The 118,931-nt window shown below is 43.3% G+C and overlaps 2 protein-coding genes across 5 annotated transcripts; one reads left to right on the top strand and one right to left on the bottom strand.

The window, feature by feature from the left end:
• The first annotated feature begins 3,010 nt into the window (after positions 1-3,010).
• Vsig10l2 (V-set and immunoglobulin domain containing 10 like 2) lies at positions 3,011-12,102 on the top strand. Its single transcript, XM_029481373.1, has 12 exons — positions 3,011-3,092; positions 4,082-4,432; positions 4,698-4,973; positions 6,524-6,799; positions 7,292-7,540; positions 8,116-8,373; positions 9,775-10,065; positions 10,398-10,694; positions 11,331-11,453; positions 11,735-11,759; positions 11,869-11,921; positions 12,005-12,102. The coding sequence occupies exons 1-12, from the start codon at positions 3,011-3,013 to the stop codon at positions 12,100-12,102; spliced, it is 2,379 nt and encodes a 792-aa protein (XP_029337233.1).
• Positions 12,103-12,792: 690 nt separating this feature from the next.
• Positions 12,793-109,003, bottom strand: Cdon (cell adhesion associated, oncogene regulated). Of its 4 annotated transcripts, XR_015048922.1 has the most exons (21): positions 108,312-108,638; positions 70,909-71,041; positions 70,159-70,431; positions 67,475-67,621; positions 66,463-66,606; positions 65,208-65,495; positions 64,344-64,613; positions 57,757-58,110; positions 51,421-51,710; positions 50,411-50,585; positions 48,074-48,205; positions 44,843-45,046; positions 43,778-43,959; positions 43,223-43,328; positions 38,351-38,473; positions 34,503-34,724; positions 33,045-33,325; positions 30,431-30,510; positions 22,978-23,210; positions 19,428-19,852; positions 17,907-18,146 (listed from the first exon to the last, which is right to left on the bottom strand). XR_015048922.1 is itself a non-coding variant. In XM_085844519.1 (20 exons), exons 2-20 carry the CDS (start codon positions 70,979-70,981, stop codon positions 17,085-17,087), a joined length of 3,768 nt encoding a protein of 1,255 aa, XP_085700645.1. In that variant the 5' UTR covers positions 70,982-71,041; positions 108,947-109,003; the 3' UTR covers positions 12,793-17,084. The 4 variants fall into 4 exon arrangements, 3 of the variants coding, with proteins under 3 accessions (XP_085700645.1, XP_029337703.1, XP_085700646.1); XM_085844519.1 differs by lacking the exons at positions 19,428-19,852; positions 22,978-23,210; positions 108,312-108,638 and adding exons at positions 12,793-17,248; positions 108,947-109,003 and having other exon boundaries at positions 17,887-18,146; XM_029481843.2 differs by lacking the exons at positions 19,428-19,852; positions 22,978-23,210 and adding an exon at positions 12,793-17,248 and having other exon boundaries at positions 17,887-18,146; positions 108,312-108,637.
• Between the last annotated feature and the right edge of the window lie 9,928 nt (positions 109,004-118,931).

Here is a 118,931-nt window from a genome sequence, read left to right as displayed (position 1 = left end):
CAGTAGTAGGAAACCTGGGTGCCTGTGTCATTCACACTTCTACAGAGTCAAGAGACACAAGGAAATGCTTGAAGAACCATGTCCTTTCAGATGTCACAAGGTCTTCCCAGCCCTCCTCACAAGCCTGGTTAAAGGCTCGAGATAATAGCAGTGCAATCATTTCTTAATAGTCAACACATATTACCTAACAGGAGCAATAAACACCTCACACTGTATATAGCTGGAAGGATTTTGAGTCTTCATCAGAAGAGAAGTAACTCAGAAGCTCTGCAGACCCCTGGCTCGGCAGAGCGACCCATGGTATAAGAGCAGACAGAGACAAACTGGAAAACATTCAGACCTGGAGAGCTATAAGGCACATGGACAACAAGAGTGGGAAGAATTTGAGCATGCTCAGAAAATGTGCCTAGCAGAGCTTCCCCATGGAGCTGTTGAAACACCTATGTCACCCATCTCTTCCTACCTTCAAATTCCCAAGGAAAAACCAGCTCTCTTGGGTATCACAGCTTATCTGTGCAAGGAATCACATGAAACGAGACTTTATAACAAATCTCTTCCTGAGGGTCTAGGGTGTGTTTTAGTGGTGAACACTTGGCTAGCATGTGGAAGGCCCAGTGTCATCCCTAGCACAATAGTCTATACTAAAATAAATACAGACACCTTATTGGTTCTATTTCCTTAGAGAAAACTGATGAATATCCCCTTTCCCCCAACTTTCTCTCCTAGGGTATCCCTTATTTATCTATCTATCTATCTATCTATCTATCTATCTATCTATCTATCTATCTATCTATTTATTTATTTAAAATGTGTGTGAACTGAGAAGCCCACTGGAATCTTTTGTGATCCTGCTGCCCCTAGATAAGAAAGAGAAATCGGGACTAATTTTACAGGCAGAGTAGAGTAACTTCTGGGGCAGCACAAACCTTTCTCACAGGTCAGAGCATCCTGTAGAAAATTCCTAATTCATACTGTCTCAGTTTTACATGAGTCAGGCTACTGAATACTTTCAGTGGAAGACAGTACGAGGTCCTCCACTATGCCCCCAAAGATTATCTAATTGTTTTTCTTTTTCCATTTTAGTCACATGTGTGTGTTAATGTTTGCATTTGAGGGAGCACAGATGCAGGGGGCAATGCCTGTGTATGTGGAGTCCCAAGATTAATGTCAGCAATAAGCCTCCATCACTCTCCCACCTTATTCAACGAGGCAGAATCTCTCTGTCAAACTCAGAGCTCATCTCACTAGCCAGCTCGCTCTGGGGATCTCCTGACTCCGCCTTCTGATGTTGGAATCATAGGTGGGTCACCATGCCTATATGACATTTATGTGGGTTCTGGGGATCCAATCTCCAGTCCTCAGACTTGCATGGCAAGTGCTTAACCGCTGAGCAACCTCTCCAGCATCTAATGAGGTTCCGAAGATTCCAACTTTGAGAAAGATGGAGATCAAAACGAGTGATCCATAGGAACTGGTCTCTGGATCAGGCACATCTGTCTTTACTACATAGTCAGATTCTGAGTCTCAGAAAACCTTCTGTTCTGGTTCTCCATCTGAGCTGAGGAGATGGGGGGCTCAAGACTCTAAGAGGGCACAGGAGACCTTGGCCATGGGTTGGGGAAAAGAGTTAGAGTCTGTTCTCAGGGCTACTATCCTAGGGCAAAATGAAAAAGGTCAATGTGCCACAAAGAACATCTCTGGACCCAAGAAGAACCTACCCAGCATTTGCCTCGACAGTGATCCTGTCACCAGAACCTGACACCAGACATCAGATCTCCTGTCTCACTGGGGTCCAGGAATATCACTCTCCCCTCAACCCTGCCAAAGAGGATGGAAAAATCTGACCCCATGTCAAACTGTCATTCAAAGACCATGAGGGCAGCAGGACATGATAGCAGATACCCAAGATGAAGAATAAGAGAACCCTGGAGAAAATGTTGTTCTACTGCAGCACCAGATGCCACACTTCATCAGTTAAACCCAGTTTGGAGCACCTACTGTATACTAGGTGAAGCTCACCTTATATGTGTATGTGTTCATGTGTACTGATGTACATCATATCAAACATAAAGTACATAAAATTTTAAGGCTTTATGAAATCAAGAAATAGGGCATTACCAAGGGCTGGAGAGATGGCTCAGAGGTTAAGAGCACTGACTGCTCTTCCAGAGATCCTGAGTTCAATTCCCAGCAACCATATGGTGGTTTACAAGCATCTATAATGAGATCTGTTGCCCTCTTCTGGTGTGTTTGAAAACAGCGACTGTGTACTCAAATAAATAAAATAAATAAATCTTTAAAAGAAAGAAAGAAAGAAAGAAAGAAAGAAAGAAAGAAAGAAAGAAAGAAAGAAAGAAAGAAAGGAAGGAAGGAAGGAAGGAAGAAAGAAAGGAAGAAAGGAAGAAAGAAAGAAAGAGGGCATTACCAAAATCCAAATGTTCACAACATACTAATATAAATTTTCATGCAATGTTCACAATGCATGTTTAACTTAGTGTGTAGATCTATTTATCTATAAAGTTACCAAAGTTCCAAGAAGTTAGAAACTTCTTGAAATCCCATACTCCTTTGCTTATATTTGACTCCTCCTACTAAGCCTCTTCTCACAAAATGGAGGGAGGGGCCCAACCCAAGAAGGGATGAAGGTCATTTACCAATGTGTTGGACCTTAGGCCCTCCCTTGGAAGACCAATGCTGAGCAGGTGGCAGGTCTTTAAGCTATAGGCCTTATTCACCCCCCACGTTCAGTGACACTCTCTGATATCATTCAGTTGGGTATACAGGTCCTCTCAGCCAGGCCCATCCCTCCCTAACCCTACATTATGGACAGAGTGAATTATCAGGTAAATAATTCATAAGTTATCAGGGCATCGAGGGTAATAAGAGAGCAGGAGTATCAGGAGGGCTGAGGTTGGCAACCTGAGCCTGATCCCCATTCTTCCAAGACTCCTGTGCCCTGAAGAGAGGGAGTTGGGAGTTAGGCAGAAGCCTCAGGTGCCCTGATGGGGCCATGGTGGGTCTGAGTGCTCATCACAGACCATTAGGCTGCAGGCTGCTGATACTCTTCTGCCTACTGCATCCAGGGGCCTCAGGTGAGTGATGTACAGACCCCCTGTCTCACATCCCATTATTTCTTTCCTTTTATGTTCACATAGTCATTTAAGGGCATCCACTCATGCCATTCATCTGCTAACATGGATAGCATGTACTAGCTCTAATACTTAGTGTGCTGCTCCATTGTTAGCTGATAAATCAATGGAGCTGGGTGAACTGGTAGAAGCTGCTCTCTTTTCCCTGGGCCACAATAGGATTTGAGGAAACTAGAGTCCTAGTCTGGAACCCTTACAGAGAAACCTCCAGACTCTTTGTAGCTCTCTGCTGTCCCCAGGATTGCCATGGTCATCAGCCTAATCAGGCTGACCTTAATTTAAGATGCTTGTTGAAAACAGTCTTGGTGTTAGAGAGATGAGCTGATGGTTAAGCAAGGTTGATGAGGAGGCCAGTTTGTATCCCAGAGCCTATGTAACAAACTAGGCATCCCTGTAAGTGCCTCTCTCTCCTGGAGGGCTCTGAGGGATCCAGTACCCTCTTCTGGTTTCTGCATGTGCATCTGCATACAAACAAGTGCACATGTACTCACACAGACACATGAGTACACTTCCATACATACACATAGATAATGCAATAAATCTTAAAAACAAACAAACAAACAAAAACCCAGACTTCCGATCCTTGACCCCTTCTCAAACTTTGGGATTCCAGCTCCTTAGTCTGAAGTGGAGCCTGTGATTTTGTGTTTTTCACAGATGATTTGATGGATGGATATGGGGGAAGGCACACTGGCAGGAGTGGGACTGGGAGGCTCTGCTCCAGGAAGACTCTCTATGACAGTTAAGCTCTCTTCAGAACATCTAAACAGGGAACCCAACAGGGTCCTTCAGGGACTCTCTTACCCACTAGCCCCAATAGTCCACGGGGCTGCCTGGGCCTACTGAACACACAAAAGGCTCCAGGCAATGGTGTGGAATGCACCTTGAAATCCAGGGCAAAACAGATATCGTGGTTGTCTCTGTGTTCCCAGGCCAACCCTACCCAACCTCGAACACCGCTGGAGAGGAGGTTTTGTCTGTCCAGGGAGTGCGAGGCAGCTCTGTGGAGCTAGAGTGCAGAACCGGGCCTGCCCCGATGGCAGTCCTTTGGAGCTTCACTCCGCTGGGTTCCCTGGTTCTCCAACCTGTGGCAGTCACCAGTGGAGCCTCTTCGAAGGTGGAATCCAGGGCATTAGCTCTGGGGGTCGTGAGTCTGAGGAACAGCAGCCTGGTGATAGAGGAGCTCCGAGAGGGTGCCCGTGGCCACTTCCTGTGCCAGACCTTGCTCGTGTCCGGTGGCCAGGTCCACACAGCCTACTTGTACCTCATGCTCACCGTGCTGGGTGAGGCACCAAGTTTGTTTGTCTCCAGACTTCGGCTAACCTGCCTCCCGTTTTCTATCTCTTTGCATGTGACTTCCGTTCTTGTTGCATGTGGTGAGTCCCAGATTTAAAGGGTGACTCCTCCTGGAAGTGAGGAAATGTGGGATTTGGAGGAAGAGATGTTCCAGATTAAGTGTCCAGACCAGCCCATGGACGTCAGGGCAAGGGCCCCTGAACATTGATTGGTCTATGTAGCAAATGAAAGGCTTCTCTGTCTTCTCCTCAGTGCCTGTGTCTAAGCCTCGGGTGCAACTGAATGACTCATCCCCAGTAGAGGGCGTCTCCGTGGTGGCTACTTGTGCTGTGAGGGAGGGCACAGAGCCACTGACCTTCTCCTGGCACCATCACATACCCCAAGGCCCTGGAGAGGTCCTGGTGGGTCTTTCAGAGCCAAGGCTCCAGCTAGATCCAGTCAACCGGACCCACCTAGGCTGGTACACCTGCAGTGTGAGCAATGTAGTCAACCACCTCAAGAGTGATGGAGCCTTCCTAGATGTCATCTGTGAGTTGGACTTGGGACACGGGATAACCTCTATCCCCTAAGTTTGGTCTCTGGTCCCATGTCAGAACTCTCCACATTCTTTCGCAAGAGTCCCCCAGCCTTTCAGAACTCCAAAAGGCACCCAGTAGAGGATGCTTTTCCCACGGGGGCCCAACATGTCAAGGTTTTTAACCTTTGAAGGTCATGAGTTCTTTCTTCTAGGAAAAGGGGTGTCTACTTGCGTTCATGAGCCTACTTACAACTTGGAGAGTGGCCTGAAAAGTTGGCCTTTATGTTGAGTATTTAGGGCTCTAACTGAGCAGCACACCCCTTGGAGGAGCAGGAAGAAGGGCCATAATGCAGAGAGCTGGTCCACAAATTGAGGCTGAGGGCACCAGTTAGAAATCGGAAGGTGAAGGCTGGAGAAGGACAAGGATGCTCCAGTGTCAGTACGGTGGCTACACGTGTGTCTTTGGTCACTTGACAGTGTGGCCAATTTGAACTCTATGAGTAAAGGCAAAATACGACCCATGATTTTGAAAATGTCCTTTAAGTGAAAAACCACAAAATACCACAACAATAACTTTTAACTTCAGTATCTATTGAAATGTTGTTTTGGATACGTTTGGATAGCTTAAATATTAAAATAAAAATGTGTGTGGCTTGATTGAATTTGCTATTTTTACTAAGATTTGACTATGAGCAATTTAAATCCACACAGTGGTCCCTGCATCTATAGAGCAGTGGTGATCTAGAGGGGTAGGACTGCTTATTTGCTTGCATTTTTTTTTTTCAGTCTAGGCTGGCCTCAGACTCACTATATAGCCCACGCTGGTCTTGAGCTCCTGATCCTCCTGCCTCTACCTCTTGATATTCAAGAGTATGTGAGCTTGCCCAGTGGTTCAGAGGTTTTAAAGAGCAGGGGCAGATGGCACCCTCTCAGTCATGAACTAGGTCACATGGGGGTGGGGGATTACAGACGTTAAACATGGACTAGTGAGATGAACAGGAGATCTGGGGAAGGAGGTGGAGGCAGAAAGGAGGCTGGCAGAGACTTCCATCCCTCTGGGAGTTGGAGAGAATGTCAGGAGTGGAGATCCCAATTTTGGAGAACAGGAGTGGGCAAGTCAGGCACTCAACAAAGTGAATAATAGTGCTGGCTGTAGGGTCTATGCTCAGAATGCTATTCCAGCATCTTTTCTTCCTTTCTGGAGTCTGGAGTGGCCAACCATCCCTCAGTCCCAGACACCTATAGCAAGCTGCCTAGGTGTCATTCGACCTTTTTCTTGTCTGTCTAGTAAGGCCCCTGCTTCAGCCCAACCGTGGGCTCCAAACTCAATTCAAACATGAGACTCTTGCCTCCAGCAGCCTTGACTACTCAGTTCTGTACTGTGCCTAAGACCCAACCTTCCCAGTCTCTGAGCAACTGGAGGCTCCAGCACAGACAGGGCATACAGACAGCCAATGTGTGCCATGTGCTCCTGGAATGGGTGAAGAGAATCAGCAACAATAGCATGAGCGAGTGAAAAGGCAAGGGTGGAGCGAGGTGATGGATCTTCCTTGTCCTCCAGATGGTCCAGACAAGCCTGTGATCACTATGGAACCACTGGGATTCTCTGAAGATGGGTTCTGGGCCAGCGAGAGAGAGGAGGTGACACTTAGCTGCCTGGCTGCATCCAATCCACCTAGTCACTATGTGTGGTTCCGTGATGACTCTCAGATCCACACTGGGCCCACCTACATCATTGCCAGTGCCAGCCGCACCCACACGGGCTTGTACACCTGCCTGGCTCACAACAGGCACCTAGATACCCACACCCAGACCACTGTCCAGCTCATCATCTACTGTGAGTGTCGGGTGGGGAGGGCAGCCGAATCTGGAGCTGAGCCAGGTGCTCAGGCCGTCTCCAGCCCCCTCGGGGAACAGTGTCAAAACTGTTGGCTATGGGGGAGAACTAGGGAAAGGCTAGGAGAGACCGTGGGAAGAGGCTGGGAAATGAGAAGTTCCTAGCCTTCCACAGTCCTTTCCCAAAGTCGTTGTCCCCACGGTCTCAAGACCTGGACTGAGGCACAGAGAGGGGTACTGTAATGCCAGTGAGGCCAGCTGCCCAGGGGCAAAGATGAAAACCAAGGGTGTGGGATCCAGCAGGAGCTCTGAATTGCCTAGCCTTTAACCCCTTGTTCCTGGACCTGAAGGTTTAGCATTTCTTTACCAACACTACTTGCCTATTTCCTTCTCCTTTGTCACCCCAGTTCTCCACACCCTGACCTGAGTCAGGCCTGCTGGGCACTGGCAAGGGAAGCTACTTCAGCTCCTTCTCACCCACCTCTCTACCCAGATCCCCCTGAAGGGCAGCCCTCCTGTGCCGTGCTCCCCACCCTCGGGGGTGTGACCCTGCTATGCACCTGGCCTGGGGGTTTTCCAAATGCTCAACTTCACTGGGAAGGGCCCCAGGGGATTGGCCCAAGTGCCTCGGGCAATGTCACCTGGAGTTATACAACCACCGGACTTCCAAATGGCAGCATCTTCAGCTGTACCGGACAGCACCCTACCTTGGCTATGCCCATCTTCTGCAGGGTCACTCTCTGTAAGTAGACACAGGTAACACCCCGAATGCTGGTATTCTGGGCAGTGTGGGTACAAACCAGGGGGCATCTAGAAGGACCTGGGGTCTGGAAGTAAGCTCTGACTCCAGGAAATGTCAGAAAACAAGGAGATTATGGTAACGTTAGTTCTCAGCTTCCTGTCTATCACATACTTGGCTCTTTTCCGTTTCTGCCCTGGAACCCTGGCCTGTGGCATCCTCAAACTCACATTCTGCTTCTGCCTATTACATGTTAATCTAGAAATGAGCTTCAGAGCTCTCTTGCCAGTGTTCTCTTCTGCCACCGTCTCTTCCTCTGTACACCCATGCCCAAGACAGAGCTCCACTGTGGTTCTGTCTTCAAAGGGCCCAGATTGTCTGTTTTTCTACCTATTATCTAACATTCACCAACTTATAGAGTAGCTGCTTTGTGTCTGTCCCCCACATCTGTGCTGCCCCATGGTCAACCCTGGATAAATGCTATGGACTGAGAGTGAGGGGAGAAGTAACCTAGGGGAGAGGTGGGTCTGCCAAGCTCTTCCCCTTCCACAAGCCACATCGATCTTATTGCTTTCCAGGGGAACCTCCTGGGAGTCCTACCTGTTGGACCACAGCCACAGTGGGTGACCAGTACATCATGCTGAGCTGTGAGTGGCCTGGAGGTGAACCTCCTGCGATGCTGAGCTGGTTGGACAGACAGCAGTCCCTGGGTGACCTGAGCTCTTCGCAGGCTGTGCACCTCCTGCAGGCTCAGAGTGATCTGGCAGGCAGAGAGTTCACCTGCCAGGGTTCCCACCCACTCAAGGCTCCTGGCTCCCACTGCCGGCTAAGGCTGGGTAAGCAGGACCTAGTCATGGTTCTGGGGTTTGGGCAGGGGAAGTCCTTCAGAATCAGGATTAGGGGCTCTGGAGGTGGGCAGTGCTAGGCTGCAAAGGTGAGTCAAGAGAGAGATGGATTCACTTTCCAGGCTTGGTGGCAAACTCCTTCACACACAGCCATCTTACCAGCCTTCCCACCCTCACCCCTTAATCCGTAAAATGAGAGAGGTTGGTTGGGGTCAGTGATGTCCAATAAAAAATATAATACAAGTTACATGTAATTTTTGTTGCCACATTTTTTTAAAAGTAAGAAGAGGTAAAACTTAATTTAAAATAGTTAGAATTCTTTCCAATGTAACAATGTTATTTATGGGTTATTTAACATTCATTTCACCGTCTTGAAAATGCAGCATATTTATAAGTTGCCATACATCTCAATGTGTCCTGGCCTCATTTCAAGTGTTCAGTGGTCACATGTGGCTGGTGGCTATGGTTCCTACAGGACATCACTGGGCAGTACTGAATGGTGTGACATCACTGGGCAGTACTGAATGGTGTGACATCACTGGGCAGTACTGAATGGTGTGACATCACTGGGCAGTACTGAATGGTGTGACATCACTGGGCAGTACTGAATGGTGTGACATCACTGGGCAGTACTGAATGGTGTGGGGACACTGGCTGCTCTTCTCACTTTCTCGTTTGTAGAAGGGAGGTGGCTGACCACATTCTTGGCTTTCAGTGTTTCAAGTTATCAAAGCTCTCTCTACCTATGTCCCTTGCTTTATCTACAGTTTGGTCCCTCCTTCTGTCTTCACCTGCCCCCTCCCAATCTATGAACAACTGAAAAGAAAGAATCTGATACAGAAAGATTTAAGATGCCAGGAGAGCAAACAGGAGTTATCACACACAACAGGTCTCACAAAAGGATCTCCCACTTGCTTTCCAAAGTCTTGGAGGCTAGCATACTTTGGGGGCATTAAGGAGATCCTCAGTGCAAAATATTACCTTTCTCATTGATCAGTCTCAGAAATCCCATTGTAAGAAATTCACTGGCACCTGACTATCGTGAGCCTGCAGAAGCTGAGTACCTTCTATGGTCCTGTTCTGTACCAGCAAGGAGATGTCAGGCCAGTGCAGGAAGGACCTGCTAGGTGCTGGTAGGGAAATGAGTGAGCATGAACCTTGCCTGAAGTAGGAGAGGCTGGGATGGGGAGGTGGGAGAGCATTCAGGAACACTGCAAAGACCAGCAGACCCTAGAGAAGACCACATCCGAAGTCTGAACAAGAGAGCTGAGTTGACTAAGAAGAGCTGCCTCCTCTCTTCACTTGGGCCACCACCTTCCCAACAGCTGGGGACACCACTTTCTCAACAGCTGGACCAGCTGCTTACCACCCTTAACTTCTCTGTTTTTGCAGAAGTCCCACAGCTGACAGTGGCTGAACCTAGAGTGTCAGTACTGGAGGGCGAAGAGGTCTGGCTGGGCTGTGCTCTCCAGCGGGGTACACCACCTGCTCAGCTCCTCTGGCTGGGACCCCAGCAACAGCAGTTGGAAGGAAGTACTCCTGGATTCATACTACACCCTGAGGGTACCCACTTGCGCCTTCAAGTCCGAGATGCCGACCCAGCACACCACAGGGGCACTTACCAATGTGTGGCCCGCAATGCCTTGGGCAACAGCAGCCAGAGTGTGTTGCTGGAGGTCCTGAGTGAGTGTAAAGGATTTGTGTGCCCCTGTGGTAAGAGATACAGGTGATCAGTGGCTGCAGGGGGCTTTATAACTCTTTCCAAAATTTGGGCATCTTCTAGAGCATGATCCAGATGGGTCAGGAGAGTATGAATCTGATGGAATCTTAAATATAGGCACATAGAATTCCACACTCCTTTATTTCATCAATGAGAAAGTGAGGTTTAAAGATGCTCAGGGATACACACACCATCCTGTCTCTCATCTCTGAAAACTGTCTATCCACAGGGGAAAGCCATGTAGCTGTTGCTAGGCAGACTGTCCATTTGTATCTCCGTCTTCACTCCCTTCTAGGGTATCCAAGTCCTCCCAACGTCACCATCAGCCGACTGACCTACAGGCGACAACGGAGAGAGGTGCAGCTGCAGTGGGCCATCTACGGCCCTGGCAACCTGACAGGCTTTCTGGTGCAGCAGAGGGCCAGTGTCCCCAGCTCAGAAGCTGGTGCTTGGGAGGTAGCCGCTAGTGACATTGAGCCAGAGAGCAGGGACCGGCGTCTGGGAGGGTTGGACCCAGGAGTCCTTTATGCCTTCCGTATCCTGGCTATGAATCACCACACTGCAGGATATCCTTCGGAGGTGAAGACACCAGGTGCTGGGCTGGCAGCAGGGAGGAACTCACCTCCTCCCATCCCCAGGAAACTGAACCTGCCCCATGCTCCCCTTCACAGGATATCATGCTCCAGCCCTTTGCCTCCATCCTGATGGGTCCCCTAGCCTATCTGTGTATGCATCCTCTTTGTCCTTTCATATTCCTCTTTCCTGACTCTCCTAGGGCAGCTCAGGAGGCCCCAGGCATAGGAGCAGACCCCTAATCCAGTTTCAATCAGAAGAAACTAGAGAAAGGACTGGATGCTGAGGGTTTATGAAGAACCCATTCTGTGCCTCAGTCTTATATCTCAGGGAATAGGAGGGCTCAGCTTCCTGTTGCTCCCTCTATTCCTTATTTTATGGTCTAATTCCTTCAGCCCCAAGATGCCAAAATAAGTAGTATCCTTATATATCTTCTGCCAGAAATGGGGATTTGGCTGGGGATGTAACCATCAGCACAAGGCAACCAGAACACCTCTTTCCATGGGAAAGAGCTGAACTGCACATTCCCAGGGTCCTCTATGACAGGCAGCAGAACCTTTAGGAGGCACAGAGCACCATCTCTGTACACTGTGAGTCTCTCTTGTCCAAGTTCATTGATGGGATAGTTAATACCATCCATGCTCTCACCTCCTAGTGGACCCTGCCTTTAGTGCCTACCCAGCTGTACTAGGAGCTGCAGGCACAGGAGTTGTGGTGGCATTGGCGACCTCTTTGTTGGTGTTCCAGTATGCTGCCCGGCACCCACACACTTTCCCCTGTGAGTAGGCATCTGAAAGGATGGGCTCTTTGACCCCATAGGGTGGCCAGGTGTAGGCACACCTGAAGGAGAATCTAGACTCTTCCTATGCTGTGATGTCATCCTTTGAGGATCAAGACCAGCCAACCTTAGGCACTGGGGCCATTCCCCTTAGGCTCCGGGGCCATTCCCCTTAGGCTCTGGGGCGAGACCCTGTACGGAACCCACTAGGAAGGGGAGGGCCATTTTCCTGGGGTCCACACTGCATTGGTCAAGTAATGTTCTTTCATTTCTTCCCCCAGGCCTGAGTCGGCTGCTTGTTCCTATGTGAGTGTGCCACTCTTCTTTATGGGGTCCAGACTTTTCTTAATTAGAAAGGAAAGCTAGGAAGGTGTAGATGCCCGTAACATTTCTCTCTCTCTCTTACCCACCTCAGGGAGCACGAACAGCAACAGAGGGCCTCCAGGGAAAGCATCGAGGCCCCAGCAGGTAGGCACCATCTGTGCCAATGACTACACAAGAGTCCTCTGCTGGTTTCCTTGCTCTTCCCTGTCCACTTGTGCTCTTTCTAGGTACTGAAACAGCATCTACCACCTCAAGTTCAGACCCTATACAAGAATCCATTGATGCTCCAGTAAATGTCACCATCACAGTGACTGCAACACCATAAGGACAATAATGGTGCAATGGGCTGAGGGAAGGCAGGTAGAAGGAGGCAGCCCGGCGTGGTGGCGCACGCCTTTAATCCCAGCATTCGGGAGGGAGAGGCAAGCAGATTTCTGAGTTCAAGGGCTACACAGAGAAACCCTGTCCCGAAAAAACAAAAACAAAAACAAAAAAAACCCCAAAACAAACAAACAAACAAACAAACAAACAAACAAAGGAAGCAACTCTCTCTTCCCCATCCAACACTCAAAGATCAATTACTTCCAACTTACTATCCAGGCTCGAGAAGTGGTCCATGGCCCAGTTACAGTGTTCCACATGATAAAAGGAGCCCTGGCCCAGTTTGTGGCAGATAGAGGAAAATCCACAACTGGAGACAACATGGAAGGCATCTGAGCATCTGAGAGCAATTGAAAATGGTACAGGGAATATTCTCTGATACCAGGGAACTAAGAGCTGAGAGAGAGAGAGAGAGAGAGAGAGAAAACAACAAAAGTACTGGGTTGAGTAATCCCTAACTCATTTGTAGCTAATGTCTAGCAGAGCTATTTCAATAACAACTTCTGAGATAGTTGCTTGGGTCAAGCTTTATTGGCAAGAAGAACCAGGTGCCTAGGTATGTGTTCCCTTTGTTCAAATCAGCTTAGGGGCGTCACTGACCATGCAGCGGCCAGACTCCTGCAATCTGTGCCAGCAGAGGTATTCAGCAACACTCCAGTCCCCAGGCCTGGGGGAGCTGGCTGACAGAGAACAGAGGCAAAATCACACTCTGACAGCTGCCAGTGTGAGTCTGAAATCTGGGCGAGGCACAAGTGAGCGCTTGTTTGGCTGAGAGGGGGGGAAAAGTCAGGGCTGCTCTGCGGAGGGAGGACAGAGCCAAGCTGGGGCTGATCTGCCAGCAGTACAGAAAGTGGCGCCTGACAGGAGACAGAAAACTGGGAGAAACCTAAGACGCTTCTTTGGTTCTCACAGTATTAGAAAAGGGTTTCAGCTTTCCTCGTAGTTCTCAGGATGGGGCCTGAGAGTTAAAAGTGGCTTATTTGACTATTGAGAAATGAAATACAAAATGGCCACACCTGGCCAAAAGGATTCTGTTGATTTTCCAGTCAGGGAAGATAACTGACTTCCGCTATTCAGGGAAATAAAGCAAGTTTCTGTGGAGGTGCTATAGCCCATCCTGGGGCTCACACTCCACGGATCCTGAGGTTGTGGTAACAGACACTATGGGAAGAAAAATCTCTCCCCTCACTTCTCTCCAATCCTCTATCTCATGCTAAGCTCCTGTTAGGGTCCCTCAGACTCCCTATTAGACACCTGCTGTAGTCTTGCTCCCTCCCAGAATTGGGAGTCACGATAAGGGATAGGTGGCTGGGCCCTTGGGTGTTCACAGGGCCATTGCAGAACAACAAGTCAGAGGTTCTGGAATGTTTCCAAATAGGACAATTATATACTCTCAGTCACAAGCCACTCTGTGTCCCCAGGACTGTGTGTGTGTATCCCTCTTCACAGGCAACTGCATGTGAAAGCAGCATTCTCTTTTAATATAAAATCATGTCAACCAAATAAAACCTGTCAAAACTACATCACTTAGAGTATGTACAACTTCACACATAACAGCACAACTTTAAGGAAAATAAAACATATTTTTTTCAATATAGCACAAGGCATGCATCGCAGGGCCAATGCTGTAAGAGCGAGCAATACAGGTAAAGAAAGGACAGTTCCGAACAGTCTCTAGGTAGTGCTGAATCTGACGCAGAGACGTGACGTGATCAGCCTGGAGTAACAACTGTACAAAGAGAATCCAGCAAGAACCGTTTAACAATGAGATCACCTCAACAGTTTAGAATGACACAATTAACCTGTACCCTGTACAGCACCTGTCACCAGAGCCAGTCACAGAATTGGTGAACACAACCAGGAAACGGAGCCATGATTTACTAGGACTAGGGAAGTTTAATGCTGAACAAAGGCTCTCCCGAACCACGAAGAGCCCCTACCAGCTTCATGGTCAGTGAGCCAGTTGATGGTTAAATCTTCATGGGGTTAGGAGAGGGTGGGATTGGGTGAAGGTAAGGGTAGGGTATCAAGGAGAGATTCCCGAACATGAAGTACTTGGTAAAGAGCTCTGCCAGTCTGAGATGCGGGTGGACAGAGGGAAGCCCCATCAGCTGCAGTCGGAGTGTCACAGAGGAAGTTCGCAGCAGGGGTGGATAACAGCACACGTTCTGGACTGGTTCCATGGAGAGTGAACCATAACACCTCCAGAAAGCAGGTAAAGGGGGCATGGTGATGGGTCAGGTAGAGTGGGCTCCAGTGCAGGCTCTAGCTCACTTGTCGGCCGGGACTTCCATGCCTACTCTGTCTATTTGTCGTGGAGGTCGGATGAGAAAACAGTAACAAACAGGGGATTAATAAACAATTGTTTCTCCACAAATGTGCACCATTCCATTTTGGAATGACTGGTGACCCTGACCCCACATTTTCCTATGTCCTCTTGATTCCTGGGGAAGTGACACTTCCTAGGACCATTTCTGGTGACTGTGCAGGGCACAAGAGTTCACAGAAACTCACAATAAGGAGAACTCAAACTCCTAAATATAAAGGCAATTATATAGATTTATATTTATATTTATATATCTCAATATATAAAGCCATTTTTATAAATAAAATACAATAAAAGGGTTAACACTTAAAACAGCGTTACTAATCATAAATAAAGCAGTCCACAATGAGATTGCCCTAAGGGTAAAGGAATTTCATCTTCCTCATGGGCAAGCCCCATGTCAAATTCAATCTTTAAAAGCAGTTCTGACCTAAGGCTCGAGCCAGCATACCTGTTTCATGAGTTACAGTGAACAACTGACTGCCCACAGACATTTGCTTCCCGCTTTCCTAAACCCCGACTCTGAGACAACTTTGTTCCAACTCAACTGGCAAAGCACACAGTAGGTCTCTACACCGTACTTTGCAAGTCAAGATGTATGGCTACAAACTACCTCCAAAACTAACTGCATATCTCTTATACTATGGCCATGAACCCCAGGATCATAGAACTCGCTTCTACAGCACCCCGCTACCCAGCTATGGAATTCTATTTACTGCATTCTACAGAAGGAACGCTTGTGTAGTGGCCCCTGCTGAAACAGTACATTTCCACAAACAGTTCTATTTATAAAAGATACAGACATATGTAAGGGAATACTGACAAATGTATATAAAGTTGATTAGTACAGTATCTTATTCTCTTTCACTGCAATTTGTGGGAAATGAAAACAAAATGTATCCTGGTATTGTCTGATTCCACATAAAGAGAATAATTTTGTTCCCCCCACCCCCCCTCAAGGGATACACCATTCAAAAGCAGATCTGTGATCCATCAGGGCCTGGTTCAAGTTACTGAAATGCATTTGTAGCACCTGGGGTTTCTATTTCACACATTTGTATGAAAAGCCTTCCAAAGGCAGCCGCAATGTCTTTGTCACTCAGAGAACAGTAACTGCTTGCATGGATCCTGCTGACTGAAGCCTCAGTTACTGTTCATAATGATGGCGACCAGAAAAACTATCCAAAAATGCCCTCAAACCCTTTCTTCAAACTAAACCTTTCCTGACACTCTGCTGCGGTTTGGATACTGTGTTCCAAAGGCCTATCTGTCTCTGTGTTCAAGGTCTGAGTCCCATGACAGCATGTTCCCGAGATGGTAGAATCTCGAGCAGGGAGGAGTGTGAGATCTTCTGATCACTGAGGCATGCTCTTGGGGGACAGGGGGACTTGTACACCCTGTTCTTCTTCTCTTTCTTCCCTCTCTTCTGGTTTGTGGTATAAGCTATTTTGCTCTGCCATGCATGCATATCCACCATGATGTGCTCCCTCAACACAGGCCCAAAGCTACAGGTCTATCCTAGAACTAAACTTGGGAACCAAGATAACCCTGCATCCTTATAAGACAATCACCTCAGGAATTTTGCTATAGTAGCAGAAGGTTGACTCACACATGCTCACTCAGATCCTCCAGGACACTGACCATGTTAGAAGTGACACAAATGTCAGTTACCAAGTAGTTTAGCATCACAAGTACTATACGACAGACGGAAGAGCTTCACTCAGAGGTCCCTTCAGCCCTCCTCTTTCTTGAGGCGTGTAACAGCTTTCTCTTCAAATTATCACTTTAAAAGCCTCATTTTTGTATTATATACCCTTGCAAGCAGTGCAAAGAACTCATGACAACCATTTTGTAAATTAAGAAAGCAGTGAGTGGACCATGAAGGAATTAATTTTCTTTCTGAGTCTGGTTCCCTGTCTACATAATACAAGAATCCAGACAGACTTTACATGCTTCCGTGTTCATAACAACACTGGCTGGTTGAGACCTAGAAGACTGATCACTATTTGTAGCCAGGCACAGAGAGAAAATAAATCAGTATTAGTGTTTTTCTGGAAGGCAGTCAAAAAAAATCTGTCAGCTGGTTGGCTGTTATAAACATATGATCACAACTATGGTTGATTTCTAAATGTTCCCAGAAAGTCTGATGACATGGGAAAAGTGAGTGACAGTTTTCCATCTAGGAATGACTGGTGACAAATGTGAAGTGGCTTGGGCAACCCTCCTCCCCACAACTGAACAGGCCTGAGGATGGGACCCAGCACAAGTTCCTACTGCCACGGAAGGCCCTGGAAGACAGAGAGTGATCCCCTGCTTGCCAGATGACTGAAAAGCTCTGTTAAAACAAAACAAACAAAACAAAAACAGGGGGGGGGGGTTCCTATCCAGGGGGAGGACGAAATGGAGAAGGGAAAAGGTAAGGCATAAATAATATGAAAGGGCACACATTTTAAGATACATTCATGACATGACTATTACAAAAAATAAATAATGGTTTTCTCTGATTTGAATGAATGTCCTTCACACAGTTTGTCACCAGGCCTGTGTGGTACAGTTACTGGCTTGCAGTGGGAACATGAAGAGGTCTGCCCACGCTCCTCTCAGGTCTCTTGGGCTTGCTGAAGGACCACCGACAGCCTGTCTAGAGGGGGTCCAGAGAGAGAACTCGCTGTCTTCTCACCACAGTCCTCCAAGACAGGTGACAAAATAAGAGGATTCCAACTGAAAACTTTGTCCTCTGCTTCAGAATGACCACTGCTGTCTCCTGCAAAACAGGGAGATTTGGGTACTTTGCAGTTTCTGAAAACAGTATGTTGAATAATAAAGAAACACACAAAAGTAAGTCCTGCTTAAATTTGGTTTGAATCTGAGGAAGAAAGTACACTTAAAAAAATGAGCTCTCATGAGTTACTATGTAAGTCATTTGGAATCAAAATGATCCCCTTAAGAGACCCTAAGAAAGCATCTTGAAGAAAGTTTATAGTTCCTACAGGAAGCTCAAAGAAACGCAGGGCCCATGCTCACAAAATGCATCATCCCAGCAAGTCCTCTGTTCTGGTACTAGTGAGTCCACACCTGTTTGGATAATTTCCTACAATGCAATGGGATTAGCAACCTGAGCCATCTACTGCTATTGCACCCTGAGTGTGCTGGATCTCATTCAATCTCAGAAGCTAAGCAGAGTCATCTCTGGTTAGTATTTAGACGGGACACATGCTGGGCTGAGGGGTATAATAAAAGCGAAGTTCCAAGAATCTCTTCTCCATCTTTATCTTTTCTTCAAGTGCCCAACACTCCCACCCAGTCTTTTAAGTGTTCTTTCTGTGAGCCCACCACAGGTACAGCTTTCCTGATACAGCTTTCAGCCCACTGGACACTAGAACCGGAAGGAGCACCATGTACCTCTGCTGAACTCTGCTGTGTCTTCTGTGGAATCAGAATTGATGTCACTTATGTTGTCCTGGCAGCAAGTATGCTGGGTAGGTATTGGTGCCACACTGTCCTTGACACAATCCTCAGGTAACTGGCCATGGTCAGGAACTGTGGAAGCTGAGCACACAGGCACCTTCATGGCATTGAGGGGCTTCATTTCCAGACCACCCTGAGGATACGAGGCTACCACTGGGACCACAGGAAGGGGACTGTTGGTTTTGGTGAAACACCTGTAGAGTTTAATCCAAGAAACAGAACTGAGTGTTTAGGGGCATCAATGATTAAAATAAGTTTATTTTAAACATGATGAATATTTTATACTCACTAACTCTTAAGAATTATGCTTGAAAAACAACTAATTTCACTCATTAGGACTGGACGTTCTAAGACTCTGGAAACGGCAGTTGTAGTGGACGATGACAGGAAAATGTACCAAAGACAAACCACGTAAGGACAGAACCTTCCATGATGACCCAACCCACCCACTTCCTGCAGCCCACTGGCAGAAAACAACTCCCATTTCATTAATTAGCTCCTAAACACAGCACACAGAAGTGAAACACACCAGCAAGGATTGAGGGAGAGAAAGGAAGGAAAGCTCAGACACATGGCCACATGAGAGATATGGCCTTATGACAGCCAATATAAAAACCCATGAAGTCAGGTGGCACACCGGTTTCTTTTCTCAGTGCTATGACAAAGGCCCTGACAACAGCCACTTAACGAAGGAGAGAGGTCCACTCTAGGTCCAGGTTCAAGAGTATGATGCACCATGAGTGGATGGTTTGGCAACAGGACCGGAGGGAGCTGGGGACATGGCACTTGCAGTCAAGAAGCTTCTCCCTCAAAGCCATGTTCACAGCTGTGCCTCCTACATGACTCTAGTCCCTGTCACCTGGCAGTCAGTATTAGCCCTCAGAGGAGCTTTCCCCCTCAGCCCTGCAGGGGACCGCACAGACTAGCCATTTAGTGGCAAGCACTTTTAAGGTTTTCTTTTTCCATTGTCAAATTAATTTACTGGGAATTTGCCAGTACTGATCACTTCATTTCAAGTCCATTCTACTTTTATTTCCTGCCTCCAGCTTCAGCCTCGGTAATGTCTGTAACTCCACCTCCCAGGTCTTTGGGTTGTCTACTGTCTCTTCCAATGGCTGTCACCATCACCCTGCCCGCTTTCCATTCACATACTGTGCTTTCTCAGCCCTGAAGCTTCTATTTGGATTCCTTTCTTGGCTGAAACATCCACAAGTTCATTTCCTAAGTATTGATTTTCCTGTAAGTCCTTGAACATATTTATAATATCTGGTTAGTGCCACTGTTTGCCAATGGTGATGCTTGGGCCATCTCTGGATCTGCTTTTACTGTCCGGGTGTATCTCTCCAGGACGCACCTTATTCTATTTCCTTGGATGTACAGTAATTCTTTTTCAAACTTGATTTCGCTTTGAATTTTCTGTTTGTTTTACTGTTGGTGAACTCAGTTTTCTGACATGTTCTTTCTTGGTCCCTTACCTCAAGACTGGAGAAGAACTTCAGGTGAAACTCAGACTGCCTTTGAAAGAGTGGCTTCTAGTTTAGTTTCTGCCTGGAACATTGTTAAATTGTCTACATTTTATCATGGACATCTGTTGAACATCAAGTTGGTCCTGTGTTACTGGTAGTTTTTTTTTTTTAACTTTCTAAGATTGGGACTAAAAAAATTTGAAATTGAGGCTCTGTTATGTTTTAATGTAAGGCAGGCCGGACAGGCACCGAGGCGAGCAGTTACATGGTTGAAATAGGCCATTTGAGGGAATGAAGACCAGAATTCTTTATTTCCATCTTTAACACATGGGAGGGCAGGTTTCTGGGACAAAAACAAAATTAGGAAAGGAGTTCGGTTCTGGTGGCTGAAGTCGTTGGCAAGACCAGTTCTGAGCAAGAAGATACAGATGAGTCTGAAAGAGAACCAGACACCTGTCAGTAAATCGAGTCTTTAACTTAAATAAATCCAACTTTTTTTTTTTTTTTTTTGGTTTTTCGAGACAGAGTTTCTCTGTGTAGCCCTGGCTGTCCTGGAACTCACTTTGTAGACCAGGCTGGCCTCGAACTCAGAAATCCGCCTGCCTCTGCCTCCCGAGTGCTGGGATTAAAGGCGTGCGCCACCACCGCCCGGCTAAATCCAACTTTTAATTCAAATAAAAAAATACACTAATTATATAGTTAATGAAATTCAGACATCAGGGATCTAATTTTAACTTTAGATAACTGAGAATAACAAGGTAAAGACAGCAGAGGTCCCATTCCCAGCCCAGCGGAGATCAAGAAGCAAGCCAACAGTTACAACCAAATGTTGGGATATGGAAGGAGGTAAAAGAGACCTGGGGCTTGGTGAAGGGCTAAGGGTGTGAGGTGCTAAGACTTCATAGCTGAAGACCTGGAATTAGTATTAATTATGAAATTGGAGAATTTCAAAAACTCAGAAGTATCTCTGGTCAGGGGAATTAGAATGGCTATTGTGACTTACTGGAAGTATTTCTTAAAATTTAAATTCTAGGCTCCTGGCTCCTTATATTATAGCATAATATCTGTCCTGCTAACAACCACTAAAGGCTAGAAAAATTTTAATTCTAATCTATTCAAGGCATTGGGAGTTACTAAAGTACTTGTGTGGCTAAGGGTGTAGAGAACGTGAACGTGAACCTGACCGTCAGCCTTCAGTTGCTCTTAAGGCACCTGCTCAACTTAGTGCAGATGAAACTCTGCAAGGTCAAGTACTGAGAAGCTAAGAACCTGAGCTGAACTTCTGCAAGGATCAGGGCTAGGAAGACAACACCAGAGTTCAGAGCCTGCCAAGAGAGAAAGGCCCATGAATCACAACATAGTCTTTCCATTGGGACCCTCCAAGGGCTACATCCTAAAAGGAGGACTGAAACAGGAATAGACTGGTCTTAAAAAATTGCGAGAATGTGGTAGTGTGTGGTGTATGCTCAGCTGTCTGTGCAGGTGCACATGGCCTTTTGTACATGCTGAGGCCAGAGGAAGACATCTGGCATCTTCTCTATTACTCTCCACATTCTCTTTTGAGAGAAGGTTTTCTCATTGAATTTGGAGCTAGGCTAGCAGCTAGCAACCACAGCAATCCCCCTGTCTCTAACTTGCATAGTACTGGGATCATAGGTACACTTGAAGCCGTGTCCAGCTTTTTACACGGTTGCTAGGGAATGGGACTAGATCCTTGTACCTGTGTGAAGAGCACTTTACTTGTCGACCCATCTTCCAACCTTTAGACTAGGTTTTTACAAAGCCTAAATGAACCTCAGCATTACATCAGTTCAACCCCAGTTGGGCTTCAAGTAATTTGGCTCTCATCCAGCTGTCTGGCTAAACATAAAAGCAAATCCTTTCTGGAAGAAAACATCTTCTAGAGTTTATACCATTTTACATGAGTACACACACAACGATTCTGCCAAGTATTAAACCAAGAATGGGAGAAAGCAAGCTGAGGATGGAAAGCACTTATTGCTCTTCCAGAGGACCTGAATTCAGCTCCCAGCACCCACATGGTGACTCACAACCACCCATCTTATCAGTTCAGGGGGATCTGACACCTCTTCTGACTTCTGGTAGACAGTGACAATACTGAGGAGGTGAAGGTCTCCAGGCTGAAGGAAAATGAGTAACAGCAGATGGAAGAAAGAAAATGTAGACATGAACAAGTAGCTACAGAGGGTGGGGTAGAAATTCAGAATTGATATTGCCTGCTGATAAGCATCAATTATAAAGCCTTAGAGAATTTTAACTATTTTAGAATAAAAACATACTTTTAAAAAGGCCATAAAGAGATCATTAAAGGAAGAAATGAAGTTAAACTATTCTAAAGTATTTGTATTATATGGGAAGTAGGATGAATTAATTTTCTTTCTCTCTTTCTTCTTTCTCTCTCTCTCTTTCTCTCTCTTTCTCTCTTCCTTCCTCCCTTTCTTTCTTTCCTTCCTTCCTTCTCTTTCTTTCTTTCTTTCTTTCTCTCTCTCTCTCTCTCTCTCTCTCCCTCCCTCCCTCCCTCCCTCCCTCCCTCCCTCCCTCCCTCCCTCCCTCCCTCTCTCTCTCTCTCTCTCTCTTTCTTTCTTTCTTTCTTTCTTTCTTTCTTTCTTTCTTTCTTTCTTTCGTGTGTGTATGTGAGTTTGTGTGTGTGTTTGTTTGCACACATCTGGAAATCAGAAGACAACTTACTAGAGTTGTTTCTCTCTTTCCACCTTATGGATTCTGGGAACTAAACTTGGGTTGCCAGGCAAATACCTTTGCCCCAGAGCCTATCTTGCCAGCTTCTTGTGTGAGTTCTAACACATATCAGACTCTGGTTAAAGTTATGATACCTGGTGCCAAACACATAGTAAACGATTCACAGCAGGACTTAAAAATGTAAAGTAAATTAAAAATGATTAGCATTAAAAATTGGGCTTTTGTATATACCTTTTCTCAAGCAAGTAAGTTCTTACGGAACAGCGTGAGGCTCATTAGTACACGTCTGTTCTCACAGTCCATACCTAATGTGAGGTAAGACACAGATATTAAAGCTCGAGGGCCTGGCACACTTACACTTTTGCTGTTTGTATCACAATGCTAGTTTTTCATCCTTGTTCAACACTGACTTGTGGTTAGATACTTTTTCTAACATCTGTTGTTTTTAGTGTTAGCTGGCTTAAACGTCAATCTCTAGGAGGTCAGCAAGGACTGTCCTCCATGTCACAGAAGCACAGCCAGGCACTGGATCTTGATGGTGCCACACGTGCTAAAGTGAACTTCTGGCTCTTGCTTCCCTTTCTCTGGGAATCTGAAGGTAACGTGAGGTGCTAGGAGCCTGAACTCAGAGGACAAAGAAAGACCAGAAAGAAAAGTTCATGTAAAAGTTTCGAAATTCAGCTGAGGGGAAAATAAAGAGCATACTTGCCAGAATCTGGAAAAGAAAAAAAAAAAAAGCAAGCAGGTCCCTATAAATATAAACATTACAAATAAAATGAACTCATACAGCAACTGTGAAGGAATTTCATCATGTTGAAATAACAAGATGCCAGGGACTCACCAGGCAGAGAGAGGCCTCTTCTTTCCTTCTGGTTTCTCTTGTCTTGTGCTCTTCTTTAATTTAAAGCAAGCTGTAGATGGGATTTCTGAGTGAACTCCAAGGGCTTTTCAACATCATGATTTCTAAAGAACATCTCTCAGAGTGGCACAAAGTTACATCCGCGGGACAGGACTGGGGGCCAGCAAGACAGAAGAGCAAGGGCCAGCTTCTACAGGGACGTCCATTGATATAGGCTAACGTGCCAGGAGCACATATTAAAGACATTTAGAAATGACAGATTCTTGGCAGGAGAAAGTATAACTTCCTGTTAAGTATTCTTTAGTATCTACTTTTCAGGTAGGCAGACACTTCTTTGAACTGTACCTCTCCCACATCCGAGGTCAGAGTAGGATGGATAGTAATATAACTTACATTTGTAAAGTAGCTATGATCCAGATTTCACCATGATAAACCACAATGATTTAAAATTTTCTAGTACATTGAATCTTAACTCAGAATCTGCAATTAACCACTTAGCTAACCAAATGCAAGCAATTGCACCGCCTCCCTGTTAGTATACTTCCAGATGTCTTTGTCAGTAGAAAAACAGCTTGGACTCGGGCTGGGCATGTGGAGATAAAAGCATACAGTCCAGAGAGGGATATGAGCCCTCTTCTGAATGTGATCAGGGGCAGCATGAAGAACCGAGTCTGTTGCTGATAATGCTCTCAGACAGTTTCTAAGGCAATAACCAGAATATCTGTGAATATGTAAATTAAGAGAACAAATCTCCACAGAGTAAGAAAGAACAGAACATGCCTTAAGATTTTTAGAATGCACTTTGCAGTTCACACAACTCAGGACTTCACAGCCTTGGAACGCAGTGCCTGCAGACAGACTGTGGAGTCAATGTTTCTGCAGGGCTGTCACCAGCCTAGGAACTCCTCAATTTCATTCTGTTGACACCAAGTAAACGGAACTCTGAGCATACCATCACATGCATAGTGGGTTATTCTGTAAAGGCTCACATGGCCTAGGACTTGTCTGTTTACAAGACAACCTTTTCACCTATCAGTTTATGAGGCAGAAAAAAATGACATTGAAAGACTCACAAAACTAAAGAAATACTCCGCAACCAGCAATCTGAAGAGCTTGGATGGAATGAAAAGGAGAACTGAAGTTTAAGTTTGCATTTGGGAGACCATGGAGTATTGGTAGTTGATTAAACCTAATTTGGTTACTTCTGTAAATTATGCAGATAAATGTTTTCTTTTTTAAAAGATTTCTTTATTTATTTTATGTATACGAGTACACTGTAGCTGTACAGATGGTTGTGAGCCATCATGTGGTTGCTGGGAATTGGAACTCAGGACCTCTGCTCACTCCAACCCCATTGGCTCCGGGCCCGTTCACTCTGGCTCTGCTCACTCTGGCCCAAAGATTTATTTACACTGTATATAAATACACTGTAGCTGTCTTCAGACACACCAGAAGAGGGTGTCAGATCTCATTATGGATGGTTGTGAGACACCCTGTGGTTGCTGGGATTTGAACTCAGGACCTTCAGAAGAGCAGTCAGTGTTCTTCATTGCTGAGCCATCATCTCTCCAGCTCCACAAATGTTTTCTAAATAAGCTTTTCTCTTCTGGTCATATGCTTGGATATAATTATGCAGAATTATAATGGCTATTCTGATCGGATGTGGAGATGAGTTTTACATATTGTCCCTCTCCCGACATTTTTTTTTCCGTACTGGGGCTTGAACCCAAAACCTCATGGATGCCAGACAAAAATTGTTCCACTAAGTCAGCCAGACCCCCTCTCTCTCTTCATTATCCTTGAAGGGAAGGAGTAAGGATCCATGGGCCACTTGAATATTCAACATTTATTTACACGCACATGCCCTGAAGACTTCTGCAGTAATATCCAGGTGATAATTGTTTAATATTTAGTTCATCTTCGCTGTGTCCTCTGGTCACTGCTAGCTCTCTTATTGGCTGTTCTACTCCTTGATTGTGGGAGCAGATACATTTCTGTACAACAGGACCCTCAGGACCCTCCTCCGTGACCATGATCTTTCTCACTGTCTACACGGCTGGACTCTGTGATGAGCCCAGCATCACGGTGGGACTTCCCTTTAGAAATTAATTTATCAGTTACTTTTACACAAAAGATGGCAGTAAGTTCTGAGAGACAATAAATGATAGATTACATTAATGAACAAGGCAAACAGACCCACAAACAGTTTATAACTTAAAAGCCAAAAGCAATACTCCATGACAACAGGCCCCAGTCTCAATGTTAGAAATAAGAAGTGAATTGGGGGGAGGGGAGTGTGACATATAACCTTTCCAAAAATGATGATATTGAACAGTTAGAGATGTATCAGAGGTTATAAACATTGCTGCTAAAACAAAACAAAAAGACAACAAAACAACAAAAAAGAAAAAAAAACCCAAAAAATAAACAAACACACACACACACACACAACTCCAAACTAAAACCAAACAAAGCATTGCTGCTATATAATTCCCAGCATCAAATCAGAAGGCTCACAACCGCCTGTAACTCCATCTCCTCAAAGTAGACAGATCACCATAGGTGAAAGAAAAGCCAAACCTTGGACTTTGTGCTTTCTTCCATTGGCACTATGAATAGTTCTGAAGTTGCTAAGTGATCAGAAATAAGAGAAGGATTGGGTTAAGAAAAAATAGCCTGTGCAGAGGAGAAGTTTAAGTATGCTAGACAATTAACAACCACCTGGGTCCACCAAACCCTCTCTGGAGACTCCTATTATAACTTAATATCCTCGCTTCATCTCTGCATCCCATTTTCATCTGAGCACATCTGACATGAGCCATGGAAGGGCACTCACTCCCAGGCCGAGAACATACAGACATTTAGGATTATCACTACACAGAACCTTGGCAGCCATCTGTAATATCTGATTTTCTAGGCACTCCCCCCCAGTGGCTTTCTTTCTCTTGATTATCAGCCATTCGGCCTGGACTTCTTTTCCCAGATGAACTATAGATATTTTTCCACGCTGATTTTGACTTCCTGCCCATTTCCAGTCTCCCTAGGACCCTTAAAGTTAATCTCTCATTCTTTCCTGATGGGACCTCCATTCACTCATCTGTGAATTTCATCAGTGTCTTCTCTACCTTCTCTTACAAATTACCAAGACTGATGGCAAATAGACCCAATTTAATGTCAATTCCTTCCCATTAAACTAGCCAAGCAGCTAACAAACCACATTTGATTGCATATCCAGAACTGTACTGTTTTGTCTGAATTGAGGAGAAGAGAAAGACAGAAAGAATTTGATTTATTTGATTACAAGCTGTTTAACTCTTGAAATGTCGAACAGCACAACGTTTTCTCAATTATGTCTTTAGTGGAGGGGATGCTGACCAGCACGGTGGTTTCTCAATTACATTCTTGGTGGAGGGGACTGGCTCCCTGGAGGGCTGCATTAAACAGGCTCTTTCTACAGGCTACTAAAACCCTGAGAAGGTTTTACTTTTCTGTTAAGAGAACACAGGAGACCTGATAGTCATTTACATGCCCTAGGCTGCCCTGGGATGTAACAATTCCCCCTAGACTGCTGGACATGCTGTTCATCGTGCTTGTTCAAGACTTTTTGTTGTTATTGCTGTTTGTTTGTTCATTTGTTTGTTTGGGTCTAGCTGTCTCAACAAAGCCTTGGTTGTCCTGGAACTCACTCTGCAGACCAGACTGGCTTCAAACTCACAGAGATCCCTCCTGCCTCTGTGTCCTGAGTGCTGGGATTAAAGATGTGTGTCACCACATCCTGTCTGTCCCCAGTCTTTTCATAACAGTACTCCACTTCCGTCATTAGAGTTAATCTCAGTCTCCTGAGTTACTGCTAAAACAGAGCGATGAGAAAAGGGATTCATCAGGGGTGAACAACAATTGGTTTCTTAACTCTAAGAAACACATTTGGGTTTTAAACCTGAGAAGACAGAGGAAGTGGAGGAGCAAATTACAGGGCAGGCAAGACGATACAGAAAGATTCTAAGGAAGCCCTGCCCTGTTCTTAGGCTCCCATGGAATAAAAAAGAAAATTCCAGGGCTAACCCCCGAATCATCTCAAACAGCACCAGCAGGGCAAGGGGTGTGTTGTTTCCTAGTTTTCTGTCTCCTATGCTGTCTCCTAGTGAGATGCTTGCACCAGGTGACCCTTTGCCCAGCTTCTTCCACAGTGTCTTATTTATAAAATCTCATACCCACAATGCCTCTCACTTACCTTCTACACTGTGCCTACTGTGTTCTTGAAGGCATAGTTCTAGCTGTCCAGCTGTTTACAGTCTTTGACTAAGCCGCTGTGGATCTGGATGGCTTGGTTCACTATGGCGTGAGCTGCTTAGCTCCCTCGTGACCTCCGGCGGCCATCAGAGCCCAGGGGCAGTGGTGTCAAGTGACAGAAATACTGTCCTGAGGCTGTGAGCTGAGAGATACATTTCTCCACTTCGAGGGGCTATTGTGGATTTAATTCAGAGCTTTGCACACACCAGGCAAGTGACCCACCACTGAGTTTTGTCCCCAGCCCTTTGGGGCTTTTCAAATTTTTATTTCTAAGACAAAGTATCATGACATTGTCCAACCTGGCCTTGAACTCACTCTGTAGTTCAGGCAGGTTTAAACTTAAAATCCTCCTGCCTCAGGTGTGTACTGCAAGGCTTGTCTCCTTTCCTTCTTTAAAACTGTTCCTCTTAGGTGTTTGTCACAGAACTGGTAGGCTGACAGACCAGATATCCATTCTCAATCACAATGTCCACAGCACTGGAAATGGGAATTTAAATGATTCTAGTTTCTGGGAGATGAGGGTAGCTACTCATTAATACAACTCCATGTGTGTTTGTGTGTGTGTGTGTGTGTATCTGTATGTGTGTACATGTGTGTATATGTCTCTCTGTGTGTCTATGTGTGTTCCTTCATCCAGGAAGAACATTAAGCCAGAGAAAAACACAGCTGAAGAGAATTCACCTGTTTCCAGATAGCAGTGAAACAAACTTGAAATGCAGGAAGTTACTAACCTCAAAACCAAAGAAATACAATTACAATTTATAATAAAACCACCGGATTCTACACAGATGTGCATACAAATGGCCAAACTGAAGCTGCCAGCGGTCATTTAAGTTCTCTTAAAGAAACATGATCTATTTTGGATGCTGAGACGGAATCTCATCATAAAGATATTTTATGAAATTTTATATTGTACTGTGATTGGTCTTCCAATACTTGGAACCTTCGCTGTTCAGATGAGGGTGCTAACTCTGAGATCCCGTGTACATGTCCCAAGATTACAGGTTGAAGCAGTGACAAAGCAAAGGACTACTTATTCTCAGACCAAATTACAAGACTCTAATTTGTAAGGAGAGTTGAGGTCTGTGACTACCAGAAGAACCACAAAGGACAACGCAAGACACAAAACCTCTGCCTACCACTGTTCCATTAAACCACCTGATTACCAGCAAGTATGTGAGCCGGCTTCATGAACTTCCTCCCTGTGGTTTTGAGAAAAAAGATCTTGCTAGGTAACTTAAGTTGATCCATGGCAATCTGATCGTCTCAGCCTCTCAAGTACGGATCTACTCGCAAGAGCCACTACACCTAGGTTTACAAGTTATTTCACACGTTTCTTAACGAACTGCGACAGCTCTGAACAAAGCTGCAGCTTTGATATATGAACATTTTCAAAATGAGTGTCACAGAACTGAAATACTCTTAGTACACAAAATAGCCAGCCAGCTCTTGCTAATATATAAGCCTTTACATGGTAAGTCAATAACAAAATGTAGCAATGATTTATTGCTCTGTTCTGAGAATTTCTAAAACAATGTGTTCTTTGTTTTCTGAGACAGGTCTCCGTGCATAGCCCAGGCTTGCTTTCATTCCAGCCCGCTCAGCTTGCCTGCCTTGAAAGGACGGGCTTTAGACTGCATGACTGGCTAGATCCTTCTGACGTCACTAACTCCCAGCGATAACACTTAACTCTTCCTTCATTTAAAAGCTACAGATTGAACCCTTCTGGATAATGCCTGATCCAAATGTCAAGCCACCCTCAGCTTCCTTATGGACTAAGTTTTCAAGTTATAGGATTTCAGCAGTGGGATGGGTTTTTAGGACTATGTAATTCAATATCATCATTATGGAAAAGAACTAAGATTTCTTATGCAACTTCAACAGTCCTTTGGAATTGATACGTACAGAAGTATATGAAAGAGCTTAGAGTCCTCACCCCCACACCATGCTGGCCTTGAACATAGAACTTCCAGCCTCAGATTCCCAAGTAGCTGGGATTACAGGCTTACACTATTAGGCCCAGCTTTTTTTATTTCTATTTTTTAAAAATCAAGATTCTCATCCAGATATCTGCTATAGGAAATACTATTAAAGCTTTGTGCTATTCAGTGTGTCAAAGCTGGTGAATTTTCACTTGCTTGTGTTTGAGACAGGGTCTTACTATGTAAGACCCAGACTGGTCTTGAATTTGTAATTCTCCTGATCACAGCTCCCAAAATTTGAAACTACAGGTTACTAAGATTATAGACATGTGCCACCATGCCTATTTTCTGTTACTTTAAAGTTCCACATGCACACATGTGTATCCATACCCATGTGCACACACACATATACACACATACACACACACACACACATACACACAGAGACACGCAATTTTGTTGTGGTTTTTGTTTTGAGATAGGGTCTCTCTATGTAGCCTGAGTGCCCTAGACTCACTCAGTAGACCAGGCTAGCCTTAACCTCACAGAGATCACCTGCCTATGTCTGCTAAGTACTGGGACTAAGGGCATACACCACCATGGTCCAAGTAAAAAAATCTTAGGTATCTTAAGATTTTAAGGATTAAAGGAGAAAGAAAGAAAGAAAGAAAGAAAGAAAGAAAGAAAGAAAGAAAGAAAGAAAGAGAGAGAGAGAAAGAAAGAAAGAGAGAGAGAGAAAGAAAGGGAGAGAGAAAGAAAGGGAGAGAGAAAGAGAGAGAGAGAAAGAAAGGGAGAGAGAGAGAGAGAGAAAGAGAGAAAGAGCGAGCATAGTCTAGTAGGAATTTTCAGCACTATCATGGGGAAAAACTATCGTATAGATAAGAGATGGTTTTGTTGTGTTTGAACATGATCAACTGCATTTATCCTCATCCCAACACAGTCATGAAAATAAGAAATGGGAAAAGACAAAAACTGTATATAAAGAAGAACCCTGCCCTTAAACAATACTGTGTGAAGAAAGAAAGCTTCAGAAATTGTCACTACATGTCTGAAGAAACCGAGGCACAGAAAGATGACAATTATAGAGCAGGAAAGAACAACATTAACAGTCTTACACCAAGGGTGGTGGAGCTTTGTGTCAGAGGGTAAGTTTAGGAAACCATCGAGGCAGCAGCACAGAATGCATGGGTCACGGAACTGTGGCTGGGCACACACGAACATACCTATTGTTGTTCCGGCAATTCCGACAATTAATGCATTCCAGTGGGTCCATCTGAGGGACGGCTGTGTACACTCCTCCACTCTGGTCAGGACAACATTTGAAAAGAAAGAAAAGAAGAAGCTGAAGAAGCCAGAGACCATGTGCCAAATAATCACAGACACATATCAATAACAAGTGAGTCCATGGTTTGTTGTCACACACTGCCTGAGCAATGCAATGGATACTACTTATTCACTAGTGAGCCCCACACAATGTTACACTATACCCCTAAAGCTGAACTGCTACATTCTTCCAGGTGCCTCTGTGTTGGAAAAAGCAACTAAATGGAGGGAGGTTAGTCACTTCCTTTTAGTATTTCAAATTTATGCCTTAAAACATATTATACATCGTAAGCGCCCACTTATGTTTTCTTTTCTAACAGTCATGGAAAAAGCTTATGTGATGCCCGTTAGAGAGACAGGGTGTAAAGTTTGTTTGAATGATGTCACAAAATCAACCCATCTTCGTTTTCCTGTAATTATTTCGATTGGGTCTGTTCACTTGACTGCACTGTTTTAAAACGTCATGTCTTTCCAGATGGAGTAGACTCTCAGCCAGCAATGACTTAGAGGGAATATTAATATTCCCATGTTGCTTTTGGCGGAGAATGCTCAGCAATTAAAGAAAATGCCCAGATTAACACATACCTCATTGTAAAATGTTCACTTGACATACAGAATGGCAAACAGGAAGTTACAGACTGGCTGGCCTTAGATTCAGGGCTCTGCTTTCTGAAGAGAAACAGCAGAGCTGAATTTGAAGGGGGCAGGGGGTGGCATTATCTCAGTGCACCCAAAACCTCAAGCAGGCCTTCAGGTTAGAAACAGTTCAGGCTATTGCTTTTGCTAGAAGACTTTCCATTTCATTTATCTTGTAACAAAAGCCAGAACCTAAGCAAACCAAGACTAGAAACTTCTTTTTATAACTCTGATCCACCTAACAACAGGAATGATTAGAAAAACAGAAAGACTATCCCTAGACTACATTCAGTACATGTGGGCAAACTCCAGCAGTTCAGAAAAATGCTGTCATTTATAAGAATTGCTGAATTTGTTAAAGTCAAATCAGTGATTTTCATGATGACTAGTAAGATTTTAATTTCTTTATTTTTTTCCCTTTGAGAAAAGTAAGAAAATGGAAAGTTTTGAAACACAGCTGACAACTTCTAAACCTGTCACCTAATGGGGCAGCTATGCTCTAAGTGGCAAGTCAGTTCGTGTGGGCAGCATCCCCTTGGGTTCCTTCCTCTCTTAGAAACAGTGCACACTATTCCAGTCGAATGCTCTCTCCATCAGCTTCCTTGACTGAGGCTAGGTGTGCACTAGGAACGGTGACAAAGCCATTTAGGAAGTCTGAACATAAGCCATAAGTTGCTCCATAAAATAATGGAATTATTATCTTTTGGTAATGATACACTTTGTAACAAATGTTCCTTAACGTTTTGTTTTGTAAATCTAATATTTCAATATCTTTACTAACTTAAAGATGAAAAGAAAAAAAAACAAACAAAAACCAACCCTTAACTTTTTCAGACGTAGCTAATATCTTTGTAATCAGAGTAAAAACTAAACCAATGATTAACTTGAGCCACTGAACAAATTATTTGATTAAAAGGTAATATGGATGCCCAGGCAGAGGATATAATGAATCAACCTTCCTACTGCATAAACCCTATATGTAGCATTATTTAAACTATGCCAGTCATTCTAGTCCCTTCACAAAAAAACAGTGTTACATGTCTCAGAAATAAGGAAGTTTCAAGGGCTTGCAACAGAACTCTCGTGGCTGAAGAATATTAATATTCTAAATGTAAAAAGCTTATAAGTTATAGGGTTTTAAAAAATACTGGACAAAACCAACACACTCATGATGGGTCAGGAGTCATAAGCTGGCAGCCTGCAGAGATCTTTGGCATGGTCTTCATAGGCTGAGGGTGACTTAGCAGTAAAATGCTTGCCTACTATGGGAGAAGCCCCAGGTCCCATCTCCAGCACAGAAGAAAACAGAATCTGAGTTCTATCCTAGCATCTGATTTTCCCCTACATTTACAAGTGTTTTAAAAGATCAAGAAGTTTAGCAGCACCAGGGCCTGCACTGTGCATGACAACAGCAGGTACCAATCTGGAACTTCTTCCTCACTGGGGAGCAGCAGCTACCCGGTCCTTCCTCAGGAGCATCTCGGTGTGCTGCAGTCCACTCCTCCATTTGCCAGGCCTAACAGTATTGAGTTCTTAAACTCAGCTCCAAGTAATTAAAATGTGAACCATCTGGCTTGGTCTTTGCTCAGCCATAGTTCCATTTTGTCTCAAGAATAGCTCTCAGTGTGTTCTTGCCTGCATTCCACTTTGTGGTAAATAATTTTAAGCTAGAAAAAGCTGACAGTAGTCAGGTATTATTGATGACTGAAAGCCGATGAAGACTACTCTGGATTGGGAGCTGCTAGCGACACATAGCATGCCTACACGCATGACTCAGGGGTGTCTCTAGTAGTGAAAGAAGTCAGGCCTGCTCACTAGTCCTTGCACCCTGCCAGACTGGGACCCAGACAAGCAATCATTTATATTGAGATCTCTTACATTCACTAGATGGTGAGGATGCTCAAACTCCATACATGCCCTGGTCAGGGAGTTTGTGTGTGCAGAATAAAGGCCTCCATTTATGTTTCCACTCAGGGTCCCGTTGACTCCACTGGGGCCTTTATGGTGCAGATGAGAACAGCCATTGCTGAGGGTGCCTTTGCTGAGGAAGCCTCCGTGAACACTCCCATTGATCCGGGCTGCTCCTGAAAGAGTGGTATACTCTACCATCTGCCCATTAATCTCTGACCCCTGGTAGAGATATCCTGGAGGATCATATTCTGTTAAAAAGAACAAACAAATCCAGAAGGAAAAGCAAAGTCAGACACTGAAGGAAGAATCTTCCCGCTGAAAACTTGTATTCATGAAATCACTAAGAAACTACAAGCAAGGCTAAACTAAAACACGCTGCACTGTTCCCACAAAGCTTTGGATAAAGTTGCTGCGGCTTTTTCTTTACAGTGAGGAGTAGCTTGGAATGCTGAGTTAACTCAGACTCTGCTAACCAGGGAGTAATCACTCCCAAGGGAACAGACTGTGCCGGGGCAAATCCTCCAAGCAAGGAGTGCTTAGCTTAGACTCCTACACACTTCAAGAGCTCAAATCAACTGTCAGAATCATGAGGAGGAAGTGCCAACATTTGGGCTGGAGAGATGGCTCAGCAGTTAAGAGCACTGCTGCCCTTCCAGAGGTCCTGAGTTCAATTCCCAGCAACCACATGGTGGCTCACAACCATCTGTTATGGGATCTGATGCCCTCTTCTGTCATGCAGGCATACATGCAAATAGAATACTTATACACATAAATAAATAAATCTTTTTTTTTTTAAACTAACATTTTAAACAGCAGGAAGCAGTGCTTTTAGGTAAAAACAGCATGACATGTGCCCATTTGCTGGCTCTTCTGTAGCATCTCCTGTCATCTTGCATGCCAAGGGTGTGAGGTACCAAAGGCAGTATGCAGCCTCAGGGTTGTTTGGGTCCGGCAGTTACAGAGGCAGGACCGAGTTATCTCTGCTCACGACACACAATGACAGTAACTTAGAAAAGTCTTCACTACCTTCCTTTTCATCAAGCCATTTCTGTTTCCTGTTGACTAGACTTGCACCAGCCTGAAGACATTTCTACCATGGATTCCAGAGCTGATGATCAAGGACTGAGCCTCCTTGGTGGTCCAACAAAGCCAGGCTTTCCCAGCACCAACACAGCTATTTACTTGGAGACCTGCTTAGCTTTGGCTTTGGTGTTTATTTCTATTGGGCAATTTAATTTGATGCTCCACAGGCTTTGGCTGCCAGCATGAATGGTTCTAAAGTCACCTCCCCTGAGTGGAGAGCATCTAACAGCTTTCATTCCATGGCACAAATATATGAGAGTGTTAGGAATCAATATTTATTCTGACAATATTTTTTCTACCCATCTTTAGAAAAATACAAGGAAATGCTTATAAGTGACTCACTCTGTATGGCGCTCTGTTGGCGACTCTTCCACAGACACAGCGCAATGAAAACCATAAGAATGAGGACCATAACCCCGAGCACACAGCCAACGATGAGGTACAACATATCGCTGCTCCTGGCGGGGCTGGCTGCAGGCCCCACGTTCCCTGCGTTTCCCGAGGAACTGGGAGGGGTACTCAACTCTTTCACAGGATACTCGGAAGCTCCAGGAACACGTTTCACTGCATGGAATATTTTTTTAAAAAATTAAGTTAGAGTGGATACAGAGCTTACGAAATAGACTCTCTGAAGGAGGTCTGGCTAGGAATGCAAGTCTGTCTGTTTAGACTCCTTACAGAGACGATCTGACCACCAATGAGTCACAGAGAAGGATCCAAATGTGAAATTCTGATCTGCCAAAGTTTTTGGTCCACAAATTTTTGAGAAATTCTAAGAGCCAAGAAACATACAAATTGGTTTGACCTAAACAGCTGTATGATGATCTGCTGAACTGTACTCTCAGAGACTCCCAGGGTTGAAATAAAATACTTCAACTTATGGACAGAAAAATAAAAAACAAACAAACAGACAAACAAAAAACCAAACACAAATAAAAACCCTTATTCTATGTGATATATTTTCCTCTTAATAAGACTTAGAATTATTGTCTTATTCTTCCACCATGTAAAACAGGAATTCTCAACATTAAACAATTAGCTTTGAACTACCATAGTATCTACATGTAGGTGATTCTGTAGGAGGAGGACCAGCAGTCTTAATGAATCTGGACGCCTGAGATCTTTCAAACACTGGACCACCAAACAGACAGCATACACCAGCTGATATGAGGTCCCTAACACACATACTGTAGAGGCCTTCCAGGTCTGTGCTCATTCAGAGATGAAGCACCTAACCCTCAAAAGACTGGAGGCCCCAGGGAGTTTAGAGGTCAGATGGGGTGGGGTGGGGAGGAGGTGTGGGATGTGGAACAGTCGGAGGGTGGATGGGGAGGGGTGGGGAATGGAATATGGAGTGTAAAAAATGAATTACAAATTAAATTAAATTTTTAAAAAATACATGTGTCCTATAAGCATCCTCAATAAAACCACAGTCCTCCTAGCTACTTGATGGGCACTCTGGGCAACTGTGATCACAAATGCTATCACAAAAGCCATAAGTGTGATCCAAATCCCATTCTCCCATCTGTGAGTCCCATGATTTTATGCTCTAAATGTCACAGTAAAATCCCACTCTGTCGTAAGCAGACTATGGTGGCTGACAGCCCATCCTCGGGAGGCAGGATCCTTCTGAGCTTGACTGCTCCAACACTTTCCCCCTGCCCCCACCCCATGAACCACACAGCAGAGATCCATCTGAAGGCTGTAACTGAGTCCTGTGTTTGTTTGGCTGTTTCCAAACCCAGGTGGGAGGATAACCATCATGCTAACAGCATCAGGAAGTGGGACTGGTGATTAGGTCATAAGGGCTTTATCCCCACTGACAGATCAATGCCGTTATTACAAGAGTGGACTGGTCATATGAAAGCGGGTTTGAATTTGGACTATTCTGGTTTGGTCTCACTCCTTTGTTCTTCCACCACACAGCATTTGGAGGTCCTTGCCAGACTGTTGGCACTATGCTTTGACTTCCCAGCCTCCAGTCAATACATTTCTACTGGCTGTAAACTGCAGCTGATAACAAGGTAAGCTGTTCTGAACACCACTGTATGACTAGAAAACACATAATATTGTTTTAGACCCTTCCTCTTTGCAGTGCCGGGGATGGAACGCACCTTTCTACATGCTAAGCAGATGCCTTCTCTCAGAGCTGCAACCCTACACCAGATTTGTTTCCTATTGTGCCTAGCAAGATTTACGAGAGAGAGAGAGAGAGTGTGTGTGTGTGTGTGTGTGTGTGTTTGTGTGTGTGCCCCTAAAATGCCCTTAAAAGCCAAAAGACAGTGTTGGATTCTCTGGCACTGGAGTTACAGCACGTGTGAACCACCCTACATAGCTACTGGGAACCAACTGCTGTGCTCTGCAAAAACAGCTAGCTCTCCAGCCCTGACTGGTAAGAGTTTTAATGTTCCTGGTAAAGAGATGACATAGTTCATTATGCTGAGTATCACAGCACTCTAGAAACAAGCAAGACATCCTACTGAATCCAGTCCAGTGTCTGCTTCACAGAGATATCCATGGATATGTTAGCCATATGAAAGTTGAGATCAGGTCCAGGTGAACAGATGTTTTATGTGGATTTAACGGGAGACTTTTTCAGCAGAAAGACACATGGTTGAAACTTTATGAGAGTGAAGTAAGCCTGGTTTTGCAATTCAACCTCAAGTATTTGTTCCCTTGTTTTTTACTCATTTCCTTATTTTCAAATAAAAATAATTGTAGCAGACACTGATGGCTACCCTGAATACTCAACAACTCCCTTCTTCCGTGCTACCTAAGCCTTCTTTAAAAGATCCTCCTTAAGGTCTGAAGATGTAGGATCTCACAAAGCCCTGGGTTTGAGTGTCAGCACCATGAACTGAGCATGATGCTGCAAGCCTATAGTCTTAGCATTTAGGTAAGAGGATTGCAAGTTCAAGGTTATGTAGTCAGTGCAAGGCTAGTCTGGCATATATAAGACCCAGTGTAAGATGATGATGATGATGGAAGAAGAGGAGGAGAAGGAGGAGAGGAGGAGGAGGAGGAACTTAGAAATAGGCATTGCCAGATCTCAGCATTTCTACATGACTACATGTAAAGCCAGATCTGCTCACTATAAGCAGTGCTACACCCAGGAGAAGACAACGAGGAAAGAGAAGACAGAGAATGTCCTAAATGACCTCAGAGCTGGTTCTCTACTTCTCACTAAGCATTGGGACAACAGAGATCCCCAGCAGGGACTTTCGTGTTACCGATAGTTGAGAAAAGCCTCAAGGTGATATACAGACTTTCAGTTCTGCTTTATAAACATCCAGGAGCTATTTCTCTATTCTTATGTGTGTGTTCTCCTTTTATAGGTATGCTGTGTGTGTAGGTAGAGTTTAGAGTGAGAATTTAGAATCTGTGACTGCTACCTTAAACTTAAACGAAATACAGCACATACTTAAAGATGTAGTGAGTACAACTATTTGTCATTCAAGAAACCGATTTAAGCAGATTGCTGTGCTGGTAGCTTGGTCCCCAGTGTGGTCATGTTAAGAGGTGGTGAGACCTTAAAAAGGCAGAGAGACTAGAGGCGAGTCCAGGATCCCTGACTCAAAAGAAACTGCTGAGGTTCTAGTTAGTTCTCCTGAGAGAGCTGTTATCAAAGACCAAGTCTGGCCCCTGTCTGGCCTTTTGGGCTTTCTGGCAGCTGATCACTCCCTCTTACATGCACTCCTATCATGGTGATGTCACTTGTCACAGGTCTTCACAGAGCTGAACTGACACTAGCTAGCATCGTGCCCTTGACATGGAGAGCTGAGAGCTAGCTCATCCCCCTCTCCTTACAAAGTTCCCAGCCTCAGACATGAATTATCAGAATTGTAACACATGTGTGGTGCTTCTTAATTTTCTATAGTTCTATTAATACTGCAATTTTCATAGAAAGTAGCTAGCAAATATGTCTACTCACTTCTTAGAGAGCAGAAAAAAAGAAGTGACTTACATACAGTCACATGGGAAGTAATAGGCACCACTAATGTTCATGGAGACATGTTTTTAGATAAATGCTCTAGCCGACACCATGGACTTCTATAGGGTACATGCATATGTAAGTTCATGCATCTAGGAATTCATCCAGAGCAGAACTCTCCACATAGAAACAGGTGATCTAGAGTTTGGAATTCTAGTAACTGGCCAGGGAGAGATACCAGCCTCCATGCGTCTCCTACCTTTAGTCTCGCAGATCATCACGTTGCTGAACTCACTCTCCCCTCCTTCATTAAAGCACTGCATCTTAATGTCATAGGAGGTCTCTGGCTGCAGGTGACCAATGGTGTGCCACTGCTTTGAACCTAGAGAAGAGAAACGAGAGACTAGCTGTAGATATTACACAGCCTGCATGACATCAATTTGGGATTTTCAGAATGAGATTTATAGAATCCCTTGCCATTTCATACAGCTTGTGAACCAAAAAAAAAAAAAATGTACTCCACGTTACTGCATCATGGATGAATAGCGTTTCTACTAAGTGGCATGTAAAGAAGGTGAAAAGGAGGTGAAGACATAAACTTAATTAAAGGGTATCTGTGAATTGGTAGCCATGCTGGTTTTATTAGAAATTAGTGTCATAGAGGAAAAACATCTCAAAGCCTCATTTCAGCCCAGCAAGTCCGGTCACTATGCCCGTCCGCTAAAAAAGCCATGGTACAAATGACAGCAGGCAGTGCGTGGTGCTGAGGAGGCAAGCAGCTGCAGGAAAGGCTTTCCCAGAACTCTCTTCCACGCCACCAACACATCCCAGGCTGACAGTCAAACACCTTAATAAAGGTCTGAGCATCCCACAGAAGGCAAACTGCAGTGCGAACCCTCAGCTGCCGCTCCTGAGGCCACGTTTCTTCTGAGTCGGGGTCTCAGAACCACACAAGTGTCTCCACTATTAGGATTCTGTTATCTGTGGCATGCAGCCAAGGTTTCATTTAGAAACACTCCCAAACCGAGCACTCCAGTGTAAATCACCCTCCGTTTTCACTTTCATGGATCTGTGACAAAGTTTCATAAACAGGGACACTTTTGCCAGATTTAATTAACTCTTCAAGTATTCTTAATCCCTTTTAGAAAAATGACTCTTCAGACTGTCTCCAGTGTTTCCTAGAAATCCAAGCATGCCACCAACTGATTTAAGAATTAATTAAAGGGAAAGAAAAAACAAAAAACCACACCACATGCATAAGTCAAATCTGCTTGGCTGTCAGGACCAGTATCACAGGCTCCTTTCTAATTCAACACAGACAAAAACATTTCAGCCCCTTTCCAAGTCGTTAGCATAGAAAACCCTCGTTCACACAGACTCCCACCTTACAGGAGAGAGAATCCGATTGTCTAAGATCGAGCGTCTCTCAGGAGGTGTAGGGTTGGGTTCAAGACTTTATGTATATACTTATACATACATGCTTGTGTGTGTGTGTGTGCGTGTGCGTGCTTCTAAAGAGACCTCCCCTCTGTGTGTGCGTGTGTGTGTGTGTGCTTGTAAAGAGACCTCCCCTCTGTGTGTGTGTGTGTACTTATAAAGAGAACTCCCCTCTGTGTGTGTGTGTGTACTTGTAAAGAGACCTCCCCTCTGTGTGTGTGTGTATATACTTGTAAAGAGACCTCCCCTCTGTGTGTGTGTGTATATACTTGTAAAGAGACCTCCCCTCTGTGTGTGTGTGTGTACTTATAAAGAGAACTCCCCTCTGTGTGTATGTGTGTGTGTGTGTGTGTGTATATATATATATATATATATATATATATATATATATATATACTTGTAAAGAGACTTCCCCTCTGTCCCAACTTGTTTTTGGTTTTGTTTTGGTTGGTTGGTTGGTTTGTTGGTTGGTTTTTCTTTCATTAAAGAACTGGTTGAAGCTAGAATGGGCCTATTTCTAAAATGCAAAACCATCCCATAGGACTACTTCTTAACCCTACCTTTTGGGCTTTCCTGGTGCTACACTCCATCCACAAATATCTCCATTAGACCCAAAGAACTAGTTAGATTTCAGAGACCCAGTAACAATGGGGTTAAGCTTCTGACTTGTTTTTAGGAGAAAACAGTTACAATCTACACCTTCTTAGATTTATATTTTATTGTTGCGTCCAATCTTTCCAACAGCTAACACTATAGGTTGGTAAAGGGAAGGGATGTTTATATTTGATGAGTGAGGCAGCTATGTCCACTAATGGGTCTAAGCCCCATCAGTGAGTGTACACCCTCTGCAGAGCTTCCCCCTTAGAACTGCACAGCAGGGTGAGCTTTATACACTGATGTCTGTGGAACTCCACTTAACAAGATAAAAATACTCCACAGAAAAACACTGTCAGGCTGAGAACATTTGTAGTTATCTAAATGTGGCAAAGAATTAGAAGATCAGCCAGCTATGAAATATAAGTGTTCTTATTGTAGTCTTTATAATGGACTCACTAAAGTGGGGGGGGGGGGCTAAGTTTTGGTTAACACACACATAAGTATCCAAATCTTTTAAGAAAATTTTAGGTACATATTTTAAAGAAGTATTTTGTTCCTGGTTTTGGAAGAATAAACCAATAGCTCCAACTGCCACACAAAGAATTTCGAAATGAAAATAAGCAATAAGCAAATTACACAGCACAGCGGATCCCACTTAAACATCTAACTGCTCAGTGTGCTACATTTATAAACAAGCTTGCTGAGAACTAAGAGAGACTCCCATCCATGAGCACCGCTAAACATGATGTGCTGTTAAATGCTCTTCTAGTCCCAGGCTCACATTCCTATCACAGAGGTTTGGAAAAGTTCAGATTCCTCTAAAGAGCATAGTTTAAAAACCATTAATGCACAGGGATTCCTAGAAAGTACAAAAGGAAGGCGAGGGTGATGGAGAGACACAGACAGCTGCTCATGTCACCTAACATCTGCTCTGCTTAGAACCATCTTATGCCAAATGTTTAACCAATGTCAAAAGTTTTAAAAATAAAAATCTGATATCCCCATTCTTCTAAATCATCTAAACTAAAACAAAGACTTGGACAGAACAAAATGCAGAAGTCATAATTATCTTTCTGCTTTTTCGAACAGCCTTTTGATTGACAGAAAATATGCAAACTGAAGAGCCACACACTCTAAGTACACTGCACTGAATGTTTACAAAGCAAACCTCCAAGGCACCGATGTCTAGACCACCAAGAGAACACCGCTGCACCCCACTGTCTCTGGCTGCTCCTCGTTTTTCCTTCTCTCCCCCAAGATGGCTACCACCTTGACTTCTGAGAGCACAGAACAAGTTTGCCACTGAAAGCTACAGAAAACGAGAAAGAACCATTCTTTCATTCAAAAAAGAGTCATGTCTGTAAAGTTTTTATTATGTTACAAAAGTAACTCCATTGAATATGTACTAAAAGAAATCCTACATGGGCTGGAAAGATCGATCAACAATGAGGAAAACTTGATCATTTTTTAGAGGACCTGGTTTGGTTCCAGCACCTACATGGCAGCTTACAACTAACTATCCACACTTCAGTGCCAGGGGATCTGATGCCCTCCCCTGACCTTTGTAGGTACAAGGCATACATGTGATACACATGTGATCAAAATACTCATAAATATAAAAAATAAAATCCCCCAAAATGCTGTAATATTTGATATGAGATAGCATAATTAAATTGATTTTTTAAAAACTATTTAATGGCAGGAAGTCATAAGGTAAATCCTAGGCCCAAAGCAATTTTCTGACAAGATTTGCTACAATATGTATTTATACACATGTATAAATATGTATACTCAGGGATGTATGTATGTACAGGATAGAACTCAGGGCTTGGCACATACGAAGCACATGATCATCCAACCAAGACATTTACTATCTCAAAAGGTCAGACTTCTGGAGTAACAACAAACATTGAAAGACGTTTTCCTCTAATACCGAGAATCCCAATCTAAAATAGTACCAAGAATGGAGCATCCTGCTTATACTCGAGGCTTCTAGACCCAAGGAACCTTTTACCCTGTGAGGGAACCTAGACTTTTATATAAGAAAAGTCTCCTCCTTGTAACCATCACTTCCTTATAACCATCTGTCTGGACTGAAGCAGCTCCCCTCCCATACAGAAGACTGCCAGTTTGAACCCAGCTCTCATGTTGCTTCCTATTTCCAACCCATCCGCAGACACTCTATTGCTTTTTTGGGCTCCATTCACACTTCCGTCAACTCATCCAATACTGATTGCCTCACCATTGAAGGGGCTGGAAATCCAGCAGAGGGAACAAAGATCCCACATCTAAATTAAGTTCACATTTAGTAAGAAAATTATGTAATTTCAAATACTCGTACTCATATATTTAGACTTCGATTAAATGCTGTGAAATAAGCACAAAGGGTTTAATTTGGGTTAGAACTTCGGGGAAAATCTGGTCTGAGAACGGGCACACAAAGTTCCAACAGAGGAGCCTGAGAATACCCACGCAAAGCATTAGGAAAGGGGAAAGGTGGGCAGCAGGAACTATCCTGCATCGAGGACCCGAGGCTGGGGTCAACATCCCCTGTGAAAAGGCATGGCTGTGGGAAAGACGTGGGCTAGTAGGTCACAGAGGCTACCAGGCCACAGGCAACGTTCGAGATTGTACTGGAAATGCAGCCAAGGAGCAGTGTTGACACCCTTCACACCTGGGCAGCTGTTGTTTCCTCTACAAAACACTCCAACTCCTCGACATTTCTAAAGGTGGGTAGCATGCTGAATATGCAATCGTGCAAGTATAGTGGTCTACAAACTGAGCAAGACTTTTTCTTTTTTTAATTTAGTAAGAAGCTCCAAAGGATTTATACATTCAGATCACTGGTCATTAAAAAAGTAAAAAAAAAAGTCAAAATCTTTTTCAGATTTTGACAAATTATCCTCTTCCATACTTTTATTATAACTATTTCTGCAACAAAATCAGGGCACTGTGGCAGGAGAGGGGAGACTGGGAAATTTGGATTACATGGGAACAAATCCATCAGCATATACCAGCTCATGCCTAACTCAGTCTTAGCCTGTGAAGATAGGTTTGTGATGTTTGGCCTACCTCCCCATCTTACCAAGAGACTCACCTTCCACAACGTCTCTCTTGTAGTCACTGTCATTGTCACTGTCCGTTGGCCGGTAATAGATATAGAATCCTTGAATGGGAGTGTTATTGTTACTTGATGGAATATACTAGAAAACAGAAGCAAAGACTTGTCAGAAGCAAAAATAAAAGTGATGTCCTAATTTCCCTATCTGTATGGCAACGTTTTTCTTGCTTTGTTTTGCAGTATATGTAGTGACCATTTTTAAAACCTGATTCAGAGATATTCAAAGGTATCTGAGCAATTAGCTTACTACAAAACTAAATAAAAATAAAATGGTACACACTTCATTAGCTTCAAAAAATGTACACTGGTTCAAAGAGAATAAAGCATAAACTGTTAATTAGCACCATTTGGATGAGAGCAGAAGTAACTGTGGTGCCATTTTAACCCTGTCTCTTAGTTTATGTGCTGCAGACAAACCTCACTGCTTGTCTAGTTCTCTGCAGTTAAATGTTCAACAGCTTCAAGCATCACACCATAAGAACACTACACTGCTGACATGAAATCTCACCAAGAAGGAGTTCAGTCACATACCGTCCATTTCAGCATGATCTGAGTGTCGCTAACAGCTTCTGTGTATGCGATATGAGGTCCAGTTATTGGGCGGTTGGAAAAACGATTTGGGAAGCCGGCCACCTGGTAAGGACGGGATGCTGAACTCCGAAAACTCTCACCGTAATGGTTGATAGCAATGACCCTAAATTTGTATATTGAACCTTGGGGGATGGGACAAAAACAAAACACATGTAACTTAAAAAAAAATTGTAACAAGGCTATGATGCATCTAAAGAATAAATTAAAATTCTAAACCAAGTTTCCTCATCACCCAAATACAACTGCTGGAAAGCTTGCAGCTCAGAAACTGTTACTTGGTTCCACCCATATCTAAAAGTGCTGCCTGCTCCCAACTAAGTTAGACACAGACATCTACAACACTTGTGCATATTCAAGATTCCAAAAGCAAAAATGGCCATGAGCCCAAACAAAAAGTGTAAGCTTATTTATACGTTTTTCTCTCTTACAAATAATATTTTTAATAGACTCGGGAATTGGGATTGGAGAAGCAATTTAAAATCTAGAAATGAAGACTGGTTAAGGGGTGGAAATGTAGCTCAGTGGTAGAGCGCATGCTTAGCATGGACAGGGCCTTGGCTTCCATTTCCACCAGTAAAATAATGCCAACAAGAATAGTTATGCAAGCCGGGCGTGGTGGCGCACGCCTTTAATCCCAGCACTCAGGAGGCAGAGGCAGGCGGATTTCTGAGTTCGAGGCCAGCCTGGTCTACAAAGTGAGTTCCAGGACAGACAGGGCTATACAGAGAAACCCTGTCTCAAAAAACCAAAAAAAAAAAAAAAAAAAAAAAGTTAAGCAAAGTATGATACATTACAAAGTTAGACATAAAATGAGGCATATGAAATTGTATTTATGACAAGATGCCAAGGTATATAAAGACACTGAGGGAAAAAAGGCTGGAAAGAAATATAACAAAATATAAACAGTGTGCATGAATGGGTACAGTTGATATAACTTATTTTTTCATATTTTATCTTCAAAATAAAAAATTGTTATCATAACAAATAACAACAAAGCATTATTACCTGGCTCTAAACTACGAACTTCCACAGAGAGTTTGGAAGGAGGAATGTCTTCAGCCGCTACCAGCCAATCACTAGTTCTCATCCGTTTATATTCCACCTTGAAGGCGGTGATGGGAGAGCCACCATTTGCTCGGGGAATCCAGGTGACATAGACTGAGTTCTCCGATGCCATAGAGATAGTAGGTCGATCTGGTGCCTCTGGGACTGAAAATTGGAACACTTATTTTTCCGTCACCATGATGTCAGAGACAGGAATAACCTAAAGTGCTCTGAGGGGTAGGTAATTCCAGACCTGGTGTTTTGTCATCACTAATAATATTACAGCCTGTCTCCCTGTCCTCTCTAAAAGCTAATGGGAAATAAAATGTACAAGAAAGGAAACACAAGAAACTGAAAGGAGGAAAGAAAAAGTCAAATGATTACAGATATAATTTACTCACAAAGAAGGAAAGTTAATGAATGTGATGGTTTATGCTTTTTTATTTTAGATTTATGGCTAAAGCAGTGCACAAGTAATTATTTGATTTTGGCTATGGCATATAAACAATTCTCACAAATGTGTTCTTATTTGAAATGCTTTCCAAGTTGCATAAACCAAGCCAAAAACCTACTGATTGATTATTACATTGTTGCTATTACTTTCCTTTAACAGGCGCCCCAAGGTCTCAGGAATTGCTGATTGGAAACAACGCCTGTCAGTGCATGCATGGATACAATATGTCAAAATCAATACTAATAAGGTAACAAGGGAGGGAGAAGATGTGAGGAAGACAGAAACAGTGCCACAGAAAGACGATGACACAGAAAAGTCAGTCAGAGGATCATGTCCAAAAGCTTGCAAGGAGCACTGCCGAGCACGGTGCTGTCCTATGTGACATGTTAGGCCTAGACCCTGTGGCAGGTGGAACCACTGGGACTGAGGTCACCTGCATTTAAATCAGGGGCCTAGCTTCCCTCTCTGAACCAGCAGTCTAGTGGTCGTTACTGGCTTCCTTCCTGTGTCCCACGAGGATGGCCTACACAATAGTTACACGCACCCCAGTAAACTGCCACCCTGCCTCCCTACCTCCCCATCAGCTGCCTGGGAATCCTGTGGAATCCAGTTCTCAGCAGGCCAGTAGGCCTTTTGGTGTGCAGCCAGTTGAGTTTTGAAGTGGACATGGAAGGGCAGCCTGGGCCCCAATGCCACAGTATTGGTGAAGACACTAAGGAAGGAGGCCTATCGGTATTTGTACACAGAAGACCAGGGTGTTTTACAAGACAAATGGCTTAAGGGATAAGCAGGAGAAAGCATTAGCAGGCAACTGTGGGTGATACTTACTGTATTGTTTTCCACTAGAAAGCAATGGAAACAGAACGGGCAGAAAGGTTAATGCAGATCTTTACAGGAAATCAAAGGCCTTTCTCAGGGTGACTGTGCAAGGCGCACACTCACCAAATGCCACAGGTCAAACAGGAAGGGAACGTTACTGAGGAGAACATGTCTACAGAGACCAACACATAATGACTCTGCAACAATAGCAGCTGCACCGAAAACAACGTGGGCTCCAACAGCAGCTCGGCCGGCCACTGTCTACACACTGAAACCTGGGAGCGTGGAAAGCAGACATGATCTCCTCCTCGTGAAGCTGTTATAACCAGCAAGCAAATAATTCCATACGTATATTTCAGCCCGGAGAAGTCCAGACTCATAATCTTCACCTACAATCTTTTACCATCCATGCCTCTTGTAAATGCTTCCTTGCTGCCCGCACCCAAGCTTCTTCCCTCTCATTCAACACAGATTCTATTACCCTAACCTCAGCTGTCCCCGCCCCTCCTCCTCCATACATTAAAGTCATCTTCATATTTTCTAGGTATATCTTTCTCATTTCTTCTTCTCTAAGAGAAGAAAACTCTTAAAGAAAGAACCTCTTTTAGAGGTTTTTTTTTTGAGGGGGTAACGTGAATGCAGTCCCCCCACTACCACAAATTGTACAGTCAAGTTTCCAGCATTTGGGGAAATCATAGGAGTCAACAGACCCAAGTGTAATAAAGGAACCTGCCCTGGGGAACCATGACCCTGGGGTATCTCTTCACCATGTGAGTCCTTGGGCTGTGAGGCAGTAAGTGTCCTCACAGAAGTATCATAGAAGACATGGGCACCTGCCTGTGCCTTATACTGCCATCATCCCTACCAGCAATGAGTCACAGCAAACAAAATCTAATCTCTACCCTGAGTGCCTGGCACCATCTGTCCGTCTGCTATATGAGGTATCATTCTTCGCTGCTGAGGCTTAACTCAAGTGCCAAGCAGTTGTACAAACCATGATATTCCCTCCTTTGTACCTAGTGGGTGAGCTGGGTATCCCTCCATCAGTTCCAGAATACCAGGAATGTAAGCATAGGCAGAATGGACGAGCTGGCTGTCACTGTGTGCCTGTGCATACGATCCACTCTGTTGCTATGGGCTCAGCTGTCTCTTCTTTTTAGCAGTCAGCTCACTGGTGTGTATGCAGATGTCTGTATCACCCACTGTACTGAAAATCCTTGAGATCAAGGGTTATCTCATCCCTGCTGTGCTGGCAGCTAGTGCCTCCTACATGTCGGGTTAAGTAAACAGTAGAGTATTCGCCTTTGAGGGGTCGACTTTACTCTCGTACTGCAGGTGTTCTCATAGCAGTGTGTTTAAGTAACTGACAAGCAGCTCTGAAGAGAGGCTCCTCAGGTAAGGAAGGTTCACGCCACTGGAGAGGGCAGCTCAGAGTACTAGGATCTGTTTTGTTTGATATCAGTTCATGGTAAACTATAAAAAACAGGAGGGAAGCATGGAAACTTGTAGATCATAGTAGTAAATGTTAAATGTTCTCGACATGTCCCATGTTAGCATAATTCCAAAAAGTGGCTTGAAGGCAGGACATGTAACTTAGTGGTACAGCACTTGCCTAGCGTGCATATGGCCCTGGGTTTAATCCCCAACATTACACACACCTAGACACACACAGAGACACACACATACACAACCGAATACACACACAAACAGACACACACATACAGACACACCGACACACACCCACTTACATGTGCCCAAACACAGGCACACACGCACATACACCACATATACACACACATATAAAAAAAATAGCTATGCAGGATAGAACACAACCTTTATAACTATGTCCCTATCCTCCCCTCCCCCACAGTGAAACAGGACAGTGACATTGATAAACAAACAAGATGAAGATTCTTTACCTCCACTATGCCTGGAGGAATCCGTAAGCACAACTCCAAAATTGCTGTTGGAAGCCTCTGCAGTAACAGGCCGCTTGGGGGCGCCCATAGGCGGAAAGGAGGCCTGGGTGTTTTTTGATGATGCCATTTTTTCTGTAAAGTATTTTTTAAAAAGCAATAAGCTTATATGTGCAAAATAAAAACAAAAATTACGATGAAACATAAGTAGCCATGAAGATGCATGTGCCTGTGTCTAAACACAGCATCTCCCTTATACGAAGCTCGTGTCAGGAAGTAGGACAAACGCTTTGTCTTTCTCTAGTACTGTTAAGAGAACGCTTAACTGTGCCTTTGTGGTACTACTTTAATTGACACACGTGATGGTTGGATTTGATGTAAGCTTGCCACAAGTTAGAATCAGCTGAGAATGGAGCATCCTGTGAGAAGCTGGAAGGCCCACCCTGAGGCTGCTGGCAGTCCAGGTTTGCTCAGGCAGCTTCCCTGTTGCTGCTGAGTGAATTCATCCTGTGACTGCTGTTCATTCCAGTGTTGTCAGCGTCTGACACTGACTGAGAACCACAGCTCTCCAGAAATCTTCCAGGTTGTCTATATCCTTGTCTATGCCCATCTATGTCCATGTCGGTCTCTATGTCCTTATCTCTGTCTCTGTCTGTCTCTGTCTCTGTCTGTCTCTGTCTGTGTCTGTGTGTCTACAGCCACGTCTATGTGTCTATGTGCCTACACTGGTTCTCTTCCTCTAGAGAACCTTAACTATTAAAACAATCAGAGCAGAAAATCTGAATGACGACCTGAGCAGAGGCTCTGATTAGCCCATTTTCCTTTCGATGCACATATTCATTCCAAAATAATAATTATAATTAAGAAGTTTCTGTTAGGGCTGGTGAGATGGCTCAGTGGTTAAGAGCACTGACTCCTCTTCCAAAGGACCTGAGTTCAATTCCCAGCAGCCACATGGTGGCTCACAACCATCTACAATGTGATCTGACGCCCTCTTCTGGTATGTCTGGAGACAACTACAGTGTACTCATATACATAAAATAAATAAATAAATCTAAAAAAAGAAAAGAAAGTTTCTGTTAAAGCTGTTCCACAGAAAATAACATACGAATTTTAACATTTTAACAAGCAAAAATGAAGCTGGTTCTTTGCTGTTTTCTAGTTTTTAAACTGAAACAGCTATTCGGTGGTTATAGGTCAGACTATGAATAACTAAGACCTTGTAGTGAAAACTTGACTGACGATTCATTTAAAATGAGAAGTACTCATTTCTGATGGATAGTGAGTAGTGAAGGTCATTTCCCAAAGTCACCAAATGCACCCATGTAAGTCTCCAGAGGCCATTTCTCTTCTAGCACTGGCTTCTTCAGGGTTCCCCTCTCCATCCCTGAAGCATTTTCCTTTATGTGGGCCACCTGGGCATAGCCTTCTCCACCTGGACTCCCCTCTCCAGATGCTCACCAGGAACACTTCTGTCATGGTACGACTCATGTTATTCTGTTTTTCCCTACCCTACCCTCTTCCACTACTCCTGACTCCATAACTCTGGCCCAAATGTTCCATCTTTTCATAGCTCATGAGGTGTCACCAGCAAAGGCATGGCAAGTTCCACAGAGTGTCGTGTCACCGAGGCACACTGTCACATACATACACACACACACACACACACACATCGCAGCGGCCCTTTGGTGTTCCTGGTGCACACACTCAGCACATCATTCTTCATGCCTTGGTGGACCCCAGTCGATCTGCCAGGAACGAACACCCCCCTGATGTATAGAGACCTTCAACTTCCCCCTCTTTAAACATCTTGCTGCTGACTAATACTGAACACATCACTGGCTACCTCCTTACAGTAACTCTACCCCTGAAGTTAGTTCTTTGTTAACACCGTCCCCTAACATACTTAGAACTTAGGCTCCTCCCACCTGGACCATGAGCTCCGTGAGGATCAGCTTTGTCTATTGTCTACACTGCCCAGTGCACCGTCAGTGTCGAAAAATCCCAGGACCGAACTGAATTTTGTCTACAGTTGTTTCTTGACCTTTTCATCAGAGTGTATGCTCCACTGCTGGATCTCAACCTGACTGTCACTCATTCCCCTGCCTCAGCCATCTAAATGCTGCTCATCCTGCACTTCCAAAAATATGTACGGAATATTACACTGGAATCAATAATAAAGCTACCTAAATGTAGCTCCCCCACCAAAAGGTGCTAGAGTATGCATAGCTCATAGATTTATAGCTTAGGATTTCTACTATCCAATAGGAATCCTCACAAATTCTCACAAGTAAAGTGGCGTTAAGTAGCCAGTTCACTCTGACAGAAGATGACACTCACCTTTGCTGGTCCGGAAGGTAAGCATGGCAGGCTGTCCTTCACCAACTGCACTTCTAGCCACCATCAAAACTTCATAGAGACTTGATGGCTCCAGCTCAGTTAGATGCAGCTCATTTTCACTCCCTGGGACACGAACTGTGTGCCAGCTGCCCACTGCACCACTACCATCGTCCAGCTGCTCAAGAGAAATCAGAATCATGAGAGACGGAGGGCAGAAAACATGTCTTCCCAATTACACAGAAAGTAGCTTGCATCTAATTCTAGAGGAGCATCTAATTCTAGAAGTGATCTGTTAACATGAGCAAGAGATACAATGCCCTTCATCTTGTGAAATGTATTAATCTCATTAAGATTGTAAGAGGAGCTTTTGAATTTTGCTTTAGTATAAGCCTGCAGAGGAAATATCTATCACCCAAAGAATTAACACACAGAGGCCCGAGCATGACCAAATAAATAACCAAACCATTTAAGATTCTGGTACTAGTAAGAGGCCAGCCTACAATGCAATGGTCACAGATGATGTCAGAGGACCTTGCCCCAACAGGAATTATTTGATGAGTATTCTACAACCTTAGCAAACAGCAGAATTACAGTTTTCAAAGTAGCTTACAGAGTTTGATGCCCAGTAGATTAAAACAAGAGGTTTGATAGAAAATGGTAAGTGATGGAGGCCAGAGGCAGACCTCAGGCAAATCACTAGCCTAGCTTGAAACCTTGAGTTCCAGCACAGGGTGGGAAGGAGGGAAGAAGGGAGAGAGAGGAGGAGGGAGGGAGGAAGGAAAAAATGTTACGGTTACTTTGGATTAGACTTTGACTTGGGAAAAAAATTATTTATACTCCATCCTTACAGATATCCTATGATCTGGCAATCCTGAATGACTAGTGAAGATACCTCTGACAGACTTATTCCAGAACACTCTCACTTTCTACTCTACCACAAATGGAAAACATAATGAGCAAATGTCTCACACATACCCAGGGTTAAGGAATGAGAACAGGAAATGGATTACCTTTCGGTACTTCACGAAATAGGCGTTGATGGGCATTCCGCCATCCCTCCCTGCCCTCCACACCAGGTTGTACGTGTCTGGCATGTGAGTCTGTGGGGGGCTCAGTATGTTAGGAGCATCGGGGACCGAGGCATTTTTCTCTGCTGGCAATTCCACTCCACTGGGATGCACCTTCACTGGAAACAAGTTCAGCAGGCTGGACTCTGAGCCATCTCGTGGGTCTCGCTCATCATTCTGAGACACTTCAGAAGGTGTGACTGACTCTGCCTTTGTGTTTGTCTCGAAAGGAACTGCACAGAGGGGGAGAGGAATAAGGGGAGACTGCTTAAAGGAGTTTACTTTTCCAGCATCTTCTACCCACTTAATATCTGCGCCCATGCTGACATTAGGAGCAAATGCGAGTCTGAGAACTTAAAACAAGTGACATTTCACCGATTTGTTCAGAGTGACCTCTGATGTCTACTGTCAATCTGTCTGCTCATTGGAAAGCAAAGGGGTTGTTTGGGGAACCAGTAGCGTGCATGATGCTGGTGAGCAGACTTTTATTTTTACCTAGCTCTGCATTAATACTGAAGTTTTGCAGTAACAATTTACTAACTCAATGTAAAAAGACTTGGTGAGTTTAGCACAATGGACAGTGAATGGAATGGAACATCACTGTGAACAAAGAGGCTGGCACCTGCTACCACTCATGACAACCTGAGTCCTATCTCTAGAACCTACAGAATAGGCTAGAACCAACTCCTTCGAGTTGCCCTCTGACCTCCACATGTAGGCCCCTCCCCACACGCACAATAAATAAATGTGATAGTTTTTTGTTTTTTGTTTGGGTTGGGTTGGGTTGGGTTTTAATGGTCAGCATTGCTCTCACACCCTCTGGGAAGCTAGTTTCCAAAGTTCCTTCCCAGAATTCCCACTTACACAGTACCCTCCTGCCCTGCATCTCAGCCTAAGCCTTAGGAAGTCCTGGTTCATTGGCTTACACTTTGTCTTAGGCTTTGGTCACCACACAGGCATGTGCCAGCTGGTCTTTTTTTTTTTTTTTTTTTTTTTTTTTAGATTTTATTTATTATATGTAAGTACACTGTAGCTGTCTTCAGACACTCCAGAAGAGGGCGCCAGATCTCATTACGGATGGTTGTGAGCCACCATGTGGTTGCTGGGATTTGAACTCTGGACCTTCGGAAGAGCAGTCGGGTGCTCTTACCCACTGAGCCATCTCACCAGCCCCGCCAGCTGGTCTTAATGTAGAGATTTCCCAAACAGAGATGGAGATGAGGTAGCATTTCTACAATAGTCCACAGGAGAATAAAGCCACTTTGGCTGACTATAGCCAAGTTACAAATTACTAACTCCAAGCAAACAAGCACAAGAAAGAACAGCCCAGCTGCATGTAGCTAATGTAATAGAATAGGACGGAACAAAATAGCAAAGGGTCTGTGTCACTAATCTTTCAGGCGATCAGTACTCATCAACAGGTACCCTACTTATGATGGGTCATCTGGACAGGAATTTCTAATCATGCCTCTGGGCACGTTCATGAGGCGCTTTCTAGGCTGCATTAATTACAGTGGAGACCTGGTCCTGGGCTGAAAAAGAAAAGGAGAAAGCCAGCTGGGCACCAGCTTTCCTCTCTCTCTCTCTCTCTCTCTCTCTCTCTCTCTCTCTCTCTCTCTCTGCTTTTTGACTGTAGATGTAAAGTGACCAGATGAAATCCCAGCATAGAGAAAGTAAAACAAAATCCTACCACTAGCCAAGGAGCTGCTGCCATGGGAGAGGAAGACTTGCTTTTCCTTAATGGTGTGGCCTCTAGTAGGTAAACCACAAACCAGGGTAGATCCCACTCCCAAAGCTATCTGGGCAACACAAACTGCACTTGATAGGGGGAAAAAGTCTCAAAGTTGGGTGGGAAACGATGGTAAGGTACAGAGGGTCATTATGGGAACAGTTGGGGAAAGGAGGGTAGTTATGTTCAAAATAAATGGTATAAAGTTCTCAATGAATTAAAATATCACTTAAAAATTGCCAGACTAAAGATAGCTAAGTCTTAACACCTACTTCCAACAGCATTTAGAATATACAGAGGAAGGTAAAAATAATGTACTTGACTTTTAAGAAAAGGATTCAAATATTCAAAACTACTGAGCACACTTTTATACCAAGAACTGTACAAGATATTTAATATAAATAATCTCATTCAGTTTTCAGGTGGAGAAGGAGTGCTTCCTTCTGCTTTGCAGATGAGGAGACAGAGTTTCAAAACTCAGAATGTTAGCAGGCAGCTGTGGGAAGAACGGGGAAGGTGCGAGAGCTCGGTGGAGACAGACACACAGACTGCCAGTGTAATACAGCTTAAGGACTGACAGCTTGGCTCCTCTCTGGTGCTATTGATACCTGCAACAAAAGGTCCCCATTATTCACTCCTTCGAGAAGGAAGGGGAAGGCATGACATGGGGACACTACAGAGACTACAACACACGACGGTTACCTCTACAATGAGGTCAGAATTCTGCTAAAAAGAAGTGGGTGTGATTTTTAGAACCACAACACATTAACAAAAATCCCACAAGACCCAGACTAACAGTGTAAGGTCAGGTCTCTGTTAGCTTATGAGAGAATGTCCTCGAATCATCCTCCACCAAAGAAAACAAGAAGCCAGTGTGAAGCAGTGCAGAAGAAAACTAATTAAGTTCACTGAGACAACTTGAAAATATTGCTCCTGGAAGGAGCCATGTTTACCTAGTGAGTCAGAGAGGAGTAGACACTCGGGGTGAATATTGTGCCTGCTGGGGCTGAAAAACCAGCTCCAACCAGAGGGGAGTAGCTGTGGCCTGATAGTGGGGAAGGACTCTTGTTTCATTAGTAGTTTCCTGGATCGCCCCGGCAGCTGACCACTGGGAAGTGGTATCTGGCCACAAAAGAGTTCCCATACCACATGCCTCAGTTTATAAAGAAGTATAAGAAGAACACCATTCCGCAGCCTGCCTGCTGAAAGAGCATCACGACTCCCTTTCTGTTACTCCAGGTGCAAGGCAGCCTGCCGCAACTTTCAAAACGGGGAAAGCTAAGTAATCTCTACTGTCACAAATATATATTTCATAACAATTTGCAACATTTTGCAATAGTACATAATTTAAAAATTATAGTAGATACTGTTTAAAGATCTGGGCCACAGGCATGCTCTTCATTTTATCCCAATAAACTCATCCATCAATTAAAAATATTAAGTTGAAAACATACATTTAATATTCCCAACCCATTGGACACCGTCATTTAGCAACAGCACACGATAGCAGCTACATCCCCCTTGTCTGGAATGGTTGACTGGGAGGAACAGCTCACTGCTACTGCCCAGTGTCAGAGTACAAAGCTCTTCTTGCTAGCCCAGGAAAAGGCCAAAATTCAAAGAGTTGTTTCTACTGCATGTGCATCGCTTTCATATCAATGTTTTAAATGGAAAAAATTTTAAGTGGACTCATCTTCAATTGGGGGCTGTCTAGATTTTCAAGTGCTCATGAATAGTATCTCTATCTCAGTTTGCCTTCCAAAAGAACTCTATAAGGCAGGCAGAATTCTAGTTCTGTATCTTAAAAATAATGTTTATTTTTTGTAAATTCCACATTTACATTATACATTGTGTTTGATCCCATTGGTCCATCACTACCTCCCACACCCTCCAATTCTTAGTGCCCCCACTCATCTCTCTCCCAGCTTCATGTCCTACTTTTTTTTTATTATTTTAAGGAAAGATTTGCTTCGCTTTGGTTCTTTGAGACAGGTTCTTACTCCGCAGTCTGGGCTAGCCTTGACCTTGTAGCAATATTCCTGCCTCAGTCTCCCAACTGTCAATTCCAAGCATGAACCATTCCCCTACCCCCCTCAGCTGAAAGGTAGACTGCTTTTGAATTAGGAAAAAAAAATGTAACAATGTTACTGAACTTAATAAGTCTGAGCACAAACTAATATAATGTGAAATGCAACTATACCTGACCAACATGTCCCCATGTGACTGCTCACACCCACACCACACTGCAGGGAACCTAGCCCAGCCCCCATCTAAGTTTGGAGCAGATACAACTCAACTCTATAATACTATACATCCAGGTCCTCAAAAGCTCAAGGTCTCTGGAAAGAAGGGAGAAGGAGTTGTCACCCACTTTCAGCTATAGCTTACCCTCCCCATAATAAACAAAGGAACTGACGGTAATGCTAGAGTTTAATGAGGCTCGAGTTTCTATGCAGAGAAATACACTACTGTGTACTATTTGAGCTTTAATAGACTCAACCAGGTCTTAAATCTTCTAGAACATAGGAAAAGCCCAGGTGGGTAGGCTGTAGCTAACGGGTTATTGCTCATTAACGTGGCATTTACTGGGACAGGATTCTGGAGCAGGGAATGTTAAAGATCTAATCTAAGCAAGTTAGATAATGAAATTTAAGTGTTTCAGGTTTCTCATATTTAAAATGAGAAAGAAAAAATAACTAGTTCTGTCTACATCTATATCTCTTTGTACTGCTGTACATTTGCATAAAATAATCATGTGCCTGCTAAGTTCTACCCAGGCATCTCCTACAGAGCTGCTAGCAGCTAATAATACTAAACTGTGCCATTCTTATTTGCCCAGTTGGAGGAATATATACATATATATATATATATATATATATATATATATATATATATTTAGATATATATATATATATATATATTTAGATATATATATATGTATATTTATCTAAATTCAATAATACTCAACTGTCTCTACCTGAAACTAAAGTTATTAAAGTCAATAACTACCTCTTCCTGCCACAATGAATAACCACATTGCCACAATGAATAACGATAATTTTTTTTTTTTTTTTTTTTTTTGGTTTTTCGAGACAGGGTTTCTCTGTGTAGCCCTGGCCGTCCTGGAACTCACTTTGTAGACCAGGCTGGCCTCGAACTCAGAAATCCGCCTGCCTCTGCCTCCCGAGTGCTGGGATTAAAGGCGAGCACCACCACACCCGGCGAATAACGATAATTTATCTGTAATTAGACAGCAATACTCATAACCTAATATGTTAAATTTATAAAATGTTTTCTATTACCAGACACCATTGTAAGAGCTTTCCTGTCCTGGCCTCTTGGACTTGCATATGAATCCTATGAACAGGACATTAGCCACATCAGAAGAAGCAGTGTTCAGCAGCTGGCCTCTGGTTGGCACACTGCATTATTGCAGCACAGCCTACAGACTTCATGTCCACACAGTGAACCACTCTAACAGGCATCACATAGCACATTCACATAGGAGAATGCAGGTCCCTAGATTCTGCACACTTCTCTTCTAGCCTCTAGCTTTATCCAGAGCTAGAGACTCCTTGTTTATGAGAGCAAACAAACAGCAATGTTAACAGCCAACTCTAGCACCAGTACTTTTCTGCCAAGACCACCCAAGGCTCCTCTCTGCTTTAAGGACATCTATGGAGGACAGGACAGGCAAGAACACCCAGGAGAGCGGGGCCTGGGAACTAACTAAAGCAGGGAACTCTGGAGCCCAGAGCCACTATCCAGAGAGATGAACATGAACTCCAGGATACACACTGACCTGGATCCCACAGGCTCTATAACCAGAGGAGACATCAGAGGGCCCGGGAAGAAAAAGGTCACTTAAAGCCCTGGAAGAGTGTCTAAGGCAGGAACCTCAGTGTCCCCATACTAAAACAGTACTGGAAACCCTACATCTCAGCAGTCAAACACAGCAACAATCTACACAGCTGACTGACAACTAACTAATAACTAACCAGCTTAATAAACCACTCCACCATGCACTGCCTTAACATTGGGGAACGCTGTTGGACACGCCCCCTGACAGGAGGTCAGAATCGGAGTACTTCAGACATCATGTGTAACTGCAAAGTCATCATCATGCCAAAGCAATGGAATATAAATACCATTACATATCCCACTAGAAAGATAACTGAGGTAGCCATATACGGGAATCTGATAGGACCCTAAGTCTCTTGTCGATACATGCTAACCCTTCAGACTTTGAATCTTGCTTCTTATGTTCTCCTCCAAAAACTAGGTGAAAAAACCTCTTCAGTAACTTCAAAACCCCAAGTCATTAATAACACAGACAGACTATATTTTGAGCTCATTCCTAAGAATTAAATGTGAAATGGAGACCAAGGCCCACCTGGTTCCCATACAGCAAAATACCCCCAAACATGGTCCTGCATTTCATTGCCACAGGGAAAACATACATCCATTAAAATGACCTTTCAAAACATCTTTTCCCCTACTACAAAAGGATACTGTTCTACTGAGGAAAAAAAATGCTGAAAATGACTCACCAACTGTGAGGAATGCTTCTGACTGTGTGCTGCCATGTTTGTTTGTAGCTTCACAAGTATATTTCCCAGCATGCTCCAGAGTGACTGCCTGAATAGACAGAGAGCTCGAGCCAGCTTGGGACATGATGAGGTAGACAGGTTCCAGGTCCAGGTCCCCAGGCCGGAACAGGTGGGACTTTCGGGGTTTGGACCTAAGGACCTGAGATGGATGGCTGGTTATCAATCCATGGCGGCCGTACCAATGAATGACTGGGACAGGCACTCCAGTGGCATTACAAGACAAAGTCACGAAGTCTCCATCCATCACCTCTATGTTTGCTGGTGCAGTGACTATAACAGGCTTCCGTCCACTGTCTATAAGAAACACAATTTACATAATCAAAACTAGGAATATGATAGCATCTGCCTTGCAAAGTAACTTCATCCTACTGCAGAAATGATACCGCAAAGATATCCCCTTTCTGATTAGCTCTGTCCTCAACTTTTACCCTGTAGAACTGACAACTGGAAGCAGAATGTTTCAGAGCCCACACAGGCACGTGCCTTCAATCCTAATGACAGGGTTCCATCCCTGCAACACACATGATTGCAAGAAAGCTAACTTTCACAAGTTCTCCTTTGACCTCCACATATATATATATACACACACACATATACATTAAAAAAAAAAAACCATAATTCTGAGAAGCAGAGAAAGCCCCCAAGTAAATGTGTAAGGGGAGGGTGAAGTCCTGACAAGTTACTGACAAGGACCTCAATTCCTAAAACCCCATAGGAATTTGCAAAGCGTTCCCAGGTGAGTTAGGCTCAGGGTACTGGCAAAGCCTTGCTCTGGTACCCATGTGAATACTGACAATGCGTGCAAAACACAAACAGTAGCAGCTTTGGCCTCTGGGATGACCATAGCCTGAGTTTGCTCCCCGGAAATCCTCCTCCTGAGGTCAGCTAGGTGTCCTACAGTAGAGTGGGCACAGCCCATGCAATGCCAGCTTTTCCGAATGTGTTTATGTGTGCCTGCCCTTTCTTCATTCCCTCGCCACCCCCTCAGGGCTCCAGCACCAAGCCATGCAGGATGTTCTGTATAATTTTTGTGTGCGAGGGGAGCTGTGTGAAAAAGAGGTTTTTCTATGTGACCCTGGTTATCATGGAACTTGCTCTGTGGACCAGGCTGCCCCTGAATTCAGGGATTAAAGGAGTGCCCACACTCAGATTACACTGTGTAATTTTTAAAAAGTAGAATTTTTCATAGTTGTAGATTCATCAAATTTCCTACATAGACTTCCTGTCCTCCTGGAAGGAGTGTATATAAACAAATCTACTGAGATTCCAGTAGGTGTACTGTGCCTACTAGACTGCTGTAAATACAGAAGGGTAAGTACACACATCACATGAAAGAGGTAAAGAAACATAAAACTACATAATATTCGTTCAAGAAAACGGTCAGTTCTGGTGAAATCTCATTAGATAAAGTCTGAGAGAGAGAAAAAAAATCTGTCTTAAATGCAATTTGACATATATATATATGTGTGTATATATATTTTATCATGGACATGAACACCATTTTGTTTCTAAATCAAAATGGCACTAAGTCTTCCCTCCTGGTCCTGGTATTTTCTGGAGGGATTTTTAAGTAATGCCACAATAAAATATTGGTCAACACAGAAGACATTTTTTTCCAGAGAATTTCTTTCTCTCTAGACCTATTTGCCATCTCTGATGAATCCAAGAACACTGGATTTTCAATGGTTTCTGAATTTTCCCACATGAATGGGTACAGCTCTCGCTGGCTAGAACGTGTATGTCCCTGAGGACTGAAGAAGCAGTACATTGCTTGGCAGGTCTATGTGCCATTCATAAATGCCATCCGTGACCTGCTAAAACACTGACTCACAGGTCAAACAGGTTCCCTCCAACATATCCCTCAAAAACCTTCCCTTGTGAATCTATCTTTATGTACTATGTGAGTTAGATATTCAATTTTACTTTCTACTCCACTCTGATGATTAATTAATTCAAGTCAAAACTTGAAACAGATATCCTCCCCCATGGAGTACACAACGCCAGTCCATTTAGTCCTTTCCGTCTAGAGACTTTTGTCATACTCTGTCATGTCAAGGCGTCTATTTGTTCCTGCAGCAGTATAATGCATTGGAAATTATTACTGGCTCTTTATGTTTACAGCAAGTTCCCCATGCCTTTAGAATACTCTAGTTATTCTGGAGCCTCTGCTTACACTTATAAACTTTTAGATCATTTTTCTCATGGGTATATACGCGCGCACGCACACACACACACACACACACACACACACACACACGCACGCACGCACATGCCTAGGCACACGAACATGCACAGGCACATCACACACACGGAGATGCATGCATTCTCATATAATCCAGGATAGACTCAAAATAATTACAAAGCAAAGGATGGCCCTGAACTCCTGATTCCCCTGCCTCTACCTTCCAAGTCCTGGTGTTATTGGCAGGTGCCAGTAGAGCCCAGGTCTTCAAAATATTCTGGTAAGATTCTAACTGGAGTAGCATAAATCTACAGAAAAAGTCTGAAAAGACCAGATTACCATATAATTCCAAATGTTGCTATCCATAACCTAGAATGTATCTTCATATATGACTTTGTTACCAATATGCAAGAGACTTTTAAATAATATTTTGTTTGTTGCTGGTATACAGAAAGGCTAATTATTTGTGCTTATTTAGGTCTTCACCTAGCTTCTTGCTAAATATTACTATTTTAATAATAAAATATATAAATAAGAGCTAGCAAGCACTTTGGATATTATACAATGGCAATACTGACTATAAATTAATAACTGTTTGAATTACTTCCTTCTAATTTCTTTGTGTCTTTCTGTACTGGCTGGGTTTTCTCACACATTTTCACGGTAAGAGATGTTTTATCTAAGTCTTTGCTAGATACCTTTTATCAAGTTCTATTTCCATTTTTCTGACTAACATAGATTTATCTCATTTTTTCCTACTTCTAATGAGCTAATCATGTTTTTTCTCTCCTTTATACAGTAAATAGGGTGAGCAATACATTTTATGGCAGACTTCTGAAATATGTGCTTCAGCAAGGTATGTATTTTCTATACATTCCTGGCTTAATGATACATTATTTATGATTCTTATACCTATGTTCACAAAAATAAGACCTGCCTTTAGTTCATTTTCTGACCCCATCTTTCTGTGATTTTGGACTTCAGATTATACTGACTAGAGACTTTCCATTTCCCCTTCTCTTTGGGAGAGTTGTGTAATATCTGGAAAGGTCTACTACTCTACAAAACCATCTGGCCTGATGTTTCCTTTGTGGGAAAAACTTAACTCCTAATTCAATTTCTGCCATAGCTGTAGGAAAAAAAAAAAAAAAAAAAACAACCTACTTCGGTTTTTTATTTACTTTAAGTCAGCTTTGCTAAGTTCTATTTTCCCTTAGAATTTGCCCATGTTATAATCCAAATCTGGAGTTCCCCACAAAAGCCTATGAGTTGAAAGCTTGGTCAACAGGCTGCCAGGCTACTTGAGTGATAACGACATTTTAACAAGATGGGGCCTAGTTGAAAAAGGAGTTAGGTCTCCAGGGGTGTGTCCTTTGAGGGGAGACTGGAAACTTGCCCCCTTTCTGTCCCTCTGCTTCCAAGCCATGACCTAAGCAGGTCTCCTCTAGACTTACTTCAGCCATGATGCTCTCTCTATACTGCCTGCCATAGGCCCAAAGCAACAGGCCCAAGTGACCATGTCTGAAGCTGTGAGCTCAATAAAGCTTTCTTCCTTCTAAACTGATCATCTCAAGTCTTTAGTGGTCAGAGCTAACACCACAGCTGATTATAGTAGTAATCTGTTGTCCTATCAATTACTTTAATACTTTTTATATTGAGACTTACAATTTCCTTCCCTTAATACTGTCCCTTTATCTCCGCCTTTTTACTTGAGTTTACCAGAGATCGGGCCACTGGATTAGACATTACCAGGAACCAATTTCTACGCTTTTTACCTTGCACTCTACCTTTCTTTTCTTAGATGCTTTCTGCTCTTGGCTTTGCTTCTCCTGTCTTCTGACTTCTTCCAATCTAATGTTCCTTTGATTTACTCAATAATTTTCAACTTTACTTGTTTTCTTTGGTAAGCACATAAGGCTGTAAAAGTCCTAAATTGCACATTGGTCATCTTCCCATAGGGCACGATGGATTGTTCTGACTAGTTTTATGTCACCTTGACACAAGCTAGAGTCATCTGAGAGGAGGGACCCTCAATTGAGAAAATGCTTCCATAAGATCCAGCTGAAAGGCATTTTCTTAGTGATTGATGGGGCAGGTCCAGCCCAGTCTGGGTAGGGCCACCTGGATTGGTGGTCCTGGGTTCTATAAGAGGGCGGGCTGAGCAAGCCATGTGGAGCAAGCCAGGAAGCAGCAGCCTCCATGGCCTCTGCATCACCTCCTGCCTCCAGACTCCTGCCCTTGAGTTCCTGCCCTCACTGCTTTGATGAACTGTTAACATGGAACTGTGGGAGATATCAACCCTTTCCTCCCCAACTTGCTTTTGCTCACCGTGTTTCTTCGCAGCAATAGTAACAGTAACTAAGACATCTATCTGTTGCATTTTCATCGCCATTCAGCTTAAAGTATTTTAAGCTTTCACTATGTTTTGAAGTGTAATTTAATGTTTCCAAATGCATGATCATTTTCTTTAAAATGTTTGTTTTTATTATTAACTTCTAAATTTGTCACACTAACATCAAAGAGGTGTTGTCTCACACGGATGCTCTGAACTTTGAAATATTTAAAACTTGCACCACGAATAAGTTCCCTATTATAAATCATTAAGGGAAATACCCCAGACTTAAATTTTCAAATGGGCAAAAGGACAGTTAATATGTAAAGAAGTAAGTCTAAATGTCTTGCAAACATATGGGAAGATGCCTAATTTTACCCAAAATAAAAGAAGTACAGACTAAAAAGTATTTTTTTTTCCTCATAAGAGTTCAAAGATTGGCACCGGGCGTGGTGCCTTTAATCGCAGCACTCGAGAGGCAGAGGCAGGCGGATTTCTGAGTTCGAGGACAGCCTGGTCTACAAAGTGAGTTCCAGGACAGCCAGGGCTACACAGAGAAACCCTGTCTCGAAAAACCAAAAAAAAAAAAAAAAAAAGAGTTCAAAGATTGGGGGAAATAAAAATGTGAAAAAAGGTGGGTTTGGGAGACAACCTAGTTGGCAAAGTCATTACGAGGATGAGATTGGATCCCTGCCACCCACGTGAAGGCTGGGTGTGGGTGGGTACTTAGTATCTGCAAGCCCAGTGCAGGGAATGGGGCTAAGGAGACAGATCCCCAAAGGTCACTGCCCAGCCAGCTTAGCTCAATGAATGAATTTCAGGTTCAAAACATACAAGAATTCAGCAAGACACCTAACTTCAACCTCCATGAACACATGTGTACACACACACACACACACACACACACACACACACACACACACACACACATTGATCCCTACTATGTTTTAGTGAGAATGTGAAGAAACAGCATACAAAATGCTCACGAAAGTATGAACTCATGATAATTATGAAGAGAAAGTCAATAGTATCTATTAAAATTTCTAATGTATACATAGGTTTAATCTACAAGATCACTTCTAGGAGTTTCTTTTGGAGACACTCACACATACGACAAAAATTGAAAGTTCATCATATCTCTAACAGTTATCAACAAGATGCTAGTCAAATGACTGCAAGTATAAAATGAAATTGTAAGCAGCCATTTATCTTAAAGAATAAAAATATGGTTTGGTGTATCATATGAGAAGAAATTCTAACTATAGTTAAGCAAACGTTTTAAAGGAAACACTTCTAGCATGATTTACACCTTTAAAAGACAATCAAAATACACACATACACATACACACACTTGTAGTGTATAATTCTTGTATGTGTGCACTGAAGTTTATTTAAGGAACTGATAAAACCAGTTGGTTCTAAAGAAAAGACTAGCTGTTGGCTGGCGGTGGGGATGGGAGGGTGAGAGAGACTGTAGACTTTACTATATACCTTTAGAAAGTGTTTAAGATGCATATTTTGCAACAGTGTATTATTTAGGGCCTACAGGAACCCAGTCAATCACACATGCTATTCCACTGGGGCTATACTTACAGCCTAGACACAAGTTTTTCATTAAAATTGTGTTATGTGTGTGGTGCTTTGTCTGCATGTATATCTATGTATGTCTGCTGCCCACGTAGCACAAAGAAAGCATTGGATGCCCTGAGGCTAGAGTGTACATGGTTGTGAACTGTCATACAGGTGCTCTCAGCCAATGCTGTTAACCATTAAGCCACCTATCTATCTATCTATCTATCTATCCCAAAACAATGTTTTCTATGAGCTTGATTAAGTGAGGTGGCTTCATCATGGAAATCCCAGTCTGTCACTACAAAGGACCATGGAAAACAAACCCAGTTCTCAGACAGTCACAGGATTATTTTCTTTCAAAAACATGACTTCATTTCTAATTACTGAAAAAGCCTGCCTATGAAGTCAAATTTCTTGTGATTACATGACCTACAAGCACACCTTGTTCAATTTGAAGTCTCCCAGTCGACTGCATGAATCCAATGCCATTGTCTGCTACGCACTGATATAACCCAGAATCTTCCATGACAACCCCGGTGATCTTCAGCACGTTTCCTTCAGTGAGATGCCGTGAGGAGGGGTGGATAGGCTGTGCGTTATGAAACCAGGTGCGGTTGGGGGCTGGGTTCCCATGAACATCACAGGTAAATTGTACGGTGGCCCCCAGGGACACCTTCTGATCGTGCAGCCCTTTAGAAATTGACGCATGCTCTGAAAATAAAACAGACATGTGTAAGAATCACATAAGACACAGAGAAGCATGCTCTGACAATAAAGCAGGCACATGTAACACACATAAGGAGAATCTGCCTCTAGCACTGGGTAGTGAAATCTCCGTGTTTTTTATTTACATCCTTCTGTCTGCTGTGGTCAAGAAACACTGTGAGATCTACTTTTAACTTTCACCAGCAGAATAAATAAATATGTGGCTACTATATTAGAGTCTGCTTTTTTACATGGGTCAACCCATTATATGGGTCTAACACCAACGAATACACACATGCATACACACACACACACACACACACACACACGCACATACCACATGTGCACCACTCTCCCATCTTTGCATGTAGTGAGGATGAGGGCCCAAGGACACATTATGCCAAATGTTCTATGCCACCCAGAGATACAGTCCACTCAGCATCCCTTTGCAGAAATGAACCCAGTTCTGGCTACTGATGTGGCTAGTTCTTAATAGTCTATGTCTCATTTTCCGCTCACAAATATCCTTCAAACACCAGTTAGACTAGGAAAATGACCCTATTTGAAATGAAACCCCATTTTGAATAAGAAAGACCTTACCCAGTACATTGACCATGTAAGTGACGTGTTTCACATCTCCGGACTTGTTGCCCACCACACAGGAATAGTTCCCCGAATCCGCTGGGTCGATACTAGCTGTGGCCAGATGAGAGTACAGCCTTCTCCAGTTGCTTCCTGCCACGGCATCCTGACCGTCCTTCAGCCAATACACTTGTGAGGCGGGAACCCCACTCACCACACACTCCAAGGTAACGGGGCTGTGAGGAAGGACAGCTAATGCCTGAGAAAGAGCAGGGTGAAGAATGTGAAAGCCATCCGAGGAAGGACCTGGGAAAGGAAGGGAAACAAAATAACATCAGAAATGACTCGTGTCCACCCTTCCCCTTGTCTGGGCTGTGAACACCACGGGGAACTGCTGCTTCCAATTCTCCCTTGTGTGGCGAGGCCCTATGCATAGCAAAATCATTTTTCTCTGAGAGCCTAAATAAGAATATTTTGGATTTTTTTTTTTTTTTTGGCATTTTGGAAACATAGGGGTTTTGAGTCTAAAGCCACTATGCTCTTCTTCAGCTACCACGGCTTTTGTCACACTGGATAGAAAGCACAGCATCTCTTGGTTTCCACAGTTAACCACCACTTTGTTTAGCACTGCTGTAAGATTGTTATGTTTTTTTTTTTTAATGTTAAAAAATGGGGGCCAGAAAGATAGCTCAACAGTTTGCTGCTTTTTCAGAGGACCCAGGTCTAGTCCCCAACTCCCACATGCTGGCTCACAACATCCATAAGTCACGTGCCTGGATCTCATACACTCCTTGGGCACCAGGCACACACATGGTGCATATACATGCATGTAAGCAAAACTCACACACACATAAAATAAATAAATCTTTAAAAACTACAATAATAACAGACATAGGACTACTCCATAACACACCAATGGGCAGAAATATATATAACTCAGTGGTTAAGGGTGCTGGCTGCTTTTCCAGAGGGCTCAGATTCTATTCCTAGCATTCACATTAAAGCTTACAACCATCTGTGTGTCTACTTCCAAGGGATATGAGTGCTTCTTCTGGCCTTTATGGGCACCAGGTATGTACCTTGTGCATTAACATACATGCAGGCAAATAAATACCCATGCATAAAAAAAAATAAATTTAACGTTTAAATAAATAATTAAATAAATAAAACCAGGACTGAAAACCGTGCTGAGCTTTCCTTTGCCAATGCTGCCTGAGGTAGGCCTGTGGGGACTCTTCCTTCCCAAGCCACCAGCATCCTGGCAAATACTTACGACTCACAAGGAGCTTCCGGCCAGTGGGCTCAACCTTCAGTTCACTGGTGACAGGGTTATAGGCGGCACATTTGTAGGATCCCTTATCCTTAGAGGACACATTCAGAATCTGAAGGTTTCCTGAGGGAAGGATTATGTAGTTTCCTGGGGAAGGTAGAAGGATGTAGTCAGGGCCTGGGGATGCAATTCGATTGGTAGAATCTTGTCTAGCACAAAGCCCTGGGTTCAGCACCAGCATCCACCACATGATATCAGACACGGAGGCACATGTCTATAATCCCAGCACGTGAGAGGCAGAGGAAGGCCTGTCAGAGGGTCAAGGTCATCCTCACCTACAGAGCTCCAGGCTCTTCCTTCCTACAGACCCCACAACTCAACTGGAACTAACAGCCACTGTTGAGATTTACACAGAAGACTAGCAGTAAATTCACAGCCAAAGAAGCTTTGTTACAAAGGAGAAAGAAAAGACAAGCCCAGGAATCCTCACATAGCAAAACCCCAACTCAAAAACCTTTAGCAGACAGTCAGAGCCAGAAAATCCACAAACCTTATTTGGACCAAGACACAATGAGCACAAATCCATGTGGACACATCACAACCTATAGCCACACAGCATTCAGCCACTGGCTACTCAACATGTTTCTCGATAAATACACAAGGAGTAGCTGTCCTCAGCCAGTCATGGCATGGCAATGCAGAGAGCAGACAAAGGCCCTGCATTAATGCACTTTACATTCCAGTATGGAGGATGAGGTGGCAGATAAAGAGGTGTCTAACAGCCTAACAAACAAAAGCATACAGGGCACACACCAGGTGTGATACACTTTATCAAATGAAGGGAAGAAAGTGACAGATCATCCTATTTATACACGCCCCTGAGGGACATTTTCTCAAAGAAGTGGTTTTAAATAAGGCACTGGGAGATTAAGGGGCGAGTCCTGGGAGTAACTTGTCTAATGTAACCAGCTGTCTCAGCTTCCTCCTCTGAGAGCACACCCCAAACAGGACTCACCTGTGGATTGCTTCAGCCACTTTCCCCGGATCTTATAGCGCACCTCAGCTTTGGGGTTACTCTGTGGTACCCTGCAGCCAATGAAGCCTGTGTTTTTCTCTTCTGCAGTAATAACGTGCATTGTTGATGAATCGAAATCGCCCAGAGCTGAAATGAACAAGTAAACAAATGAATACAAGACAATTCAAAGGAAGCGTAAAGATTGGAAACGTGAAATGGCCATTTGTGCCAGCTGATCCCAGTCCTGAGGACGGCAGGGTCTGTGCCAGCCGATCTCAGTCTTGAGGACGGCAGGATCTTTTTTGGTTTGTTTGTTTGTTTGTTTGTTTGTTTGTGGGCAGGTTTCATTATACAGCATCATGTGGCTGAAGCTAGCCTCCAACTTGTGATCCTCCTAACTCAGCCTCCCACTGCTAGGATTACAGGTGTGTACCCCCACAGCCAGAAATAACATTTTTTGTTTTTCCATATGAGAAAGCCGCTGGAGCAGGAGGCGTGCTTGAGGACTGACAGCTACGTCAGGACACAGAGGTTTTCAAAGCCACTGCCTTCAGGGAGCTGTAAGGAAAACAAACTGCTCCAAAGCCACCAGAGAGAACTGCAAAGCAAACTGACTCCCATTCTGTCCGGACAAATCCTTTCCCATCCAGAGGGATGCTCAGGCTTCAGGGAATGAACCCAGGCTGCTGTAAAGCACAGTAGCCCACTGCGCCTGGATGCACCGGTCTGGTGCTGCCTCCTCTCAGTTTAAACAGTTCACTGTGGAGTGAGCAGGTTCTTCATTATCCTCACCACCCGAGAAAGCCAGCTGCCTGCCTCCAGGAAATCAACCCTCCAGTGTGTGTCTTGGAGCTGTGCATGGGTCACAGCTCTACAAAAACATTTACTCTTCTCAGTTATGACAAACTCACTACTCCAGGGCAGTCCAGATTGGTTCTGTAAATAGGGGTGCCCTCACAAAGCCGTTTTCCATTACTGGAAGCCATCGCCACTTGAGAGGCAGATGGCTCAAACGTACTAAGAAAAACCATGCATTCCAGATTTTCCATAAGTTCAATTCTTCACATTCCTTTCTTTAGAGTCAGTTTTTTTTTCTCCCTGTTCCCTTGGCCTGGTTTAAATTACATAAATTACAATACCCTGGCAATTGAGGGAAATAAAACATTTAGATGTGAAAGAAGGATGGAGGGCTGCATGACATAAATGAGTATCAAAGCCAACTGATTGGTCTGTATTGATATTAAGGGCTTTAAAAGATGCTCCAAGAGACTGCCCAGAATCCATACTAGAAAACTGTCCTGTGCTAACTTAAAGAAATCATCTCTACACTATGACTAGAGATTAGGCCACTAGGCTTGGCTACAGAGGTTCCAGTATCTTTCCCCAGCTATCCGCAGTCAAAGAAAGCTTAGGATAAGAACTCCTCATATGCATACAAGTCTCACATCAGTGCCCCAAGTTTTTCCCATTATAAAAAATGCAGTAGATGCTGGCGAGGATGTGGAGAAAGAGGAACACTCCTCCATTGTTGGTGGGATTGCAAGCTTGTACAACCACTCTGGAAATCAGTCTGGCGGTTCCTTTGAAAATTGGACATAGAACTACCGGAGAATCCAGCAATACCTCTCCTGGGCATATATCCAGAAGATGTTCCAACCGGTAAGAAGGACACATACTCCACTATGTTCATAGCAGCCTTATTTATAATAGCCAGAAGCTGGAAAGAACCCAGATGCCCCTCAACAGAGGAATGGATACAGAAAATGTGGTACATTTACACAATGGAGTACTACTCAGCTATTAAAAAGAATGAATTTATGAAATTCCTAGGCAAATGGATGGACCTGGAGGGCATCATCCTGAGTGAGGTAACACAATCACAAAGGAACTCACACAATATGTACTCACTGATAAGTGGATATTAGCCCAAAACTTAGGATACCCAAGATATATAATACAATCTGCTAAGCACATGAAACTCAAGAAGAATGAAGACCAAAGTGGGGTCACTGTACCCTTTCTTAGAATTGGGAACAAAACATCCATGGAAGGAGTTACAGAAACAAAGATTGGAGCTGTGACGAAAGGATGGACCATCTAGAGACTGCCATACCCAGGGATCCATCCCATAATCAGCTTCCAAACGCTGATACCATTGCATACACTAGCAAGATTTTGCTGAAAGGACCCTGATATAGCTGTCTCTTGTGAGACTATGCCGGGGCCTAGCAAACACAGAAGTGGATGCTCACAGTCAGCTATTGGATGGATCACAGGGCTCCCAATGGAGGAGCTGGAGAAAGTACCCAAGGAGCTAAAGGGACCTGCAACCCTATAGGTGGTACAACATTATGAACTAACCAGTACCCTGGAGCTCTTGACTCTAGCTGCATATGTATCAAAAGATGGCCTAGTCGGCCATCACTGGAAAGAGAGGCCCATTGGACACACAAACTTTATATGCCCCAGTACAGGGGAACCCTAGGGCCAAAAAAAAAAAAAATGGGAATGGGTGGGTAGGGAAATGGGGGAGAGGGGGGAGGGTATGGGGGACTTTTGGGATAGCATTGGAAATGTAATTGAGGAAAATACGTAATAAAATATATTTAAAAAAATGCAGCACAGAATAGAAAGCTCTTGGATTTCAAGAAAAACAACAGATAACAAGATTAAACTACACTTACCTGCAGCGGACACTGTTGCGGGGCTGCTCACAATGGCACCAACGCTGTTGTTGGCAACACACTGGTAGCAACCAGAAAGGGAAGGGTTAAGAGACAGAATGGTCAAAGTCCCCCGATGAATCTTTATCTGTTCTGTGTTTCTGTCCAACCGTTTTCCATTATGCAACCATGAGATTCGGGCAGTAACAGGTTTAGCAGAACAATGTAGGACCACAGGTCTACCAAGCTTCTGGACAGCAGAGAGTGGCTCAGAAATAAAATAAGGTGCCAAGTCTACAATGGAACATTCCCGGGTGTAAAACGGAGATACAAGGAGGAAGGTTCAGAAAACAGAGAAAAAAATACATTAAATACTTTTCATCTGCATCTATGACCAAGACAGTCTTTCATCTCTATATGTGGTAGCTCTTAATCCTGATAAAAATTCATAGGTCCATCTTCACCATCCCCCCACCCCCAGTTTTTGAGGTAGGGTTTCTCTATATAAGAGCCCTGACTGTCCTGGTTTTGATTGGTGGACCAGGCTGGCCTTAAACTCACAGAGATCCGACTACCTCTGCCTCCCCAGTGCTGGGATTAAAGATGTGCCACTATGCCAGGCCCCTACAGTTTTTTGTAAACAGGTAATAAATGCTGCTCAATGAATTATACACACACACACACACACAAACACATACATCCTCACATAAGTATAAAGCAAAAAGATTAAGAAGAAAGGCTTCAGCCCCGGCCTCATCATTCTCCTCTTACCTGAGCTCACAGAAGAACACAGAATCACAAGAACATACAGCAATGTCCATAAGGGTCCGAGGTCTGGATGCATATCGCCCAGTTACAGAAGTAGGCTGGGAAGACTTTCAGAGAAAGCCCAGGCCTCCGCTTACTGAAAAACATTCAAAACAGAAAGAAAATTTAAATGCTAAGAATCCCAGCATCTTTAAACTGATCACCTCATCTTAGGTTCCTTATGACCTCTGTCTTCTCAATCCACATAGAGAGTAGACACTAGACTAGGGTTAGAAGCTTTATTCTTTCTTCTGGGGACTAGGATATTCCATTACTGGTGAACTACTCTGAGCTAGTGGAGATCACACTGAAGTGGGTCAAGAATGGAAGAGGAAGAAGCACCAAGAGACACTGGGCCCTTGAGAGATGGATAGGGCAAGGTGGGCGATGAAGATATTTGATTCTATTTGAGACACCATCTAGAAGCAGAAGCAAAGGAATTAACACAGGCCGGGAGATGACGTATGAGGTGCAGACCCATGCCAAGGGTTTGGTATAAAAGAGTAAAGAATGTCTATTTACTAGAGTAGAAAATCCAGAAAGTGTGATACAAAGTGAAGGGGAGAATAAGCAGTTCTGTGTGCCTGAAGAACATGTAAGATTATCAACTGAGCATATAGCTGCTACCATAAAGTCCAAAGTTGCTTAAATGAGTCATACGGAGAAGTCAGAGCTGGAAATGTAGATTTCAGATATAAGAAAATCGGACATAACCTCAGGCTTTTCTATGGAGAATATGCTTGGAGAACAAGAACCTTTAGAGACTGAACAGAGAAGGAGCAACAGGGATGTAAAGAAAGAAGCAATGAACAGGACAAACCCAGGAGAATGCCCTCTAGTAGTCAGCAGTGTAAGCTTAGCTGCTATCCAAAGGGTACGATGCAGAAGGCCCGTAATGTTGACAAGAGTGATTCAGCAGAGAGAGGCTAACTTAATGGGAATTAAGGACATGTAGATAGCAGGAGACAAAGGGAGAGAAGGAAGGACAGACACTTCCCAAATTCTGCCATGCAGCAGGAAAACTGGGAGAAACTGGCTGCAGACAGATGAATGGCTCTGACAGATATCCTGAGGGAAAGGCACTTTCTCTGATTGATGTTGTTGTTGTTGTTGTTGTTAAGCTAGAGACAGTAGAGTACATTTAGAAAACTTTTAAGAAGTCCATAAATTTCAGGGCTGGCAAGGACATGGAGACAAACCACCACATAGATGATGGCTGAGATAGGACCAGTGAGTTCTTTTTGGAGACAATTTAGAAATATGTATCAAAATCATTCATTCATAAAGCAAATGTTTTTCAATAGTAGATATCATCCTAAGAGTTAGATGTGGGGCGATTTTTATTACAAACATAGAAATAAAATAACACAGACATAAGTTTAAGCCTTACATTCTAGTGGGGGAAATGGACAATGAGAAGATACAAGTAAAATGAGTCGGTTTAACAATGTATCTTCTAGAGATGGCCAACTCCTTCTAAAGCCTGGACATCTTTCTGCTTTGCTCTCACTCATCTAATCTGGTGACATGATGTATCCTCCTTAAAACCAAGCATACTCAATGTTGTAAAGTTCCACTTTCCAGAAAAAAAGCATTCTATCATGTCCCTTAGAACAAAAGTACTACTCCAATATAATGAAACTTCCATGTGTGCAATCATATTTCATAAAAACTGACACTGCACTAAGTATGTTCTAACTATCCTGTTTGTTCCTTCACTCATTATTTACTCCTGTGCCTAATTTAAAAAAAAAAATCAGCAAAAGTGTACTAAACCCTTCCTCTGTGCTGGTGTTATGCTGGGCACGGTCATCAGGAACCTCTGCAGATCCTGCCCTGTGTTCCTGGTTGGCCAGGGCTGGAGATGGGCTGTGGAATACAACATAACAGAATGACTGGCTATAGTAACAGCACCTCAGCAGTGAGCAGTTGTCTACACTAAGAAGGGCCATATTCACCATGTGAAAACTGGGCAGTGAAAGAAAGCATAGCAGTGAGCCTCTGAGTCAGTGGCTTGGGATCTGCTCATCTGTGCCTTGGGCTTGAAAGCCTACAAACGCAAGTTGATCTCCATCTCTGACATCCTCTCCATTTCTTTTCCCGGTGATCCCTTTAAGAAGTGGGAGCCGATGAACTGGCAGAAGGGGTCAGTTGTGTGAAAACTTTTTTGGTTTATTTGAACTATCCTAGTTAAGGCTAAGGACAGACAGCAGTGGTGAAGGCTAAGTAAACACTCACTGACTTGTTAACAGGAGACACTCCGAGAAAATGCGGACATGCAGAACTGTTTCTTCCTTTTGCCAAGTCTTTCTTCAACTATTTATTTATTAAAAGGCAGCGACACGGACTTTACAGTGAACTTTAACCCTGGCACAGGACCTAATTTATAGCTGCTCTTAAACATTTCACAGCTCATTATTTCTACCTAAATACGATCACATGGAAGCTTCCTTGATAAAGCCTACTGGGCTGCTCTTTTACACTTTTAGACAAGGTTTCACTGTATAGTGGTGGCTACCCTCTATGTAACTCAGGCGAGCCTCAAACTTGCAATGACCCTCCTACCTCTACCTCCTTGATGCTCAGACTACAGGCTTGATCCATCATGCCTGGCCATGTGGTTACTTTTAACATGATCTCAGGTGATTTGGGGTTTTTTTGGTTTTTTGGTTTTGGTTTTTCGAGACAGGGTTTTTCTGCGTAGCCCCGGCTGTCCTGGAACTCACTCTGTAGACCAGGCTGGCCTCGAACTCAGAAATCCTCCTGCCTCTGCCTCCCGAGTGCTGGGATTACAGGCGTGTGCCACCATGCCCGGCTTCAGGTGATTTTGTAAGTTAGAGAGAACCTATATCCACAAGAGGCTCTTACTAAACATCTGTGGGCTTGACTTCTGTGTGTGCAGAGCTCAGGTTAGAGGACCATAGGGATAATGTCATCTATAGGTCAGGTGACTTGAAGAGAGAAACAACAGAATCGCACATCAGCCTTACCACTAAACGTCACACAGAAGGTGAGACCAGTTCAAATCAAAGGAGACTCATGAGCAGCATGGGACAAAAGTCACGCAATGCTATGTCACTTTCCAAAGTTTCATCTTTGTCAAATATTAGCATTACTACTATTATTACTGTCTCGGCCCCTCTCCTTCTCCCCTTCCTCCCTCCATCCAACACACACACACACACAAATTCCCCCTTTATTCCTCCCGCCATGTTGCACAGTGGCCTTACCATAATGTCATCTCTCCCCTACAAACACTTATGTTACGTTCGATAGAAAGCATCCCTCATTCTCTCAACAACATTGTCTGTCATCCCAGCCTCCTCTCACCCTCTCTGCTGACACTAGTGACCAGCAGGATGGAAGTCCAGAGATACAGACACTGGGACTGGCTTGAGTTTCTGAAGCCCCCAAGTCCACCTCTAGTGACCTCCTCTAAGGCCACACCCACTCCAAGGCCAGAGAGGATTTCCTAATCCTTTTGAACAATGCCATTGTCTATAAGTCTATGGGGGGCATTTTCACTCAAACCACCATACACTCTGTTGAGTGGATACACTTAATATAGATAAATTACCCTTTTTGAATACTTTAATATGCAAATAAAGTTACTTTAATAAAAACTAACTTTTAAGTTACACATACTTAAAGTGACTTAAGCCATATTGTGCACATACATCTCATGCATATGAGTGAATATTGTCCATAAATCTTTAGTTACTCTTTTAACTACGTGTCCTGAGGTTATATTCTTGGAAGCAGAATTCCCACATCACGGATATGGACATTTTAGTTTGTTTTTACTGCGTTCTGTCTTCATGTATGTCTGCAGGCCAGAAGAGAGCACCAGATCCCATTACAGATGGTTATAAGCCACCATGTGGGTGATGGGAATTGAACTGAGGACCTCTGGAAGAATAGACAGTGTTCTTAACCTCTGAGTTAATCATTCCAGACCCAAAGGATTTTTTTTTTAAATACATATCATCAAGGTGTTTTTCTCAAAAGAAACCAGTTTCCAGCACCATTCCTAACAACCACTGTCTGCACAGTTAAGTAATTGTCTCCTCCGTTTATGGTGCAGATTGATGTATTGTATAAGCCAAATGTGGATATGAACTATAACTGACCAACTCACTGAAGTACATGAAAACATTCATCACACTATTGACCTTTGTTCTTCCATGACAAAAAGATCATGGGGGGGAAAATCTGCTTTCAACCCTAAATCCATCAAGAGGGAAGGCAAAGAATCGCTGCGTTCTGTGTAGTTACCGGGTAGTTTTAATTTATAACATGTGTTTCTCCAAAAATAAAATTATATGCAAAATCTGCTGGTACTCAAAATTTCAATCTGCTGTCCAAGAATATAAATCTCCCTCCCATCCTGCTTTTATTTTCTCCATCCATCACATATAAAATAGAAGTATATGCAGCTATTTTCCTAACTGAAAGAGGCAGTAAAATAAACTAGGTTCAATTAAGTAGGCAGTGCACGCACTCGAGTGCATACACACACACACATACACACACACACACACACACACACACACACACACACACACACACCAAAAAGAAAGGAGAGCAGCTACAAGAAGCAGCCCACTTGTCTAGAAATGGAGTCCACTCTTTGTTCCTCCACACTGCAGACAGACTCGATATCTTGGAGCACAGTTCCTCTCCTTGGATCTTGAGGGTCAAGGGAGAGCTGTTGTATCCTCCGTGGCTGAGATTTGAGCCTTTCCCTCCCCGTGCACACAGGTGACTGTGTATAACAGCCACAGTTTCTGTGCCATGCTGGGTTCAGCTGGGTTCTTCTGGCAGCAGGGGGCTAAAGGTACGCCTCAGCTGAGCTCAGAGAGGAAATACTTCCCTGAAGTTTGCTTAACTCATTGTTCAGGTTGTGAACTTACTGCTTTTCTAACCCCTCTTCGACATGCTGCCAGAACAGCCCTTTGGGGAAAGCCCTTCCTGAGGTTTTAGATTTGATTACTTTGTTTTCGAAGCATCACGTCTGCTTTCCTAAGCCTGATTGGCTCTTTCTGAATTACCCTGCTCCCTAGCACACCCCAAGCCCCCCAAGGCTGATCAAGGCTCTTTCTGAATGACCCCCCCCCTCCTTCTCTTGCCCTAATTGTGAACAAAAACTTGGCTTTGGGATCAGTATGATTCTTCAAAATCGGAAATTCTTTAAGTTAGTTTGCATTTTAAAGGAAATCTTATTCTTCATGAAATGTGATCTTAAATAAAGAGAGAACTGATTCCTATTTCCAATCAATTTCAAAACGTGCCATTTAGCAACTGTTGAAACAAAAAATCTTTTTCTGCACTAACTAAAATGTAGACTATGCTGAGGGGGAAACCTCGGCTAAGTGCAGGAAGATTAATCCAGCACAGTTACAGAGAATTCAAACACAAGACATTTAAAAAACAAACAAAAAACCACATTGAACTACCTGCATATTACCTGTCAATTTTTTTCTTCATTTGAAATATTTAAATCATTTAGTGAAGAAGCTTTCATTTCCTATACAAAGCTGTCACGGAATCCATCTCTTCTAGCAGAAGTCCCTGCAATTGATTAGTCAACACACAGGGCATCTCTGGGTAGTCTTGGCTGTCCTGGAACTTGCTCTTGTAGACCAGGCTGGCTTGACACTCAGAGATCTGCCTGCCTCTGCCTCCTGAGCACAGGAATTAAAAACTTGTGCCACTACAACCGGTTCAGATAACAATTTTTATTGTCACAGTGGCTGTTGAACAGCTTTTCCACTTTGTGGATGGTTCCTTTCTAGGCAGTATATCTTTTAAGAGGCTAAAGCAAAACCCTTCAAAAGTCATGTGTTGGTGTTACACCTTTAAAGAAACAACTACCAGTTTATGATTCATTTCGTCATAAGCACCATACTAAAAAACTGAATTGCATTGTCCTCAAAAACAGGGGGCTTTGTGGGCAGTGCCAAGTAGGAAGGCAGTGAGAGTGTTCTAATCTGTCTAGAGCCATGGCCCCATTTCTAAGGGTCATGAAACAGCCATACTTCATCTGCTGTCTTTTCTCTCTGCTGGAACTTTAAGTGAACTAGGAACACAAGACAGCTAAAAATCATTACAACAAACAAACAAAAAACCTTCAAGGAACTTCTCCATAGTCCTTATTGTCTATCACCTCTACAAATCAGCTCTCAGTGACCAGTAGACTTCTTTTCTTATCTATGAGAGCTTGCTTTTATTGAGTTGGAGCCTAATGTAATGTTTCCACTGCAATCAGTGAAGACCACCTCCAATAAGTGACTGAGTTTGTAAGAAATAAAAGTTTTCAGGGTGTAACACAGTTAAAGTGTGAAAAGATATCAACACATAAAAACACTGAAGGGAGAGACAGATGAACAACAGAATCACCTGTACAGGTGACACAGGAAGGACAGGAGATTTCTTTCACCTAGACCTGGGGTTAGGGCTTCTCAGAGGAGGCAGGAGAAATGCTGCAGGTTCAAGGTCAGCCTAGGCTACATAAAGAAAGAGATTGTGACTCTTTACAGAAAGATAAAGTTAGATTAGATGAAATCAAAGTAACAAATTAAGGAATCTGTTGGGAGAATGGTGAAGAGGAAAGAAAAGGAAGAGACAGATTCTAAACAGAAAGGATGGACAGCGTGCACACCGAATCTATATATAGAGAGTAAGAGAGCTTATGGGCTGGAGCATGGGGTTATTATATTCTGAGAGAGGTACAAAGGCACACAGAAACCGTGTGTGTGTGTGTGTGCATATATATCACACCACATTAAGGTATCTGGCTTTCATCCTGACAGGACTACTTTCCACAGGAGAGGACACGCTCAGATCTGCACCTGTGAAGTGCCATCTACACTACAATGTGGAAAACGGTTGAAGACAAGTTAGGAAGCAGGTAGGAAAGAGAAAAGGACTCGCATGAGAGAAATTGCCCCTAACATCTTGGACATATTTAAATAATATGAACGGTAAAATGGACAGGACGAAGTTCACAAGCAAACCAGTCTGGGAAAGAAGGTGCAGCTCAGACATCACCAGGATCCATTTGTCCATCCACTTCCTGTTTCCTGGCTGCTCTGACAAGAAAGAAGGAACCAAAGTGACAGGCTACATCTCTGACTACAAAGTGACTCTGTGGACGGTCTGCATTTTCTCCTACAGGAAATCCATGAGAAACAGCAGGGCCTTCATGCTTACTGTCCAGAAGGTGGTGCAGGGGATGGGGGCGCCTGTGGAGATGCTGAGACGGATGTAAGTGGGGATCTAAGAGAGCTGATTGGACTTGTGGAGCAAGGTACAAATGTGGGGGTCAACAGCAAACACAACTGCTGGCCTGAATAGAGGAGGGCAGGCTGAGTCCTGAAAAGTCTCCTCATCTGAAGCAGCAGGAACTCCTCACTCAAGACTAAGGAGCCCAACAAAGCTGCTGCTGGAGGAACTTAAAAAGGGGGAGGCAGAACCGGTTACCCAGGCATGTGACTGAAGAGGCTTGATGGAAAACCAGTCCTGAAATGTCACCAAGTCAGCCCACCCTCCCCACACCTCTCACGTACCTCTAAAAGGTGCTGTGAGCGAGATAATCAAACCTGTTCCACATCCCTAGACAGTCACTCTAACTACCAAAGGCTTTGCTGGATCGGTCTCCTCACTGTGTGTACATGAGGACCCCCAAAATGAGACAGCTGGCAGTCACTGTTCAGTAATTTCACAACAGGGACTGGAGGAGGGCGAGGCAAGGAGAAGCAAAGAAAGTACCATCATTTTAGTCACAACGAATACACTATCTATTAGTGTGTCATTCTGGTGGCGTGGGGTTGGGGGAGGAAATACACTTACAAACTAAAGCATCCCTGGTTCTGTGACCTGCTGCATAGCCTGGAGGTGGGAGAAGGAATCTGCCAATCTCATAGGAAGGTTCCAAGCTACCTACTCTGAAATCCTGCTCTCCCGGTGAGCGAAGCGCTCTCAGTGTGAAATTTGGACAGTGCCATTTGTACACACTTCTTAATGACCCTGACATCATTCAGATCAACCTTAGGCTGGCACCCACAGATTCTGCAGCCTTTCCCCAACCTCCCCCCCCCCCCGATCTCAGTTGAGCCAAACAAACATACAAACAACCCTGCCGCCTGCAGAAGTGTCTCCTTCCACTGAGGACCAGCAAGAGTAGAAGGGAAAAAAATGGAAGTGACGTAGGAGCCATGGCACCAAAAAGGCCAAGTGAGCAAAGAAATAATCAACTCCACATGAGCCACTCCAGCACCGACACAATAGAAAGGGCCTAAGACTAACCCCACGAAAGGTCACAAGGATCAAGGGTCACAGTGAAAAAAGAGGCAACAGCTAGGAGCAGCCAAGCTGCAACAGGCGTCAATGTGGTCCTAATTAGACACCAAAAGAAACTCTAAGGGCAGGCTTAGGCTCTGTTCACAAAAGTTGTGTGTTTTTTAAAAGGACACATCAAGAGTTCCTTTCCCTCTTTCTAACAGATGACGCCTTCCTGCTCCTGAGCACAGGAAACCAAGAATTGTGGAATCCAGATAATTCTGGCATTCATCGTGAAGGTACGGGAGGGTTATAAAGCTTGCATACAAATGGTGAAATGATGAAAAGCAACTTGGGAAAGATCAATGAAAAGACGAAATACAGCGAATTTCAAGGAACTACTGTGCAAAACTGCAGAGTCGACCCTTGCCTTAAATGCAACCCTCAGTGGATTTTCAAGTTTATTGCTGGCACTGGCTTCGTGGGAAAAAGTAACAGAATTATGGTAACCGCAAAACAAATGGTCAAAGAAAAGTATTTTAAGTCTGCTACAAACTAGCTAAACTAGAACAGACTAGACTGGTGGTGTGATGCTGCCATCAGACACTTGGCTAGCCTCCTTTGATGGGGGATGAGAAGGAAGAACATGGAAAGAGTCGAAAAAGAATGCTAAGGTAATATTATTAATACTGTTATTTAAAAATCCAGAGCTTCGCTTAGACCATGTGATGCACCGAGACAAGAATTTCCCTGGCAGTTATGAAGCATGACCTTCACTGGGTTAGGTTTAGATTATATTTTTAATAATGTGAGGAGGGGAGCTTAAAGAGAAACTAATTTCCATAAAGTATATTCTAATGTATACAGACAAAGCAATGATGAAACAATAAATGAGGGGGGAAAAATCAGAATTCTTAGACGACTTGGGTCAGTGCCTGTGATGGACAGCTCTATCATGGTGACTTTTCTACCTCTCTACCTATTGAGTTATCTGTTTCTAGAATCTAGACCATACTGATCCTAGTTTCAGGGTTTCTCTTTCCTCTTTAAACCTGGCTACACAAAAGAACTGAAGACCCCTAGATTTCTTTGCTCCATTTAGTGATGAGAATTAGGTCAGACACAGCTTCATCAAACCTGCCATTCTACCACGGAGGAGCAGCTGTGCACTGATAAAAGGGCTCTCCAGGCTTATTCAAAAGTTGACACACAAGTCAATCACAGATTACCACCTAGTTGGTACATAAGGGGCCCAACGTGACTGATAAGCCAAAACATACGTAAAAGCACAGTGGTCCATACCCAAGAAAAGCTGCACTTCAGAAAACCTTAAAAGACTCTGCCATCACAGGCAGTTAAAAACAAAATAATGATCAAGCTACAATGCCCTGATGAACAAGAAAATAGGAAAACAGGTCAATTAAGTTTACAGTGTTTTTGTAAATACAGCACTTTCTATATAGCACGAAGTGCTTATCCAAACAGAAAAGCCTAAGAGTCCATCAATGACACAAGGCCGGCCTGTCTATAAGAAACGAGGCGTAATTTGCTGGAACAACTCTGTTAGACTCAACCTAAACCAACCAGAGGCTACCTCATTGTAACATTACATTGGACACCAATAAACAAGGTAGCTAAAAGAAACACACCTGGATACAGAGACAAGACATGTGTATGTACACAAAGACACAGATACAAGAGCCAGCACAGAAAACAAACATTCCAATGATGCTACGTGGCACAAAACATTTTTTTTTTAATTCTCTATTAACTATCGCATCAATGTATAGATGAGGTACAAAAATCATCCTCATTATTACACCTGTGTTTAACCCCATAGTCTCAACCTCAGTATCATAACCCAATATTTTCATTAATGGATATTTCAAAAACAATCAAGAGAATAAAGAGGGTTTTTTGTTTGGTTTGGTTTGGTTTTTTTGTTTTTGTTTGTTTGGGTTTTTTTGGGTTTTTTTTTTTTTTTTTTTTTTTTTTTTTTGGCTTTTCGAGACAGGGTTTCTCTGTGAAGCCCTGCCTGTCCTGGAACTCACTCAGTAGACCAGGTCTTGAACTCACAAATTTGCTGCCTCCCAAGTGCTGGGATTAAAGGCGTGCGCCACCACACCCAGCTGAGTTTTAACATACTATAATCGGTACATGATAAGCTCCAAGTTCCTTGAAACAGTAACAGCAATATGAGAGTAAATAAAAATTTTAAATTAGCATCTACTACTGATATTTCATAGTAGTACTAGGTCAGGCTGCCTTACTTTTGTAGGATATACTTTCACATAGAAAGTCCTGTGGGTCCTGACACTTGTCATGGTTGACTTTCATGTATAACATGAAGGGGTTTTGTTTTGTAGTGATTTTTTTTTCACTTACAAGTTTTTTTTTTCTTTTCCTTTCTTTTCTTTTCCTCTGGGGTGGGGGGATAGCAAGAAAGCTGTACATTGGATTGATAGTTTAATTTTTCCACTATCTCTGACTAAAAACCACCAAGAGGGCCAGGGTGGTAGAGATGGCCCTGACCATAAAGTCATGCACAAGCATGGCCTCTTAAGTCTGATCAATCCCTGGAACCCACATAAAGGTCCAAAGAGAGAAGAGACTCCACAGAGTCCTCTGACCTCCACATGCAGCCCATGACATGTGTGGCCCAGCATGAATACATCATGTGTACACACACACACACAATCCATTTAAATGTTATAACAAAAGGCTGTTTCTGTTGTTATAACAAAATACCTGGGACTGGATAATCTATAAAGAGGAGGGATCTCTTTGGCTTTCACAGGGCTGAAGGCTAGAAAGATCAAGAGATAAGTATGGTATATGGTGAGGTCTTTGTGCTGTAGCACTCTATGACAAAAGGCAAGAAAAGCAAGGGAGAAACAGACACTAGGGGCATCAAATACCCAGTACCAAATAGGACAACTCGGACCTCAGGTGGCATTAGTCCACTCATGGGGCGGAGCTTTCACACCATCTAAGCACCCATTAGAGAGCGCACTGCTCAGTGCTACTCTGGGCATATATTGAAACCATGTCAAGTGTCTATAGCCAAAGGGCCTCAGAAATAAAGTATGGCTAAGGAATTGGACCAACATATTGATAGGTATTAGATAGATAATAGACACCCCATTTCCTAAAATGCTATATGTCTGGCATTAATACTTTTATATAACCAGGAGAATTTCAAAGGTTTTTATTATTAAAAAAATCAGAGACAGAATTTCATTTGTAAATATCTTAAAACAAAATTATTGGTTGATAGACTAAGCTGGTATGTTCCCCTTTCCATAATTATGTGCACGTAGGGATTGGCAAGATGGCTCAGAAGGGAAAGGGTACCTGCTACCAATCCTGACAACCTGAACTTGATCCTAGATCCCAGATTCTACATAATGGAATCTGAACAGTCTGTGTTCGTTCTCTCTCTCTCTCTCTCTCTCTCTCTATCTCTATCTCTATCTCTCTCTATCTCTCTATCTCGCTCTCTAATTAAATAAATGTAGTAAAAACGTTTTTGAACAAAAGCATGTCCAGGCAGGGAACAGTACCATGCCTCAGTGAATAAAGACAGTTGCTACTCAGCTAGGCTACTGAGTTCAAGTCCTGGAACCTAGATAAAGGTGGAAGGAGGTAGCCACCCACATGCTTGTCCTCAGACCTCCACAGCCACGCCACGGCATGCACACCCATATGCATACATCACTACTTAAATTTATTTAAAAAACAAAACAAAACAAAACATTCTGAAAAAGAATGTTCAGAGGGAACATTCTCTAACTTGGTACCATGGGAGTTCTCTCTGCAAGGAAAAAAATCCTCCATAATTTCTCCAGCCTCAGAATTCTGTAGCAGACATTTTGTAACTGTTCTATCTAAAGGAAAGAGACAAGGCAAGTGTGCCCTGCAGCTCTCTCCTGTCACAATGTATCTTTCCTCATCCTTAGCAAATGCCAAAACTGCACTGACTAAGGGAGAAAGGGGAGAGCAAGCCAAAGGCAACCTTAGCCCTATAACGGAAGTGAGATGCTTCCATGAACAAGGCAGAGTTTATGTGTACTCATGAAACAAACAATAGCTATTTATTAAGTGTGAGACATGAAGTTCATGGTTTTATTGCAAGAGCTTAAATGAAGGGAACCCCTTTACTTTATACTCAAAAACAAAATGCCTGTAGAAATTTGCCTGGTAAACCCTTGTTCTGTAACTGGTACCCACCACGTCACCGTTAAACCATCAGTGAGGCATCCATGGAATTCTGCAAACACTGTCAAAAATGTGTATATAGTGAAAGCAAAGTTCTTCTCGAGACTTAGGAGTTATCTTTAAAAAGAAAATTACTGAACAAAAGAATATTACCCATTTGAAAACTACTCAAGTGGGAGAAAGCAAGCTGGATTTAACCCACGCATGCCACTGCCTATATAGAAACACCATCCAGAACCACATTAATATATGCAACTAATACATGCTAATAAAAGAAATAAAAACAAATGATACTCATTCTCAAATTTGAGGGTGGGGGAGAAAAACACTCGGGTACCAAGTACTCCAGGAATCTACATTTGAGGCATCACATCACGCCACATAACCGCCTCCTTTCTCTCTGCTGGCTTCATTGCCAACATAAGCAGCTCAGGGGAGAAACCCAGATGGCAGGTGTGGGTGTTCCAGAACATCAGATATTGTTTTGTTTATCTGAATTACAATCTTGGCTCAAACGACCTGGGGGTGCAAATAAAACATACTGCTAATTAAAATAACCAGCAGCAGTACTAATAAAACATCTAAAAAGCAACAATTTTATAGAGAGAAGGCCTTTTAGGAGCTTGCCTCCTTACCTCGGGATACAGAACAATCAGCATGCCATTAAAACTAGCTGAGGTATCCCAGGTTCTGCTGGAGGAGGATAAAAAGCAACCTAAGACTGGGGCCAGGCAGAACCAAACAGGACACAAAGGCCTCATACTGACTTACCAGGCATCTGCAGACAAACACCTACAGGAACAGCAAAGAAGCCACATCCTAACAACAGCAAATGTGTGGATAATCTGCTGAACTTACACTTCAGCCAACACCTGCCAGGTTAAGAAGGGGATACCCAGATGCTGAGATGGTGGCTCAGTCTCAGGACAGATGCCTAACGTAAACATGGCCGTGGGTTCAATTCACAGCCCCAGAGAAGATGATGGTGAGGGGAGAGATGTTCAAACCTCCCATGTATGAATGCCATAATCTACAGGCAAGAATATTAATTTTTTTAACTAATAACTGTTGTTTGCTAAAGACTTGGGCGTTCATTACGTTAAATCACTACATAACAGCTCGATGCTATCTTTCTGAAACAGGCTGCCCACTATCTCCTACACACACATGCCTTCACCCCCACACTGGCACCACTGCTTCCCTCAGAAGAACAGGTCTTTGCCACTCACAAGGAACCAGCCTTACCACAAGCCCATCATGCACTTTCATGCTTACCTATCCCAGCAACCTTCAGGGAAACTGGAGGTTCAAAGGCAGGACACTTCCACACCCAACCCTATATTCAACTTAAATAAGCCCCCCAACTATCCAGTTAATCTCCCTACACACTGATCTGAAACTTCTGGTTTTTAAACTTTCCTTCCTCAACAATGTCCTTGACATATATTTTCATCTTGACTTCGCACGTGTAAAAATTATAGCTGAAGAGAGATCTTGAAGGGAATCTACAGCCCTCACTTTATCTGACTGCCACACTGCAAGAGGAGGGAAGGACCTAGGCTAGATTATTTGGGGATGAGAGTATGTCAAAAATCCTTATCCCTTCCACTCACTTGTACATGAACCACCTGTTAAAAATAAAGAGCTTTTAAAAACCATCTTCTAGGGCTGGTGAGATGGCTCAGTGGGTAAGAGCACCCGACTGCTCTTCCGAAGGTCCAGAGTTCAATTCCCAGCAACCACATGGTGGCTCACAACCATCTGTAACAAGATCTGGCGCCCTCTTCTGGAGTGTCTGAAGACAGCTACAGTGTACTTACATATAATAAATAAATAAATCTTTAAAAAAAAAAAAAAAAACATCTTCTAGTGGGCCCACTGAACCCCTGGGAGCTCCATGCTAGAGGAATTTCTATCTGTTTTGCTCACCACTGTAAGTCCAACTCAGGGAAGGAACTGTCCCAAAATAAGTCTTCATACACTTGATAAATGAATAAATGTACAATGCAAGACATAGTTACTTGACAAACTACCGATTTCCTGTGTGTTTAAAAAAGTTCTGCTAAGCCAACAAGAAACGGTAAAAACGGTTGAACATTATCAGAGAGCTGCTAGCTGCTTTAGAGAAATCATTACTAATGCTCTGTACCTCACCATTGAATTGTGTCTTCTAATAAGAATCTATATTTTCTGCATTACATATTTATGCCAGTGTCTACTTACCTACTTTATATCAATCTTTAAAAACTCACAGCCAACATTTTCATTCCTCATAGTTTAAGACAGGTGCCAAGAGGAGTGACTAGCAAAGTATATCATATGGCACTGAGGAAAACCCAGGGGCCCGAGACTCAACAATGGAGCACCTGACTCACTAGACAACAGGAGGCTTAGAAACAGCAGTGGATACATGGAAACCTCAACACTAGGTTCACTCATAAGGCCACGTAGCCAAATACACTCAGTACATGTGTGATTATCTTCATGTAGATATTTATGACTGGGATCACCAGTACAGGGTGGAAAGCAGGATTTTATCACACACAACGGCCAGGTTTCTGATATGAACGATATAGCCATAGTCACAAAGCAGCCAGATCTCTAGAGTACATTAGTATACAAGAGAACAGTAACTCACACATAAAATTCCAGCCACAGTAAATGTCATATTCCTATTGACACAGTGTGACTAGAATATGCCTATAATTATCAGGTCGACCTATTTACCAACACCCGCTTTTCAGTCTTGAACGTGACAAATATCTAAGGAATACCAAGCATAACTTACAAGTGACAATTTAGTTGTTTTCTGTCAATGCAGGCAGCATCGATTTGTTGAGTTATTTACATAAAACTTCACCTTCATTAGTGGGTATGAAATTAGGATTTAAAATACTGTGGTTAGATCAGAGCTACAAGAGAAAGACTCGATCCGGCTGGATCAGCGCCGGGGTAGCGGGAGCGCAGGGTTGCCTGACACCCGCCAGCTACCCAGGACCCCCGCCGCAGGATTTTGGGACTGCTGGTGAGTGGAACACAGCTTCTGCTCCAATCCAATCGCGCGGGACCTGAGACTGCATTAGTTAGGGAAGCAGAAACCGGCCTGAGTAGGGCCACAGGCCTCACCCGGCCGGATCAGCGCCAGGGTAGCGGGAGCGCAGGGTTGCCTGACACCCGCCAGCTACCCACGACCCCCGCCGCAGGATTTTGGGACTGCTGGTGAGTGGAACACAGCTTCTGCTCCAGTCCAATCACGCGGGACCTGAGACTGCTCTGGTTGGGGAGAGAGAAATCCGGCCCACACAGGGCCACAAGCCTCTTCCGGTCAGAAAAGCACCTGAGCAGCTGGGGCGCAGGGTCTGCTGACACTCGCCAACTGCCCACAACACCCGCCACAGGATCTTAAGACTTCTGGTGAGGGGAGCACAGCTTCTGCTCCAATCCAATTGCGCGGGACCTGAGACTGCATTAGTTAGGGAAGCAGAAACCAGCCTGAGTAGGGCCACAGGCCTCACCCGGCCGGATCAGCGCCAGGGTAGCGGGAGCGCAGGGTTGCCTGACACCCGCCAGCTACCCACGACCCCCGCCGCAGGATTTTGGGACTGCTGGTGAGTGGAACACAGCTTCTGCTCCAATCTTTAAATAGTGACAACGATAACAACTAACCCCAGAGATTACCAGATGGCGAAAGGTAAACGTAATAATCTTACTAACAGAAACCAAGACCAGTCACCATCATCAGAACCCAGCACCCCCACTTCACCCAGTCCAGGGCACCCCAACACACCGGAAAAGCTAGACACGGATTTAAAAGCATATCTCCTGATGATGATAGAGGACTTCAAGAAGGACGTTAATAACACACTTAAAGAAATGCAGGAGAACACTGCTAAAAAGGAAGAAGACAATAAAGAGAAAGCACAAAAATCCCTTAAAGAATTGCAGGAGAACACTGCTAAAGAGTTACAAATCCTTAAAGAAAAACATGATAACATAATCAAACAGGTAGAAGTCCTTACAGAAAAACAGGAAAACACATCCAAACAGATGATGGAAATGAACAAAACCATACTAGACCTAAAAAGGGAAGTAGACACAATAAAGAAAACCCAAAATGAGGCAACACTGGAGATAGAAACCCTAGGAAAGAAATCTGGAACCATAGATGCAAGCATCAGCAACAGAATACAAGAGATGGAAGAGAGAATCTCAGGTGCAGAAGATTCCATAGAGAACATCGGCACAACAATCAAGGAAAATGGAAAATGCAAAAAGATCCTAACTCAAAACATCCAAGAAATACAGGACATAATGAGAAGACCAAACCTACGGATAATAGGAGTGGATGAGAATGAAGATTTTCAACTCAAAGGACCAGCAAACATCTTCAACAAAATTATAGAAGAAAACTTCCCAAATCTAAAGAAAGAGATGCCCATGAACATACAAGAAGCCTACAGAACTCCAAATAGACTGGATCAGAAAAGAAATACCTCCCGACACATAATAATCAGAGCAACAAATGCTCTAAATAAAGATAGAATACTAAAAGCAGTAAGAGAAAAAGGCCAAGTAACATATAAAGGCAAGCCTATCAGAATTACACCAGATTTTTCACCAGAGACTATGAAAGCCAGAAGATCCTGGACAGATGTTATACAGACACTAAAAGAACACAAATTCCAGCCCAGGCTACTATACCCAGCCAAACTCTCAATTAACATAGATGGAGAAACCAAAGTATTCCACGACAAAACCAAATTCACACATTATCTCTCCACGAATCCAGCCCTTCAAAGGATAATAACAGAAAAAAACCAATACAAGGACAGGAACCACGCCCTAGAATCAACAAGAAGGTAATCCCTCAACAAACCTAAAAGAAGACAGCCACAAGAACAAAATGCCAACTTTAACATCAAAAATAACAGGAAACACCAATTTCTTTTCCTTAATATCTCTTAATATCAATGGACTCAACTCCCCGATAAAAAGACATAGACTAACAAACTGGCTACACAAACAAGACCCAACATTTTGCTGCTTACAGGAAACTCATCTCAGAGAAAAGGATAGACACTACCTCAGAATGAAAGGCTGGAAAACAATTCTCCAAGCAAATGGCATGAAGAAACAAGCTGGAGTAGCCATTCTAATATCTGATAAGATTGACTTCCAACCCAAAGTCATTAAAAAAGACAGGGAGGGACACTTCATACTCATCAAAGGTAAAATCCTCCAAGAGGAACTATCAATCCTGAATATCTATGCTCCAAATACAAAGGCAGCCACATTCATTAAAGAAACTTTAGTAAATCTCAAAGCACACATTGCACCTCATACAATAATAGTGGGAGACTTCAACACACCACTTTCACCAATGGACAGATCATGGAAACAGAAACTAAACAGGGACACAGTGAAACTAAGAGAAATTATGAATCAAATGGATCTGGCAGATATCTACAGAACATTCTATCCTAAAACAAAAGGATATACCTTCTTCTCAGCACCTCATGGTACCTTCTCCAAAATTGACCACATAATTGGTCACAAAACAGGCCTCAACAGATATAAAAATATTGAAATTGTCCCATGCATCCTATCAGATCACCATGGACTAAGGCTGATCTTCAATAACAAAATAAATAATAGAAAGCCAACCTTCACGTGGAAACTGAACAACACTCTTCTCAATGATACCTTGGTCAAGGAAGGAATAAAGAAAGAAATTAAGGACTTTTTAGAGTTCAATGAAAATGAAGCCACAACATACCCAAACTTATGGGACGCAATGAAAGCATTTTTAAGAGGAAAACTCATAGCTCTGAGTGCCTCCAAAAGGAAACTAGAGAGAGCACACATTAGCAGCTTGACAACACACCTAAAAGCACTAGAACAAAAGGAAGCAAATTCACCCAAGAGGAGTAGACGGCAGGAAATAATCAAACTCAGGGGTGAAATCAACCAAGTGGAAACAAGAAAAACTATTCAAAGAATCAACCAATCAAGGAGCTGGTTCTTTGAGAAAATCAACAAGATAGATAAACCCTTAGCCAGACTCACTAGAGGGCGCAGGGAAAGCATCCTAATTAACAAAATCAGAAATGAAAAAGGAGACATAACAACAGATCCTGAAGACATCCAAAACACCATCAGATCCTTCTACCAAAGGCTATACTCAACAAAACTGGAGAACCTGGATGAAATGGACAAGTTCCTAGACAGATATCAGGTACCAAAGTTGAATCAAGATCAGGTTAATGATCTAAACAGCCCTATATCCCCCAAAGAAATAGAAGCAGTCATTAATAGTCTCCCAACTAAAAAAAGCCCAGGACCAGATGGGTTTAGTGCAGAGTTCTATCAGACCTTCAAAGAAGATCTAATCCCAGTTCTTCACAAACTATTCCACAAAATAGAAACAGAAGGTACTCTACCCAACTCATTCTATGAAGCCACAATTACTCTGATACCTAAACCACAAAAAGACCCAACAAAGATAGAAAACTTCAGACCAATATCCCTTATGAATATTGATGCAAAAATCCTCAATAAAGTTCTTGCTAACCGAATCCAAGAACACATCAAAACAATCATCCATCCTGACCAAGTAGGTTTCATCCCAGGGATGCAGGGATGGTTCAATATACGGAAATCCATCAACGTAATCCAGTATATAAACAAACTCAAAGATAAAAACCACATGGTCATCTCCTTAGATGCGGAAAAAGCATTTGACAAGATCCAACACCCATTCATGATAAAAGTCTTGGAAAGATCAGGAATTCAAGGCCCATACCTAAACATGATAAAAGCAATCTACAGCAAACCAGTAGCCAACATCAAAGTAAATGGTGAGAAGCTTGAAGCAATCCCTCTAAAATCAGGGACTAGACAAGGCTGTCCACTTTCTCCATACCTATTCAACATTGTACTTGAAGTCCTAGCCAGAGCAATTCGACAACAAAAGGAGATCAAAGGGATACAAATTGGAAAAGAGGAAGTCAAAATATCACTTTTTGCAGATGATATGATAGTATATATAAGTGACCCTAAAAATTCCACCAGAGAACTCCTAAGCCTGATAAACAGCTTCGGTGAAGTAGCTGGATATAAAATTAACTCAAACAAATCAATGGCCTTTCTCTACACAAAGAATAAACAGGCTGAGAAAGAAATTAGGGAAACAACACCCTTCTCAATAGTCACAAATAATATAAAATATCTTGGCGTGACTCTAACTAAGGAAGTGAAAGATCTGTATAATAAAAACTTCAAGTCTCTGAAGAAAGAAATTATAGAAGATCTCAGAAGATGGAAAGATCTCCCATGCTCATGGATTGGCAGGATCAACATTGTAAAAATGGCTATCTTGCCAAAAGCAATCTACAGATTCAATGCAATCCCCATCAAAATTCCAAATCAATTCTTCAACGAATTAGAAAGAGCAATCTGCAAATTCATCTGGAATAACAAAAAACCTAGGATAGCAAAAACTCTTCTCAAGGATAAAAGAACCTCTGGTGGAATCACCATGCCAGACCTAAAGCTCTACTACAGAGCAATTGTGATAAAAACTGCATGGTACTGGTATAGTGACAGACAAATAGACCAATGGAATAGAATTGAAGACCCAGAAATGAACCCACACACCTATGGTCACTTGATCTTCGACAAGGGAGCTAAAAACATCCAGTGGAAGAAAGACAGCATTTTCAACAAATGGTGCTGGCACAACTGGTTGTTAACATGTAGAAGAATGCGAATCGATCCATTCCTATCTCCTTGTACTAAGGTCAAGTCTAAGTGGATCAAGGAACTTCACATAAAACCAGAGACACTGAAACTTATAGAGGAGAAAGTGGGGAAAAGCCTTGAAGATATGGGCACAGGGGAAAAATTCCTGAATAGAACAGTAATGGCTTGTGCTGTAAGATCGAGAATTGACAAGTGGGACCTCATGAAACTACAAAGCTTCTGCAAGGCTAAAGACACCATCAATAAGACAAAAAAACCACCAACAGATTGGGAAAGGATCTTCACCTATCCTAAATCAGATAAGGGACTAATATCCAATATATATAAAGAACTCAAGAAGGTGGACTCCAGAAAGTCAAATAACCCCATTAAAAAATGGGGCTCAGAACTGAACAAAGAATTCTCACCTGAGGAATACCGAATGGCAGAGAAGCACCTGAAAAAATGTTCAACATCCTTAATCATCAGGGAAATGCAAATCAAAACAACCCTGAGATTCCACCTCACACCAGTCAGAATGGCTAAGATCAAAAATTCAGGTGACAGCAGATGCTGGCGAGGATGTGGAGAAAGAGGAACACTCCTCCATTGTTGGTGGGATTGCAAGCTTGTACAACCACTCTGGAAATCAGTCTGGCGGTTCCTCAGAAAATTGGACATAGTACTACCGGAGGATCCAGCAATACCTCTCCTGGGCATATATCCAGAAGATGTCCCAACCGGTAAAAAGGACACATGCTCCACTATGTTCATAGCAGCCCTATTTATAATAGCCAGAAGCTGGAAAGAACCCAGATGTCCCTCAACAGAGGAATGGATACAGAAATTATGGTACATTTACACAATGGAGTACTACTCAGCTATTAAAAAGAATGAATTTATGAAATTCCTAGCCAAATGGATGGACCTGGAGGGCATCATCTTGAGTGAAGTAACACAATCACAAAAGAACTCACACAATATGTATTCATTGATAAGTGGATATTAGCCCAAAACTTAGGATACCCAAGATATAAGATACAATTTGCTAAACGCATGAAACTCAAGAAGAATGAAGACCAAAGTGTGGACACTGTGCACCTTCTTAGAATTGGGAACAAAACACCCAGGGAAGGAGCTACAGAGACAAAGTTCGTAGCTGTGATGAAAGGATGGACCATTTAGAGACTGCTGTATCCAGGGATCCGTCCCATAATCAGCTTCTAAACGCTGACACCATTGCATACACTAGCAAGATTTTGCTGAAAGGACCCAAATATAGCTGTCTCTTGTGAGACGATGCCGGGGCCTAGCAAACACAGGAGTGGATGTTCACAGTCAGCTATTGGATGTATCACAGGGCTCCCAATGGAGAAGCTAGAGAAAGTACCCAAGGAGCTAAAGGGATCTGCAACCCTATTGTTAGAACAACATGATGTACTAACCAGAACCCTGGAGCTCTTGTCTCTAGCTGCATATGTATCGAAAGATGGCCTAGCCGGCCATCAATGGAAAGAGAGGCCCATTGGACTTGCAAACTTTATATGCCCCAATATAGGGGAATGCCAGGGCCAAAAGAATGGGAATGGGTGGGTAGGGAAGTGGGGGGCGCTATGGGGGACTTTTGGGATAGTATTGGAAATGTAATTGAGGAAATTATGTAATAAAAAAAAAAAAAAAAAAAGAAAGAGCAGCAGGCTCACAGTGCGAGGGGTGGAAATGACATCAGTTAGAGCCTGTCCAGTCTAAAAAAAAAAAAAAAAAAAAAAAAAAAAAAAAAAAGAGAAAGACTCAACTGTTTGGATCGGTAGTTCTTGGTCAGTTTTTATGGCACCTTCCCAGAGGTAACTATGGGTTATGGAGGGAGGGAGTGGGGCTACCACACACATCTTCACAACTTCAGGCTGAGAGTGACATTAGGAGATGAAGCAAGAACCTTATTTTCAAAAATACAAGATGTGCATTCCCGAGATTATAAAAGCTAAAATAATCTTGTAAATGCTGCCTAACTCCAAAGCCTCAAGACTACATCCCTACACAAACTCTATAAATGCAATATAGCCCAGCTTTATCCTCTCTTTTATAGGCCCCAAATGGGTATCTTAAAACCTGTGCATTGGTAGAATTGTGGTACAATGTTTTCTCCAGAGTCCAAATTCAATACCACTACAAAAATGACTATGCTTTCCTGCAAGCACGCACTTCTGGATCTCTGTGTGTGGTGGGGGCTGGGGAGTGGGAGTGTTGCCGGACTCAACGCGCTGCACAGAAAAATGCAGGTAGAACTTTCGGCATATTCTGGCCAAACCATGTCAATAAGAATGAGACATGGAACCTATAGACCAGTATAGAGGCCAGCAGCTACACTCCATGGCCCAGATATGCGCTACTACAAAGGTCTAATAGGTTTCTTATAATTAGAAAACAAGGAGTTGAAAATGACTTAAAGCCAAACATTCCCAAATTGATTTAATTTTATTAGGGTTTTTTTTTTCTTTTGTAAGTTTATCCCGTTATACTAAGGAATATATAATATCAAAGCAATCTCTGCTTTGCTAGAAAGCAGGACCTCAAATGCAGAGCTGGGGATACATGCAGAGCACCAAGCAAGAGTACCATGCACAAGGCTCCAGGCTGATCTCCAGAGTACCAGAGAGGGTACAAAAACAAGTAACCTGCAGACTGAAAACTAAGACACTGCTCTAAAACTATTTAACTGACATATTTAAGATATGTCATACATACTAATGCATGTTACTATAGATAAAATTACATCAGACAGTTTATACTTGGCAAATACAAATCAGAATTAGTATTCATCCTTGTTCAGTTTTTTTTTTTCTTTTTAAATTAAAAAAACGAAAATCTCGCAGGCCAGCATCATCAATCACAAGGAGGGTCTGGTTCTGATATTATATGAGCTCTGTCAGCCTTAATCAAATTGCCTGCCAGATTGTAGATAAGTAATGACTTGCTTAGGTTAAGCCAGGCCAGAGTTTTCCTTCTGCAGTATATACATCTCCGGAGTGAAAATAAACAGCCTCACACCTCGCTCTGGGAGCTGCACTGGGCGGTGATTACAACTCAGCTTTCTCCACCAGAGGAGCAGGGGCAACTCCCAACCCTAAGGATATCTATTTTCCCCTTTCTTCTCAATCATTTGAAACCATGTCAGTGAGCAGCTAATGAGTATTTTGATGAGCTACACCAAAACAACACCAATTAGACACGGTGAAAGGCTTCGACACTGACTTCTGTCTTAGCCAGCATTACAAAACAGAAATTGTTAACAACTGTCCAAGTTGATACTGAATCACCCAGAGCCCACAAAGCTAGAAACGGCACACTCACATAACCAAGAGATGAAAAGCAAAGTTTGCTCCCAATATCACCACTCACATTTTACAGAGAATACCAGAGAATGACCGGTAAGACCAGAGGCAGAACATAGCAATCTAGAGATTGTATTTCTGCCACAACCAAACAATAAAGAGAAAAAAATGAATTTTACTTCTAAAATGTCTCCTTTGCATTTGCTTTTACTGTAACCGGGAGAGCCTTTGAAGCTTCACACTCCGCCCAGATAATATTGTAAATGAATGAACATCCAAGTGGTTCCCCTGCTCCAAAGAAAAGGTTAGAAAGTTGGGGTCTAGGCAGGGACATAAAATACAAGACACCGACTGAGGAGTTGATTTCAGCTTAGCAAAATCCATTTCAGTGTTTCCTGTGAGGTCCATCGACTCTAGGATGTAGAAATTGTGGCTTAGAATTATCAACGGCAAAAGGAAGACTCAGAATTTTAACAATTTTCATCTACCAAGGACATACACATTGACCTAAAATAAGTCTTTAAAAGAAAGCTAGAAATTTCAAATAATACTTTGCCGGCACTCAATAGAGAGAGTTTGAATGGCTACCTGACTCTGAGCTGGGTTACAACTTTTACATCTGATATCAGTGCTCATAGATGGCCTTCATGATGTTCTTGCTCACAAAAACTCTATCTCATGCATTTCTGATAAGCAGAGAGGCAGAAAAGACGGCCGTGAAGTGCTGTGTAAAGTAGAAAGGGCTCTGTTGAGATTATTTAAGAAGTGATGATCAGCATCAGAAACACAGGGAAGGAGAAAGGTATTCTATATAAGGAATAAAAAGAACCACAATACAAGAGTTTGTAATTGCTCATCAGGGGTCCTGAGGACAGGGTGTCTGTGACTCCTCCTGGGCCTGTCTGTGCATGCAATGACCAGACTAGGTCAGTACCTCTCCTTCCCAATCTCCTGGAGGCACCATTCTTAGAAGTCTGCAGGGCACCCCAACAGACAAGAGCCTTGCTCTGCAAAAGCAATACTTCACTCCTTTGTCCCAGTCTTATTTATTGTCAGATTCCCGAGGGCACAGGCTGCATTCACTCTAGGTGAACTGAGACACAAAAGACGCTAGTATTTTTCAGTGAATTAGAAAGAACTTTTATAAGCAAATGGGGATCTTGTTTGCCTACTAAATGTTAAAGCCCACTCCCACCCCCAGCCCCCAAACCCTCACATTTCAACATGAAGAGAAAAAAAAGGACCGTATTTGTACAAGAACTGCTCGGAACAGTTTCTCACTCTGGGTTGCTGAAGAACTACAGAATTTTAATATGTGTGACCTTCTTGTTTTGGTTCCATGCCTGCTAAAATCTATAATTCCAACTAGTGAAATATGCTCTCTCAACTGTGTGTGTGTGTGTGTGTGTGTGTGTGTGTGTGTGTGTGTGTCTGTACACAGCTAGCTAAGAAAACAAGAAATTAACCAAATGTTAGTTTCTGCTTATGAGGCTAACCACTTCCTTATCTTTCCCCTAGCAATCTACTATATTGAGAAGAAAAATCTCAAACTAAGAAGTAACACAATGAGAGGCTCCTTCAAATAATCTTTATGATCATTTCCAAGGGTATGGGAGGTAAGTTCACATTTAAGAAGCCCACTTTGGGGGTTAACTAAAATATTCCTATTAACATTAGTAATATACACATTGTCAAATCCCTGAGCTAAAATTTATTTGATGCCACAAAGGCCTGATAGCAAACCTCTGCAAGCTGCACTGTATAATTTAAAACCCCACTGTGGCCGCTGTCATAGCAACAAATGGGAAATTATTCTAAGACCTAACCACTATGACAATAGTTCTTTTTAAAATACATCCTCAAACACAAAAGAAATAACAAATCATGACAATTGTGTTTGCTAGCTTAATAGGAAACCGTGGCTAACAACCATGGTTACAATGACTCAAAATTAACTTTAGCTAGCCAGGAAATCCAGAAAAAAAAAAAAAGAATTTAACTCAAATACATGATGAAATTTATATGAAAGACCTATAGATAATGACAGTCAGAGCAAAATTAATAAAATTTATTTTCAGGGCAAAATCCAACTAAAATACAAAATAATTTAAAATATGGTAACTAGAGCTTAGAACCAGGAATGGGGAGAAAATGGATCTGTTTTATTTTTGTTATAGCCTCAAAAGGGATTTGTGTTATCTTTTTTTTTTCTTGATATTTTCTTTATTTACATTTCAAATGTTATCCCCTTTCCTGGTTCCCTCCCCCCGCCCCCACTTCCAGGAAACACCCTATCCCATCCCCCATCCCCCTGCTTCAATGAGGGTATTCCCCAACCCACCCACCCACTCCCACCTCCCTGCCCTGGCATTCCCCTACACTGGGGCATCAAATCTTCACAGGACCAAGGGTCTCCTCTCCTCCCAATAATGCCTGACAAGGCCATCCTCTGTTACATATGCAGCTGGAGCCATGTGTATTTCTCAGTTGGCAGTTTAGTCCCTGGGAGTTCTGGGGGGCGAGGGAGGGGTCTGGTTGGTTCATATTGTTGTTCCTCCTAAGGGGCTGCAAACCCCTTCAGCTCCTTCAGTCCTTTCTCTAACACCTCCACTGGGGACTCTGCACTCAGTCCAATGGTTGGCTGGGAGCATCTGCCTCTGTATTTGTCAGGCTCTGGCAGAGCCTCTCAGGAGACAGCTATATCAGGCTCCTGTCAACAAGCACTTCTTGGCATCCACAATAGTGTCTGGGTTTAGTGACTGCATATGGGATGGATCCCCAGGTGGGGCAGTCTCTGGATGGCTTTTCCTTCAGTCTCTGTTCTACATTTTGTATTTGCTTCCATGAGTATTTTGTGTTGTCCTTTAAATGTAGTATTTTTCAATAACTGTAAATAAAACTACACTGGTTTAGAAATGAGAGAAAATCCAATCAGAATGTTGCTTGAAAATATGTTTCAGAGATGCACATGTGTAGAATTGAGTTAGGAAGACACTTAATCTACCCACTCATTCTCAGCAAAACTGTGTGCTTCTCAAAACAGTGTGCACTTCCTTCTTCCTGAGCATCTAAGGCTTTAAGGAAGACTAGAACATCTCCTTTAAAATGGAATCTTAGAGCCCCCAGGAATCCCACCACTCAGGAGAAGGTGGGGGAGCTGCCCCAAGTCAAAGGCTAGCCTGCTCATACAACAAGATCCTGTCCCAAAAATAACTGGCCAATGGTTCGGTCAGTAGAGGTGTTTGTACACAGGCCTGAAGACCTGAGTTCAATCCTAGTTCCCACAAGGTAGGAGATAATAGTTGCCCTCTGCCTCCAGGCATGCCACAGACACGGCTCCTGCATAACTGCACACACAGACACAGAAACAGACATGCACCACTCACATGCACACCTAATAAACACTGTGATAATAAAATAATAACATGGCAGTCGCTCAGTAGGCTGTAACTGTGAGGTAAGTCATGGCCCCCGCACAGTAGTGAGTCTTCAGTGAGGTGCCAGCCAAGTTTTTAGACGTATTAAGAACCTAAACATTTCTTCTTGGGGTTTTCTAGTCCCTAGGTCGACTGGAGCTAATGTTCAGATGCTAGGATACCAACAACTGGAAATCATCTCCATCCCTGCGCCCAGCCTTCCCTTCTCCACACCCTGCCACATGCACCAAATGCCGTCAAGTTGCCAGCTACATATGGGCTGTCAATCCATGAAGAGGAACCCCTTTTACGAGTGTGGGTTCCTGGGGCTCCTGTCCTGCCCTCCTCATCTCCATCATGACGGGAACATGGGTACTGACTGATAAGTCCTTCGGTTCCAGCTAAAACCATTCACTCCCTAGACCTTCCACCTGTGACTCACCATGTTGTTATTTTGTTATATACACTCCCTGAGGCCAAAATCAGGAAGAGAAGCCAAAAGACATGGGCAGGGGGAAGATGCCTCCCCACCCCACCCCCAGATGCTTTTTCTTTTTATTGGACTGAAAAGAGGCTGCCAAGTTCTGATGTCACTAGAATAATCGCTTGGCCTGATAAAAGTAGTATTTTATCCATTAAACACTCGTTTCCCTTGCCAAATTTACCTCCAGCCAGCCAACGTATATGATTACTCACTGAACAGATACCAAATTACTATAAAACAGAGAATACTAATTACTGCTGTTCTGATACCACAAAAGCTTAGTAACTGTCAGAAATTTCCCTGGCAAATAGACAGAAGCCAGGATGTATGTTTTGCTATTTACACACTCAAAGGAACCCCTGTAATAAGAAGCAGTTAAAACACAAACAAGCAAAACATGACCTCAGCTCCCAGGCACTAATGATGTTACACAGAACGAAGCATGCTTTAAATACACAAAATTGTTAAACTGTTCAGAATAACTGACATAAATCAGAGTTATCACCAGTTGTTCCTGACATTTACCTATATTTTGTTATTTTCTGAAATTTTCTTCGACCTTCAAATGGAAACTATATGACCTTTCCTTGAACTTGGCATTTAAAATCCATGTTTTCACTTGATTTTTATAAGAAGAACTCTGTGTGGAAATCACTCAAGGATCTGGAAGAAAGAGCCTAGCATCCCACGATTCCCAGTGCTCCACCTAACTCCTCAACATGGTGTTCCTCACCACTGCACAAAACACCTCAGAATACAAGCAAGACTCACTTTTGGTGCATGACTTCAGAGGGTTTGGTCCATGGTGGTGAGCAGCTCCACCTCCATGGGCCTCACGCGAAGCAGAGCATGGCACTGGGTGCCCATGACATAGGAGTCTGTGCTCTCAAGCAGCTAGAAAGCAGGGGAGAGAGAAAAGAAGAACCCAAGAACTGCATTCTTCAAGGGCATGTCCCAGTGATCTACTTTCCTCCAGCAAGGCCCTGCCTCCTCATAGGCCTCTCTGTAGGAACCCATTCTATTAACCTCCCTGCCCTGGCATTCCTCTACACTGGGGCATCAAATCTTCACAGGACCAAGGGTCTCCTCTCCTCCCAATAATGCCTGACAAGGCCATCCTCTGTTACATATGCAGCTGGAGCCATGTGTATTTCTCAGTTGGCAGTTTAGTCCCTGGGAGTTCTGGGGGGCGAGGGAGGGGTCTGGTTGGTTCATATTGTTGTTCCTCCTAAGGGGCTGCAAACCCCTTCAGCTCCTTCAGTCCTTTCTCTAACACCTCCACTGGGGACCCTGCGCTCAGTCCAATGGTTGGCTGGGAGCATCTGCCTCTGTATTTGTCAGGCTCTGGCAGAGCCTCTCAGGAGACAGCTATATCAGGCTCCTGTCAACAAGCACTTCTTGGCATCCACAATAGTGTCTGGGTTTGGTGACTGCATATGGGATGGATCCCCAGGTGGGGCAGTCTCTGGATGGCTTTTCCTTCAGTCTCTGTTCTACATTTTGTATTTGCTTCCATGAGTATTTTGTGTTGTCCTTTAAATGTAGTATTTTTCAATAACTGTAAATAAAACTACACTGGTTTAGAAATGAGAGAAAATCCAATCAGAATGTTACTTGAAAATATGTTTCAGAGATGCACATGTGTAGAATTGAGTTAGGAAGACACTTAATCTACCCACACCATCTCAGCAAAACTGTGTGCTTCTCAAAACAGTGTGCACTTCCTTCTTCATGAGCATCTAAGGCTTTAAGGTCAGAGAAATGGATCAGCAGGTAACTCACTGCTCTTGCACTGGACCTCAATTCGGATCCCAGTACTGCTATCAGGCAGCTCACAACTCCCTGTAACTCCAGCTCCAGGAGACCTGATGTTTTTTTCTGTCCGCTTGCATTCCCATGCATATATCCACTCATAATTAAAATAAGACATGTAATTATAATAAAGGAAAACTTTTTAAAATGTTAGAGACTTGAAGATTTTTAAGGGGAGCAGGCACATGATCAAACTTAGGGTTGAGGAAACATCGTTATGCAAAGGATAGATGGTTTGATGACAGGAAGGTGGTAATGACCTAGTAGCTGTTTATGATAGGGTCATGAAGTTTATTTCTTTGGGGGTTTTATTTGGGGGGTCCCCTTAAATTTTTATCTCCCCTGCTGATTTTTGGTATGGAAACTGGGAAAATAAGGCATACCCAGAAAGAAAAGACCATGAGTGAGACCTGCTTCCAGTGACTTGAGAGGAAGGAGGATAGCTATGTGCACACATAAATATAGAACTGTAAGTCCTTGAGCTGGAGTTGGCTCAGCAGGTCAAAATGCTGGCAGAGCAAACCTGGAGACTGAGGTTCCATCCCAGAATTCACAGATACTCACGTAGAATCATCATCGTCATCATCAATTTAAGAGTAAAAACTAAATATACTTTCCTGTTTTATAAGAGAAAAAATATTACTTTGATGATTCAAGATCATACAGTACTGCCAACTATTCTAAATACCTTTTTTGTTGGTTTGTTTGTTTGTTTGTTTGTTTTGGGTTTTTTTGGGGGGGTTGGTTTTGGGGGGGAGGGTTGAGACAGGGTTTCTCTGTATAGCCCTGGCTGTCCTGGAACTCACTTTGTAGACCAGGCTGGCCTTAAACTCAGAAATCCACCTGCCTCTGACTCCCCCCACCGCCCAGCCTAAACACCCACTATTAACATAAAATGCCATTTTGTAGATAGGAGTTATGCACACAGTTAAAAGTGCATGATCTGAACCCAGATAGTTTTGTTGTTGTTAAATCACAGGAGCTGGCCTTTTACACTCCATGAGATTTTTCTTTCTCTTGAAATTAAAGTTTAGAAAACTCTGGATGACAAGAGGGGATATGATACTCTTTACATCCAATTTGTTGGTGTAACTATGTAACGAGACTGACAGAAATACAGAAATACTATACCTGCCAAGTACCATCATTTTTGATACATAAGTCCAAACATTATTAAACCCAATTTGATCTTCATTTTTGCTCTTTTGTTTGTCTTGTTTTTAAAAGACCGTGGTTCTGTATATTGCTTAGGCGACTTACAGGTGTGTACGACCATCCGTGGTTCCCTATTGTCCCTTACAATCATTTTTTTCTTAAGCCAGAAAGAATAACTGACATAATGACTATTGATACATTAGGAATCTTACTTGAAATGCCAAGAGCAGGCCAAGTAGAAGCAGGCTTAGTTTGGAAAACTTACTGACTTGGGAAGAGGGTATACATACACACACACACACACACACACACTGTTGGAATCATACTATGTCAAGTATGAGGCCCATCTGCACTATGAAAACATATTTCATGGAACCCTGGCACAAAGGCTCTTAGAGGTCACTGGTCCAGTCTCTCACCCACAAAAGAGACTCTTTATACGTCATCATTAGCATATACAAATAGAACAGAAGGACCCACAGCCTTTCAAATGACATGCTGCACATGAGGTGGCTCTATTTGTTGGTCATTTCTGTCCTTTGGAACATAATCTGCATCTATAATTACCTACATAAAAAAAGATGTGGGCTGGAGAGACAGCCCTTGCTACTTCTCTAGAGGACTTGTGTTTGTTCCTAGCACCCGCATGGTGGTTCACAGCCACCAGTGGTAACTATAGTTCAAAAGCTCTGACAACCTCCTCCAAGGGCACATGCATACATACATGCAAGCAAAACATTCATATTCCAAAAATTAAAATAAATCTGAAACACAATTTTAAATAAATGAGCCACACATGGCCACTACAGCTGTCCCCAGATCTAATGACACCCTGGCCATAACGGGCTCCTTGGGAGTCAGGGGGATCCTTTCGTACCCCATGGCTGTCTGTAAAAAAAATGACCCGTGTCAAGGAGCTATGAATAGAAAGATTTAATAAACTCACAAATGCTGAAAAATACAATGTCTCCTGAGGGGAAAAGATTGGCTAATGTCCAAGCAAAACATCCAGAGAACCCTCAATCAACATTTCTAATAACATAGTACAAACGGTTCCCTCAACAACAGTCCCCAACAAGTTTTGGAGCAAAACAAAAACAAAACAAAACAAAACACCTTCATAGCCATTGCTACTACTTTGCTTTTTTGTTTTACTGCTTGTGAGATAAATTTCATTCCCCATATTAAGGAATTTCAACGAGCATAAACAGAGAGTCTCAACGTACGGAGATTGTTCAGACTGGGTAAAACTGTTCTCCACAACAGAACTGTGTGGCCTTGTTCTTCAACGTCTCCCGGGGCAGAGCATCTTAGCTCTACTCCCCTCAATTTTTGATAGACTTTCTTTTAAATCAAAAAGCAGTCTCTGCACACAGAGTCACATATGTGTGTGTAAACATTCTGCTGTTACATTTCCAACCCAACGAGCAGGACCCTATAGTTGAGTTGGTTGTTACTTTTGCTAAATTCTAAGTATTGATCGAGGAACTTCGTCCTAAACAGGAAAATCATAAGCTATCTCATATACTCCCTTCTCTCTATCTTAGAGCTCCTTCCTTCACCTCCAGGAAAAAAAAAAAAGAAAGAAAGAAAGAAAGAAAATAAAATGAATGTATATATGGAATTGGAAACAAAGGTAACTGAGTTATCTCCAACTCAGTGTTACATTTATTAAAAAAAAAGAAAAAAGAAAAAAAAGATGTCATGGTTTGGTTTTGGTTTTGTTTTTTTGTTTTTTGTTTTTTCCTAAAATAAGAACTGGGATCTGGTTTTCTAATAATGTGTGTAAAGAAAAGCTATTTTTCTCCTTTTTTTTTTCTGCCAGTGACCATATACCCCAGGTGCCAATAAAATAAATTTCAAAACACACAAAAGACTATAACAATTTGAAACACATGAATAAGTACTGCACACAACAGCACGGGTAAACTGCACAGGGATAAGGACTCGTTCAGAAATGCAGCCGTTGTATGACTCTTTCACCAAGTTCAAGTACAGGCAAATGACCCTATGGCAAAACTGATCAGCAGCAGAGCTGTTGCCTGCAGGGGGAGAGGCAGGCTGAGGAAGACCTTCCTAGACACCTGAATGCAACTGGAGCGCTAGTGATGGGACAGTGCTTACCTAAGGCACTTACCTAACTTCATGTGGCTACCTGCTGCACACAGGAGTGTACCCTTGGGCACACCTCTGCCTAGATTGGAAAAAGCTCCACCCATCGTTTCCACCTGCTTTCTACGTTTCAAGTGGAAGTTGAAGAACTATTTAACAGATGAGGTTGTAGCAATTACACGGGACACATTGTTACAAACTTACAAGACTTCCTCCTTATTTAGAACTTGAAAGGAATCATTTTTGGACCAAAGTAACACACAAACAGGCGCTGGAGGAATCTATAAAAATGACAGCAGCTAACATTTATAGAAGTTTTACTATCTACCGAATGTTTTACTTTCCTTTACTCATTTAATCCCACAGAGGGAAGATATCCTATCCACTTAATCCCCATTTCACAGATAAAGGATCCAAGGCTAGGTCAAGACCATTGCCTAAACTCGCATAAACAATAAGAGGAGTAGCTGAAAAGCAAGTCCATGTCAACCCCTTAATTCAATTTCTATTACAGCACCATAAAAATAAAATCAACTCCACAGCTTCCAGCAAGAGAAGGAGCAGGATGTGTAACCTAAATTCAATAATGTAACCAGCTTACACATTCTTTTTCTCTATTAAACGGCACATCCTTGACATTCAAGAATTGAAAGCGCCAACTCATATTCCAACTCATATACAGCAGAACAAAATGTTCTATAATGGTGTTTTGTTTGTCTGTTTTTAAATTATCTCTGGCCATCAAAATATATTATACAGCAACTAAACCGTGAAGGCAAACAGGCGCTGACTTCAGAGTTTAATCTACTTCTTAAAAGGCATGTCCGGGGTGACAGAGGAAAAGAAGTAAACGTGTTCTCAAAGGGGGGATTCTTTATATTCTAAACATGTGGTATTGTAAGAACCTGGTACAGGGCTACATGGGGACGAGAAGAAAAGAACAGCACTATCTACACGATTTTAGATAGCAATAAAACATATCTCAGCAGCCATCAAAATGCCCCCGCACTCAAAGTGAGCTGAAAACTGTTCACTCTGTGATTCACATTCCCAGAAGATGAGAATCAATTAACGATACTACCCACAAACTCCAAACCAGTCCTCTGTGAAAAGTACACAAAAGGGGAGCTGGGCTAGGACGATGAAAAAAGTCGTTCCCAAAGTACATCGAGGGCAGAGCAAGAGGCAGGCAGAAGGAGATACACCAAAGCTTCTCCACAAATCTGCTCCAGAATGGTTCTGGAAATTCTATTTTCATTTACTTAGGGATGCTGGTGAGTCGGAAGAGCAATGGCTCAAAATACTAGAAAGCCAACAGTATCATTTTAAATGCTAACAGAAATGAGAGACAAAATGACTTTAAACTCTATAATAAGAAGAAACAGAACAAGATCATATGGAAACAAAGCTATAAACTAAAATATGCCCATTCAAACAAGCATTTCATTTCTGCACAGGCAATTGACTTGCCATAAAAGCCTGACTTTGCTCTCAAATTTTAAATTATTACACAATATACCAGCTCTTAAAGGCAAAAGCACACCGTAATACCCTTTCACATATTCATCCAAAGAGCAGTCAAAAAAAACTTACCAAGGCTGCAAATATATATACGCTTGAACTTAGAAGGAGAGCAGAAAGCAGCGCCTCTCTGTGCTTACACTAGGGTTCGCTTCAGTGCTAAAGCACACCACCACAGCCCTGCCTGTAATAAAGTCCCCACTAGCAGTCTGCCTTTGGGTTGGGCTTTTCTCTTACAAGATAAGCTGTTAAGTCATGCCTTGATTTTAGATCTGCTAACATATGGAGCCTTCTAATGCAGCCTGCTCTCCGCCCCCTCTACTCCCCCTCCCATTCACTACTCAGTGCTGCTCCCTCTCCACACATACACATACACACATACAAAAAAGGCACTGCAGGGCAGAAATTCCTCAGGTGCTCGCTAATGGAATTCCCAGGGTCTAGGAGCCGCTTCGGGGATCAAGAGATCTCACAGCCCCTGCTGGGGTAAGGAGCAGCGAGTCTGTTCCATTTAATCAAATACAGCATGAATTTTCAGCTCTATTCACTAGCTTGTCTCCAGGGCTCTCAAAAGGCACCAGGCAGCTAGAATCACACACATGTGGCTCTTTTAGGCAAGTATAATTAGTTTGATTTTAAAAAGCCACATTAATAATATCACCTCAGGACCATTATTCAAGGGACAGATGACAATGATACTGTATGTTTTAAGCCTGACAATGGAGGGAGAGTGCCCAAACAATGAGAGAAAACTTGAAGGATTTAAAAACAACAACAATAAAAAACCCACAGCTTTTCATTTCAATGTAACCCAGGATTCCAGTATTTAAAAGTGACGTTAAGTATATTCTTGTGCCCAGTCCCTTAATTTTAACAGTAAACAAATACAGCCCTCCCCTCCTGTGCATAGTGAATGCAGGCCTCCTACACAACAAAAGTTTGGATACAATATAAAAGTGTAAATAAAAACAATGTAACATTTTCTAATTCAATCTAGGTGAGTAAAAAAAAAACTCTTGAAAAAAGCATCAGTCATAAATAAACAAATAAAATAGCTGGATATTAAAAACAACTCTTTCAAAGAAGTACAGTTAGAGTTCAAATTCCTATTTGAATTGGTTTTTATTAAGTATTAATGTCACTAAGCTAAAGAATGACTATCTGGTAGGTAACTGTACTGTCCTAGCTATAATTCTACATAGTAGAGATGCTGATCACATGATGTTAACTAATAACACACATTAAAACAAATTTTCTAACTCATTATCCTTTATATTTTTGATTTCACAAAGATATCGTTTAATTCCTGACATCACTTCCCTAGTATTTTACTTAGAAACAGTCATCAAATTTTAGTCTACTTGTTCTCCAAAGAAACCACTCCAGAGAACAAAAATCCTACTGCCATTAAAAAGAAAAACAGAAAGGGACTGTCTAGAGAGCCACGAGAGTGCACACACAAAGTGGGAAAACAAGAGGGAAGCATAAGAACCAGTTATTAGACTTTACCTGATCCTTGTGGAGCACCACCCTATGACACAAGTTTCTATCCCTGGGCACTGCTCTTTATATATGCCCTGAGGATAGGGGAGGTCCTATCTTAAAGTGAAGTTAAAGCCTCCCACAAAAAGTCAAGCCACCTGCAAAATCCGCCAGAGGTAAGGGAGATGCAGGAAGCAACCTACACAAGCTAGATTAGTGTATGTCAGATCCTCCGGTTCTTTGTACTTCCTGCTTGAAAGTCAGTACTGTTTAAGTACTTTGCACAGCAGAGGCTGATGGGAACCACAGCAGTCAATCAAAGCATCCCTAGTGAGTTACTACACAAACAATAGCGCAGCACCTCTAGCAATTGATTTTGCTGGGTGATTAAACCATTCAAAGAAAGATTTTCCAAATACTGTATCCGAGTTTTTGCAAGAAAGTTAAACAATATACATTTGTGTGTTTTATAGAAATATAAATGTTTCTCCTTTGCACACTGCCAAACACACACCCAAGGCACGTCTTTACAAAATGAAACAGGTTTTCTCCATCCTTCTCATATAACTAAAAGTATGTGGCAGTTTACTTCAACATGTGCATAAGAGACTACAGTATTCAGTGCCTCTCTAAGGTACTATTTCGAGTTTAACACTAATTTGAGATTTTCTGAAAGTTTTCCTTCATCTTATCCTAAAAGTTCAACCATCTATAGCTCACATTTTCATCTAAAAAGAGACTGGAAAGTTGGAGTTATTTAGAAAGTAAGAGAATGTCTAGAATTATATTAAAATTAAGGCACCTCTTCTCCAGCCACCTACCCACCTCAGTCCTTGAGCTCTCCTAAATGTCCACTGGGAATTGGAGGGGTATAGCATCAGTGAGGAATGGGCTCTGAATTAACTCAGCCTCTTTCATCATTCCTGGCATTGGCCTGAGACAAAATCTCACGTTACCTTTTAGTCCAACCTCCTGTTTCCCAAGGTGTCTGGTTTAGGACACAAAGGCTGTCTTTCTGTTAATGAGGTTCCCCAAATTTGACAGCCCAACTGGGGAACAGCCTGCCCTTAAAACACCTGCCACCCTCTGTGGTCCCCTTGAGGAAAGGCAGGCATTCTGCAGAGAGTTCCTTTCTGGAGAGCCTTCCACCTGATTTGGTGATGTTAGGAGAGAACAATAAAGCGAAGGGCAAGGGAGTCTATCTATCCCCCTCAGTGATTTATTACTGAAATTCCTAAAAGTGGAGAGAAAGCAACAAAGCTCTGAAGCTGCAGGCTGAAATAAATAGCGATGTATTTAAAGTATTTAGTAAATGATAATGCGAGCCACAGAAAGCTTTATAGAAGAGAAGGAAAAATACACTCCCTGGGGCTGGGAAGTCACTGAGTCTGTGAAGGCAGAGAAAGATACATTGTGCAGGAAATTTCTCTTGCTTCTCGCTACACATAAATCACTGTCTCTCTCCAGCACTCTGCGGGGATTGAGAGGGAAGACAGAGTAAACTCTCTTGGGAAAAGCGCCGGCGCCCCCTGCTCCCCGCTACGCTGCATCCCACCTGCCCTGGCAGATCACCGAAGAAGACCTCAGCGTGTCACTGACACCTCACCCCGCCTCCTCTTGCGAGGTGGCTCTGCGCGCCCAAGGAAGCGGCGGTGAGCCGACAGCGGGGCATCCCTCAGCTGCCTTTCCACCCTAGACCCCAGCGCTCTGCGGGCAAGCTGGCCTCCGCTTCCCCAGGACCACCCGCTCCCGAGCCCCGCGGCCCCGAGCTCTCCCCGGGCCACCCTCGGGGACTCTGCCGAGGGACCCCCGCACCTCTCCGCAGGGCTGGCTAAGCCCCGAGACCTCCTGCACAGCAGCCGGCTCCGAGAGCCACCCCCAGGTCATCCCCCCGCACGCTGGCGGCGGCGGCGGCGGCGGTGGCTGCGATCCGAACGGGCCCCTCCATGCACCGGGCAGGACGGCCGGAGGGCGCGGCGCCTCTCACGCGGGGCGGGGGCACTGGGGCGGCGCGAGGTCCCCGTCTCGTACCGAGCCGCGCGAGCCGGGCACCCGGGCTCCGGGAGGGGAGCTGGGGGGCGGAGTCCCGGGGCGCGCCCCCGCGGCCGCGCTCCTCCCCGCGGAGCGCGCGGACGCCCGGCACCAGAGCCGAGGGAGGAGGGCACCGGCGGAGACGGAGGCGGGCCGCAGAGGCCAGGACTCCCCGGCCCGCGCCCCGCCGCGGGGTGCGCGCGCAGCCTGCCAGATCAGCGGCGGGCAGGGCCGTACCACTGCACCGAGGGGGGACGCCCCGAGCGCTGGCGTCTGCGCGCCACCTGTCCTCCCGGTCCGCACCGACACCGCTGCAGGCAAGTGCAGCCGAAGGCTCCGGTGCTGCAGACCCGGAGAGGACGAACTGCCTGAGCGAGACACCGAGGCTCCCGTCAGATCTGCACTCACTCTCCCCTCACCTTCGCTCGCCCCGGAGAGGCGGCATTCCTGGCCGGTGCACTCTCTGCACGTTCCCGGGTTCCCGCCCATGCCCCGCCCCGCCCGCCCACCTTTTGAGAAACCACCTTGTGTTGCTCTTCCATAGTGACCCAGCGGTTGCGATTCCAGCTCCCAAACACGTCCCTTTGCCTTTTCACAAATTCCTAGGTTTAATTCTTTAGGAAGCTTCCTTGGATTCCCCAGCTCACCCATTTTGCCCTCACTGGGACAGGTGACAAAGTTCTAAGATCGGGAAACGCTGTGTCGCCTGGTGTAAGCATCTTGCATTTTGGCCCCGAAGTATTATTCCCAACTCAAATGTTGGACTTTTCCCCAAGTTATCTGAGTTCAGTGAACATTAGTTGTCCAAATAGAAAAGGGGGAAACAATTCCTATGTAGGAGATGGTTGTGAAAACGTGTGATTATGATATTCTGTGAGAATAACCTACCACTCGCTGGGCATCTTGGGATTGTAACTTTTAACAATAATTAGTAGTAGTGTTTTTTTTGTTTTCTTAATCCCATGTTCAGTTTAACTTCAAAAGGTTTTAATAATGATGATACTTGGTGGTCACAGCTACTCTGTACTGAGCTTCAAAAAAATAAACCCTTAATTTTTTATTTTTTTATTTTATTTATTTATTTATTTAAGTTTTTCGAGACAGGGTTTCTCTGTATAGCCCTGGCTGTCCTGGAACTCACTTTGTAGACCAGGCTGGCCTCGAACTCAAAACCCTTAATTTTGTGCTTTGGTTGGGGTTGCGGGGTCTTTCTGAATACCTTGGAAAGAAAATCAGTATAAGAAAGAAAAAAAAATAAAAAAGCCTTAAGTCTGGCTTATCCTTCCTTTTTCCTTAGTTTTAGATTATTTGGGTAAGGTATAGAATAAAATATTTTTATTCAGGAAAGACACCTTCATATAGAAAAGAGAAGATTTAACTAAACTAAAGTTTACACACATAGAGTAGAGGTCTAATAGTGTTCTGAAAAAAATCCTCTTTATCTCCCAGACACTAGCTCTACTACAAACACTTTCAGCTTCTCTGGGGTTCAGTTGACTTTGGGCACCTTCCACCCCAAACCTAACATTCTGTTCAAATATCACTATGCCCATTGCTACTCAGAATCAAAGCATAACTAAGCTAGAACAGATTTAGGAGTGCTGAGCAAGGGAAAGGTAACCGTGGAACTAGTTAAGGACAGATTCAGAGGTGTTGAGTAAGAAGTAAAGAGAAGGTCATGCTAGCAGAGGGAGGCTTAGAAGAGCACAGCCACTGAGCTATAAGACAGGTTGAAATGAGCTTGTGTGTGTGTGTGTGTGTGTGTGTGTGTGTGTGTGTGTGTGTGTTTATCTGTGGATCCAAGGGAACCTGGGTGGGAGTTGGTAGCTCAATCCTCCCAGAGCTTAAAGCAAGGTAGTAGAAACTACGCACTACAATGATGATGACTTCAAAAGTTAGATATAATCATTATGGTGTTTATACACTTTGGTACGTGGCAAGTATTAGCTTAAATATTGGCTCCATCTAAGACTGGAACAACAAGACAGAAATGTGAGATCCCTTAACTACATCACACAGCTAGTCAGTGTCAGAGCAGGTATGCAGGCCTAGGACATCAGGGTTGAGAGGCTGGTCTTCTACCATACAGTAATGAATGGCTCATGACAGTAAGAATGTCTTTTCTATCAGCTCAACTAAATTGTTTATTAGAATTTTTATTGAATATCAAAAATATTCAACATCCTTAGCCCTCAGGGATATGCAAATCCAAGTGCCCAGAAATTCCATCTCATCCCAGTGAGAATGATGATCATCAAGGAAACAAATGAACACAAATGTTGGTGAGGAGGTGGGGGGATGGGAGGGGTGGGAGGGAAGAGCCCTTGCATATGCTGGTAGCAGCAATTCAACGGCTATGGAGGTATTGGTTGGGAATTGGTTCTAATGCTGTGTCTTTTTTCAGCTCCCAAAAGCTATGCTTCTAGATGCTGAGGGTCCCTGCCCCCAGCTGTCTTTGATTGGTAATAAAGAATTGCCATACAGTTAATGGCTGGGCAGCAGGATGGAGGCAGGACTTTTAGATTTCCAGGGCAAACAACAAAAGGGGAAGAATAGCAAACAGAATAGCCATGATAGGGGAGCAGAGAGATCAGACTTAAGGTCCCACTGACATGTAAGAATCAGGGCAAGTGGCCACAAGGGCCACTCCCCTGACTGGGTCTGGGACAGCAAAGATAAAATATAGATTTAGAAAATGTTAACTAAGGATTACCGGAGGGGAGTGTGTGCTAGCTGTGTTAGCTGCAGGGAGGTTCAGGAAGTGTTCAACCATTGAGCTAGAATTTAAAATATCATGCACGCATTCATTCTCTCTCTCTCTCTCTCTCTCTCTCTCTCTCTCTCTCTCTCTCTGTGTGTGTGTGTGTGTGTGTGTGTGTGTGTGTGTGTGTGTCCTTCATTAGTGAATCCAGAGCTCTTGGGAAGATTCGAACCGCATGCAACCAGCCAGGAGCCAGAGCAGATTAACTAGTTATGACTATAAGTATGTGTGAAGGTTCTTCAAAAGAGTACAGACAGAACTACCACACAGCAGAGAAAACAGCACACCAGTGAACAGACAGAACTACCACACAGCAGAGGAAACAGCACACCAGTGAACAGACAGAACTACCACACAGCAGAGGAAACAGCACACCAGTGAACAGACAGAACTACCACACAGCAGAGGAAACAGCACACCAGTGAACAGACAGAACTACCACACAGCAGAGGAAACAGCACACCAGTGAACAGACAGAACTACCACACAGCAGAGGAAACAGCACACCAGTGAACAGACAGAACTACCACACAGCAGAGGAAACAGCACACCAGTGAACAGACAGAACTACCACACAGCAGAGGAAACAGCACACCAGTGAACAGACAGAACTACCACACAGCAGAGGAAACAGCACACCAGTGAACAGACAGAACTACCACACAGCAGAGGAAACAGCACACCAGTGAACAGACAGAACTACCACACAGCAGAGGAAACAGCACACCAATGAGCACAGCTCTATTCACAGTAGCTATGTACCAAATGTATGAATAAATAGTGCCCCCTTTACACACACACACACACACACACACACACAGGGGTGGACTTTATTCAGCCATAAAAAGAAACAACACTATCTCCCTTCCTTCAGGCATGGGTTTTAGGAAAATGGATTGAAATGGAGGCCATTGTATTAAGCAAAACAAGCAAATCTCAGAAACACAAATATTGCAGATTTTTGTCTTTTTTTTTTCCCTTTTGTTTGTGGCTTCTAGTGGGGAAGGGATGACATGAAAGCAGAGGGATTATTAGAAAGAGAGGTAATAGAGGTGATTTTATATATATTGTAGGTTAGAAAGAGAGGTAATAGAGGTGATTTTATATATGTTGTAGGTATTAAAGTGTCAGATGAAATCCATCATTTCCTAAAATTAATTATACTGATGAAAAGATCTAGCAACTCTGCTTCAAAGATATGCACACACGAGCACATGCACACAGGCATGCATCCAACAGGATTAAAATCAGTATGTTGGACAGGTATCTATACTCCATGCTCATTTCAACATGATAGTTAAGACATGGAAGTAACATAATGTCCACAAATTGAAGGACAGGTAAGAAATCTGTGGCAAACGTGCACAACAGAATACAACACAGTACTTTATATTATTTTTTAAATTTATGGACCTTTTGTGTTGTCTAGCAACTGGCTGCACTAGAGTGCACAGAAATCCACTTATCTCTTCCTCCTGGGGGCTCACCACGTCTGCCATAATAGACTTTCAGAAAGAAAGGTACCCTGTCATTTACAAGGATGTGGGCAGAACTAACTGGAAGAAACCAGGTACAAACAGATAAGTGAAATCTAAAAGTCAGTCTTAGAGAAACAGAGACGAACGAAATACCTGAGATCATCATTTTAATGAAAGAAAGAGTTGGTTTTGCCTCACAGTCTTGGGGTTTCAATGACGCATGCCACTTGGCCCTGTTGTTTTGGGCCAGTGGTGACACAGTTGCATCATGGTGTGGAATAGTTTTCCTTGTGGTGGCTGGGAAGCAAAGAGAAAGACAGGAAGAAGAGGGCAGAAGTCCTAATGTCACTTTTAAGGGCACTCCCCAATGACCTAACTGTCCACTAGACCTGCCTTCTAAGGCTCCAACACCTCTCAGTAGTGCTAACTGGCTGCTGATCAAGCCCCCAATATATGAGCCTTTGGGCATTCAAGATCCACACTAAGGCAGCCTGTCTTTCAAGGTTGAAGAAGGCGTGTCTAGCTCCTAGCACAGCCAGGTCTCAGGTAAATGACTTCAGTGGAGAAGGAAGCCTTCAAGAAGGAAGGGAACTTAGCTTCAGCCAAGGAGGGAAGGGAACGGGGAACTTTTCAAAGAGAGAGGACTGGAAGCAAGAATAGGAGTCAAGGCAGACGGAGGTGAAGGCTCAGGACCCTGAGTGGCCCTGTGGTTGGAGCAAAGGGTCACAAAGGAGAGGTTACAAAACAAGTTAGCAAGAAAGAGTGAAGCTTTGAATTGTGGGTAAGAGCTCAGGAGTCTTGGAGTCCTAATTATAATAATTAATCTTTAAGTTTATATTGTATCTTACAGCTTATGAAACCTTAGTCATGTGTTCCCCTTATCTAGTAGGAATACAAAATTTACTGTCTGAAATTTGATGCCAACTCAGATTAATGTCATGAGCCTTTGGAATATTCTTGGGCTACAAATGATGGGGGTGGGGTGGCAACTATCAGAAGGTGCCCCAATTAGTGGCAGTAAGTATGGTCAGAGGTGAACATTACCAAATTGATTCAGTCTGTTAATGGTATGCTGTCTAAACAGCAATTTCTCTTGTTTGGCTCTTGGCCATGACTTTGGATTTTACTTGATCTTATTTATATAAAGAAAAAAAACATTAATCAATTTAAAGCTGAAAAGGGGGAAGGGAAAATAACCATAAGTCAATTGGTTTATGGCCTTTCTTTTTCACTCTTTGCTGAAAGTACCAAAGTTCAAAACAACAGCGAAACCCCACAGTAAGTTGAACCCAGAGGGCTAAACAATGACAGAAGTCACTTGTCTCCAATTTGGACACTTTTCAAATTTATACAACAACGTTTCTACTCAATATGCAGGAAGTTCTGATTATTTATGATGTAACTTAATATTGACATGTTATTAAATGACCTGACCCTCCCACCCCCAGCCATTGGAATTCCGTGACTAATGACTGCAGAATCTTGACTGCAGGATAACCCTCCTAACGAGGCTAGAGCTGGCAATCAACAGCTTGTTTGTGCAGTCATCATCTTCTTCTCTTTCTCCTCTTCTTCCTCCTCTCCTTCCTCCTCCTATTCCTTCTTCTTTTCAAAAGAAATTCCAATAGGTTGGCTGTATACTTGCTGTCTTGTATATTTCCTGAACTGCAGGAGGATTTCACGGAGAGAGGGATTTCTATGGCCTTTTTTATGTTGAGCAGGCTAAGCTCCGGAGACTCACTGCCTAAACCTATTACACACAGCTCACCTAACGCTGTTATGGGTTTGTAATGCTAGATTAATTTACCCATACGCCAGGTTGGAGAAAATGACTTTCCACATCTCCTTTGCACAGGCAAAGAATGTGCAGATCCTTTTACAGGAAAGAGAAAGACAGGTCCCTAACCAAGCCTGGGGCTGAACAGACACAGATGCCACCTTCCATGTCACTCACAATGTTCAGCAAAGAAGCCCCTGTCTGAAATATGAAAGAAAGCAAAGGGCCTGAAAGAGAATAGCAAGGAACTGGGCATATTTGCAAAGGATAGGCAGCTAACGAATGAGTTACTTGAGGCTGGATGGTCTCATAGAAAAAGCATGGAGCTGAGAACTGGGAAACCTGTCTGGTATAATTTATTCCCAACCCCCTCATTATCCTCCTGTCTGCCGTGTGGACTTGGGCCAAACCCTTAGTCTCCATGGTAGAATTTCTCCTCCTTCCCTCCCAAAAGGAAAATGAGCTACAGTATATCAACGTCTCTAAGGGTCTGGCATTGTCAGAGAAAATTCCAGCAGCCACAATGGACCCAGTGTAGACTGAACCAACACGATTTTGGATTTTGGTATGATGGCTTAGCTGTGCTTAGAGAATTTGATTGTAAGGCCCTCAGGATATCTACCATCTAAGGCAAGTTGTGACCATTTGAGCCCTGGGAGTAGCAGAGATCATCTGATGGGCCCACCATTTACTGTATTTACTCAAGCAAGTTACTTGTCAGGCAATACAGTAGGCCACCAGCATGTTTTGCAGTCTGACGGTGTATCACATGGATGTACCAGACACTGCATATACAATTGCTCTGGCTAACAGCTTGGTTTGAAGAACCACAGTTTCTTAGTCGGTGTGAATATTTCTTAGTTCACAAGCCAAGAATGCCATTGAAACTAAACCGCATCAGGGACAAACCCCTTTACACGCTTTGTGCTTTGTTGTGCTCATCTGTGAAATAGTACTGGCCATCTAGAACTATCCTGAGAACTAAAGGCAATGATACTTCTGACGCATGTTGCCCAGATGCAATCAATAATAAAGCAATACATTTAAAAGCTCTTAATCGATAATAAAAAAATGCCCTGGTTTTACAATTACCACCGTCCTCACTTGTGTTTAAAAATAACCATTGTCCCCATTAGTAATATGGACATTTGCTTTATTTAGCAATATTAATCCAAAGAAGACATAGCTTAGCAGTTTTGTAGACTGGATAAGCATGACTCATGGTTACCTATTTAGATGCTTATAAACAAAAGGAACACACATGTATATAAAAAGATACAGTTGTCTCATGAATTTCTATCATTCATTTTGTTTTTATATTACTTAGCCAAGTATTTCTTCTGGGAAGAATAGTATCAGTACAAATAACATCAGTACCAGGAACACTTAGAAGGAAATCGACCTCCCAAGACAGGGCTTTGTCTTTCTACCGCAGCATTCCCTCCAGTTAGCCCACCACTTCCCGGTGTTTTTTTTTGTTTCCTCTTCTCTGATCAGGTCCTTCAACAACTTGCTTGTTCACTACCTGCTCCCCAGGGACTGTAAGTCCAGTCATGGAATTTCTTCCTGGAGAAAAGCAAGTGTTGTAACTTCACACTTCCTACCGGAGTACAGCCTTCCTGGAGGCTTCGGAGAGCACACTAGGCTCATGGGTAGGGAAGGGATGCTTCAAGAATGTAAGGGCCTCTCTATCAGGGGCAAAGGTGGGGGAACCCAAGAAGCTAGCGAAGCTCGCAACTCAGCGTCTTCTTCTGTGCGGTTTGAATGCTAGTGTCCTCCAAAATTCACATTGGTACCTAATACCAATGTCATAGTACTGAGGTGTAGCCTTGAAGAGGTTGTGCGTTGAGAAGTTGTAGTGTCTCATGAATAAGTGAGTGGGATTAGTACTGGTATTTAAAACAAACAAACAAACAAACAAACAAAAACAGCAACAAAATTCAAGTGAACTCTTTTTCCTACCACCGTGTAAGGAAGAAGGAAGAAGTGGCATCTTTTACTGTTTTATTATTCTTGGGCCTCTAAACTTTGGTTTGAAAACTGGCCTTTCTGAGTTTTTGTGCATGCATGTGTGTTGAGACGTGATCTTACTCGACATAGTCCAAACTAGCCTCAGATTCCTGGTCCTCCTCTCTCAACCTCTTGAGTAATATGACTACAGGTGTGCACCACCACACCGCACAAGTCACAGGTATTTTGCAACAGAAACCCCAAGGAACTAACATTTTACAGTGACTTGGGGCACATCCTTTCTGTTCACATTCATGCTAGAGGAAGGGCAGTAAGTAAGACTATGTGTACTTAACATACATATGTACATACAATACATATATGTGCGTTCATGAACTCTAGACGCCTCCTGAATGAGGGAAGTTTACAAGAGGTGGCAGGGATTAAGAATAGCCATCCACATCTTACAGACACTGAAAACAAAGTCTCAGAGAAGTTAAGCAACATCCTCAAAGGGGTACAGCAATTGGTAATGCATACGAGCGTGTCTTTAGAGTGTCTTCTGTGACCACTAGGTAAAAGTGTCTGATATTCCTTCCTTGAATATATATGACCATCTATGTCACTGTGCCAGGAAATCTTTGTACATAAAACTTTCCTTCCTAAATTAAAAAAAAAAAATACCCATCCATTGCCTCTTCCAGTCCACTCTTCGTGATGGGTGTCCTTCCTTGTTCCCTTGCACCAATCAGGATCTGCTTTCTCTAATGAGGGAGCATCACCGAGCCAGATTTCTCAATATTTCTTCAGGAGAGAGCTGGGAATTGTCTATAGGTTTTTCAGCCTGTTCTCTGACTGCAGAGTCTTACATAAAGGAATTTAAGTTGACAAAACTGCTAATGGCTTTGCAACTTGAACTCCTAGCCTCTGAGGAGGTAGGTGTTCACTGTAAGAGTAAATTCTACACACTGTTGATTCCCGGATAGGGAGCTTCTGACCAGTTCGGAACACAGCGCCTCTTTGGCATTCGGTGCTGCCTACATTTAAAAAACATGACACTTCCACAGCTTGGCCTAAAGCCTCCCTAAGGGCCAACAGTGCTTTGGGGGTAGGAGTGAGCAACCCTGGCCATGTGAAAGGCCCCAGAGTGGGAGTGGTAGGAGAAGACCCTGAGAAGGGCCTGTCCACACTCTCGCTCCTTTTCAGGGTCCCACCTGGCTCCCCCACCGCTGTCCCACTCCTCTGTGGTATTCATTTCATGGATTTGTCAGGAGCTAAATACTGAGCCAATTCATTCCTCCTGCAGCCAAGCTTCTCTTGGCCCCTCACAAAGGACTTCCACCTTGATTAAAGGGCGGTGCCTGCGGAGACTGTGCTTAACATTCTTACCAGAAGGCAGTAGGCCCTAACCTTAGAAGGAAGGAATGGAGGTGAGGGAGTAATGAGCTAAGCCCCCAAGAAGCTAAACTCACACAAAAGGTTGGGACCTGGGACTTTGTTCCAGAGTGGGACTATTTTAATTGTTTGCCAGCCATCAGGAGCTGGGACGTGGAAGACAGACTCCTTCCTCTGTGAGTGAGGACAAATCAGGGAAGACTGGCTGCACTCTGGAAGGCTTTATCTCTTCTCTCTCATAGGCTAGCGTCTGCCTCTCCACACATACAGCTTGGATGGTCCTTTCCAGACACAGGAGTCCGGCTTCATCATCTATTAACACGGGTGTTTCAGAGCCTCTTAAGTATGTTCACCTCATCTGAATTCCTGTCTGCAGACAGATGTTGCCAGAAGGGTGCCTATTCCTGGCTTTTTCTGGCAACATTAACAATGGCTGTCTGAGATTTGGCTTATGTTTGCCTCCAGTGTCTGGATGGGTACCGGCTTCTTCTCTAAGGCGTTCAGCAAAATGGTTTAGACAGTTGTCAACAAACTGAACCCCAACCCCAAAGAAGACAACATTCCAACCTATTTTTCTGTTCTCTTTTTCTACCTTTAAAGCTCAGAAATCACCACAGTTCTTAATGTTGGTCAAATTGCTACAATTTTAAGTATAAAAAAGGACACATGGAGCTGGAGAGGTCTTTCCACAGTTAAGAGCACTGGTTGTTCCTCCAGAAGGCCCGGGTTCCTTACCCAGCACACACGTGGCAGTTCACAAGCACCTGTAACTCCATTCCCAGATCTGACCCCCTCTTTTGTTTTCCACAGGTACCGGGCACACAAGAGATACACTAACAACATCCAACATCCGTGTAGGTAAAACATCCATATAAATTTAAAAATCATTCATCAAAAAGGAAAATAGTTATTGTCATTTATTAAACGCCTAGGTTGTTTGAGATATTGTGGAGTAAAATGGAGTTTTTCTAGAGCCCCTCTGTTTACCTCATATTTTCCTGTTGTCCCAAGAGGGTTCAGCATACATGTCCCACCCCTACCAC

Source organism: Mus caroli, unplaced genomic scaffold (genome assembly GCF_978045245.1).
Source record: "Mus caroli unplaced genomic scaffold, Mus_caroli_1 scaffold_11, whole genome shotgun sequence".
In the NCBI taxonomy this organism is placed as follows: Eukaryota; Metazoa; Chordata; class Mammalia; order Rodentia; family Muridae; genus Mus; species Mus caroli.
The sequence above is the reverse complement of the archived record's forward strand: the minus strand, read 5'-3'. Positions and strand labels throughout refer to the sequence as shown.

Bases quoted from the DNA above. Each gene is read 5' to 3' on its own strand.
- Vsig10l2 (XM_029481373.1), top strand. From the start codon at position 3,011: ATGGTGGGTCTGAGTGCTCATCACAGACCATTAGGCTGCAGGCTGCTG. The intron at 4,433-4,697 runs GTGAGGCACCAA...TCTTCTCCTCAG, and splicing joins CCTCATGCTCACCGTGCTGG to TGCCTGTGTCTAAGCCTCGG. The intron at 10,695-11,330 runs GTGCTGGGCTGG...CTCACCTCCTAG, and splicing joins TTCGGAGGTGAAGACACCAG to TGGACCCTGCCTTTAGTGCC.
- Cdon (XM_085844519.1), bottom strand. From the start codon at position 70,981: ATGCATCCAGACCTCGGACCCTTATGGACATTGCTGTATGTTCTTGTG. The intron at 66,607-67,474 runs GTGAGTCCTGTT...TACCTTCCCCAG, and splicing joins GTGGCTGAAGCAATCCACAG to GAAACTACATAATCCTTCCC. The intron at 64,614-65,207 runs GTAAGGTCTTTC...TTTTATTTTCAG, and splicing joins TTACATGGTCAATGTACTGG to AGCATGCGTCAATTTCTAAA.